The sequence below is a fragment of the Ambystoma mexicanum genome, chromosome 3q (assembly GCF_040938575.1).
Source record: "Ambystoma mexicanum isolate Mex_15411 chromosome 3q, UKY_AmexF1_1, whole genome shotgun sequence".
In the NCBI taxonomy this organism is placed as follows: domain Eukaryota; kingdom Metazoa; phylum Chordata; class Amphibia; order Caudata; family Ambystomatidae; genus Ambystoma; species Ambystoma mexicanum.
This window is the reverse complement of record NC_090926.1, coordinates 1,013,716,632-1,013,860,810: the sequence shown is the minus strand read 5'-3', so window position 1 is coordinate 1,013,860,810 and position 144,179 is coordinate 1,013,716,632.

The window sequence follows — 144,179 nt, the reverse complement described above, 5'->3', positions numbered from 1 at the left end:
GTGGGTCCCACGAGCAGACTTGTAATGGGGTGGTAAGGGGTTGACGGCTCCGGCACCATTAACAGTGCCGTTAACCCCTTACCGCCTACCTCGTAATGAGGCCCATTGTGTCCTTCTTTGCATCCGTTTTTGAGGTTATCTTCTCGAGCTTACACAGCATTGCCACGGTGACATGACTTGAGGGCGATGAGGAGCGAGAATGGTCAGCCTCATGTGATCCCTCCTGCCACTGTTTCGCACCTGGAACAAAGCAGTCAGCACTCTTGTCATCTCTGGTAGACAGTTTGTGAACGATATTTAAAATCTCCTTAGTTTTGGCCCTGGATCATAAGAACCATCGACCTTGGTTGGAAGTACCCCAAATTCTGCCACCACCTGACTTTTGTGCATTACTTCAGGCTCTGAGAAAGGAGAGAGCCTCCCTGGTTCACTCAAGTAATTGCAGGTGCTGCAAAGTGTTTTCCTTTTTGTCCGCTATAAACACTCATAAGTTTCACCTCGCCCATACGCGGTAAGTCTGTGGGAGGGTCGAAGTGAAAGATGCCTCTCTCTCTTTCCCTATCTCCACTGAGGAGCCCGCCATCCACAGGGCCCGCAACATCCCACTGGGTCATCAGCGAAGGGCCTGTCTCCACAGCCTTACTCCAATATGATACTGTTGGGATCTCCAGCTACGTATGAGCAGTTCCCCATAAGACCCACTCAGGCTTTCAAGTCCCCCCAGCATGGCTTAGCCCTGGCAGTATCTTCGGTGACTTGTTGCCTTCATCGCATCTCAGCAGTACTCGAGAAAGCAGGGCAGTGGGCGCCAGGCATCTTCATGGATTTCAATTCAATGTTAGTCAGATTCAGTTCTCGGTAGATTGCGCTATCTTTGTCGACGCAGGTAGTCAGGATTGGTGGGCTTGCAGAGGTTATTATGGTCTACATAGAGGTAGCCAGAAATAGACTATGCATCATGGTTAATTCTGTCTTACCATGGTACTGGAATTTGTGTTGCAAGAGTGGAAAACCTTGCTGGAAAAACACTCTCGACCCACCAAACATTCTTGACGAGTCAAGCGGGCCCAGTAAAACACTAAGCGCTCCCTCAGCGAGCAGCTGAGGGAGCACTCCTGAGCTGGCTTCAGCTGTCTCAGGGAAGCACGGGTCCCAAGAGATGTAGAAGGAATGATCAGCAGGGGAGGAGGCAATCAGGTCGAGACTCGGGTGCTGTCTTTGATTGGAGAGTGAGCTGATCTAGCGTATCTAAGGCAGCCGAGAGCTTGTGCAGGATAATAATAGAGAAGCGTTTGCAATGGTGAGCAGAGGATAGGACATTTTATGCATGTGTGAGGGCTGTTTCTGTAGAATGGTGGCTATGAAATCCATACTGGAGAGGCGCATTGAGGGTGTTGGTTTCGAGGTGTGAGGAGATCAGTGGGACAGTAGCTACCTCGAAGCGGGTGGGACATATTCCAGAAGAAAGACAAGGTGAAGAGGGAGTACAGATAGGAGTAGGTTGGGAGATTGTTGTAATGTACGATGCGCGAGACGGCTGGCTATTCCATGCAGGTAGTCTCGCCCGCAGAGGCTGTGACGTCACATGATGTCAATGACAGTTTGTCATATTGTGTTTACCTTCTTCGCCGTGAGACGGTCTTTCCTTACCTCTAATCTACAATAAATAACTCATATTTTATACGGTGAAGTTCCATTACTTTCCTCAAATACTTCCAGTGGTGATGAGGACCGTGAAGAGGAGAAAGAACCCGTTGATGCTCTGGTTCTCATCCCCTGCTTATTCCTGTCGGCCAGTCCTCCTTTGGGAGAGTGTGGGAATATATCCGAACGCATCCATTAGAAGCCTGTTCGGCTGGGAGTAACCCCCACTGCTATCAAGGCCATGGCGACCAGCATGTACAGGGGAGAGCGGAGGCCCGGAGAGTGATCAGACCTGCTGGGGTCTCTCTGGAGGGCGGTGGACATACAGTGAGCATGGGGAGGGTGGAAACACTCCTGGCGGGCTGCCACTGGGGTGAGAGAGATGCGTTGAAGTGGGAAGGGGCAAGTTAGTCGCACTGTCGCATAATCAATGCGTTGCCTGACGTGGGGTGCGCATCCCCCTATATATCTGCGCACCAGCTCCTCCAGTGGTGGTCCAGGGAAAATATACATATCAGTGCTTTATATCTGAGCGGGCTCGCCAGTAGAGTATTAGGCCTTGAACAAACTTGGAACTTTTCACTGAATCTGGCAAAGGCAGTGCGGTCACGTGCCACAAGCCCGGGTAGATCCCTGCGAGAGAGTGGAGCGTTATTGTGTTTACCGTCTCTGCTGTCAGAGGGCCTTTCCGTACCTCTAATCCACAATAAATAACTTATATTTTATACACTGTAAGTTCCATACCTTACCTCAAATACTACAGAGATGCAAGTCCGTGGATGGTTTCGAGGCAAACGGTTAAACAGGGATGCAGGGGGTTGACAGTTCAGTGGGAGACAATAGGAAGACTGAGCAAAGGTGAAATGTTGTAGGGTAGAGTCCGGGGTGGGGGAAAAATGGGCCGAGAGGGCTGAGAGAGAAAAGGGGGTGAGGGTGTTGCAGATCTTCACAACATACTTGCCAACCCTACCGATTTAGGCGGTAGGATATCAGTTTTTAAGCAATCCTACCCGCCTACCGATTTATTGGCACCAAATACCAATTTTGTTTTTGTTTCTACATTTTTTTTTTGCCCACGCCAGCTCAGGGGAGTCTTTCAACGGCTTCCCCGAGCTGGCGGAGCGGGAGACGGCGTGGCATGCAGGCTTTTGATGTCAAAGGCACCCACGGCGGTGGGCTAAATGCACCCCTCTGCCATGGTTGCCTTTGACAAAAGGCGCCATTAGCCACCCACCACGCCAGCTCGGGGGAGTCTTTCAAGGACTTCCCTGAGCTGGCGTAGCGGGAGAAGGCGTGGCATGCAGGCTTTTGATGTAAAGGTGCCCACGGCGGTGGGCTAAATGCGCCCCTCCGCTGCGGGTGCCTTTGACAAAAGGCACCATTAGCCCCCCACCACACCAGCTCGGGGGAGTCTTTCAAGGACTTCCCCGAGCTGGCGTAGCGGGAGAAGGCGCGGCATGCAGGCTTTTGATGTAAAGGTGCCAACGGCGGTGGGCTAAATGCGCCCCTCCGCTGCGGGTGCCTTTGACAAAAGGCACCATTAGCCCCCCACCACACCAGCTCGGGGGAGTCTTTCAAGGGCTCCCCCGAGCTAGCGTAGTGGGAGAAGGCATCGCATGCAGGTTTTTGATGTTAAAGGCCCCCACGGAGGTGGGCTAAATGCGCCCCTCCGCTACAGGTGCCTTTGACAAAAGGTGCCATTAACCCCCCACCACGCCAGCTTGGGGGAGTCTTTCAAGGGCTTCCCCGAGCTGGCGTAGCGGGAGAAGGCGCAGCATGCAGGCTTTTGATGTAAAAGGCGCCCACGGCGGTGGGCTAAGGGCGCCCCTCCGCCGCGGATGCCTTTCACAAAAGGCGCCATTAGCCCCCCACCACGCCAACTCGGGGGAGTCTTTCAAGGGCTCATCCGAGCTGGCGTTGTGGCAGAAGGCGTGGCAGGCACCTCATTGTCATTGAATGCATACGCGGCGGCGGGCTCATTCAATGACAATGGGCTGCTGACGCACCCTATTCCTATCATTACTTCCTCGCCTGACTATTTTTGAAACTTTAAGATTCCTACAGATTTTTGGTCACAGAATGTTGGCATGTATATCACAAGCTTAGATGTACTGTGTAGAGTCATTCGTAGACAGGCAGCAGGAGATACCATGGGCCGAGTTGGTGCCGGAAGAAGCATTTAGAATGGGGTAGAGGGCAGACAGAAGTGATTTGATGAGTAAAGAATGAGGATTTGGCATAGTCCAGAGCCCTGGTGACGGAGAGGAGGTCATCTTTGTAGGCAAGGAGAAGAAGAGGGCTACAGCTTTCATGCCACCTATGGAGGCAGTGTTGTATTTCCATCTAGAGAGGTTGGATCAGGGGGTAATCCAGGGCTGAGGGGCGGGGGTGGAGGCGTTGGTATGGGCAGGATAGTGGTGTTAGAGTGTGGTAGGAAGTGGTAGGTTAACGTGAGAGGCTGCATGTTCAGTTGTGGAGGCATGTGGAGGGAGATGTGTTGATTGCGAGTCTGTATAGAGGTATAGGAAAGGAAGGCATGCTGGGGTGGGGGCAACACGGAACTTTTGTCGTCCAAGGGGACCTTTGGGGACTAGGCAGCACAGCAGTGTTTGATAGGAAGTGGGGGTCTTTACGGTGAAAGAAATTAGGAGGGTAGTCAAGGGAGAGAGGGCTCAGAGGAAGTGTGAGAATGGTAAGTGCAGGGTCAGTAGTCCGCGAGTGAGGGAGGCATTTTTGAAAGATTTAAATGAAGTAGAGTAAGAGGGGGACGACCACGTGAAGTGGCAGTTGGGGGAAGGGCTGTGTTAGTCTTGGGGGCGCCTCGTCAGAGACCAGAGTGTGGGTTTCGCAGGTTGAAAGCAGGACCATGCTTGCCTCAGATAGGAGATAAGAATAACTGTGAGCAACGCACTTGGAGTACATGCAAATGAAATACAATTAGACAATATGTATGCAGGGGCGTGTGCAATGGAAATGCAGCCAGACAGCATATGCAGGAACTTGTGCAATGGAAATGCAGCCAGAGAAGCATATGCAGGGGTGTGTGCAATGGAAAGGCAGCCAGACAGCATATGCAGGGGCGTGTGCAATGGAAATGCAACCAGGCAGCATATGCAGGGACGTGTGCAATGGAAATGCAGCCAGACAGCATATGCAGGGGCGTGTGAAATGGAAATGCAGCCAGACAGCATATGCAGGGACGTGTGCAATGGAAATGCAGCCAGACAGCATATGCAGGGGCGTGTGCAATGGAAATGCAGCCAGACAGCATATGCAGGGGCGTGTGCAATGGACAGGCAGCCAGACAGCATATGCAGGGGTGTGTGCAATGGAAATGCAGGCAGACAGCATATGCAGGGACTTGTGCAATGGAAATGCAGCCAGACAGCATATGCAGGGGCGTGTGCAATGGAAATGCAGCCAGACAGCATATGCAGGGGCGTGTGCAATGGAAATGCAGCCAGGCAGCATATGCAGGGGCGTGTGCAATGGAAATGCAGCCAGACAGCATATGCAGGGACGTGTGCAATGGAAATGCAGCCAGACAGCATATGCAGGGTCGTGTGCAATGGAAATGCAGCCAGACAGGTTATGCAGGGCTGTGTGCAATGGAAATGCAGCCAGACAGCATATGCAGGGGTGTGTGCAATGGAAATGCATCCAGACAGGTTATGCAGGGCCGTGTGCAATGGAAATGCAGCCAGACAGCATATGCAGGGGCATGTGCAATGGAAATTCAGCCAGACAGGTTATGCAGGGGCGTGTGCAATGGAAATGCAGCCAGACAGCATATGCAGGGGCCTGTGGAATGGAAATGCAGCCAGACAGCATATGCAGATGCGTTTGCAATGGAAATGCAGCCAGACAGGTTATGCAGGGCCATGTGCAATGGAAATGCAGCCAGACAGCATATGCAGGGGCGTGTGCAATGGAAATGCAGCCAGACAGCATATGCAGGGGTGTGTGCAATGGAAATGCAGCCAGACAGGTTATGCAGGGGCGTGTGCAATGGAAATGCAACCAGACAGCATATGCAGGGACATGTGCAATGGAAATGCAACCAGACAGCATATGTGGGGGCGTGTGCAGTGGAAATACAGCCAGGCAGCATATGCAGTGGCATGTGCAATGGAAATGCATCCAGACAGCATATGCAGGGGTGTGTGCAATGGAAATGCAGCCAGACAGGTTATGCAGGGGCGTGTGCAATGGAAATGCAACCAGACGACATATGCAGGGACATGTGCAATGGAAATGCAACCAGACAGCATATGCGGGGGCGTTTGCAATGGAAATGCAGCCAGACAGCATATGCAGGGGCGTGTGCAATGGAAATGCAGCCAGACAGCATATGCAGGTGCGTGTGCAATGGAAATGCAGCCAGACGGGTTATGCAGGGCCATGTGCAATGGAAATGTAGCCAGACAGCATATGCAGGGGTGTGTGCAATGGAAATGCAGCCAGACAGGTTATGCAGAGCTGTGTGCAATGGAAATGCAGCAGCCAGGCAGCATATGCAGGGGCGTGTGCAATGGAAATGCAGCCAGACAGGTTATGCAGGGCCGTGTGCAATGGAAATGCAGCCAGACAGCATATGCAGGGGCGTGTGCAATGGAAATGCAGCCAGACAGCATATGCAGGGGCGTGTGCAATGGAAATGCAGCCCGACAGCATATGCAGGGGCGTGTGCAATGGAAATGCATCCAGACAGCATATGCAGGGGCGTGTGCAATGGAAATGCAGCCAGACAGGTTATGCAGGGCCGTGTGCAATGGAAATGCAGCCAGACAGCATATGAAGGGGCATGTGCAATGGAAATGCAGCCAGACAGGTTATGCAGGTGCCTGTGGAATGGAAATGCAGCCAGACAGCAGATGCAGATGCGTGTGCAATGGAAATGCAGCCAGACAGGTTATGCAGGGCCATGTGCAATGGAAATGCAGCCAGACAGCATATGCAGGGGTGTGTGCAATGGAAATGCAGCCAGACAGCATATGCAGGGGTGTGTGCAATGGAAATGCAGCCAGACAGGTTATGCAGGGGCGTGTGAAATGGAAATGCAACCAGACGGCATATGCAGGGACATGTGCAATGGAAATGCAACCAGACAGCATATGCGGGGGTGTGTGCAATGGAAATGCAGCCAGACAGGTTAGGCAGGGGTGTGTGCAATGGAAATGCAGCCCGACAGCATATGCAGGGGCGTGTGCAATGGAAATGCAGCCAGACAGGTTATGCAGGGCCGTGTGCAATGGAAATGCAGCCAGACAGGTTATGCAAGGCCATGTGCAATGGAAATGCAGCCAGACAGCATATGCAGGGGTGTGTGCAGCGGAAATGCAGCCAGACAGGTTATGCAGAGCTGTGTGCAATGGAAATGCAGCCAGACAGGTTATGCAGGGCCGTGTGCAATGGAAATGCAGCCAGACAGCATATGCAAGGGCTTGTGCAATGGAAATGCAGCCAGACAGGTTATGCAGGGCTGTGTGCAATGGAAATGCAGCCAGACAGCATATGCAGGGGCGTGTGCAATGGAAAAGCAGCCAGACAGCATATGCAGGTGCGTGTGCAATGGAAATGCAGCCAGACAGGTTATGCAGGGCCATGTGCAATGGAAATGCAGCCAGACAGCATATGCAGGGGTGTGGCCAATGGAAATGCAGCCAGACAGCATATGCAGGGGCGTGTGCAATGAAAATGCAGCCAGACAGGTTATGCAGGGGCGTGTGCAATGGAAATGCAACCAGACGGCATATGCAGGGACATGTGCAATGGAAATGCAACCAGACAGCATATGCGGGGGCGTGTGCAGTGCAAATACAGCCAGGCAGCATATGCAGGGGCATGTGGAATGGAAATGCAGCCAGACAGCATATGCAGATGCGTGTGCAATGAAAATGCAGCCAGACAGGTTATGCAGGGCCATGTGCAATGGAAATGCAGCCAGACAGCATATGCAGGGGCGTGTGCAATGGAAATGCAGCCAGACAGCATATGCAGGGGTGTGTGCAATGGAAATGCAGCCAGACAGGTTATGCAGGGGTGTGTGCAATGGAAATCCAACCAGACAGCATATGCAGGGACATGTGCAATGGAAATGCAACCAGACAACATATGCGGGGGCGTGTGCAGTGTAAATACAGCCAGGCAGCATATGCAGTGGCATGTGCAATGGAAATGCATCCAGACAGCATATGCAGGGGTGTGTGCAACGGAAATGCAGCCAGACAGGTTATGCAGGGGCGTGTGCAATGGAAATGCAACCAGACGGCATATGCAGGGACATGTGCAATGGAAATGCAACCAGACAGCATATGCGGGGGCGTGTGCAATGGAAATGCAGCCAGACAGCATATGCAGGGGCGTGTGCAATGGAAATGCAGCCAGACAGCATATGCAGGTGCGTGTGCAATGGAAATGCAGCCAGACAGGTTATGCAGGGCCATGTGCAATGGAAATGCAGCCAGACAGCATATGCAGGGGTGTGTGCAATGGAAATGCAGCCAGACAGGTTATGCAGAGCTGTGTGCAATGGAAATGCAGCATCCAGGCAGCATATGCAGGGGCGTGTGCAATGGAAATGCAGCCAGACAGGTTATGCAGGGCCGTGTGCAATGGAAATGCAGACAGACAGCATATGCAGGGGCGTGTGCAATGGAAATGCAGCCCGACAGCATATGCAGGGGCGTGTGCAATGGAAATGCATCCAGACAGCATATGCAGGGGCGTGTGCAATGGAAATGCAGCCAGACAGGTTATGCAGGGCCGTGTGCAATGGAAATGCAGCCAGACAGCATATGCAGGGGCATGTGCAATGGAAATGCAGCCAGACAGGTTATGCAGGTGCCTGTGGAATGGAAATGCAGCCAGACAGCAGATGCAGATGCGTGTGCAATGGAAATGCAGCCAGACAGGTTATGCAGGGCCATGTGCAATGGAAATGCAGCCAGACAACATATGCAGGGGTGTGTGCAATGGAAATGCGCCAGACAGCATATGCAGGGGTGTGTGCAATGGAAATGCAGCCAGACACGTTATGCAGGGGCGTGTGCAATGGAAATGCAGCCAGACAGGTTATGCAGGGCCGTGTGCAATGGAAATGCAGCCAGACAGGTTATGCAAGGCCATGTGCAATGGAAATGCAGCCAGACAGCATATGCAGGGGTGTGTGCAGCGGAAATGCAGCCAGACAGGTTATGCAGAGCTGTGTGCAATGGAAATGCAGCCAGACAGGTTATGCAGGGCCGTGTGCAATGGAAATGCAGCCAGACAGCATATGCAAGGGCTTGTGCAATGGAAATGCAGCCAGACAGGTTATGCAGGGCTGTGTGCAATGGAAATGCAGCCAGACAGCATATGCAGGGGCGTGTGCAATGGAAAAGCAGCCAGACAGCATATGCAGGTGCGTGTGCAATGGAAATGCAGCCAGACAGGTTATGCAGGGCCATGTGCAATGGAAATGCAGCCAGACAGCATATGCAGGGGTGTGGCCAATGGAAATGCAGCCAGACAGCATATGCAGGGGCGTGTGCAATGAAAATGCAGCCAGACAGGTTATGCAGGGGCGTGTGCAATGGAAATGCAACCAGACGGCATATGCAGGGACATGTGCAATGGAAATGCAACCAGACAGCATATGCGGGGGCGTGTGCAGTGCAAATGCAGCCAGACAGCATATGCAAGGGCTTGTGCAATGGAAATGCAGCCAGACAGGTTATGCAGGGCTGTGTGCAATGGAAATGCAGCCAGACAGCTTATGCAGGGGCGTGTGCAATGGAAAAGCAGCCAGACAGCATATGCAGGTGCGTGTGCAATGGAAATGCAGCCAGACAGGTTATGCAGGGCCATGTGCAATGGAAATGCAGCCAGACAGCATATGCAGGGGTGTGGCCAATGGAAATGCAGCCAGACAGCATATGCAGGGGCATGTGCAATGAAAATGCAGCCAGACAGGTTATGCAGGGGCGTGTGCAATGGAAATGCAACCAGACGGCATATGCAGGGACATGTGCAATGGAAATGCAACCAGACAGCATATGCGGGGGAGTGTGCAGTGCAAATACAGCCAGGTAGCATATGCAGGGCTGTGTGCAATGGAAATGCAGCCAGACAGCATATGCAGGAGCATGTGCAATGAAAATGCATCCAGACAGGTTATGCAGAGCTGTGTGCAATGGAAATGCAGCAGCCAGGCAGCATATGCAGGGGCGTGTGCAGCGGAAATGCAGCCAGACAGGTTATGCAGAGCTGTGTGCAATGGAAATGCAGCCATACAGGTTATGCAGGGCCGTGTGCAATGGAAATGCAGCCCGACAGCATATGCAGGGGCGTGTGCAATGGAAATGCATCCAGACAGCATATGCAGGGGCGTGTGCAATGGAAATGCAGCCAGACAGGTTATGCAGGGCCGTGTGCAATGGAAATGCAGCCAGACAGCATATGCAGGGGCATGTGCAATGGAAATGCAGCCAGACAGGTTATGCAGGTGCCTGTGGAATGGAAATGCAGCCAGACAGCATATGCAGGGGTGTGTGCAATGGAAATGCAGCCAGACAGGTTATGCAGAGCTGTGTGCAATGGAAATGCAGCAGCCAGGCAGCATATGCAGGGGCGTGTGCAATGGAAATGCAGCCAGACAGGTTATGCAGGGCCGTGTGCAATGGAAATGCAGCCAGACAGCATATGCAGGGGCGTGTGCAATGGAAATGCAGCCCGACAGCATATGCAGGGGCGTGTGCAATGGAAATGCATCCAGACAGCATATGCAGGGGCGTGTGCAATGGAAATGCAGCCAGACAGGTTATGCAGGGCCGTGTGCAATGGAAATGCAGCCAGACAGCATATGCAGGGGCATGTGCAATGGAAATGCAGCCAGACAGGTTATGCAGGTGCCTGTGGAATGGAAATGCAGCCAGACAGCAGATGCAGATGCGTGTGCAATGGAAATGCAGCCAGACAGGTTATGCAGGGCCATGTGCAATGGAAATGCAGCCAGACAACATATGCAGGGGTGTGTGCAATGGAAATGCAGCCAGACAGCATATGCAGGGGTGTGTGCAATGGAAATGCAGCCCGACAGAATATGCAGGGGCGTGTGCAATGGAAATGCAGCCAGACAGGTTATGCAGGGCCGTGTGCAATGGAAATGCAGCCAGACAGCATATGCAGGGGCATGTGCAATGGAAATGCAGCCAGACAGGTTATGCAGGTGCCTGTGGAATGGAAATGCAGCCAGACAGCAGATGCAGATGCGTGTGCAATGGAAATGCAGCCAGACAGGTTATGCAGGGCCATGTGCAATGGAAATGCAGCCAGACAACATATGCAGGGGTGTGTGCAATGGAAATGCAGCCAGACAGCATATGCAGGGGCGTGTGCAATGGAAATGCAGCCCGACAGCATATGCAGGGGCGTGTGCAATGGAAATGCATCCAGACAGCATATGCAGGGGCGTGTGCAATGGAAATGCAGCCAGACAGGTTATGCAGGGCCGTGTGCAATGGAAATGCAGCCAGACAGGTTATGCAGGTGCCTGTGGAATGGAAATGCAGCCAGACAGCAGATGCAGATGCGTGTGCAATGGAAATGCAGCCAGACAGGTTATGCAGAGCTGTGTGCAATGGAAATGCAGCCAGACAGGTTATGCAGGGCTGTGTGCAATGGAAATGCAGCCAGACAGCATATGCAAGGGCTTGTGCAATGGAAATGCAGCCAGACAGGTTATGCAGGGCTGTGTGCAATGGAAATGCAGCCAGACAGCTTATGCAGGGGCGTGTGCAATGGAAAAGCAGCCAGACAGCATATGCAGGTGCGTGTGCAATGGAAATGCAGCCAGACAGGTTATGCAGGGCCATGTGCAATGGAAATGCAGCCAGACAGCATATGCAGGGGTGTGGCCAATGGAAATGCAGCCAGACAGCATATGCAGGGGCGTGTGCAATGAAAATGCAGCCAGACAGGTTATGCAGGGGCGTGTGCAATGGAAATGCAACCAGACGGCATATGCAGGGACATGTGCAATGGAAATGCAACCAGACAGCATATGCGGGGGCGTGTGCAGTGCAAATACAGCCAGGTAGCATATCCAGGGCTGTGTGGAATGGAAATGCAGCCAGACAGCATATGCAGGAGCATGTGCAATGAAAATGCATCCAGACAGGTTATGCAGAGCTGTGTGCAATGGAAATGCAGCAGCCAGGCAGCATATGCAGGGGCGTGTGCAGCGGAAATGCAGCCAGACAGGTTATGCAGAGCTGTGTGCAATGGAAATGCAGCCAGACAGGTTATGCAGGGCCGTGTGCAATGGAAATGCAGCCCGACAGCATATGCAGGGGCGTGTGCAATGGAAATGCATCCAGACAGCATATGCAGGGGCGTGTGCAATGGAAATGCAGCCAGACAGGTTATGCAGGGCCGTGTGCAATGGAAATGCAGCCAGACAGCATATGCAGGGGCATGTGCAATGGAAATGCAGCCAGACAGGTTATGCAGGTGCCTGTGGAATGGAAATGCAGCCAGACAGCATATTCAGGGGTGTGTGCAATGGAAATGCAGCCAGACAGGTTATGCAGAGCTGTGTGCAATGGAAATGCAGCAGCCAGGCAGCATATGCAGGGGCGTGTGCAATGGAAATGCAGCCAGACAGGTTATGCAGGGCCGTGTGCAATGGAAATGCAGCCAGACAGCATATGCAGGGGCGTGTGCAATGGAAATGCAGCCCGACAGCATATGCAGGGGCGTGTGCAATGGAAATGCATCCAGACAGCATATGCAGGGGCGTGTGCAATGGAAATGCAGCCAGACAGGTTATGCAGGGCCGTGTGCAATGGAAATGCAGCCAGACAGCATATGCAGGGGCATGTGCAATGGAAATGCAGCCAGACAGGTTATGCAGGTGCCTGTGGAATGGAAATGCAGCCAGACAGCAGATGCAGATGCGTGTGCAATGGAAATGCAGCCAGACAGGTTATGCAGGGCCATGTGCAATGGAAATGCAGCCAGACAACATATGCAGGGGTGTGTTCAATGGAAATGCAGCCAGACAGCATATGCAGGGGTGTGTGCAATGGAAATGCAGCCAGACAGGTTATGCAGGGGCGTGTGCAATGGAAATGCAACCAGACAGCATATGCGGGGGTGTGTGCAATGGAAATGCAGCCAGACAGGTTATGCAGGGGTGTGTGCAATGGAAATGCAGCCCGACAGCATATGCAGGGGCGTGTGCAATGGCAATGCAGCCAGACAGGTTATGCAGGGGCGTGTGCAATGGAAATGCAGCCAGACAGGTTATGCAAGGCCATGTGCAATGGAAATGCAGCCAGACAGGTTATGCAGAGCTGTGTGCAATGGAAATGCAGCCAGGCAGGTTATGCAGGGCCGTGTGCAATGGAAATGCAGCCAGACAGCATATGCAAGGGCTTGTGCAATGGAAATGCAGCCAGACAGCTTATGCAGGGGCGTGTGCAATGGAAAAGCAGCCAGACAGCATATGCAGGTGCGTGTGCAATGGAAATGCAGCCAGACAGGTTATGCAGGGCCATGTGCAATGGAAATGCAGCCAGACAGCATATGCAGGGCTGTGTGCAATGGAAATGCAGCCAGACAGCTTATGCAGGGGCGTGTGCAATGGAAAAGCAGCCAGACAGCATATGCAGATGCGTGTGCAATGGAAATGCAGCCAGACAGGTTATGCAGGGCCATGTGCAATGGAAATGCAGCCAGACAGCATATGCAGGGGTGTGGCCAATGGAAATGCAGCCAGTTGCAGGGGCGTGTGCAATGGAAATGCAGCCAGACAGGTTAGGCAGGGGTGTGTGCAATGGAAATGCAGCCCGACAGCATATGCAGGGGCGTGTGCAATGGAAATGCAGCCAGACAGGTTATGCAGGGCCGTGTGCAATGGAAATGCAGCCAGACAGGTTATGCAAGGCCATGTGCAATGGAAATGCAGCCAGACAGCATATGCAGGGGTGTGTGCAGCGGAAATGCAGCCAGACAGGTTATGCAGAGCTGTGTGCAATGGAAATGCAGCCAGACAGGTTATGCAGGGCCGTGTGCAATGGAAATGCAGCCAGACAGCATATGCAAGGGCTTGTGCAATGGAAATGCAGCCAGACAGGTTATGCAGGGCTGTGTGCAATGGAAATGCAGCCAGACAGCATATGCAGGGGCGTGTGCAATGGAAAAGCAGCCAGACAGCATATGCAGGTGCGTGTGCAATGGAAATGCAGCCAGACAGGTTATGCAGGGCCATGTGCAATGGAAATGCAGCCAGACAGCATATGCAGGGGTGTGGCCAATGGAAATGCAGCCAGACAGCATATGCAGGGGCGTGTGCAATGAAAATGCAGCCAGACAGGTTATGCAGGGGCGTGTGCAATGGAATTCAACCAGACGGCATATGCAGGGACATGTGCAATGGAAATGCAACCAGACAGCATATGCGGGGGCGTGTGCAGTGCAAATACAGCCAGGCAGCTTATGCAGGGGCCTGTGGAATGGAAATGCAGCCAGACAGCATATGCAGATGCGTGTGCAATGGAAATGCAGCCAGACAGGTTATGCAGGGCCATGTGCAATGGAAATGCAGCCAGACAGCATATGCAGGGGCGTGTGCAATGGAAATGCAGCCAGACAGCATATGCAGGGGTGTGTGCAATGGAAATGCAGCCAGACAGGTTATGCAGGGGTGTGTGCAATGGAAATCCAACCAGACAGCATATGCAGGGACATGTGCAATGGAAATGCAACCAGACAACATATGCGGGGGCGTGTGCAGTGTAAATACAGCCAGGCAGCATATGCAGTGGCATGTGCAATGGAAATGCATCCAGACAGCATATGCAGGGGTGTGTGCAACGGAAATGCAGCCAGACAGGTTATGCAGGGGCGTGTGCAATGGAAATGCAACCAGACGGCATATGCAGGGACATGTGCAATGGAAATGCAACCAGACAGCATATGCGGGGGCGTGTGCAATGGAAATGCAGCCAGACAGCATATGCAGGGGCGTGTGCAATGGAAATGCAGCCAGACAGCATATGCAGGTGCGTGTGCAATGGAAATGCAGCCAGACAGGTTATGCAGGGCCATGTGCAATGGAAATGTAGCCAGACAGCATATGCAGGGGTGTGTGCAATGGAAATGCAGCCAGACAGGTTATGCAGAGCTGTGTGCAATGGAAATGCAGCAGCCAGGCAGCATATGCAGGGGCGTGTGCAATGGAAATGCAGCCAGACAGGTTATGCAGGGCCGTGTGCAATGGAAATGCAGCCAGACAGCATATGCAGGGGCGTGTGCAATGGAAATGCAGCCAGACAGCATATGCAGGGGCGTGTGCAATGGAAATGCAGCCCGACAGCATATGCAGGGGCGTGTGCAATGGAAATGCATCCAGACAGCATATGCAGGGGCGTGAGCAATGGAAATGCAGCCAGACAGGTTATGCAGGGCCGTGTGCAATGGAAATGCAGCCAGACAGCATATGCAGGGGCATGTGCAATGGAAATGCAGACAGACAGGTTATGCAGGTGCCTGTGGAATGGAAATGCAGCCAGACAGCAGATGCAGATGCGTGTGCAATGGAAATGCAGCCAGACAGGTTATGCAGGGCCATGTGCAATGGAAATGCAGCCAGACAGCATATGCAGGGATGTGTGCAATGGAAATGCAGCCAGACAGCATATGCAGGGGTGTGTGCAATGGAAATGCAGCCAGACAGGTTATGCAGGGGCGTGTGAAATGGAAATGCAACCAGACGGCATATGCAGGGACATGTGCAATGGAAATGCAACCAGACAGCATATGCGGGGGTGTGTGCAATGGAAATGCAGCCAGACAGGTTAGGCAGGGGTGTGTGCAATGGAAATGCAGCCCGACAGCATATGCAGGGGCGTGTGCAATGGAAATGCAGCCAGACAGGTTATGCAGGGCCGTGTGCAATGGAAATGCAGCCAGACAGGTTATGCAAGGCCATGTGCAATGGAAATGCAGCCAGACAGCATATGCAGGGGTGTGTGCAGCGGAAATGCAGCCAGACAGGTTATGCAGAGCTGTGTGCAATGGAAATGCAGCCAGACAGGTTATGCAGGGCCGTGTGCAATGGAAATGCAGCCAGACAGCATATGCAAGGGCTTGTGCAATGGAAATGCAGCCAGACAGGTTATGCAGGGCTGTGTGCAATGGAAATGCAGCCAGACAGCATATGCAGGGGCGTGTGCAATGGAAAAGCAGCCAGACAGCATATGCAGGTGCGTGTGCAATGGAAATGCAGCCAGACAGGTTATGCAGGGCCATGTGCAATGGAAATGCAGCCAGACAGCATATGCAGGGGTGTGGCCAATGGAAATGCAGCCAGACAGCATATGCAGGGGCGTGTGCAATGAAAATGCAGCCAGACAGGTTATGCAGGGGCGTGTGCAATGGAAATGCAACCAGACGGCATATGTAGGGACATGTGCAATGGAAATGCAACCAGACAGCATATGCGGGGGCGTGTGCAGTGCAAATACAGCCAGGCAGCATATGCAGGGGCCTGTGGAATGGAAATGCAGCCAGACAGCATATGCAGATGCGTGTGCAATGAAAATGCAGCCAGACAGGTTATGCAGGGCCATGTGCAATGGAAATGCAGCCAGACAGCATATGCAGGGGCGTGTGCAATGGAAATGCAGCCAGACAGCATATGCAGGGGTGTGTGCAATGGAAATGCAGCCAGACAGGTTATGCAGGGGTGTGTGCAATGGAAATCCAACCAGACAGCATATGCAGGGACATGTGCAATGGAAATGCAACCAGACAACATATGCGGGGGCGTGTGCAGTGTAAATACAGCCAGGCAGCATATGCAGTGGCATGTGCAATGGAAATGCATCCAGAAAGCATATGCAGGGGTGTGTGCAACGGAAATGCAGCCAGACAGGTTATGCAGGGGCGTGTGCAATGGAAATGCAACCAGACGGCATATGCAGGGACATGTGCAATGGAAATGCAACCAGACAGCATATGCGGGGGCGTGTGCAATGGAAATGCAGCCAGACAGCATATGCAGGGGCGTGTGCAATGGAAATGCAGCCAGACAGCATATGCAGGTGCGTGTGCAATGGAAATGCAGCCAGACAGGTTATGCAGGGCCATGTGCAATGGAAATGCAGCCAGACAGCATATGCAGGGGTGTGTGCAATGGAAATGCAGCCAGACAGGTTATGCAGAGCTGTGTGCAATGGAAATGCAGCATCCAGGCAGCATATGCAGGGGCGTGTGCAATGGAAATGCAGCCAGACAGGTTATGCAGGGCCGTGTGCAATGGAAATGCAGCCAGACAGCATATGCAGGGGCGTGTGCAATGGAAATGCAGCCCGACAGCATATGCAGGGGCGTGTGCAATGGAAATGCATCCAGACAGCATATGCAGGGGCGTGTGCAATGGAAATGCAGCCAGACAGGTTATGCAGGGCCGTGTGCAATGGAAATGCAGCCAGACAGCATATGCAGGGGCATGTGCAATGGAAATGCAGCCAGACAGGTTATGCAGGTGCCTGTGGAATGGAAATGCAGCCAGACAGCAGATGCAGATGCGTGTGCAATGGAAATGCAGCCAGACAGGTTATGCAGGGCCATGTGCAATGGAAATGCAGCCAGACAACATATGCAGGGGTGTGTGCAATGGAAATGCAGCCAGACAGCATATGCAGGGGTGTGTGCAATGGAAATGCAGCCAGACAGGTTATGCAGGGGCGTGTGCAATGGAAATGCAGCCAGACAGGTTATGCAGGGCCGTGTGCAATGGAAATGCAGCCAGACAGGTTATGCAAGGCCATGTGCAATGGAAATGCAGCCAGACAGCATATGCAGGGGTGTGTGCAGCGGAAATGCAGCCAGACAGGTTATGCAGAGCTGTGTGCAATGGAAATGCAGCCAGACAGGTTATGCAGGGCCGTGTGCAATGGAAATGCAGCCAGACAGCATATGCAAGGGCTTGTGCAATGGAAATGCAGCCAGACAGGTTATGCAGGGCTGTGTGCAATGGAAATGCAGCCAGACAGCATATGCAGGGGCGTGTGCAATGGAAAAGCAGCCAGACAGCATATGCAGGTGCGTGTGCAATGGAAATGCAGCCAGACAGGTTATGCAGGGCCATGTGCAATGGAAATGCAGCCAGACAGCATATGCAGGGGTGTGGCCAATGGAAATGCAGCCAGACAGCATATGCAGGGGCGTGTGCAATGAAAATGCAGCCAGACAGGTTATGCAGGGGCGTGTGCAATGGAAATGCAACCAGACGGCATATGCAGGGACATGTGCAATGGAAATGCAACCAGACAGCATATGCGGGGGCGTGTGCAGTGCAAATACAGCCAGGCAGCATATGCAGGGGCCTGTGGAATGGAAATGCAGCCAGACAGCATATGCAGATGCGTGTGCAATGGAAATGCAGCCAGACAGGTTATGCAGGGCCATGTGCAATGGAAATGCAGCCAGACAGCATATGCAGGGGCGTGTGCACTGGAAATGCAGCCAGACAGCATATGCAGGGGTGTGTGCAATGGAAATGCAGCCAGACAGGTTATGCAGGGGTGTGTGCAATGGAAATCCAACCAGACAGCATATGCAGGGACATGTGCAATGGAAATGCAACCAGACAACATATGCGGGGGCGTGTGCAGTGTAAATACAGCCAGGCAGCATATGCAGTGGCATGTGCAATGGAAATGCATCCAGACAGCATATGCAGGGGTGTGTGCAACGGAAATGCAGCCAGACAGGTTATGCAGGGGCGTGTGCAATGGAAATGCAACCAGACGGCATATGCAGGGACATGTGCAATGGAAATGCAACCAGACAGCATATGCGGGGGCGTGTGCAATTGAAATGCAGCCAGACAGCATATGCAGGGGCGTGTGCAATGGAAATGCAGCCAGACAGCATATGCAGGTGCGTGTGCAATGGAAATGCAGCCAGACAGGTTATGCAGGGCCATGTGCAATGGAAATGCAGCCAGACAGCATATGCAGGGGTGTGTGCAATGGAAATGCAGCCAGACAGGTTATGCAGAGCTGTGTGCAATGGAAATGCAGCATCCAGGCAGCATATGCAGGGGCGTGTGCAATGGAAATGCAGCCAGACAGGTTATGCAGGGCCGTGTGCAATGGAAATGCAGCCAGACAGCATATGCAGGGGCGTGTGCAATGGAAATGCAGCCCGACAGCATATGCAGGGGCGTGTGCAATGGAAATGCATCCAGACAGCATATGCAGGGGCGTGTGCAATGGAAATGCAGCCAGACAGGTTATGCAGGGCCGTGTGCAATGGAAATGCAGCCAGACAGCATATGCAGGGGCATGTGCAATGGAAATGCAGCCAGACAGGTTATGCAGGTGCCTGTGGAATGGAAATGCAGCCAGACAGCAGATGCAGATGCGTGTGCAATGGAAATGCAGCCAGACAGGTTATGCAGGGCCATGTGCAATGGAAATGCAGCCAGACAACATATGCAGGGGTGTGTGCAATGGAAATGCAGCCAGACAGCGTATGCAGGGGTGTGTGCAATGGAAATGCAGCCAGACAGGTTATGCAGGGGCGTGTGCAATGGAAATGCAACCAGACGGCATATGCGGGGGTGTGTGCAATGGAAATGCAGCCAGACAGGTTATGCAGGGGTGTGTGCAATGGAAATGCAGCCCGACAGCATATGCAGGGGCGTGTGCAATGGAAATGCAGCCAGACAGGTTATGCAGGGGCGTGTGCAATGGAAATGCAGCCAGACAGGCTATGCAAGGCCATGTGCAATGGAAATGCAGCCAGACAGGTTATGCAGAGCTGTGTGCAATGGAAATGCAGCCAGACAGGTTATGCAGGGCTGTGTGCAATGGAAATGCAGCCAGACAGCATATGCAAGGGCTTGTGCAATGGAAATGCAGCCAGACAGGTTATGCAGGGCTGTGTGCAATGGAAATGCAGCCAGACAGCTTATGCAGGGGCGTGTGCAATGGAAAAGCAGCCAGACAGCATATGCAGGTGCGTGTGCAATGGAAATGCAGCCAGACAGGTTATGCAGGGCCATGTGCAATGGAAATGCAGCCAGACAGCATATGCAGGGGTGTGGCCAATGGAAATGCAGCCAGACAGCATATGCAGGGGCGTGTGCAATGAAAATGCAGCCAGACAGGTTATGCAGGGGCGTGTGCAATGGAAATGCAACCAGACGGCATATGCAGGGACATGTGCAATGGAAATGCAACCAGACAGCATATGCGGGGGCGTGTGCAGTGCAAATACAGCCAGGTAGCATATGCAGGGCTTTGTGCAATGGAAATGCAGCCAGACAGCATATGCAGGAGCATGTGCAATGAAAATGCATCCAGACAGGTTATGCAGAGCTGTGTGCAATGGAAATGCAGCAGCCAGGCAGCATATGCAGGGGCGTGTGCAGCGGAAATGCAGCCAGACAGGTTATGCAGAGCTGTGTGCAATGGAAATGCAGCCAGACAGGTTATGCAGGGCCGTGTGCAATGGAAATGCAGCCCGACAGCATATGCAGGGGCGTGTGCAATGGAAATGCATCCAGACAGCATATGCAGGGGCGTGTGCAATGGAAATGCAGCCAGACAGGTTATGCAGGGCCGTGTGCAATGGAAATGCAGCCAGACAGCATATGCAGGGGCATGTGCAATGGAAATGCAGCCAGACAGGTTATGCAGGTGCCTGTGGAATGGAAATGCAGCCAGACAGCATATGCAGGGGTGTGTGCAATGGAAATGCAGCCAGACAGGTTATGCAGAGCTGTGTGCAATGGAAATGCAGCAGCCAGGCAGCATATGCAGGGGCGTGTGCAATGGAAATGCAGCCAGACAGGTTATGCAGGGCCGTGTGCAATGGAAATGCAGCCAGACAGCATATGCAGGGGCGTGTGCAATGGAAATGCAGCCCGACAGCATATGCAGGGGCGTGTGCAATGGAAATGCATCCAGACAGCATATGCAGGGGCGTGTGCAATGGAAATGCAGCCAGACAGGTTATGCAGGGCCGTGTGCAATGGAAATGCAGCCAGACAGCATATGCAGGGGCATGTGCAATGGAAATGCAGCCAGACAGGTTATGCAGGTGCCTGTGGAATGGAAATGCAGCCAGACAGCAGATGCAGATGCGTGTGCAATGGAAATGCAGCCAGACAGGTTATGCAGGGCCATGTGCAATGGAAATGCAGCCAGACAACATATGCAGGGGTGTGTGCAATGGAAATGCAGCCAGACAGCATATGCAGGGGTGTGTGCAATGGAAATGCAGCCAGACAGGTTATGCAGGGGCGTGTGCAATGGAAATGCATCCAGACGGCATATGCAGGGACATGTGCAATGGAAATGCAACCAGACAGCATATGCGGGGGTGTGTGCAATGGAAATGCAGCCAGACAGGTTATGCAGGGGTGTGTGCAATGGAAATGCAGCCCGACAGCATATGCAGGGGCGTGTGCAATGGCAATGCAGCCAGACAGGTTATGCAGGGGCGTGTGCAATGGAAATGCAGCCAGACAGGTTATGCAAGGCCATGTGCAATGGAAATGCAGCCAGACAGGTTATGCAGAGCTGTGTGCAATGGAAATGCAGCCAGACAGGTTATGCAGGGCCGTGTGCAATGGAAATGCAGCCAGACAGCATATGCAAGGGCTTGTGCAATGGAAATGCAGCCAGACAGGTTATGCAGGGCTGTGTGCAATGGAAATGCAGCCAGACAGCTTATGCAGGGGCGTGTGCAATGGAAAAGCAGCCAGACAGCATATGCAGGTGCGTGTGCAATGGAAATGCAGCCAGACAGGTTATGCAGGGCCATGTGCAATGGAAATGCAGCCAGACAGCATATGCAGGGGTGTGGCCAATGGAAATGCAGCCAGACAGCATATGCAGGGGCGTGTGCAATGGAAATGCAGCCAGACAGGTTAGGCAGGGGTGTGTGCAATGGAAATGCAGCCCGACAGCATATGCAGGGGCGTGTGCAATGGAAATGCAGCCAGACAGGTTATGCAGGGCCGTGTGCAATGGAAATGCAGCCAGACAGGTTATGCAAGGCCATGTGCAATGGAAATGCAGCCAGACAGCATATGCAGGGGTGTGTGCAGCGGAAATGCAGCCAGACAGGTTATGCAGAGCTGTGTGCAATGGAAATGCAGCCAGACAGGTTATGCAGGGCCGTGTGCAATGGAAATGCAGCCAGACAGCATATGCAAGGGCTTGTGCAATGGAAATGCAGCCAGACAGGTTATGCAGGGCTGTGTGCAATGGAAATGCAGCCAGACAGCATATGCAGGGGCGTGTGCAATGGAAAAGCAGCCAGACAGCATATGCAGGTGCGTGTGCAATGGAAATGCAGCCAGACAGGTTATGCAGGGCCATGTGCAATGGAAATGCAGCCAGACAGCATATGCAGGGGTGTGGCCAATGGAAATGCAGCCAGACAGCATATGCAGGGGCGTGTGCAATGAAAATGCAGCCAGACAGGTTATGCAGGGGCGTGTGCAATGGAAATGCAACCAGACGGCATATGCAGGGACATGTGCAATGGAAATGCAACCAGACAGCATATGCGGGGGCGTGTGCAGTGCAAATACAGCCAGGTAGCTTATGCAGGGGCCTGTGGAATGGAAATGCAGCCAGACAGCATATGCAGATGCGTGTGCAATGGAAATGCAGCCAGACAGGTTATGCAGGGCCATGTGCAATGGAAATGCAGCCAGACAGCATATGCAGGGGCGTGTGCAATGGAAATGCAGCCAGACAGCATATGCAGGGGTGTGTGCAATGGAAATGCAGCCAGACAGGTTATGCAGGGGTGTGTGCAATGGAAATCCAACCAGACAGCATATGCAGGGACATGTGCAATGGAAATGCAACCAGACAACATATGCGGGGGCGTGTGCAGTGTAAATACAGCCAGGCAGCATATGCAGTGGCGTGTGCAATGGAAATGCAGCCAGACAGGTTAGGCAGGGGTGTGTGCAATGGAAATGCAGCCCGACAGCATATGCAGGGGCGTGTGCAATGGAAATGCAGCCAGACAGGTTATGCAGGGCCGTGTGCAATGGAAATGCAGCCAGACAGGTTATGCAAGGCCATGTGCAATGGAAATGCAGCCAGACAGCATATGCAGGGGTGTGTGCAGCGGAAATGCAGCCAGACAGGTTATGCAGAGCTGTGTGCAATGGAAATGCAGCCAGACAGGTTATGCAGGGCCGTGTGCAATGGAAATGCAGCCAGACAGCATATGCAAGGGCTTGTGCAATGGAAATGCAGCCAGACAGGTTATGCAGGGCTGTGTGCAATGGAAATGCAGCCAGACAGCATATGCAGGGGCGTGTGCAATGGAAAAGCAGCCAGACAGCATATGCAGGTGCGTGTGCAATGGAAATGCAGCCAGACAGGTTATGCAGGGCCATGTGCAATGGAAATGCAGCCAGACAGCATATGCAGGGGTGTGGCCAATGGAAATGCAGCCAGACAGCATATGCAGGGGCGTGTGCAATGAAAATGCAGCCAGACAGGTTATGCAGGGGCGTGTGCAATGGAAATGCAACCAGACGGCATATGCAGGGACATGTGCAATGGAAATGCAACCAGACAGCATATGCGGGGGCGTGTGCAGTGCAAATACAGCCAGGTAGCTTATGCAGGGGCCTGTGGAATGGAAATGCAGCCAGACAGCATATGCAGATGCGTGTGCAATGGAAATGCAGCCAGACAGGTTATGCAGGGCCATGTGCAATGGAAATGCAGCCAGACAGCATATGCAGGGGCGTGTGCAATGGAAATGCAGCCAGACAGCATATGCAGGGGTGTGTGCAATGGAAATGCAGCCAGACAGGTTATGCAGGGGTGTGTGCAATGGAAATCCAACCAGACAGCATATGCAGGGACATGTGCAATGGAAATGCAACCAGACAACATATGCGGGGGCGTGTGCAGTGTAAATACAGCCAGGCAGCATATGCAGTGGCATGTGCAATGGAAATGCATCCAGACAGCATATGCAGGGGTGTGTGCAACGGAAATGCAGCCAGACAGGTTATGCAGGGGCGTGTGCAATGGAAATGCAACCAGACGGCATATGCAGGGACATGTGCAATGGAAATGCAACCAGACAGCATATGCGGGGGCGTGTGCAATGGAAATGCAGCCAGACAGCATATGCAGGGGCGTGTGCAATGGAAATGCAGCCAGACAGCATATGCAGGTGCGTGTGCAATGGAAATGCAGCCAGACAGGTTATGCAGGGCCATGTGCAATGGAAATGCAGCCAGACAGCATATGCAGGGGTGTGTGCAATGGAAATGCAGCCAGACAGGTTATGCAGAGCTGTGTGCAATGGAAATGCAGCATCCAGGCAGCATATGCAGGGGCGTGTGCAATGGAAATGCAGCCAGACAGGTTATGCAGGGCCGTGTGCAATGGAAATGCAGCCAGACAGCATATGCAGGGGCGTGTGCAATGGAAATGCAGCCCGACAGCATATGCAGGGGCGTGTGCAATGGAAATGCATCCAGACAGCATATGCAGGGGCGTGTGCAATGGAAATGCAGCCAGACAGGTTATGCAGGGCCGTGTGCAATGGAAATGCAGCCAGACAGCATATGCAGGGGCATGTGCAATGGAAATGCAGCCAGACAGGTTATGCAGGTGCCTGTGGAATGGAAATGCAGCCAGACAGCAGATGCAGATGCATGTGCAATGGAAATGCAGCCAGACAGGTTATGCAGGGCCATGTGCAATGGAAATGCAGCCAGACAACATATGCAGGGGTGTGTGCAATGGAAATGCAGCCAGACAGCATATGCAGGGGTGTGTGCAATGGAAATGCAGCCAGACAGGTTATGCAGGGGCGTGTGCAATGGAAATGCAACCAGACGGCATATGCAGGGACATGTGCAATGGAAATGCAACCAGACAGCATATGCGGGGGTGTGTGCAATGGAAATGCAGCCAGACAGGTTATGCAGGGGTGTGTGCAATGGAAATGCAGCCCGACAGCATATGCAGGGGCGTGTGCAATGGAAATGCAGCCAGACAGGTTATGCAGGGGCGTGTGCAATGGAAATGCAGCCAGACAGGCTATGCAAGGCCATGTGCAATGGAAATGCAGCCAGACAGGTTATGCAGAGCTGTGTGCAATGGAAATGCAGCCAGACAGGTTATGCAGGGCCGTGTGCAATGGAAATGCAGCCAGACAGCATATGCAAGGGCTTGTGCAATGGAAATGCAGCCAGACAGGTTATGCAGGGCTGTGTGCAATGGAAATGCAGCCAGACAGCTTATGCAGGGGCGTGTGCAATGGAAAAGCAGCCAGACAGCATATGCAGGTGCGTGTGCAATGGAAATGCAGCCAGACAGGTTATGCAGGGCCATGTGCAATGGAAATGCAGCCAGACAGCATATGCAGGGGTGTGGCCAATGGAAATGCAGCCAGACAGCATATGCAGGGGCGTGTGCAATGAAAATGCAGCCAGACAGGTTATGCAGGGGCGTGTGCAATGGAAATGCAACCAGACGGCATATGCAGGGACATGTGCAATGGAAATGCAACCAGACAGCATATGCGGGGGCGTGTGCAGTGCAAATACAGCCAGGCAGCATATGCAGGGCTGTGTGCAATGGAAATGCAGCCAGACAGCATATGCAGGAGCATGTGCAATGAAAATGCATCCAGACAGGTTATGCAGAGCTGTGTGCAATGGAAATGCAGCAGCCAGGCAGCATATGCAGGGGCGTGTGCAGCGGAAATGCAGCCAGACAGGTTATGCAGAGCTGTGTGCAATCGAAATGCAGCCAGACAGGTTATGCAGGGCCGTGTGCAATGGAAATGCAGCCCGACAGCATATGCAGGGGCGTGTGCAATGGAAATGCATCCAGACAGCATATGCAGGGGCGTGTGCAATGGAAATGCAGCCAGACAGGTTATGCAGGGCCGTGTGCAATGGAAATGCAGCCAGACAGCATATGCAGGGGCATGTGCAATGGAAATGCAGCCAGACAGGTTATGCAGGTGCCTGTGGAATGGAAATGCAGCCAGACAGCATATGCAGGGGTGTGTGCAATGGAAATGCAGCCAGACAGGTTATGCAGAGCTGTGTGCAATGGAAATGCAGCAGCCAGGCAGCATATGCAGGGGCGTGTGCAATGGAAATGCAGCCAGACAGGTTATGCAGGGCCGTGTGCAATGGAAATGCAGCCAGACAGCATATGCAGGGGCGTGTGCAATGGAAATGCAGCCCGACAGCATATGCAGGGGCGTGTGCAATGGAAATGCATCCAGACAGCATATGCAGGGGCGTGTGCAATGGAAATGCAGCCAGACAGGTTATGCAGGGCCGTGTGCAATGGAAATGCAGCCAGACAGCATATGCAGGGGCATGTGCAATGGAAATGCAGCCAGACAGGTTATGCAGGTGCCTGTGGAATGGAAATGCAGCCAGACAGCAGATGCAGATGCGTGTGCAATGGAAATGCAGCCAGACAGGTTATGCAGGGCCATGTGCAATGGAAATGCAGCCAGACAACATATGCAGGGGTGTGTGCAATGGAAATGCAGCCAGACAGCATATGCAGGGGTGTGTGCAATGGAAATGCAGCCAGACAGGTTATGCAGGGGCGTGTGCAATGGAAATGCAACCAGACGGCATATGCAGGGACATGTGCAATGGAAATGCAACCAGACAGCATATGCGGGGGTGTGTGCAATGGAAATGCAGCCAGACAGGTTATGCAGGGGTGTGTGCAATGGAAATGCAGCCCGACAGCATATGCAGGGGCGTGTGCAATGGCAATGCAGCCAGACAGGTTATGCAGGGGCGTGTGCAATGGAAATGCAGCCAGACAGGTTATGCAAGGCCATGTGCAATGGAAATGCAGCCAGACAGGTTATGCAGAGCTGTATGCAATGGAAATGCAGCCAGACAGGTTATGCAGGGCCGTGTGCAATGGAAATGCAGCCAGACAGCATATGCAAGGGCTTGTGCAATGGAAATGCAGCCAGACAGGTTATGCAGGGCTGTGTGCAATGGAAATGCAGCCAGACAGCTTATGCAGGGGCTTGTGCAATGGAAAAGCAGCCAGACAGCATATGCAGGTGCGTGTGCAATGGAAATGCAGCCAGACAGGTTATGCAGGGCCATGTGCAATGGAAATGCAGCCAGACAGCATATGCAGGGGTGTGGCCAATGGAAATGCAGCCAGACAGCATATGCAGGGGCGTGTGCAATGAAAATGCAGCCAGACAGGTTATGCAGGGGCGTGTGCAATGGAAATGCAACCAGACGGCATATGCAGGGACATGTGCAATGGAAATGCAACCAGACAGCATATGCGGGGGCGTGTGCAGTGGAAATACAGCCAGGCAGCATATGCAGGGCTGTGTGCAATGGAAATGCAGCCAGACAGCATATGCAGGAACATGTGCAATGAAAATGCATCCAGACAGCATATGCAGGGGTGTGTGCAATGGAAATGCAGCCCGACAGCATATGCAGGGGCGTGTGCAATGGAAATGCAGCCAGACAGGTTATGCAGGGCCGTTTGCAATGGAAATGCAGCCAGACAGCATATGCAGGGGCGTGTGCAATGGAAATGCAGCCAAACAGGTTATGCAGGGCTGTGTGCAATGGAAAGGCAGCCAGACAGCATATGCAGGGGCGTGTGCAATGGAAATGCAGCCAGACAGCATATGCAGGGACATGTGCAATGGAAATGCAGCCAGGCAGCATATTCAGGGGCGTGTGCAATGGAAATGCAGCCAGACAGCATATGCAGAAACATGTGCAATGGAAATGCAGCCAGACAGCATATGCAGAGGCGTGTGCAATGGAAATTCAGCCCGACAGCATATGCAGGGGCGTGTGCAATGGAAATGCATCCAGACAGCATATGCAGGGGCGTGTGCAATGGAAATGCAGCCAGACAGGTTATGCAGGGCCGTGTGCAATGGAAATGCAGACAGACAACATATGCAGGGGCATGTGCAATGGAAATGCAGACAGACAGGTTATGCAGGACCGTGTGCAATGGAAATGCAGCCAGACAGCATATGCAGGGGCCTGTGCAATGGAAATGCAGCCAGACAGCATAGGCAGATGCGTGTGCAATGGAAATGCAGCCAGACAGGTTATGCAGGACCGTGTGCAATGGAAATGCAGCCAGACAGCATATGCAGGGGTGTGTGCAATGGAAATGCAGCAAGACAGCATATTTTTTTTTATTTGTATTTGTAGAGCGCACTACAGCCCACAGGCATCGCGGCGCTATAGCAGTACTCAAAGAAGGCTCGCTTAAGGGTTACAGTGAAGCCGCCCAGGTAGATAGACTTAGTGACGATACAATGCATGATATAGGGTTACATACATATTTAGATCATGGTACATTGCGGGGATTGCGGTTGCACAATGCAAGTCATACAAAGAGACTGGTTTTGATGGCCTTGCAGAAGGCTGCATGGGAGTCAATAGTCCTAATGTGAGGGGGGAGTGAGTTCCAGTGGGTGGCTGCCATAGTTGGGAAACTGGTGCCGCCAGCCCGGACTTTGCGTGTTCTAGGAATAGCAATCAAGTTGGAGTAGGGGGTTCTGGTGGGCCTGGAGGAAGGGTGTTTAGAGATTCTCTGTGCCAGGTAGGGGGGTGCCTGTTCATGAAGGCACTTGTGTGTCAGGGCAAGGGTTTTGAATATGATCCTTTCTTTGACTGGTAGCCAGTGGACCTGCCTTCTGAGTGCAGAAATATGATCCCTACGCGAGAGTCCAGTAGCGGCCCTGAGAGCATTGTTCTGAACAATTTGTAGTTTAGCAAGATTCTTGGCTGAGGTGCCTACCAGGAGGGCATTACAGTAGTCCAATCTGGATCCGATTATGGCCCTGGCAATGGTAAGGCAATTTTGTTGTGACAGGAAGGGTCTTATTGTGTTGATGAGTTTGGAGTGGTAGGCAGAGGTGGATGCAATGGCGTTGACCTGTCTGTCCATAGATAGGTTAGGTTCCAGGTATACACCCAGTGTTTTAATTGATTGTGAGACAGTGATAGGGATGTCATCAATGGTGAAGGAGGAGTATAGTTGGTCAAGTTTGTTCAGGGTGGAGGGGGAGCCTACCAGTAGAAGCTCGGTCTTCTCACTGTTGAGACAGAGCCAGTTTTCTGCCATCCAGGATTGGATAGTCGCATAGATGGAGTTGAGGGTGTTAGTGTCAGATTGGTAATCACCCGTGAGGGGGATGAGCACCTGGGTGTCATCTGCATAGTTTGTATATGAGATTCCCAGGGCATCCAGGATTTTGAATAGTGGCCTGGTGAAGAGGTTGTATAGAGTGGGGGCAATATAGGAGCCTTGTGGAACCCCGCATTTGATGGTGCTGGGAGTTGCACAGGAGGAGTCAGAGAAAACCCTCATTGCTCTGTCTTGCAGAAATGAAGTAATCCATTTGCAGGCCTTGGTCGAAAAGTTTGCTGCTGTGGAAAGGTGGTGGCACAGGGTCTTGTGATCAACTAGATCAAATACAGCAGAGAGGTCTAGGAGCAGTAGGAGTGCAGGTTTGTCTGCGTCTCTGAGGTCATCGATCTGGTTTTTCAGGTCAAGGAGGGCAGTTTCTGTGCCGTGCCGAGGTCTGAACCCTGATTGCCGTAGGCCAAGGAGATGGTTCTCTTCAAGGAATTTCTGAACTTGCAGGTAGGCTGCTTTGTCCAGGATTTTTAAGAGGAAGGGGACAGTAGTTATGGGCCGGTAATTTCCCGGGACGGTAGGGTCCAGGGAGGGTTTTTTAAGCAGCGGACGAACCCACGCTTCTTTGAGACCAAGGGGGACATGGCCGGACCGGAAGGAGGCATTGATGAATGCTGTGATGAATGGGGCTAGGGAGGGTGCACAGTCCTTGATGACCTGTGCTGGGCAGGCATCTCCTTTACAATTTGATGGTTTGATAGACTGGAGAAGTGTGATGACTTCTGTTTCGCTCATGTCTTTAAAGTCAAACACCGGGGAGCAACTGGGGATGGTCTTAGGTGGAAGTGGGTTATTGTGATTCTTGGCTATGAGTATGGCCAGAGCTTTTTGATGAGCGATGATCTTTGCCTGCAAAGTTTCAAGCTTGTTCAGCATGGCTGACTGGATTGTGTTACACCAGGCTTTATCCATGAGGAGAGAAGAAGGGGGTGTGGAAGGAGTCTCCAGCTCTCTGAAGATAGAGAATATTTCTCTTGTCCCTGATTTAGCATTGGCTATCCTTGTGTTAAAGGTGGAGGCTTTAGCAGTGGTGATGGCAGTTTTGTATTGTTTGGACAATGCTTTAAAGGCAGCCTTGGTGTTTTCTGAGGGGGATTTGCTCCATGACTTGAGGGCAGCTCTCTTTTCTGCGCGCAACTGCTGGAGTTCTTGGGAAACCCATGCATTAGTATGCTTCACTGTTTTGGCTTTTTTGAGGGTGAGTGGGGCCACAGTGTCAATGGCTTGGGTGATGGCCCTTTTGAAGTCATCGGCCAGTGTTTCTGGGTCATTGGAGAATGGGGGCAGTAAGGCGGGGACCGAAAGGTGTTGAGCTAGGTTGTCATGAGTGAGCTGCTTGGAGCTTCGTGCGAGTGTGGCCGGTAGGGGAGTGGTGGGTGAGGTAGGCCCTTTGGTAGTGATGATGTCAAATTGGATGCAATGGTGGTCGGACCATGGAACTGGATAGATCACAGGTTGGCTGATGGAGCAGTTATGGTGAGATAACCAGTCCAGGGTGCAACCTTTAGAGTGGATAGGGCTAGAGACGGTTTGGGAGAAGCCCAGAGTGGAGAGGGCTTTGCGGAGGGCCTTTGCGTGTGAGTCACTTGGGTCATTCAGGCCGAGGTTGAGGTCGCCTAGAAGCAGGATTTTGGATGATTTCTTTAGGTTATCAGACAGTGCGTGGGTAATGGCGTCCTGAAAGTCATTGGAGGGGCCAGGGGGGCGATAGACAAGGTGAAAAGTGAGAGTGCAGTTATGAGAGAGTTGGAGCTTGAGTAGGAGATAGTCGGTGGCCGGATCAAGGTTCCCTTGAATCAATCGAATGGCTAGTGATTCTCTGGCTATGACTGCTACCCCGCCCCCTCTTTGGGTGAGGCGGTCCTGTCTATAGATAGTGAAACCAGGTGGTATTGCGAGGGAGAGGGCTGGGCCAGAGGTGTTGGACAACCATGTTTCGCTGAGGAACAGTAGGTCAAGGTTGTTACTGTCTATCAAGTCGTGCACATCCAAGGCATGTGCTGGTAGGGACCGGCAGTTGATCATGGCACATTTAAGTGGGAAAGCTGAGGGGATGATAGGAATGGGGGCATGATGGGGTAGTGGGATAACACAGGGCGGTTTGGTGGTGGTCAGAACAATAGGTGCAGGTACAGTAGCAACATCACAGGGCACTTTGGTAGTGGTAATAACAATGGGCACAGATACAGTTCCAACATCACAGGGCACTTTGGTAGTGGTCATAACAATGGGCACAGATACAGTTCCAACATCACAGGGCACTTTGGTAGTGGTAATAACAATGGGCACAGATACAGTTCCAGCATCACAGGGCACTTTGGTAGTGGTCATGACAGACGGTACAAGTTGGGGTGTTATATTGTGCACTTCAGCATTTTTGGGGCAGTTTTGCCTCATACGTGGCAGTGTTGATGGTAGGTGATGAAGGGGTGTTTCAGCCAGCGTCAAGAGCGATCCTGCGGTGGGGCTTGGTGTGTTGAGCGTGGCACCGTGCGTGGAGCATATGGGGGCAGCGGTATGGTTGGGAGCCGGGCTTAGGAGCCTGGTTCGCAGGCGCGCCAGCCTTGCTGCGGCATTAGGTAGGGTGAAAGAGGGAGGAGGGGGGTGTAGAAGCGACCACATGCTGAGCCGCTCGTTTCTGAGAGTAAAGTGAGGGGGCCGAGTGGCGGTGATGACGCCGGTAGAGACATTACCCTTACCTTGGGTAGCAGGCAGCAAACTTGTTGTCGAGCAGCGGAGAGCAGCTGAGAGTGATCCTGGCCTTAGCTCACGGCCTTCACTCGGCAGCTTCGCCTCGCGGCGCGCCTCCCCTCCATTTAAAGCAGGAGGAGAGGGCCTGCGGAGGTGTGGCGGCCTATAGGGCAGCTCCTGCAGGGTTTGTTGATCGGTCTCCATGGCGACGGATGCGGCGGCCATTTTCAGGTCGTTTCGGGCCTCCTCGTGGACACAGACAAAGGGAACGGCCTCAGGGTCGAAGAAGGTGCGGGCATCAGGATGATGTTGCTGCATGTTAGGGGGCACTCGCAGCGGAGCAGCTGAGAGTGATCCTGGCCTTAGCTCACGGCCTTCACTCGGCGGCTTGGCCTCGCGGCGCGCCTCCCCTCCATTTAAAGTAGGAGGGGAGGGCCTGCGGAGGTGTGGCGGCCTATAGGGCAGCTCCTGCAGGGTTTGTTGATCGGTCTCCATGGCGACGGATGCAGCGGCCATTTTCAGGTCGTTTCGGGCCTCCTCGTGGACACAGACAAAGGGAACGGCCTCAGGGTCGAAGAAGGTGCGGGCATCAGGATGATGTTGCTGCATGTTAGGGGGCACTCGCAGCGGAGCAGCATATGCAGGGGTGTGTGCAATGGAAATGCAGCCAGACAGGTTATGCAGGGGCGTGTGCAATGGAAATGCATCCAGACAGCATATGCAGGGGCGTGTGCAATGGAAATGCAGCCAGACAGGTTATGCAGGGCCGTGTGCAATGGAAATGCAGCCAGACAGCATATGCAGGGGCGTGTGCAATGGAAATGCAGCCATACAGGTTATGCAGGGGCGTGTGCAATGGAAATGCAGCCAGACAGCATATGCAGGGGCCTGTGCAATGGAAATGCAACCAGACGGCATATGCAGGGACATGTGCAATGGAAATGCAACCAGGCAGCATATGCGGGGGCGTGTGCAGTGGAAATACAGCCAGGCAGGATATGCAGTGGCGTGTGCAATGGAAATGCATCCAGACAGCATATGCAGGGGCGTGTGCAATGGAATTGCAGCCAGACAGGTTATGCAGGGCCGTGTGCAATGGAAATGCAGCCAGACAGCATATGCAGGGGCGTGTGCAATGGAAATGCAGCCATACAGGTTATGCAGGGGCGTGTGCAATGGAAATGCAGCCAGACAGCATATGCAGGGGCCTGTGCAATGGAAATGCAGCCAGACAGCATATGCAGGTGCGTGTGCAATGGAAACGCAGCCAGACAGCATATGCAGGGGCATGTGCAACGGAAATGCAGCCAGACAGGTTATGCAGGGACGTGTGCAATGGAAATGCAGCCAGACAGCATATGCAGGGGCGTGTGCAATGGAAATGCAGCCAGACAGGATATGCAGGGCCGTGTGCAATGGAAATGCAGCCAGACAGCATATGCAGGGGCGTGTGCAATGGAAATGCAGCCAGACAGGTTATGCAGGGCCATGTGCAATGGAAATGCAGCCAGACAGCATATGCAGGGGTGTGTGCAATGGAAATGCAGCCAGACAGGTTATGCAGAGCCGTGTGCAATGGAAATGCAGTCAGACAGGTTATGCAGGGCCGTGTGCAATGGAAATGCAGCCAGACAGCATATGCAGGGGCTTGTACAATGGAAATGCAGCCAGACAGGTTATGCAGGGCCATGTGCAATGGAAATGCAGCCAAACAGTATATGCAGGGGCGTGTGCAATGGAAAAGCAGCCAGACAGCATATGCAGGTGCGTGTGCAATGGAAATGCAGCCAGGCAGCATATGCAGGGCCATGTGCAATGGAAATGCAGCCAGACAGCATATGCAGGGGCATGTGCAAGGGAAATGCAGCCAGACAGCATATGCAGGGGCGTGTGCAATGGAAATGCAGCCAGACAGGTTATGCAGGGCCGTGTGCAATGGAAATGCAGCCAGACAGCATATGCAGGGGCGTGTGCAATGGAAATGCAGCCAGACAGCATATGCAGGGGCGTGTGCAATGGAAATGCAGCCCGACAGCATAGACAGGGGCGTGTGCAATGGAAATGCATCCAGACAGCATATGCAGGGGCGTGTGCAATGGAAATGCTGCCAGACAGGTTATGCAGGGCCGTGTGCAATGGAAATGCAGCCAGACAGCATATGCAGGGGCATGTGCAATGGAAATGCAGCCAGACCGGTTATGCAGGGGCGTGTGCAATAGAAATGCAGCCAGACAGCATATGCAGGGGCCTGTGCAATGGAAATGCAGCCAGACAGCATATGCAGATGCGTGTGCAATGGAAATGCAGCCAGACAGCATATGCAGGGGTGTGTGCAATGGAAATGCAGCCAGACAGCATATGCAGGGGTGTGTGCAATGGAAATGCAGCCAGACAGGTTATGCAGGGGCGTGTGCAATGGAAATGCAACCAGACGGCATATGCATGGACATGTGCAATGAAAATGCAACCCGACAGCATATGCGGGGGCGTGTGCAGTGGAAATACAGCCAGGCAGCATATGCAGTGGCATGTGCAATGGAAATGCATCCAGACAGCATATGCAGGGGCGTGTGCAATGGAAATGCAGCCAGACAGGTTATGCAGGGCCGTGTGCAATGGAAATGCAGCTAGACAGCATATGCAGGGGAGTGTGCAATGGAAATGCAGCCAGACAGGTTATGCAGGGGCGTGTGCAATGGAAATGCAGCCAGACAGCATATGCAGGGGCCTGTGCAATGGAAATGCAGCCAGACAGCATATGCAGGTGCGTGTGCAATGGAAATGCAGCCAGACAGGTTATGCGCGTGTGTAATGGAAATGCAACCAGACGGCATATGCAGGGACATGTGCAATGGAAATGCAACCAGACAGCATATGCGGGGGCGTGTGCAATGGAAATGCAGCCAGACAGCATATGCAGGGACATGTGCAATGGAAATGCAGCCAGACAGCATATGCAGGGGCGTGTGCAATGGAAATGCAGCCAGACAGGTTATGCAGGGCCATGTGCAATGGAAATGCAGCCAGACAGCATATGCAGGGGCGTGTGCACTGGAAATGCAGCCAGACAGGTTATGCAGGGCCATGTGCAATGGAAATGCAGCCAGACAGCATATGCAGGGCGTGTGCAATGGAAATGCAGCCAGATAGGTTATGCAGGGCCGTGTGCAATGGAAATGCAGCCAGACAGCATATGCAGGGGCGTGTGCAATGGAAATGCAGCCAGACAGGTTATGCAGGGCCATGTGCAATGGAAATGCAGCCAGGCAGCATATGCAGGGTGTGTCTGCAATGGAAATGCAGCCAGACAGGTTATGCAGAGCTGTGTGCAATGGAAATGCAGCCAGACAGGTTATGCAGGGCCGTGTGCAATGGAAATGCAGCCAGACAGCATATGCAGGGGCTTGTGCAATGGAAATGCAGCCAGACAGGTTATGCAGGGCCGTGTGCAATGGAAATGCAGCCAGACAGCATATGCAGGTGCGTGTGCAATGGAAATGCAGCCAAACAGGTTATGCAGGGCCATGTGCAATGGAAATGCAGCCAGACAGCATATGCAGGGGTGTGTGCAATGGAAATGCAGCCAGACAGCATATGCAGGGGCGTGTGCAATGTAAATGCAGCCAGACAGGTTATGCAGGGGCGTGTGCAATGGAAATGCAACCAGACGGCATATGCAGGGACATGTGCAATGGAAATGCAACCAGACAGCATATGCGGAGCGTGTGCAGTGCAAATACAGCCAGGCAGCATATGCAGGGCTGTGTGCAATGGTGATGCTGCCAGACAGCATATGCAGGGACATGTGCAATGAAAATGCATCCAGACAGCATATGCAGGGGCGTGTGCAATGGAAATGCAGCCAGACAGGTTATGCAGGGCCGTTTGCAATGGAAATGCAGCCAGACAGCATATGCAGGGGCGTGTGCAATGGAAATGCAGCCAAACAGGTTATGCAGGGCTGTGTGCAATGGAAATGCAGCCAGACAGCATATGCAGGGGCGTGTGCAATGGAAATGCAGCCAGACAGCACATGCAGGTGCGTGTGCAATGGAAATGCAGCCAGACAGGTTATGCAGGGCCATGTGCAATGGAAATGCAGCCAGACAGCATATGCAGAGGTGTGTGCAATGGAAATGCAGCCAGACAGGTTCTGCAGGGCCATGTGCAATGGAAATGCAGCCAGACAGCATATGCAGGGACATGTGCAATGGAAATGCAGCCCGACAGCATATGCAGGGGCGTGTGCAATGGAAATGCAGCCAGACAGGTTATGCAGGGCCGTTTGCAATGGAAATGCAGCCAGACAGCATATGCAGGGGCGTGTGCAATGGAAATGCAGCCAAACAGGTTATGCAGGGCTGTGTGCAATGGAAATGCAGCCAGACAGCATATGCAGGGGCGTGTGCAATGGAAATGCAGCCAGACAGCACATGCAGGTGCGTGTGCAATGGAAATGCAGCCAGACAGGTTATGCAGGGCCATGTGCAATGGAAATGCAGCCAGACAGCATATGCAGAGGTGTGTGCAATGGAAATGCAGCCAGACAGGTTCTGCAGGGCCATGTGCAATGGAAATGCAGCCAGACAGCATATGCAGAGACATGTGCAATGGAAATGCAGCCAGACAGCATATGCAGGGGCGTGTGCAATGGAAATGCAACCAGACAGCATATGCAGGGACATGTGCAATGGAAATGCAGCCAGACAGCATATGCAGGGACGTGTGCAGTGGAAATGCAGCCAGACAGCATATGCAGGGCCGTGTGCAATGGAAATGCAGCCAGACAGCATATGCCAGGGCGTATGCAATGGAAATGCAGCCAGACAGGTTATGCAGGGCCATGTGCAATGGAAATGCAGCCAGACAGCATATGCATGGACGTGTGCAATGGAAATGCAGCCAGACAACAGATGCAGAGCCATGTGTAATGGCTAGTGCTGACAGTTCTCTGTGCCCATGTATTTTCATTGAGTCATGAGACAACCAATGTCGGAGCTGGGTGTAGTGAGACCTCTCGATTTCTGGTACCTGGAATTTTCTCTTGCAATCCTCGAAGGTGAGTAGAGAGTCTCCTTTGTAGAAGTCTGCTACGCGCTGCAGGCCGCCCGCCTTCCACTTAAAAAAACGTTTTGCCCTTGGCCCGGGGTTAAGTCCAGGGTTCTCCCAGATCTGAGAGAGTGGACCGACTGTGCTCCTGCAGTTCCACGTCTTTGCTAACTGTTTCCAGCTGCTTACCGTGTTCCTGGTGGTCTAGAGGGGCCCAGCGTTAGGGTTTTTTTTGTGCCATGTGATGTGTGGGAGGGATCCCAGTTGGTATTGGCTCCAGTCCTCTTCCAGCTTTAGCCAGCAGAGCTTGTTGATGCCAGGTTGCCACATGAATGCCGCCGAGAGCTGGGCGGCTAGGTAGTACCTTTCAACCTCAGGGACTCCCAGGCCTTCGGACCCAGGGCTCCTAAGTAAGACTTTCTTGGTTACTTGAGGCTTTTTACCCCACCAAACAAAGTTTAGCATATTTGCTTGCAGTTTCTGTTTGGCTTGTTTTGGTATTGCTACCGGGAGGGCTTGGCAATGGTAGAGCAGACTAGGGACCAAGTTCACTTGAGAGCTGTGAGTTTTCCTAGCCAGGATATTTCCTGATCTTGCCAGCGGGCCATATACGACTGTAGGTCGTACAGCAGGGGCGGGAGGTTTAGTTTGTAGGTGCGTTCTGCTAGCTTCGGTAGGCGGACGCCTAGGTAATTTAAGTTGGATCTGGCCCATGGGATTGGGAGGCAGGCCACTATAGAGTCCAGCATTGCTCTTGGGATGTTGATGCCCAGTGCTGTGGACTTCGTGAGGTTGATTGAGAACCCTGATGCTGACTTGAAGCTGCTTAGCTCCTCCCATAGCACAGTGAGAGATGTGCTTGGTTGCGTAAGTGTTAGCAGTACATCGTCGGCGTATAGGGCCGCTATGTAGGTATCGTCCTTGAATTTCAGGCCCAGGATTGCCGTGTTCTGCCGGATTCTGGAGGCACACGGCTCCATCGGCAAGGCAAAGACAAGAGGTGACAAGGGGCAGCCTTGGCGTGTGCCTCTAGTGATTTCAATCCTTGGGGATCTGGCGCTGTTGATACTCAGGTTTGTGGTGGGATGCTGATAGTAAGCCAGCGTCCATTTCAAGAATTTCGGGCCAATTCCGTAGTGACACAGTGTCTCCCTCATATAGCCCCAGTCCAGCATGTGGAACGCCTGTGTGCGTCGAGTGAGGCCACCACTAGCTCTTCTCCAGTTCTATTGGCTGTCTCAATGATGTTTAAGGCGTGCCTGATGTTGTCCGAGGTGTTGCGCCCGGGAATGAAACCCGTTTGGTCGGGGTGAATGAGGTCTGGGAGGAGCCCGGCGAGCCTGCGTGCTATTAACTTCGAGAAGATTTTGGAGTCTACATTCAGTAGAGCAATTGGGCAGAATGACGCGCAGAGTTCTAGGTTTGCTCCTGGTTTTGGAATCAAAACTGTGACCGATTCCTCCATGGAGGGGGTGGTGGAGCCAGTTTCGAGGAAGGAGTTCAAAAGTGAAGCTAGGTGGGGGGCCAGGATGTGATTGTATTTCTTGTAAAATGGCGCGGGCAGCCCGTCTGGGCCAGGAGCCGTGTTTTTCATGGAGCGGATCACCTCCGACACCTCCTCCGAGGATATGGGGTCTTCCAGGGTGTCCATCTGTGGGTGGCGGGGTGCCCTTGGGATTGTGCTCAGGTAGGCGGCGTGTGCTGCCGCTTCCGTAGGGTTCCCTGACATTACCTTCCTATGGTGCTCGGTCATGATGGTCATCTTTTCGGCCTCAGAGCAGCGTAGGGTCCCACCTTGGTCCAATGGAAATGCAGCCAGACAGGGTATGCAGGGCCATGTTTAATGGAAATGCAGCCAGACAGCATATGCAGGGCCATGTGCCATGGAAATGCAGCCAGACAGCATATGCAGAGCCGTGTGCAATGGAAATGCAGCCAGACAGCATATGCAGGGACGTGTGCAATGGAAATGAAGCCAGAGAGCATATGCAGAGCCATGTGCAATGGCAATGCAGCCAGACAGCAAATGCAGGGTCGTGTGCAATGGAAATGCCGCCAGACAGCATATGCAGAGCCATGTGCAATGGAAATGCAGGGAGACAGCATATGCAGGGACATGTGCAATGGAAATGCAGCCAGACAACATATGCAGGGCCATGTGCAATGGAAATGCAGCCAGACAGCATATGTAGAGCTGTGTGCAATAGCAATGCAGCCAGACAGCATATGCAGAGCCGTGAGCAATGGAAATACAGCCAGACAGCATATGCAGGGCCGTGTGCAATGGAAATGCAGCCAGGCAGAATATGCAGAGCCATGTGCAATGGCAATGCAGCCAGACAGCATATGCATGGACGTGTGCAATTGAAATGCAGCCAGACAGCATATGCAGAGCCATGTGCAATGGCAATGCAGCCAGACAGCATATGCAGGGACGTGTGCAATGGAAATGCAGCCAGACAGCATATGCAGGGCCATGTTCAATGAAAATGCAGCCAGACAGCATATGCATGGACGTGTGCAATGGTAATGCAGCCAGACAACATATGCAGAGCCATGTGTAATGGAAATGCAGCGACGTTTGCAATGGAAATGCAGCCATGCAGCATATGCAGAGCCATGTGCAATGGAAATGCAGCCAGACAGCATATGCAGGGACATGTGGGGAAGCCTGGATTTGAGGTTCCTCAGTTATCCTGCAATATCTTCAGTGTTACAGCCGCAATGCACAGAGCTCTTATATTTCCCCTATGCCATGATTGGGAAATTCATCCAGCCCTGTTTGTTTGGAATTCATTAGTCCTAAATGTAAAATGTGAAAAACTCCATTACAATTCCCAGACTTCAAGGACTGGGTGACCTTCTCGAGCATGGCATGGGAGAACCCGAGGGCTGTGAATGCCTTCTGCGTTCACTAACGCTGACCTGCAAACCAGCACTACATGAACACAGGTTAGAATTTCGTCTGTCATGGTCGAAGCAAGGTATGCAAACATGCAGGAGTCACATTCTAAAGGGAAAAGAGAGCAGCAGAGGACGCGTGTCTGCAGAAATAATTGCCAGTCACTCAAGGCAGGGAAAACAGTGCTTTTAAAATCTGTGGCATACTGAGCGCCGCAGTCCTCTCATTTTAGCACCGTATGCTATGTTGATTTATACTGCGCTCCAGGTGCCATTTTCCTGGACACCACCAGCCCTATAGCGCACTGACACTGCACCTCCCTATCCTCGGGCACCGTTTCCCATGGACCCAGTGCCCTACTGCTGCTTTGTCTGTACTTCCCTAGGCATATGATGGGCATAACTTGGCAAATGGGGTACCTGGGCACCTGATTATAGTGCCTCACAAATGCATCAACAATGCTCCCACAAAGGCAACAACTGACCTCTCAGTATATGTTTGTGATGTGTGCCTTATCATGATTCACTGTTGAACAGCATCGGTTGTATAAACTAGAAGTCATTGTACAATGAGGACCTGGCCTTCGGGAAGATGGTCCTGCTAGTGTATAGGAGCGGGAATCGTGGCAACCCTCCAGGAAAGAGACTCTGAGAGGCTACTTGAGAGGCGTGTGGTGAAGCAGATGACCAGGCATTGCAGGGCAAGTGGCACTGGAGCGGCTTAGGGACGGCTAAAAGGCACTCCCAAGTTGGCAGTCCCTCCGCCCTCCATTTGTGACATGGTGCCATAAGAAGGAGACGACTGGTCTCCACCGGTGCCCAGGCTTTGCCATTATTTTTAAGCACCGCTTGTTTTGGAATATTCCTAAGCATCATGCGACAAAACCTCAGGCCTTCACTAAGAGTTTGGTGATAATGGCAAAAAACGGCATTCAGTGTACATAACCGGGCACCGCATGTGGAAAATACCACTAATCCCATTGCATACATGATGGCGAGATCAGGCATCCAGAAAGACAGCTGTACCTGACCCCCAAAAGGCAGCTCATCCTTTTATGAGCTCAGAACATGGCCCATGTCTCGGGAGGATAGCTCAGACCCAATGCGCTGGCCTTGGAAGCAAGACGACATGGAGCAACACAGGTTCGATCCCCGGGTCCTCGGTTAGAAACCTCTGGGTATTAAGCGTGTTATAAATAACCAATTCCAATTACAGGCCAACTCAAATTAGGTTGATGTGTTTTGCACTGAACAAACCTGGGCAAGAGGGCAGAGACAGGTAGGGAGCCAGTCATTGGTGCCATGCTTGACATGGTCAAAGCGTTCCCGGTGGCCCCAGTAGAGAACTTCTCACTGCTTGGCTCACAGTATAAAATAGAACCAGTAGGAGCCAACATTGAGGGAGTCTGGAAGGTGGTTAGCGGAGCCGTGGAGTGAGGAAGTTAGAGGGGGAGGAGAGCAGCGGTGTGAAGGACAGGTCGCTGCTGGAGGCGGGATAGATCTTGGAGGAGGGAAAAGTTTGTGTCAGAGGTGGCAGAGTGACAGAGAAGGGGGCAGGGTGATATGGAGGTGGAGAAAAGAACATAAAGAGACCAGTTAAAGTCACAACAGTCACAGTGTTATCAGGGAGAGAGCCTTAACCATGAGTTACTGGGGTTCATGAGCAGATCCTGACATGTCTGAATGGCTAGAGTTAAGACACAAGGAAAAGAGGTGCAAGCCTTTATGTGGGTTAGGTACTTGTACCCAGGGGAAGGATTATCACCCCTAAGAATTTGTCAGAGAACTAAGGACAGATAAAAAGAAAGAGAAAGCCAAAATGGCCTTATTGGTTGACCCATTTCCAGTCTCACAGTGGAGGACCTTTGCTGGGGGCCGACTGAATATATCGGTCAAGTTCGGGCCTCAGGCCACTGATAAACCAGAGACAGTGGTAGGCTCCCACCTGGGCGACCAGCGCCTATAATGGATGCCCACAAAGCCAAAGCCTAGCGCATCCACACTTCAAGACTCCAAACTGGTACTGTAGAATTGCGAAAGCCTGAAGCTCACAGCATCATCGACAACATGCGGCGGGCGGGGACTGACCCCGTTAGCCCTTTTTTATAAATGTTTTTAATTAAAGTCATAAAACATTGAAAGTTAATGTTCCACCTGCGCTACATTTGGGACCCAAATGGACCGTTATATAGGTTAAGTGAGTTTGTTGTTTTTTTTCAGAAATGTGAAGCTATAATTAAGATTTCCTTCAGGCCTCACTTCCAAATGTTTCTAGAGCTGTTTAGGAAATGGACAAACCCCTGACATACTCGTTAGTGGCCGTGCTTGCCCTTCTCCTCCCAAAGATGTGATTAATAGACCGTTAGTGAAAGAAGGAAAGGACAGCGGTGATCAAACCGACGCTGTGGTTGGTTCAACTGGTATTGAGGCAGCTTCAATACAGACTATCACGTGCGGCCCAGAGCAATGGCAACATAATGAAGCCTACAGGAAGAAAGGCAGAGAGAAATGTTCTTCAGAAGGGTTCATGGCAGCTATTGGCCACCTAGCGTGGTCCCTCCTAGGCGGGTAAATGGGCTACATATATAAATACTGGTGGCAAATGTAGCTATTGGCCAATAAGTGGACTTTACATGTAAATCAGCAAGCTCTAATGTCCTACATAATGCTAAACTCTGACCAATTCCAATCGTACCATCGTTGGGAATATTTTCTTGATATCATACTGAAGCAGAGCCGCTGTCTCTTGCGGAACAGAAGAGCGTTTACCAGGCCTGAGAAAGACAAGCTACTATCAGCTCTGTCTTTTGAACTTCAGGTGAGAAGAAACCCCATAGCAGAGCTTGATAGCTACGGGTCAAGTTGCTGAGCATTGTTGGGGGCCCGCACCGGACTACCGGGCGGGCCCCATACACACGTCGGGCACACCCGACATGGGCCGTTAAGGTGGCGATCACGCCGCGTACAATGTAGTAGAGGTCACCCCACTCGCTCCAGGTCACTGAAGACGCCCACGTGGCTGGGGGCACCCAGCACACGACGGCCCCGGCTCTGGGGACACCTTTGCCAGGGTCACCACAACAGCCATGGTCACATGGCCTCCATGGGAACCATGTGACCAAGACACACACACTGGGAGATACCATGTCCCCCTACAGGGGGTGACATGCAAGACTCCTCCTTTTTCATAACAAAATAAATGGAACACCATAACATAATTTACACACTAACTCTACAAACCATAACTCCCACACACATGCACCCTTTATTAACCTGGGTGAGTGGGTCTCATATCACTGAACGGCCCCACTGGGGGACCCTGGCACCGCATCAGTCATTCGCGATATACAGGCGTTCTCCAAATTCCATGGCCCCCCGACCGGTCCATTTTAAGCAAGAGTCCAGGTCTGCCGGCTCCCAGCCTTCATGGGGATGTCTCCGGTGTTCATCTGGTGCACCCCAGGGAGTCACAGGAAACCAGTTTGTCTCCCCACCAAGGTTCAGTTTGGACCATCAAACCACAGTCACAGAGGCCAGCAAAGACACAACTGTGGAGGCCCAGGGGCCACATCGGCCAAGTCCACAGTCTGTAGGGGCGCCTGTAGTGGGGCACTGCCACCACCGCGGCCGGAGTCCGGGCTTATCACTGCAGTTAGTCGATGTGGCCCCGCAAGCTGGTCTCTAATTGAGGGCGCACAAGCACTCTGCTGAGGAGCCGCTACCCCGTTGTTGTGCGATGGGCGCATCCCTCTCTGGGTGGAAAGTGCAGAACTTGGCCTGTGCCATGCTGTGTTGGCTGCCTTGCCTGAGGCCTGGGTATGCTGCACAAAGGGCTATTTGCAGCTACGTGGCACTTCGCTTTCCTCTCTGCCACTCCTTTTGGGGCTGGAGCAGGCCGCCCCACCCTGCGCACAGTCCTCTTCACCATGCTTCGATGTGGAGCCTGTTTGTGGGGATGTGTTTTCCTTTTTGGTTTCCTTGGCCCAAACCCTGGATCAATGTTTGGGAACTCTGGGAGGCCGCCTAGTGACCGCCTCAGTGATCTGCGGCCACCCTCCAGGGCTCCCCGTCCGTGTAGTGGGCCCCAGAAATACATGCTACTGGCCTTCAGGCCATGCACTCCTCCTTGATCTCACCTCCAGGAGCGAGTTTCCCCTTTTCTTCTCTTTCTCCGGGGCCGTCTCCTGTGACACTGGGGCCCCGCCCATTTTCTTCGTGCTCCTGCGTGTGCCTCCTAATGTCCCCATTACAGGCCAAGGAGAACATCTGTTATCTTCTATTCGCTCCGTGGCGGGCAGAAGCACTGGTAAATCTCACCGCCGCGGGCCCGATGATGTGGGGCCATGCCCCCAACTAGTGGGACTGCTGCAGCAGATCTCCCCAATGTCCCCTTTGAAAGCATTTTTTTTTCATACGGCGGGCCCAGGTGGTTATGGGCCCGCCTTGTTGGTCCTTCTCTCAGGTGGGTGGGTGGGGGGGCAGCAGCGGCTCACGCTGCCAATACCGCTTTCCTGTTTTTATTTCTTTTGGCCCTGGTCTCTTGGGCCACGCCCCTTCCCTTTGTTTGTATTTGGGCCCATCACAGGGCTCTGTTGCCTTCCGCTTTTTTTCCTTTATTGAATACTCAGGGCCGGAGCAATTTTTTTTTTCTTTCACCGCCGCGGCAGGCTCGTGTTCTTGATGGGCTGCCGCGGGCTTCAGTTGCCTTCCATTTTTGGGCCCACCTCATGTGTTTTCTTATTGCGGGCCCAGTTGGATTTGGGCCCGCCACCCTTTTTTTTTTTTGTTCCGCTCCGGTTTCCGGATCACATTACTGCCCTTGCAGGCCCTGATGGGGTGGGGCCCCGCGTTGTGGTGGGGGCGGGGCTCCGTCTCCCCCATCTGCGGCCACCGCCGCCTTTGCAGTTCTCCTCCCGGGGAAGAGCGAGGCCGCAGCCACTGCAGCAGGCGCCGCTCCCCTCACCTTGCGACCGACGCCGTGGGCAATCTCGCTCCTCACGGGGGAGGAGGGGACAGCTTCCTCCCTCCTGGCGATGGTGGGGGGCAGACATCCTTCCTCATGCGGCCGACGCTGCACACCTCAATTTACGGCAGCAGCCCACACTGCCACCAGTCTCTCCACTCCGTTGTTGCTGCAGAGGCTGCCTCCATGGTGGGGAGGTGTGGAGCAACACAGGCGGCCGAGGCCGCCTTGCATGTGGGGGCTCCAGCCCTCGTCGCCATTGTTGGAGGCCCGCCCCCCGGACCACCGGGCGGGTCCCATACACACGTCGGACACACCCGACATGGGCCGTTAAGGCTGCGATCAAGCCGCGTACAATGTAGTGGGGGTCACCCCACTCGCTCTAGGTCACTGGAGGCGCCCACGTGGCTGGGGGCACCCAGCACACAACGGCATCGGCCCTGGGGGCACCCAAGCCGGGGTCACCACAACAGCCATGGTCACATGGCCTCCATACCCCTTGGGACAGCGTTGCCCTACAATGGCACCGTCCTTGTGCTGGGCCCGTCCTCGGGCCTACAGCATGCGGTGTGGCGTCAGCATGGCGCAGGACATGAACGACCCCGGAGCCGTTTGGTGTCAGACTGACGAGCCGGAAGCAGCTCGTACTTTTTATTAACTTGGTCACATGGGAGCCATGTGACCAAGACACACACACACTGGGAGATACCATGTCCCCCTACAGGGGGTGACATGCAACAAGCGTGAGAGGAGCATACGAAGCAATCCGTGGCTTTGCAGAAGTCACTGGTGAGACAGGCTGAGGAACTCCTAGAAGCCCATATTTCTAGGAGTAACTAAGCATTGCCATTTCATCCAAATTGGGCTTTACTCAGTTGGCGGAGAGTTCTGAAAGAATTAGGACACACCCCACTTGCCTTGGGAATTCCAGTCTGAAACCAAACCTTAAGATGGGGTTATGAATTCTACAGGAGTTGTGCATGTATGTTCCTCATGTTGAAACCAAATGTTTTCACTTGAACTTTCTAAGATCTAAAGAGAGACCTTCTTCACTGAGAGGCTTATTGAAATCCCCTGATGGCTACATTTATTATCAGTCATACTGCTGCTGGTGTATTGTTCCGCAGCACTTATGGCATCTGTACCGACCTGTACTGTTAAGGCTCTCAGGTGAATGCACACACAAGCACGTACACACACATGCATGTGCACACACACATGCATGCACAAGCATGTGCACACGCACACACATGCACTCCCACACACGCTTATATATGTTACTACCTTTCAGGGTGAGATTCCCTTTGTTAGCTTTTCACTGTTTTAAGTGCTTCTCACAGACAAAAAGTGATGTGCAGCTCTAAATAAAACTCATAAATAATAAATAGACAGGACATTGTGGAGATCTTTTATCCAAAGTAGCCTGGGCGTGAGGCTTCTTGATGGGCAAACCAACAGACCACAATGTTATCCCTTTGATAATGTGGGCCAAGCTGAATATGCACTCAAAAGAGGTGAAAATGGTGTGATGCATCCAAAAAGCCAACTCACAAACCAAGTCTGTGAATCAGGAATCATGAGCAACAACGCCAGATGGGCAGGGGCTTTACCAGATCAGGTAATGCCCGGGCCGGATTGCAGGCCTGAGGGACACACCCCGCCCGGAGAGGTTTATTTCTGTTAGCATCCTGCCATGGTTTTTCGGGAGGATAATCTGTTTTTTTAAAGTTAAGGAAAGGCACAGTGGTGATTTCTCAAATGAAAATAAAATACAAACTAAGTGGTCAAGGGAGACGAGAACTACACCTAGTCCCTTTTCCCTTTACATGGTGGCCATTGCCGAAGCAGGGAAGCGGTAGAACTCAGAGTGTTCCAGGCACCGGTGAGGACCAGATAGCTTTCAGTAAGTGGAAAAGGGATGTGTTCTTGGGGGAGAGGGTTGGGGTGGTAGAAATTTGGAGTGGAGGCGGGGAAGGGTGTGCAGGAGGACTTACCCCCTTCTTGGCAGGGAAAATGGCAGCCTCCCATTGCTCAGGCGACCTGGAACGCAGGCTTTACCCTGAGGTAAAGTTCACATTCCGAACTCCCTGATTGGCTGGGAGCCCGCCTGGGCATCCATGATTTGCTTGAATGCAGTCTTCTCCCCCTCAGACGTGGTAACTACCATAAAAGACTCTAGAAAAAACACCACTAAAAGGGCAACCAAGAAAAATGCAATGGGCCTCATTATAAATTTGCCGGTCCGGTAACAACGGTACTGATAAGCTTTCCCGTACCGTTGTTACCGGCCGGCAAACTACGAGTTCTGCTCGCGGGTGCCTTCCCGCCCACTAGGTCTGACCTGGCGGGTGGACCGGCACCCGCGAGCAGAGCATGTCGGATGCACCGGCATCATTCTGAATGGTGCCGGTGCATCCGACCTCCCCATTCCCATTGAGCCCTTTGGGGCTCAATGGGAATGCGGAGCATTTTTTCCGGCGGCCGCAAATTGGCAATTACCGGGTCCGGCGTGCCGTAATGACCCGGTAATTGCCCATTCGTGGGCACCGGGGAAAAAAAAGATACCGGCGGCACCCGTGCCTGTTATACCAGCACGGCTACCGCCAGTATTGTAATGACCCCCAATGAGTTCAAAATTCACATGGGTTACGTTGGAGATCTTGATTTAAAAAATGCAAAAACATTAGAGCATACAAGAAATCTTATTTGATTAAATCTATAAAAAAAGAAAACTCAGCCCTTATAGTGTCTTTTATCACAGGATTAATACAAAAGTAAATACATGTCATAAATATGTACAAATCACTTTGAATTTTGAAAGGTGTTCCTTATCATCACCGTTTTCAGTCAAACAAGACTTCTGGGAGAGTGAACAGAGGTATATTTGGTCCTGGCTATGATTTGTGTGTATTTAGTCTATAAATGAGCTTTGATAATTAATTACAAGTCATAAAAACATTTAAATAACAATAATAGCGATATTGATTATAATATTGTAGGGCATATCATCCCCTGCTCTGACCCAGTTCCAATCACTCTCCATTTCCCAAATAGTTGCCTTCACAGGACTCTGCATCGTATTCAAAGCCATCCACCTAAATACTCCATCTTACCATCATGACAAACTCAAAAACATCACCCACACAAACACCAAACAAGCAAGCCACCACTGTTGACACATTTCACTATGCAAACTCAGGTGCACCACAAAACAGGCATTTACCCATGGGAAACCCAGGCATGGAACACACTACCTCTTCACATACGCACTGCAGCCTCCATCACCACTTTCAGAAAGAGTCTCAAAGCATACCTGTTTCCCCACACATAACCGTACCCTCCTCCACTGCTATAATTTGGCTATCCTGATATTCCTATCCTTTCCTAAAAGATTTTTCAAGAATTATGTGTTCAGCATACTTGATGCGCTGGTATTTGAAGCACGACCGCTCAGAGCAAAAGAGGTTTAAATCCCAGAACTGTGCTTAAAAATTGAACTCAGGGACGTTATAAAATAACAATTAAATGACTAAAAAATAAAAATAGCAAAATAATCATTGATATTTGTGTTGCATGATGTGATTGTTTAGATTGTGTTATTTTATTTATAAGATCTGTTTGATAAATATGGCAGATACATCTGAACATTGAAAGACCTTAAGGTGGATATTAAAACTATGTTTCAAAAAGTGTATTTACATATTTGTGTTATGCGCCATTGAATATCTACATGTAGGTTTGATTCTTTCTTTTTTTTTATCACACTACTTGCAAGTGCTACACCGCTCCCAGATAATGAATGTGGGATCTTGTTTTGTTAATATTGGAGATAGTCAGTGCATGATTGTGTGATGGACTTGAGAGGGGCTCAACTGTGCCCTTGAATTGTAGAGGCTTCTTCTTCAGCAGAGGCGTTAGTCCCATGAGGTGTTTGTAAATAGGCGAGTGTGTGGAACACATAATGTAAAAAGGCAGAAGTGAAAAAGGGGAAAAGGAAACCTTTAAAGGCCAAAATTGCTAGGCTCCTTGTTGAGATTGGTGATTGGAAGCACGTTGCATCTCCTCATTTACGGTGATCAAAATGACTCACCATTCTATGCTATTATAAAAGTAGGTCAATGGAAAACAAGGCCCTCTACATTTATGTTAGACCTGCAGTTAAAGCAGGGAGCTCTTTAAAAAGGACCCTAGCTGGACACTGTTATTTATCTTGAACTGAATTGGAGTTATGCATTTTGATTTTTGCACCAATAGCACTTGTGGCAGATTTCCAGCTTTTAGATTGGCCTGCACTGCAATTGAAGTGCTAAATGCCCTTTAATATGTTTTATGAGTTATCTCAGTTTGCATCCCACTGGACTAGTGCACTGTTGAAGGTCGGCTCAGAAATGCTAAGCCTCTGACCAATCTCTGGTTCATGTCCCTTAGTCAGATATTATACTTCAGGACCTGTCATCTACCCAGAGTCTGTTAAATGGGTTTATTTCTTAACACTTATGTGCCAGCAAGCCATCTGTAAGGGTGTACTAGCCCTAGCTTTTTTGATTATTAGTACAAAATGATGCTGGTAACTCAGAAAGTGAGATCTGATTATAAGACCCCACTTTCATTATGTTCCATGCGCTGAAAAATATATTGAAAACATATACCTGTGCTGGGATTGTCTACTGACACACCTTGCATTTTGGGAACAGCAAAGTTACAGAGTGACAGGTGCATTCTGGCAAACAGCCTGCTTGAACCTAAAGTTCCAACAGTCAGCGGCTGCCCTTAAATATGAGCACTGGAGGCAGTTTGATTAATAAGTAAATATAAGCAATGTCTGGTGCAACATGGTGGCCTTTGAGAATATACAGTTCTGCAGGCCAAAATCCATTGATCTCATTTTATTGTTAGCTTTGTTTATAGCAACTCATTCAACTGTATTCAACTGTCATGGATTTTGTGTATAAGCTGTCAGGGACTACCGCAAACAAAGTATTTTGGTCCAGCTCTAGAAGCTTCCATTGGTTCTCTCTGGGGAGGAAGACTTGTCACCTTCCCCAGAGGACAGGATATCCCCCCAACCAGGGTTATCTAGATCACAGTACTTCACAGGCAAACCCTGCCATGACAATGGAGCGGTCATCCCTGAGTGGTAATTGCTGGGTTCTTTCTGATGTAAGGCAGGCAGGGGAGAGGGTGGATTTAGAGTAGCTCAGGCCAGAAGATGTAGCCAAGACGGGAGTTGCACTTAGGCTTTCTTAGGCAGCTCCTCACTTCCTGCAGACAAAGCACTCTGGAACTGACAGTACCCATAATTAACTATTGCCAAGGCAGACAGGATTGAACCCTTCCAGAAGGCTTGGATTCGATCGATTTGATGTGGCAAATTGAGTATATAGGGGAGGTGAGACCCCCTTATAGTAAAACACCTTTGGATATCAGAAGAAGAATGTTTCATATGGACCTTTATTGGGATACAGTCTTTCCCAAAATCCTCTGCCATAGAGGTGAAGATAAAGTCTCTAAGGAGGGAGCAAGACCCTCCCCCACACCGATCCAAGAGGACCATTTGCGTAGAACTGTTGTTTGGATAAGGTCCGCCTGCTGCCGGACGACTTGTAATCAGAATCATTCTCACTGGATTTGAAAGCTCCTGCAAATGCTCAAAGGCCTTCCTCGTTTGTAAGGGCAGAAGAATGACTCAAGTTATTTCTGGAGACCCTGTACGGGGTACCCCATCAACCAAGAAACCAAGGAACAAGTCTGCACTCTGTTTCTCGCCTCAAGCTACTTTTGTGCTGACTCAACTGTTTTTAAGTTATTTTTCAGCCGCTGCAGCCTTCCCACCCCACAGCTACCTCTTCGACACACACCACTTTTTTGGGCCTCTTCTAGCCATTGAACCACCAGCTTGACCATTAGCTACCTACTGTCCAGCTTTCTTCAAGATAATTGTTGCAGCAGAACCGCATTGCATCGCTGTACTGAGCTGAACCGACTTGACTGTTTCAATGTTGGCTCGATCAATTGGGTGCATCGATTCAACTATCTCAACGCCGACTCAACCCATTGAAAAGTTTCAGGATGCCTGACTTGATGGTGCCATACCACCCAAGAAGAAGATAAAGCTACTCACAATGGTTCTCCCCCTCTGGCCTATGTACACATCGGAGTAGAGGGTGGGTAAAGGTATCATTAGGGCTGATATGAGGGTAGTGAAGGGAGTCCTCCTCCCATAAGGGCGAACAGGGAGGGGGAAGTAAAAAGGGAAAACCAAAGGACGGGAATGACGAGAAACCTCGACTCAATGAAGCAGCATAGATCCTTTATAAGAATCCTAGCCCATGTCTTTCATTTTGATGGAGCATATCTGGGATTTACAGCAATATATTGTATTTCATTCCTCAATCTCTACTGCATTGTTGTTACTGTGATCCTGTACTACTTTGACCTACACACGTCATTGAGAGGTGCGGGAAGAAAATAGTTACCTTCACCCTGTTAACTAAATGTCCAACTATTCTGTTTGGCTTTAGAGCCCATGGTAGGGGATTTGTGAGCAAGTGCTGATTACAGAGACCCATTCGGCTAGGATAATTAGTACTGTGACTCTCAATATGTTGTCAAACTAGGCTTGACTCAGAGGGCTTCTTGCTCATGCCATCGGAGGCAGAATACTGGTTCAGTTGATTACATGTCCTTTACAGCAATGATCTCACATGCCGACATGTTAAACTGCAGGTTTCCACTTTGTCTCTCTCCACGTTATGCTTTTATTAGAATGTCTGTGCACACACCCCTACGTCCCCAGTGTACCAAAGGCATCACAGAGCTGTCCTAGACATTAGCACCAAAAAAAGCAAAACCGCTTTCACAGAATAAGTTCCCTGTGCGCCCTACTCCCCTTCCCTGGGGAAGCACATTTCGCACACGGCCTCTCTGGGCACCACTCGAGAGTCCCTACCGAATGACAGGTTGTCTTGAAGGTAATAACTAGCTCTTCCATACATCGATGAGAGCTACCACCCCTATTTAGAACATTACCCAGCAGATCTACTTTGAATCAAAAGACAGGGCCTACTCCTCGCCACTTGACAGCTGATTTGAAGTAATTCACTCACCTCCCTTCACGACACTTTTCCACTGACACCTTCACTGGAAAGTTTACATTCTGTGTCAACAGGGTACAGTACATTTAATTTCATAACCAAAGGTGGAGTCCACCCAAGAAATGTCTTCGGCGTTCCCTCATCCAGGGATGCCTGAAGATCACCTACCCATCAAACTTACTAGTAAAAAAGTAGGAATACATTCAAATCCTCAGTTCCCCAGGAGCCCTCAAAACATCCTGTTCACACACTGCTGTTCTTGCTTGAAACCTGGTATCAAAACAACAGATCTCATCTTTTACTCTGATTACAAGAACAATTGTACATATAGTCTGCTCACCAGTCTATCAACTGCTAACATAAATCAGGGGTACGAACCCCTAGTCAAAGAGCCATCACCACGATCAAGGAAGATGCACAATCAGCCTGTATGAGAAAGGGTGAAGTCTTCAATACGACACAAGATGGCCGCTTACTAAAGCATTATTATCTCCAGACTCTGGTTCTGCCACAATGACTTCACTTTTAAGAAGCCTGTCACCAGACCCAGGCAACGGGGTGAGAGCACATCGAGCTGTAACCCCAGGCTCAACACAAGTCAACCAAATCCTGCAAGACATGTGAGCTCAGTAGGAGAGAACCTTCCATAGTCTACCTCCATCCCTAAAACCCGTACCTCGGACCAACACCTTGGCACACAGTGAGACCACAGCCTAGGATTCCCAGTGCCCATTAGAATCAGGAGGAACTGTAGAAGATTATCGTTCCACTGAAAATAATCCTGCCTCCCCTGCCAAATAGAGGGATCTAATGGCATATTTGCCCAACGCAGAAGGAAATCTACTGATGAAGGATTACCTCAACATCTGGATAGATCTGAAAAACGATAGGCAGGCTATCAACCTAATGGCAATGAAGGAAGACCGCCAACACATTCATGGGCCCCCCTAATGTCACCCCTAATGGCCCCTTGCTATACTTCTGTCACTTCTGGAAAATACCCGCCTCATCTCAAAGAAGCAGTCATATCACCCCTCATAAAATAATAAGGTTTGGATCCTCTCTGTTGGCAAATTACACACCTATCACCACCCCAACCACACACTCTGACTGCAATTAGACAACACCAACAACAAAGCAAGTGCACTCCTTATTCCATGACAAACAATCAGGATTCAAACCAGGAAGAAGCACAGAAATGACTTTGATGGGCACAAGTGAGGACATTCTGCATAATCCTTGCATTCGCAGCCCGACTTTTGGCTATAAAGGGACTTCCCCGTACTACAGGTGATTGCTGGGCTGAATCTGACATACACAGCATAGCCAAAAAGGACTTTGTACCCCACACATGCTGCTGCTGTCTGTCTGCCAGAGGAACACCCTTTCTGCTAAAGACATCGCAACACGAAAGAACTGCATCAGCTTGGACCTTGCGACAGCCCTGGCCAGAATGTCTCCTAAGGAAGATTTTTATAATTAGTTTTTACATTTAACTGTATAATTATAATTGTTTATTTATAATTCACTTAATACCCAGAGATTTCTAAGAATGTACCCAGGGATCAAACCTGTATTGCTCCATGTCGTCTTGCTTCCAAGGCGACCACGTTGCCCCTGAGCTATCCTCCCGAGACATGTATAGAGACTTTATATATATTTTTAAAAACTTTTATATTTTTATAGAACTGTTTATATATATATATATTTACTTTTTATATTTATCAAATTTTTTTTAGTTATGAAACTGCTTAGATTTATATAGTAAATAGTGTCTCGTGATTTCCCCTTTTTATACAAAGCGTATAAATAAACCTGCTGGTGTACCGGAAGAAAAAAATATAAGTAATTCAAAGAACAACCAAAGAACCATACACCAGAATTTCGTTGTCTACCTTTCCTTTTGTGTGGCAAGTTATTTTAACCCAGTGTTTTCCTCCTTAGGTTAATACAGAACATTATCTAATGCGGACAACTTGTGCTACAACTGTGTTTTCTCTTAACACTTGTATGTGCCCTAATAAGTAGACAAGATTGTATTGGTTTTGTAAACTAGTCGATGTTTAATATTGATCATAGCCGACACGAGTTTCGACCTTCAGTCAACCTCAAGGCAACCTCTTCTTTGAGTTTTAATCCCTAATGTGGCTTGTGTGTGTAACTTGGCATATATATTCCGTCTGTAAGGTTTTCAAATTAAGATCCGGTGAAGTTTGCAGATCTATTGTTATTTGTCCATTCTGCTGGTTTCATGGTTTTAATTTTATAAGTGTACCTCTAGGTAATACGTGGCTTACGTTCTCTCAGTGGTTCCAGATCACAAAGATCTATATCTGTTCATGGTGCCCTTGGAGTATATATCCCGGTTTGCAGTGTTCTAATAGGTTCCAATACCTGAAAATTCTGTGTCACAACACAACATGGTTTTACAACACTGCAAACCATAATATTATTTACAGAATAAATACAATCTTGTCTACTTATTAGGAAACATATAAGTGTTATGTTATGAGAAAACACAGTTATAGCGCAAGTTGTCAGCTTTAGATCATTTTCTGTATTAATCTGACCAAGAAGATTTGGGGTTTTCTTCTTAATGCTCATACCGCTGCATGCAACGCAATCTATAGACTGGGGTCATAGCACACCCGACCCAGGTTATACCCCATACTAAACATTTTCCTCCTTAGGAGTTTGGGGGAATCCATGCCATCCTAACCTTTGCCTTTCCATCCCTTGTAAACTGTCAAGTTATGCTCACCAATGTGATCTGGAACTCAGGTAAGTGGGGGTTGAGGACAGGTTAGAGGCTGGTCAAGTGTTAATGTAAGTGATATTAAAGTATATTGTTGTGCCCACCTATACCTGTCCCCCAATGGGTGCGTGAAACGATCCCTCGCATCACTAGCGGTACATGGTGAATTGTCTCTGTGCCCAGGAAATGTGGCAGGGGTGAAAAAGCAGAACAGTAGGACCAGGACATGCAGCTGGATTTCGGGATCAGGTGCTGTGTCTGGGATACAATATTGGGACCATAACCTGTTTCTGGGGTATTGAGACCGGATATGGGGGATCAAGGGCTGTATCTGTGGCATCAGGACTGGATATGGGGAATAGGAGAAGTCTTTTTTTCTACGCATTCACAAATGATTCCCTGATGAACATGAGTAGTAGAGTGTCTATATTTTCTGATGATAGAAACTGGAAAAGGATAGTTACTACCAAGCAAGATAGCTCATATAAAAAAGGTTAGGATGGCATGGATTCCCCCAAACTCCTAAGGAGGAAAATGTTTGACTCCTCAAGTCAATTATTCAATACTTATTGTTTCGCAAGTTACTTTTACCCCAATCGCGTTACTTCGTCTAACATACTTATATTACACTCTAAAACTCTTGACTTTCCCAAAGAAATTCTAAGAGGGGGCCACACAAGTGGTTAAAGTTGTATCAGAAAGATGTTCAAGAAACAACTCAAGAATAATTTTTCTAAGAGAGGTCTCCCAAACGTGGTTTTAAAGATGTTTCTAAAAGACTTCAAAAAAAATAATGAAACAATAATTTTTCTAAGGGGGTCTCCCAAAAGTGGTTAAATAAGACCCCCAAAAATGACCCAATTTAAATATTTCTTGGAAGATTTCCAAAATGAACTTTGAAATATTTTTTCTTGGAAGACTGCCAAAAAATAGCCTTCTCCAATCCCCAGGTGCCAAGGCGCCCTTCCATGATGTCAGGTCTGTCAGTCCCTGAGTCCTTTCTCTTTAGTGATGTGCGGGCAACTGCAGTTTGCCCCCCCCCATCTCTCTGCCTCTCTCCCTGTTTCTCTCTCCCCCTCTCTTAGACCTAATAGCATGTTACCTGTTCTTCCAGATTCATTGGTCTTAAAGAAATATCATCTTAAGACTCCTGGATGGCTCGCCAAGTGAATAGAGGGTTTTCACACCCTCTTCTGGTCTTGGCACCCAGGAAGCAGGAAAGGGACTCTGAAGCACATCAAGACACCCAGAATGGACTTCAAAAGACATCAGGTTTATTCTTTTCAGCAAGGCAGGACAGGGCATACTGCACACCAAAGACATATCTGCAATCTCCCAAAACCTCTGGGCTCTCCCTTCCTCTAGAAAGGTCAGGTAATGGCATGATCAGTGTACAACCCGTTTTCCTGCCTGTGATTTGTTGGCCTACCTGCCACTCCGAACTAGTCTAAACAGGATTTATTTAGCTCATTCTACATCAGTGTCCTCTGTATGAACTTTTATCAAAAAAGTTATCCATTGATGTCATCACGAATTAGCACAAATCCACCATCTTAGAAATTGCCTGACCATGCCTGGCTTATCAGAAAATGGTGTATCAACCTTTTCCTGGTCAAAATTTGATACCAGCTTCGATTTGAATCTAGTTTATAATAAGCAAACACTACTTAACAAACCTATCACACAAGACATTCTGACCCCACACAATAGATCGCTCTTCTAAGCACTTTCCCGAGAGGCACTATATTTCTGATTCTCGCAACATTTAGAGTCATTGATCAACCCAACAAGTTATCAACATTCGGTTTGAAGGGGAGGGGGGTCTATCTTCAATACATTCAGTTTGCGGGGGAAGGGGGGGCGACCTCCTGTACAGGGGAGTGTGCGCTCGCCTGGGCCTTTTTTCAATTTGGCAAGAAATAAAATGATGGAAGATCAACCTCAGAAAATGGGTGCGGCTAATCCGCGCACATTTTCCTATGCTCGCCGCACAACAAACACCGGCGGGGCACAGCCTGTAGGCGCAGTCCTCCCGGTCTCATTTAGCTGGAATGTGACAGTCATGGGTACATCAAAGCATCTCAGGAAGGGGGAAGGGAACACATTCCTACTGCCATGTCCAGCCTAATTAAATATCAAAGGCTCCATTGATTCACCCTGTTCTATTGTCTATGTTCTGTGTGGTGGCAGTGCATACTGTTGAGAGTTAAATGAAAGCAGGCCTGCAAAGTAGCTTGGTCACAGAACTACCACAAGGGACAGGAAACTAACACCTCTTTGATATGCAATGTGTCAACTTGAGGTTAGCTCAGTATATGTTGTCACCCCTTACCATTCCTGTTGCAAAGCACTCTGGTTATGACCTCACACATAACAGAAGATTGTTGGTGGGGACCCAGGATTTGTTCATTAACCTGCACCAATCATTGGGGCCAATATGGCTTTAAAAGAGGGATGAACCACTCTTTTGGGAGATCATCTGACAAATTTGAAAGGAATAGAAGAAGGGCTCATTTGGACCCTGGCTGAAGGTACAGTCTGCCTTACAGCTTCCGCCAGTGAAAGAAGGCCAGGATTTCCAGGAAGGAAGCAAGATACCGCCCCTAAACATCCCCCAGGGAAGATAGGGAGATACCAGCCTCACAGGACCCATCCAGCAGCTCCAGAATTGGTACCCAGCCAGCACACAGCGTGTCCTGCTAGGTTCTGCCAGAAGGCTTCCTAGGTGGGAAGTGCCAGAGAGTCGCTGAACAAAGGACTAGGCTGTTGCCAGCAAACACTGTTATGTTATGTTACATTATGTTAACAGAACATGTTAAAGCGCACGTACGCCCGAAAGGAATCTTGGCGCTAACAGCGTGATAGACAATTTTAGTGAGGGAGCTGAGATATTAAAACAGTGTTGTCTTTAGAAACCGGTGAAAGGAGAGGTGATCAGTAATTCCCCGTAACACAAGGGGAAGGTTGTTGCAGGCTTTGGCGGCTGCCACCGAGAAAGTGCATCCTCAAGTCAGCAGCGAGGAAGCGCTAGTAGGAGAGCCGAAGGGGAGCGCAGGAATCGGTTAGGCACATAGCTCTGAAATTTGGTTTGAAGATATTCCACTCCAAGGCCATAAAAGGCTCGGTGTACTATACACATGGATTTAAAAATAATCCGGTTTGCTACAGGAAGCCAATGCAGTTTCTTGAGCAGTGGAGACATATGTTTTCCAAACGGATAGTGGAGAATAGCTCTGGCGGCTGCATTCTGAGGTAGCTGTAGTCACTTAATCAGGTAGCGGGGTTGAGCTAGGTAAAGTGGGTTGCAGTAGTCCAACACACTGAGGACCAAGGCTGCAACCACCGGGGCCTGGCATGCTACAGGGATAAAATGAAGAACTTTACGAAGAATGCAGAGCTTGGAAGTGGCCGGATTTGCAGCACCGCTGCCACCTGCTAATCCATAGAGAGGGATGTAGAGAATTTAACCCCCAGATTTCTGACCGGCATCACAGGAGTGGGAAGTGGACCAAGGGCGGTAGTCCAAAAATCAGTGGTCCAGAATAGGTGGGGACATAGAGTACCCAAAACTAAGACCTCAGTCTTACTGTCCCAATCCATGCCCCCAGAACTTCTAGACATGTTTTAAGGTGGGCAGCTGTTTCAGGTTGGGCAAGGTCGAGGCGGACCAGAATTTGGATATCGTCCGCGTAAGAGTAATAGCGGAACCCATGGGATTGGATGAGAAGCAGGAGGGGTCTGATGTAGATATTAAACAGGATAGGTGAGGTGACAATGCTGATCCCTGTGGAATCCCACAAAATAGAGAAACTGCATTGGAGTGAAAGGGGGGGCAGGAAGACTGATTGAGATCTATCGGCCAAGAATGCCTTAAACCAGTCTAGGACTTGGCAGGATAGACCGGTCGCAGGTAGACGGTAGATCAGGGTGGTATGGTCAACTGTACTGAAAGCAGCTGAAAGATCTAAGAACAGAACTGCTCTGACACCACCCTGATCCACCAAGCACACCAGGTCATCAAGTACTGAGTTCAGTACGGATTCAGTCCCTCTCCCAGGTCGAAACACAGACTGGAATAAATCAAAATAACAGGAGGATTTCAGGAAATTATATAGGAGGGGGGAGACAAGCGCTTCCAAAACATTCATCAGGAATGGTAAAAGAGAGATAGGACGATAGTTGGCCAAAACTTCGGGGTCTAGGGAGGGCTTGCATGCTTCGGGGAGGAGGGAATGACACCGGTGACAAAGGAAATATTAACTTTGGTGGTAATGTGAGCAATCAGCTCAGTAGATGCTTTTTTTAAGATGGCCAGAGGTATAGCATCCGCCGGAGATGCTGATTTGAGACGATAGATTGCTGCCAATATGTCGGAGCTGGAGAAAGGGGGAAACGTAGGCCACACAGTGTCAGCAGTAACAGGCTCACTACAGTCCTTGACAGCTGGAGCCAAAGATGCCTCAGCTTCTAAATTATCTGGGATGGTGGATATTTTATTTACAAAACACTCTCCTCAGCTTTGGGCCGTCTGCCGTAAAGGATGACACAAGCCCTACAAACAAGCTAGGGGGAGTGCCACAACAAGCAACAACCAGCATTCATCTTTTAAGGACATTTTCGAGGCAGGCGAGCCCTCGAACCGCGACTGGCTGCACCACTGACTGTTGTCATGCTGCAGTCAATAAAGCCATTCGAAACGCCTCGACCAGCGTTCCTGATCCGGCAACTAGCACAGATGCAACAATTCTTGACCCTGAGCCACCATGTAGGCAAGCCTGCAGCTATCCGGTCATCCTTGCTTGCTGCACTACCTGCCGCTTGATACCCGCAGCTGTCTCTGGTCTTGAACTCTGTCAGAGGAGTTGCAAAGAATCCTGGAACCAACTCGACGCTGTTGAGCATCAAGATCATCTCAAGCACCAGGTGCATTGTGGTTCTGTCGCTCTGGTCCTTCTTCGAAGGGCCCTAGTGACATTTACAATCCCTTGCTCCCTTGGTGCTGAAACCAAATAACCTTCAATAGTTAAGACTGATTGCTTTACCGACTACACTCCTATCAGTATCTAGAGTGCATCCCTTTCCTTTGTGAAACGGTCTGTCCTCTGTGTTCCTTTACAGGGTGTGTTGTATTTTGTAGTGTACTAGAACTGTCTGTTGTAATAATAATAAAGTAGATATTTGTATACAATCTTGATTGGACAGCCCCTGTTATCATTGGATAGTAATTGTATTTTCGCTGTGTTGCAACTAACCAACGATCCACGACCTTGCAGAGATAAGCCTCACGTTCCGTCCACGTAACCAAAATTGGACAAGGAGGTTTATAATTTACTTGTATTTCAAATCTGTTCAGACCTCTTCTGGTGTACTAGAGATGTGGGGCTGATTGATGGTTTAGAAACCGCTATTCATCCCTAGACCATGGGTGCCCAGGAAGTTGATTCGTCACACGCATGTTTGGATAGCTAGGCATTGTAAAGGCACTCTTGGCCAACAAGTACTATGACAGTGGTGCATGCTGCTGGTAGTGGTGTATTTTGAGGACTTTATTTCTCAGCCAGTACTGGCAAATTAGTGCATATCTGTAGCATTGAGAGAGGTGTGTTGGGGCATTAGTACTGGAATTCCAGGGGGTACCATGAACTGTGAGACAAAAGAAATGTTGCTCGCAGTCTGCCATTAAACAGAAGAAATCTGGACCCTCACAGAGAAGGTGGGATTGGCGCTCTGCTCAGCACCCTTGTGACACTCCTGTCACCACCACAGCCCAGGTTAAAGCATGATGCACCCCTTGAAGGGAGCCCCCAAACTCACTGCCACCCCCAGCACCTCCTGTCACGGACTCATCCCGGCTCAATCTCAGAGAGCGTGCAACTGTCACCACCAGCTCCGCCCAGGCTGCTCCTCAATTGCGCGGGGCACCCCACCTAGGAAGAGGAGCACCTCATAAAATGTTAAAGCTCGCTACCTGCCGAGATGGGACTCATAGACTCCATGGGCTGCTGCTGGCAGACATGGCCGGGCGGAGCATTTGCTTGGGGGCTCCCATGCTGGTATCAGTGCCAGGCTGTTCCTGGCATACGCAGCACGGCCATAACAACTAAAGGGACTCCTCCTACGCTGCCGCTGGGATGCACCTGGCATAAACAGCCCATCTTATAATGACTTTGGGGCCCCGTCGCTCGCTGCTGCTGCCATGCCTGCCAGATAAACATCCTGAAGCAGAAGAAAGAAAGAACTGCAACAAAGAAGAACCTTGAGACAGCCCTAGTTAGGCTGTCTCCCAAGTAAGTTTGTTTTTATATATGTATAAATAGTTTGCTGTGCACTGTATAGAGACGGTATATATTTTTAAGAACTATATTTTACATTTTTAAAGAACTTTTTATATATTCATAAAAGGACTCTTTAATAATGTTTAAACTGTTCTGTTGTTAGTAATACGGCTACTTAGGTATTGTAATAGTGTAATTTGGTGCAAGATCCAAAATACCCTGTTAACCCTGTGATAATAAGGATTGCATGGAGAGTGCATGACTTCTAACCAGCTGCACTGCCGTAACCAATGCCTCCATGCTATGCTTGGGTCCTTTTCTTTATGATTTTAGAACTTTACACACAAATGGCTTTAGGAGCCTGGTCCTTTCTGGACATACTAAGGCACTGACTATCGCACTAATGCACTTGTGGAATTATATAGGGGGTCATTAAGAGGTAGGAGGTAACCGGGTCTGGGATCCTTTAATGAGGAATTACCGGGCCATTCCGACCTTGGAGGGCCTTTTAATTGCTCATTCAAGGAACCCGGACCCGGTACATCCCCATTTCCATGCCAACAACGGGCCCGTTGATAACAGGCCCGTTGTTAGCATGCTGAGTTGCTTGTGGCACCCGCTATGGCCGCCTGGTACAACCAGACGTCCTTAGCGGGTCCCTCGAGCAGAACTCGTAATGAGGCGGTAAGGGGTTGACGGCTCCGGCACCTTTACCGGCGCTGTTATCCCCTTACCGCCAGGGTCGTACTGTCCGTGCTTTAAATAATTACTTTTTTTTATCAATGTAAAGGAAAGGTGACTAATTGGTTGACTCTTTATCTTGTGTTATTTCTTGTGTTGATTGTAATTAATTGTCGTGTGGAAAGTCATTTGACTAAAGCGCACGTAATCAATTAAAAAAAGGGTAAATAATGTCGTGTGATTTGACATTCTTGAAACAAAACTTTAAAATACTGCTGGTGTACTGGGAGAAAACAAGTACCTAATCTACCAGCTACAGAAACGGCACCGCAGTGTTTCATTGGCTGCCTTTCCTTTTGTGTGCCAAATGTTATAACGCACTGTTTCTTCCTTCCGGATTTGGGGAGTCTTAACCTCTAACTTTTCGTCTCACATGCACTTTCCACAGAGGTTCACCAAAGTGATCCAGCACTCAGGTACGGGGGAGCTGGAGACAGGTAAGGGGTGGATTGAGTGTTCCACGTTAATATAAAGGCGACAGAAACACCAGTCTCCGAATGCGTGCGTTGGAACCACCGTCCCACTTAGATGTGCTTCCGGAACATCCTGTGGTTGTCATAGTGTTGGATGCAGGTGAGAATAAAGGCACGGAGCCATGCTGTTATCCTAATAGCGGTATAATAAGGGATCAGAGCGGAAGAGGCTGAGGGGCCGCTCACCCAGCGGGTCCAGAAACCGGAAGCGACCAGTGACATGGGAGCATGCCCGGCGGGCTCTGGGACCTTGGGGCTGTACGGACTCTATGCGGCTGCGGGAGGATTGTCTGCCTCCTATTTTCAGAGCTGTGTTGCATGGATTTCTGGCATCACCCATGATCCCCCTCTTCGGCCTCCCGGGGACCCCCTCTACAGAAGCAGGGGACCAGTCTTGCTTTGCAATCAGCTTGTGCAAAGAGAAGGCAGCCCCACTCACATCTTGGACAAATACTCTCTGCCCCCCCGCCCCTCCTCCCAGCAGCATGTGTCAGGCGCGCACTGGACTTTTGGCCAATGGCTGTGTCCCTTCATTGCTCCTTGAGTGAGAGCATCGAGTTTATTGTGATTTTGTGCTTGCGGGGAAAAAACACAAAAATGCCCCCTTTTGAAAAATGCCACACTATTTCTTAAGTGCCACTAAATGGCATACTATTTAGCGTTGTACCCTTCTGCCATTCCTTTTAATTATTGTTTTCATACAAAGGAACCAACGCGGGCTGCCAGAACGTATGCAGTGCCCCAACCGTCTCACACAAAAATGTATTGGTCCAAAACTTAATTCATATGTTTTCTTTAGCTATTCAATAGCAGGTCCATATATATATATTAAATATTAAATGAAAACACTTTGTTAAAGGGACTTTATGGTTAAGTCGCACTAATATAAATCTATGAAATTCAATGAAAAAACTTTGTCAAAGGGACATCAGTGATGTCATCAATGACATTTGTGATGTCATCTTTGATGTCCTGGGTCTTGGTCTTAGCAGTTCACAGTGGTGGCGCAAAATATGGTTGCTTAGCTTACCATAACTGGCGAATTTCTGAGGTTTTTCAGTTTTACTTGTAACCATAACATACCTTTAACAACGTTTTTTCATTGAATTTCATAGGTTTATATTAGTGCAACTTCACCATAACGTCCATTTAACAAAAAATTTTCATTGAATTTCATAGGTTTTTATTAGTGCAACTTAACCATAACGTCCCTTTAATAAAGTTTTTTCATTGAATTTTATAGGTTTTTATTAGTGAAACTTAACCATAAGGTCCTGTTAACAAAGTTTTTTCAGTGAATTTCATAGGGTTTTACCAGTGCATGCTATTTTACTACAACCTACTAATATCATACTTACCCAATATACCAATATTTGTGTCCAATTTACAAAGTGTCATCTTAAAACTCTGCCATTTTCCACCTTCTAGCATAATTTTTAACTCTTCTATACACTTGCAACTATTTCAACTGATTTTGCAACCGTACAGGTCTACGAACAACTGACTTCATTGCGGACCTTGCTGACAGTGGCCCTCATTACGACCCTGGCGGAAAGTAACTGACCTGACCGCCATAGCGTAAATAGCGTTTCCGCCATTGCACGATGGAGTAAAGTGCGGCTAATTCCGACCCATCGGGCACGAGCACTACGCCATGGCGGAAGTGCAAAGTCCGCGATGGCGGAAATGTCCCCAAAACGCCCCTCACCGCCGTCGTACGGCGCCCTAGGTGCAATTCCGCCACCCATCATAGCGGTCACCGTAATGAGCGGCAATCGGAAAATACGGTGACCGTAAATATACGGAAACGGAAGTAAAAACATGGTCCCGGAACGGGAAACAGCACGCCGTACACCTATAAAATCAGAATTCCCACACAACCATTAAAAATACTACCCTGAGACACATCCCAACCCGTCATCCACCCTAGTGAAAACAATAAAAATGGGAAAAGTAGCGAAAAAAGCGTGCGACCGCAAGCGGCAGGTCCACTTCTCCCGTGAGGAACTCACCGTGCTCACAGAGACCATCCAGGAGAATGCTGCCGTCGTCTTCTCGACGCAAATGACCAGGACGGCACTTGCGAACAAGAAGGCCATATGGGCCCTGGTGGCACAGCGGGTAAGTGCGGTGGGGACCCCGCAACCCACAGCAATGCAGAAAGCGATGGGACGACTTGCGGATACGCGTACGGAGCATACTATCCGCCAACCGTAACATTGCCACAGCTATCGGGGGAGGATCGGAATCACCCATCAAGTTGACCCTCTGGGAAGAAATCTGTGCCTCCACCATTGGAATGGAGAGTATAGAGGGAGTCGGAGGGATGGAGAAAGGAGTGCAGACATCCGAAGAATCAGGTAGGTGGCCCAAATAAAACAATGCTAAATCCACAATGTCCAATCATGTGAAGTACCATGTGTCCACATAGTGCAACAGAAACACATGGCCAGGAGAACGTCCACATACATTGGCCTGATAGCGCACTTTAAAACTCACATTAAATACATAAATAATTAAAAATCCTAAAAACACCCTCTACACGTGCAGCAGGCGCACCCTAACTGCAGGCTGCAAAACAACTGCATCCTCATTCCACACAAAAATGAAACCACCTCCAAGGCCCTGACCCAAATCACCCTCAGGTACCACCCCAATGCATGTGAGACATTGCCATTCCAATTTCCACAGACCCATTAATAACGCTCGCCCTCCTTTACTCCACCACAGGGTCCGATTCAAACGACGAGCTCCAGGACACCCCTACCAGCACACCTGCAAAGAGGGCCAAGACCAACGGCCAAAGACCCTCCACCTCAGCTGCACGGATCAAGACACGGCAGCAGCACAAATCAAGTGGCAGCACACAGGAGGGGACTTCAACAGGCACCCCAGCAGCCAGCATGCCCACAACAGCACCACCACAGGTCCCCCCAATGGATGCCACAGAAGGCACTGCTTCTGGTGGCAGCAGCACCATAGGTGACACTGCATTAATGGCAGCATGCTCCGACACAGAAAACGGTGATGTCGATGTAGGATCCATCCATGACCTGTCTCAATCCCCCTGTTTGTTTCATCCCGTACACCATGAGGATACCACGCAGGGGCACCCACAAGACGACGACTGGCCATCCCCCACAAGCCCTGTGGCAAGGCAACATGAGGTGATCAGCCCCTCTGTGACACCACCGCAAATGGCCATGGCACAGCAGAGGCAACAGTCCCTCGACCAGGTGATCGTGCAACAGCAGCAACTGGCCACGCTCCTCAAGGACCATGCTGATGAATGTGGGGGTACTAAGGCAGCCATAGAAACATAAACTGAGACACTTAGGGCAGAAATGGAGAGAAGTACAGAGGCACTAAGGGCACAAATGGAGAGAAGCACCGAGAGCCTGAGAGTACAAATGGAGAGAAGCACCGAGAGCCTGAGGGGGGAACTGCATGCGACGTCCAAAGACGTATGTGCTGAACTTGCCGCTGTGCGCCGTGTGCTCACTGAGCTCTCACAAACCCTTAGGGACATGCATGGACGTGAGCAGGCAGAGACATCATCCGTTGCAAGTTCCGCCCAGGGCAGCCCCCAACGTAGATCTGGGAGGAACCTGCGCTCCACAGGCAGGGGTGCCCCTGATACCCGGAGAGGGGGCTTGCAATAGCGTCTGCCCACTGACAATGAGCATCTTTGGACACTGGTGTTCGGGGGGGAGGTAGGAGGGTGGAGGGGGTGTGTTGGGCTCACTTGGGTGGCGGGTCGATGGGGTGTGTAACATAATTTCACATATGCTATAAACATTGCACAATCATCCAATGAGATGTGTGGACATTGATCTTTGTGTACGAGGCCTTCATAGGCGTACAGTCCATATTGTGCATGTTCCAGACACACACAGTGCCACAAGTCCCGTGTCCATGTATCAGCCACCAGGCGTGAGTGCTAGAAGCATGAATCTATGAGAATCTGACGAATTTCACGGCCCTCCTGTGCCTCGCGGACTCCTTGAGGTGCTGCCACATCCCCACCCTCATCATGACCATCTTCAGGTGCTTGCAGTTCTGCGTCAGGGGGCATGGGCACATTTCTACGTACGCACATGTTGTGTAGCATGACACATGCCATGACCATCTTTGCAACCTTCTCATGGCGGTACAGGAGTGCCCCGCCAGACCTGCTGAGGCAGCGGAAACGAGTCTTCAGTAGGCCTAATGCCTGTTCTATGACTACACGGGTACGTGAGTGGGCATGGTTGTAGTCCTCCTCATGCTGGTTCTGTGGGTTCCGGAGTGGTGTAAGGAGCCATCTCTTCAGTGGATACCCGGCATCACCTGTATGTGGACAATAAAGGATGTTTGTGGAATGACATTGCTACGTACGCACCCCCCCCCTTCCTGCCAGGTCATTGCCGCATCACATACCCCACATTATCATGCATGAAATGAGACTCACCGAGTAGCCAGGATCTGTTCCCTGCGTGTCGCTCCATGTAGCGTGGTATTGTAGAGTTCCTCAAGACCATAGAATCATGGGTTGATCCAGGAAATCGGGCACAACAATGTGTAATGATCCTGTTGGAGTCACACACCATTTGTACATTAAGAGAATGAAATTGTTTTCGGTTGCGGTACTGGGCCTCCATGGCATGTGGGACGACCAGTTCCACATGGGTGCAGTCGATGGCACCAATGCAACCCGGTATGCCACCAAGTGCATGGAATCCCACTTTTTTGTTCGTAATTTCCTGCTCCGAGCGTGGTAGAGAGATGTAGTCGTCTGCGTGCTTCAGGAGGGCATCGAGCACTTGCAATAGTGTCCGTGAGAACAGTGGCTGTGAAATGCCATGCAACTGTCCGACTGTGTGCTGGTAGGTGCCTGTGGCCAGGAAGTGGAGTACAGACACCACCTTCAGTAGGGGTGGGATGGCGGTTGGGCTATCTATCATGCTGACAAGGTCAGCGTGTGTCATGTCCACAATGGCGGTTATGGTGTCCCGGTCCAAACGGTAGAGGGTGTGGATCTGCTCATCAGTGAGGTTGAACGGATGTGCTCGGAGGCGTGGGATTGCGGGCTGCCTGCGTGGTGGTAGTGGCTGTGCTGGTGGGCCTTGCTGGCCCTGCCTTGCCCTCCTCCTCCTCCTGCGTCTCCTCTGTGCGGCCGGTTGTTGTAGTAGTTGGTGTTCGTCTTCTTCTTGAAGTTGGAGTACTTGCAGTGCTATCAGGTCCCCCAGGGCCAACATCGCTAGTCCTGCCGGTAGCATTTTGGAGTGGGTGTGGTTGTGGGAGGGGGTTGGGTGTGCAATTTATGTGTTTTCAGGCTGTATAGCCTCCACCTGTGGTGATTCATTCCACCTGTGCAAGCTGCAATCCCCTTTGGGCGAGCACGTCCCACACACAACGCTGCAATTCGACGCATGGCATCTTGCTATTACAATCATGTATTTAATCCCGATGGCAGTGAAATATTGGTTCATATGTTCATTCTGCTATGGTCCCATTGTTTCACATACTATCTTTGCAGTCGCGAACAAACTTGTGAAGGGTCAGTGGAATGTAGTACTCGATTGACGGTGGACCCTCATGCAGCACTGTACCGAGGTTCACCGACGGGCGGGGCGTCCCATTTGTGAGTGAAGCCAGTTGCCATTTTCACACACTGCCGCACTACATGGATGGATTTGTGATTTCAAGCGGTCACAGAGGCCTTTTCGACGTGATGTTGCAAATGAGGAATTCGAAGGACAGCGCTTTCGGTTTTCAGCTAGCGGCGAGGAGACGCCCACAGGTCTGACTGCAGATATGAAGTTCTATTGTTTAATGTCCTTCGGACAGGGGCCATGGCGAGAATGCAATGATTGATATGAATAGTATGGGATGCGCAATAGCGTAGTGGACGATAAGGCAGGACGTTCCCAAATACATGTTACTTCACAACACTGGAATTCCGGGCTGGAGCACAGTGGATTTTGCAGACTGCATTACGCACAGACTCAATGGAAATTTCACATGTTATGTGAGTAAATAATCAGGCGTTTTCATACCGGGATGAGGGAATGATGTATGGATGCATGGACAGATGATTTAATGGAGAGTTTGCCATGTACAGGGCTTTTTGGAATCTATCCACTTCCCCTGCGCTATGTGATGCAGGGCTGCCATAGTGGGACCATCGTCTATCTGCCCTTGTTGAACCCTCCCTGTCTCGACGCGCCTTCCAACACTTGTGTCTATGCACGTTACTAATCCCATCTAATGGATTCTGTTTTAACAGACGCATGCACACAAACACTCGTTTGTAATAGTGTTTTCACCTCGATTTATATAGTTATGATTCGCAAGTGAATTTTGGGTGGGAATAATCCTTTTGAGTGGGCTAGCATGCATATGGCTGTGGATTTAGTGTGATCATTGAAGTGAGTAATTCAAATGAAGTTCTGATGCCCATACTATTCTTTTTCATTTCATTTGGGTGACAGGTATCTCCTCCCCTTTTGCCGCTGCCATCTGTATGCCACTCCTGCAGATGGCTTTTACTCCCGACACCTGCTGCTTCGTGTTAATCAGTGGAGCACCATTACGATCTTATGGGACGATCGCCAATGGGCCACATGCCCTTACGCAGTACTAGTGGCTAGGAGCAACATATCGACCTTTCAGCTGGACTAGTGCCTACCTAATGGGACGGCCCTGCGGTTCTAGGCGCTTCCATGTTGCCTTTTTGAACGTGAATGTAGCCCCTGTGTACCATGAAGGAACAGGGCGTCACACAAGAAGAAGCTGGTCATTTATTGCGGATGCAGCCCACAATAATGAAATATATTTTGGAGTTCATGACCTAATAGCTGTATGGGCTTGGTGATTTTGTTGTGCATTAAATTTTGATTATGATATTGACCGTGTAGCGTTATTCTTTGCAAGTAATGTAGCATATTCCTATTTGTGGAGCGATGTATTGTGAGAAGATCTGCATTGGGTTCCGGCTTCTGAGTATAGTTGCGTGGTACTGTACTGGGCGCGTTTGCCTACGAAGCCCAGGGGCTGCCATTATGACTGTTTTAATGATGTCATGCTCAGGGGCGGGGGATTAGCTTTTGTGTAACAGATGCCGGTCAGCCAGGTGGATTGGTGGAATGATGTGATTATCAGAATATGGCTGGTCACAGGTGCCTGTGTTTGCGTGCGTTTCTTGGAGGGAGACTGAGGTCATGTCCATTGGAATAGCTTCTGTATTCGTGCCATCTGTGCCCTGCAGCTCCCATTGGCCCCTCTTGAGATGAGCCTGGCTGCTCAGTCACTCTGCCAACTTGTGTGGTACATGCTTATGCTGATGGTTGGTTTGTTTACTGGCAGGAGTACAGGGCTGGTGCAGTCTCACTCAGGATACTGCTTTGAATGTTGCCTTACACTGGTGTCAAGCGATGGGGGGCCTGTTTTTGTTTGTCTCATATTTCAGTTCATGTTGCTGGACTTGAACCTTCACATGCCTGTGCTGCATCAGTACGGCAATGGTGCCATGGCAAATATGGATGGCCACTCACAAGGCACTTGGAGCCCCTAGATTCATTTGTTCGTTGGCATGCATGGGTGACTTGTACATTTCACTGGTTGCATTGTGACTTCATTGCACCTACGAGGAGTTGTGCAATGTGGCCAGGGAGTGGTGTACAGGCACTCAGTAGGGCCTTTTACGGTTGGTTCGCGATGCCGTACTTCTCACCATGGCGGAATGGTACTTTCCGCCATGCTTGATGGCGTTAGGTATATGTCCGCTAGGGTCAGAATTCGCGTACCGTTGCGCCATGGTGGTAATTACGGTTTGGCATGGCGCGCGTGCGCGTACTTGGTGCAGTTAGCGTTGGCGTTCACTACGGTGTCGCTAATGGCATCGTACTTTACGGTGACGGGTCATAATCGCACCGAGCGCTATTCGATGGCGGTATTGCATTTCCGCCATCGTTTTTCGATTTCCGCCAGGGTCGTAATGAGGGCCAGTGCCACATGACCATACGCTGGCGCCCAAAATGATGACATGTCCGAAAACCCTTCTGCACTTCGCAGTAAGATCTGTGCTTCGTGAACAATTCGGAACTGCATTTGCTACTGATCTAGGAACTTTCAACCTCAAAATGTCCCTTGCACAGATATTCCTATTCATTATCCATTAACAATCTAGTACACAGTACATACTTGGAAAAATATTAGCAAAACTGCTATTTATCTTAAAAAAATTGCATCAGTTAATGCCATCCCTCCTCCCCAAGAGCCACCACGACCACCAGCTGGAGGACCTTCAAAACAAAAAAAGTGCAGTACTTCCTAAACAATGAAGAGGAGGACCAAGAAGATGCGGTAGAGGAAGTGCCTACCTCTAGCACCCAGAGAGAATCATGGGTGTGGCAGTTCTATACCACTGGTGGGAATGTACCAAAGGCTAAAGATACCAAAGTAAAATGCAATGAGTGCAATTTTGTATTCAGTCGCGGACTCCCCGGACAGTAATCCTACGGGACCACCTCCATGTGCTGCCATACCAAATCCAATGACCGCAATGCTCTCAGAAAGGTTGTTCCTTTCTTAGTAAGTAGGAGGCTGTCTTCCTCCACCTCATCTTCCTCAACCAATACTGTAACCACACAGCCTACTTCTGTGGGACACAAAATCCCACCAGCTACCTTGCAAGCAACAAAAGAGGCTCTTGATCCATTTTTTCCAAAGAAAACAGTCCTCTGTACATACTACAACAAAACATTCTGCAGAGGGAAGTACTTTCGAAGTGCTTTTGAAGCTGTAATCAAGGAGCATAAGAAACACTGCCCCCTACCTTAGAAATAACACACGCGCAACATTTTCCCCTGTCCACCTGCCCCTCCATATTAGTGTTTGGTGCCTCTTTCCTCATTTCCCTCCCCACCTTTCTTTCTAAGATCTCCTGCCAAAAAAATAATACATGCGAAAGCAACAAAAGAAGTGTTCCTTTCGGAACCACCGTTAACAGTTAAAAAAAAAAAAACTAAAATAAAGTATAGACTCCATCTACTTTACATTTCTCAGTAAAGTACATAGACTTAATAAGATTTTCCAACATTTCCATTTTGTGTTATGCTAATGGCAATATTGTGGCGTTCATCCCCCGATACTGGCCCAGCAGCTAAGTTATCAGCCCAAGCAAAGCAAGGGTGGATACCGAGGTCTCCGGACCATTATCCCCCCCATTCCAGCACCTGTAATAAGGGATGAAGGCCATTAGCACCCTAGGTTCCCAAAGCAGTGCTAAAAAAGGATTTTTCTTCCTACACCGGGATGCCTCTGGCGTCACGGTGTAGGAAGGAAAATCCTTTCCCAAGAGGGCCTCTATAGAAAGGGAAGGTTGGGATCCATACAGAACCCCTCTTCGTTTCCATGGCAGCCTGCAGAAGGCAAAGAGAGAACCCTATGACCATATTACTACGAGCGCATTTTTCTTCCCTTTCCAACCTATCCCAATTTCGAACAACTTTACCACAAAGCCAGTCCCAGGTGGATATGGCCACTTTAACCAAATATGTTGTCCCTCGTGGTCATGGCCAGTAGCCAGATTGTCCGCATCATGACCTTATTCCATGACCCGGACCATCTGGCCACTGCCCATGGCTACTGGCTATACCTCAGTCAAAAGGTATATCACTATTTTTTGTACCTACATTATGACACATTTGCAAAACCATGCTTTCAGATCCTTGCCATTGCTCCTTGCACAGGTTTGTAGGAAATCCAACCATGTTTTATTTTTTCAAAAGTGTCAAATGTCTGCACATACAATATTCATATAACCTAGACCCCACTTGACAAAATCCGTTCAGACTTTAGGAAAACATTTATATCTAGATCTAAAATCTTTTTGCAAACATTTGTGTAGATTTGTCAAATTGCACCACATGTATAAACCTTTACAATATTTTGGGACCCCCACCCTCTAATTTCGCCCCCTCTTGACAGAATCCCACCAAACTGCGCAGACTCATTCGAAATTAGGTCAAGACTATAGGTGCAAGATGTCATGAAGTTTAATTAAGTGGTGCCAAAGTCATAAGCCATCCAAGAACTGCTTTCACCAACCCTGTAATGCAGAGGTGTCTGCGAACTTCACATGACTGCCTGCGAACATTCGACTGTTAGCAGACTTTTGCGATGAAATATACCCATGTTTTTGCTTCTTGCAGCCATATCCCATCCCATCCTCATCACCCCTCACCTCCCCAGAGATAATTTGATAAGTTTGACAAGTGCAATGTTGTGTGTTTTATAATGTCTTTTACCGCCATGTCTGCAGACAGCGACCGCTGTCCACGAATCCAAGATGGTGGGCGTTTCCAAAAATCTGATGCAATTCACGCTTTTCACCATCCAATCAGAGGGCGAGTCCGATGTCCGCGGACACCACGTTTCCCTCTAAGCTAATCAGAGTCCTGTCCGCGGACCGACACAGATATCACAAATATTTCTTACTTACATTTTGGTAATTTTTTTTTAAACTACTGGTCGGATTTACACCAAATTAACAAAAGCACGCTTTTGAGACCAACCTGCCACACTTACCGCATATTTAGTGAATATCCGTCCAGCGGTTTGGGCTGTAGGTGTGAGCAAAGTTTTTTCCCATTATGTCCATGGAAAAAAAAATATGTGGGACCCCGCTTACAACTTTGCCCTCCCTTGACGAAATCTCACCAAACTTGGCAAAATAATTCAGAGTGGGCCATATACCCTTTTTGCATGGTTTGGTGAGGATTCGTCCATGGGGAGCAAAGTTATAAGCCACCCAAAAAGTGTTCTTCCTATGGGTTTAGTGGGCCATATACCCTTTTTGCATGGTTTGGTGAGGATTTGTCCATGGGGAGCAAAGTTATAAGCCGCCCAAAAAGTGTTCTTCCTATGGGTTTAGCAACTTAACCATAACTACTGGGCCGCTACCGCAGGCCCAGTAATATGTTAGTCCTAGAATGCAATGGTGATCTGCTAATCTATGGTGCATGGACAAAAAAAAGCAGACCCTAAGCTAAACATAACCAATTGTGTTCCTATTTGTGCAACACTACTCAGATTAAAAAAGTTTTTACAAATCCAAAAAAACAAAGAGGCCGGATTCGTGAGCACGGGAGTGAGTTAGCTGCCAGTTTTAAAACTCTCCTCTCATCTGCTCAGAATTATTATTTTTTAAAACATTAAGAAGAGGCACCATATTAAAACTTGGACATCCCACAACAATGGTCAACCGGTTTCAGTGGGTTATTATTACTTTAGCCCACTTTCTTCAGGACCAAATAGGTACTTCACATATCCTTCACAGTGTAGGTAGTCGTGGATCTAGGCGATTACTGTGCCCAGTTTACTGCACCAGCCGAAAATGGCAGCTTTTATTTTTTTCTTTACCCTCTTTTCACAGCATATATGTGCGGGATAGACCCTCGCAATCCCCCATACTGACCCCATCATTAATTATTGACTGTACCCCATCCCCCACATATATATGCTGAGAAAGGAGGGTACAAAAATAAAGTCTGTCTTTTCAGCCGGCGCAGTAAACTCGGCACAGTAGTTGTATGATCAGGTCTAGACAACAGGCTTCAAGATCTTTTTTATGTTCCCCTTTGTTTTGAAGTTCATGCCAAGTGGTAATCTCACTTTTTTCACCCTAAGGAAAACGCTTGTGGACATTCCAGGTCGCTGCGGCTTATCGGTTCTGATCAGCCTCCAAGGCTTCCCTGCTCCATCTGCATCACTTGTCCTGGGGGTGGGGGGTGAGGGGGGTTTCTAAGCAGATGAGAATGTAGCATTAAAGTGGCAGATAACTCCCTCCCATACTCCCAAATCCAGACTATTAGTTTTTCCGAATTTATTAACTTTTTTAATCTGAGTAGTGTTGCACGAATGTGAACATATGAATTCAAGTTTTGGACGGATACATTTTTGTGTGAGAAGATTCCTTTTAATTAGTCAGACGGGCCACCCTTGGCAGTTTTGGATATTCAATGTCCTCATTTCCAGGGCTGCAAGCCCCGCAGCGCTAGGGTGACCGTGCTTGTGGCCTGGGGTGCTGAAGCCTAGAGCACAGAAGCCCCAAACATCCTTTAAATCAAACAACCATCAACAAGCCCTTGAATAAGCAGGCACTATAAGGACCCGAGCAATACAATTCTGTAAGTTTAGTAGATTCTTTTTAATTAAGCATGAACGTCTGAGAATGTGCAGATTGTTGCTGTAATCTTTCCTTTTTTTGTGCAAAACTTTGAAATCAGTGCCATACTACCTTGGGGGTCCTATTCAATCTGTTTACAAGGATCTCCAATAGGGCAAAAGGCGTTGCCTTGGATTGGTTGGCACAAGCCTACACACTGGCATATGAGGACTGTCCTACAGGAGATGGGCGGGTGCCCCTCCTGGCTATGACAAAGAAAGTCATGGTACGCTGCGTATGCTGTGAACACGGTCTTTGCTTTGCTTTTCCTGGATGACTGCACCTTTAAGAATCCTATAAGAACTGCCTTTCGGACACAGAGCGCCGGCGCGGAGTTCGGTGACGAGTTCACTTGCATGGCAAGAGCCTCAGTTTGTTGCTTATAGCTGTGGTGAACTCAGTCGGTTCTTGCACGCCGTGTATGCTGTGAACACGGTCTTTGCTTTGCTTTTCCTGGACTTCTGCACCTTTAAGAATCCTATAAGAACCGTCTTCTGGGTGCAGAGCGCCAGCACAGAGTCCGGAGACGAGTTCAGTTGCACGGCAGGAACCTCTGCTCGTTGCGTATAGCTGTGGTGAACACAATAGGTACTTGTACACTGCGTATGCTGTGAACACAGTCTTTGATTTGCTTTTCCTGGAACACTGCACCTTTAACAATCCTATAAGAACTGCCTTTAGGTGCGGAGCACCGACGCTGAGTTCAGCGACGAGTTCAGTCGCTTGGCAGTTGGTCGGAGGAAGACGGAGGAAGGTTTCCGGGATGGACGAGACCCGGATCCTGAGAAGCGCCAGGCCGTGGGATGTTTTAGATCTGGCCCCTCAGCCTGCAGGACCTCCAAAAGTGACTACTACTACTACAAAACCCACTAGTAAGTGCAATGTAAAAACAGTGGGCCTCATTACGACCCTGGCGTTACGGAGTGAACGGCACCGTAAAAGTTGCCGGCGCCGGTCACTCCGTACCGCCGCATTACGAGTTCCCCTCGCGGGACACGGTAAGCCCGCCTGGAAAAACCAGGGGGGCTTACCGGGTCCCGCGAGGGGAAGAGGGAGCAAACAACAGGCCATCTCGTAATGGCCCGTTGTTTGCTCCCTCTCCCATTCCCATTCAGCCCTATCGGGACTGAAATGGGAATGGGGAAGGACCGTGTCCGGGTCCTTGGAGGGAGGAATTACCAGGCCTTCTGAACTCGGAATAGCCCGGTAAGTCCTCATTCCCAGGACCCGGACCCCGACGCGATTTCAGTGGCAGCCATGCCGCCAATAGCGACATGGTTACCGCCGAACTCGTAATGAGGGCCAGTATCTTTAAACATTTCACTTGCTTGGAACCTAGACTGCACAGATAGAAGTGTGACCGAGGATGTGAACCATCTCACGGCCAGCCATTTTCATGGTAAACCCGACCCTCATCAGAGGAGGCTACGGTTCCCCCAAACCTGATCTACCGGCACTATAGCCCACTCCCCCACCCTTGATAAACTACCCAATGGCTTGGAGTTCTTTAGCGTTGATGAGGACCGAAGCTGAAGTAGGTGATAAGTTTGTTACGTAAGCCCTGCCTGTCACAGGACAAGGAGGGAGTGAGGAGTCCCCCATGGAGGAGGGGCAGCAAGTTTCAGCTCTGAGGGGCAATCTGTCCCTGGGCGAAACACCGGGAGAAACACTGGGCATAGTACTGGGAAACAATCTCCTAGGTACCCCGGGTGTCGACGACGAATCATTGGCAAGGGACTTCGGTTTTGAACAAACCAATGCTTTAGCCCATACACCCAACTCCCTTTTGCAGCAAGGAAGCCTGAGAACGATGGATGAACCCCGATCGGCCCATCTAGAAGCACTTGCTCAAAAGAAGATAGTGACCATAACAGCGCAGGCCCCCAATCCAGCATCTCTAAATCACCTATCAGCTGAGGCCTCACTTGCTACTTCAAGGGCAGGGGCATCCTTCGTTGCCTTTGGATCCCACATATAACTCCCTGTTGCCTAAAGCAGATTCTCCTGGATGCGACGCCCATTTGAATCTTAGACTTCGAGGGAATGTATCATGGGTGGAGGAACTTGTGGAAACTGAGGTGACTTCCTCCCACCTACCAAACTCTATGACGGTGGCGCGGGGAGTGGTGGCTGCATGGGAAGGTTCTGCCACATTGCTGGGAAAAAACTGCCTCTGCCTCGCAAGCCCTGTCAAAAACAGTAAGGGCCCTTGAGGTGTCATCCTCCACGCCTTTAAGATCAAACAAAAACAGCAGCAGTGGAAGGTCACCCCTGGTGTCAAAACGATTCACATTTGTTCAACTTAAGTCAAAATCGACAGCGAGAAAAATCATTCTTGGGGCAACAGCAGAACTATCTGATGCAGAAATTTTGGAAGGAGTCGGAGAATTCAAGCCTGATGCCCTGGCCAGTATCATTCAAAACAGGAGTGGGGAGCCTGGACTGGGCTCCGTACCAGTTGGAAATTCGTGTCCAGATTCTGGAACCCCATCGAAGTCCGGAACAGGGGGCTGCCTAGAATCAAAGCTGGCAGACAGAGCTCTCACAGCGCACACTGGCACTTTCAGACCACAGTCCCCTAAAATGTCAGTTGGCCATTACTTAAGTGTTCAAAAAGCTATGAGCCAGGGGCCTGCTCGAACCTTGGGGCCAATAAACCAAACTTCTGAATCCAAAAAACAGTCGGCCCAAACCTTATATGAGAACTTGGTTTCAACAGAAGGAGAGAGATCAGATCTCGAGCTGGGGTCCTCCAGGGAGAGTTCAAGTGTTAATGTTATGTTAATGTTATAGGATATTTGTACCGTGCACTATCACCACCGGAGTGGTCCCCTGGCACTCTGGCGGCTCTGAAAAAGGGAGAGGGGGGTGAGTTAGTGGGAATGAGATGGAAAAGTGCAAGATAGCAGTGATGTGCTGTTGGCAGCCTCAGCCCGGTGGGTCAGTTGGCTGGGCTGGGGGTGTTTTTTTCAGTTGGTAGTCGTCGTGTGCTGTTGTGCAAGTCTATGTGTGGTTTGTTTTGTTGTTGCAGTGTAGTGAAGTTTGTGCGGTTTGCTGCGTTTAAGGCTTGTGCTTGTGTTTGGTTTGAGTTTGAGAGGTGTATGCAGAGGGGTGAAATTGTTAGTGGGTTGGTTATTGATTCATGATTGCACGCTTGGTCTAGGCTTGGCAGGAGAGTCGTATATCAATCATTGAATAACATCTCTATCTAGATGCGACGCAGGCTACATTGAGGATTCCAACTAAGGGCGGCATATGCTGACATTTACAATACTAGCTAGATGTGGCGCATGCTAAGCTTAGGAGTTCCCTCTATGTGTGCCCATGCTAACATGCTAACAAATCACGAGTTGGAGTACCTGACCCCGCTCTTGCATTGAGCCCATTGAACATGACAACATCCTCAGAGTCCGCACGAGAACCAGCAACAAGAAGACGGAGGGAGGAGCACACTAGAAAATCTGCGGTTCACGAGCGACCTCAACCCATAAAGCCAGACCTGTTAACAATAATGTCATCCATAACTATTGCAATGGCACCATTTATCAAATTGTATGGTTCATTAAACGACACCTTGAAGGATAACACTACCATGTTGGCAATGGTTCATACCAAACTGACATTTGTAGAAGGGTTTCGTAACAGGCTTGGAAACATGGAACATGAACGAGGTAGGAAACCCTAAGTCAGGCATCACTCGACTAGTACATTCTGTATACCTTTCGGAACGGCTCACTCAGGATAAGCCTGTAGAGACAGTGTCAAGGTCCTTGGGAGTGGCTAAGAAGCAAGGGGCTGGTGAAGTGCCGAGAGACACCACACCCACAGTTTCAGAGAATGCCTTGGTGGGGAGAGTCCCTGCATTGATTATAATGGAAGAGGAACCCCTGAGCTCCGAACCGGTCATGGACCCGACTGGTGAGGGGAAAAAACTGCCTGGCAGTAAAAGCAAAGAATTTGTGATCTTCGAGCCAAAAAAGAAGAAGGGCAAAGTCATCAACAGAGCCTTCTTAAACAATCAATAAACCCGCTTTATCATCTTCAAAGGCTGAGACTACAACGAGATGCACAGAGAAGCAGTTTGGAACCTGAAATCCTCGGCACTCAGGGCAAGGGCAGGTTAGTTACCCTCCATACCCCGGCAACAGGCCCTCCTTTGCTGGTTGTGGAAAAAGAAGATGATGCCTTGGTATAGGATTCAAGAGATAAAGAAGTATTTGAGTTGTTGGAAAATGATCTTATGAATCTGTCCATATACTCGTTGGAACAAGGGTGGGTTGAGCACAACCCCCGACCTCCTCAGGAAAACTCTAGCTCGACTCAGCCAGCACACCTTCCCAACGTAAGGAACGCCGGAGAGGCGAATCCCCCACAATTCCTTACCTTGGAGGAGAGAAGAGCGAAAACTTTCCTGAATTGTCACCTTGTCGATTTGCAGGTTGGGAACAATAACTCAAGAGGTGGCCAAAACATTATAGATGGTTTAAATGATGTACGGGATGCCTACCCAAGGCCCACTATCATGTTCATGAATAAACTAGACTTGAATTCACAGCAGTCTGAGCAGGACACTGTGGGAAAGCAGAGTCGGTCTGTAGGGGGCCACCAGCACAATCACACAAAAGGCCTTATGGAGGCCGTACCAGCTAAACCAGAATGGATGGGTGTAACGCTCACCTGATTCTCGCAGAGGCGCCGGTCTTGACTGGGCGACTACCGTATCTTCAAAGGTGATGTGTAGCACCCGGTTGGCTCTTTGGGCTGGACCTCTGTGCACTGTATGCCTGACGTGTAGAGTAAGATGTCTGCAGATAGAAAATATGGGGTTAATGAACTGGGGTTATTGGGGTGTCCCTATCTCTTTCCTCTTCTCCTCTCCTGTAGACCCCCAAAGGTTAACGCTCTCACCTTAGGTAAGTGAATGCCAAGCTCTCCATCTGCCTCGGGGCAGGGTGCTGTAGCCAGTTTCTTCACTGGATAGGTAGCACAGGCCTCTTGACTTCAGAGGACTGCTGTCCGTCGTTTACTGCACGAACGGTAAGTTTTGAGTCATTCAAATGTCTTTTTAAAGTCTTTAGTAATGATGTCTCTTGTTTTGCAGGGTTCCGGCGATGGCGGATGACGGGCTGAAGTGAGTTGAAGATGGAGCCCGTGTGATGAATAGAAGCGCCTGGAAGCACGTGAGTAAGCGCTCTAACTGTCTTTTTATTTTGCAGGTACGAGTTCGGAGCGGCTGCAGGGTGCCGGAATACCCACTGGATTAGATGTGGAAAGGAGTAATGGCACGTGAGTATTAAAGTTCCCCAATGTCTTTAAACGCACCTTGTTTTGTCTTTCAGATGCGGATGCAGCGCCGAAGGCCTCCGGAGCGTGCGAAGAGTTGGTAAGCTTTTGTCTTTCAGATGCCGGAATGCAGTATGAAGACCTCCGGAGCGCACGAAGAGTAGGTAAGCCTTTGCCTTTCAGATGCCGGAATGCTAACCTGTTCTTTCTTGTCTTTATAGGTGTTGCTGAAGACTGGATTCAGGATGGTAAGCCTTTTTCCTTAGGCCCAGGACTGGATGCAGAAGACACGATGAGCGTCCTGCTGCAGAGGGTGCAGAATAACGCAAAGCAAGATTCATCCACCGGGTGTGGTTTAAATAGCCTCCTGTAGTGCTTAGGTGTCTCCTTCCACAGCCACGCCTAAGTAAGAAAAGAGTTCCTGGTAAGAAAAGAGTTCCTGCCTTCCAGAAGAGTTCCAGTGTTCTAAATCTAGGGAGTGGCTCCAGCCCCACCCAACAGGAAAAGTAGTTCCAAACAGAAGAGGATCAGAGGCTCAACTGGCAGGCAAGTAAGCAGCATGGTCTGCTGCAGGTAAGTCCACCCAAGCATTATGAGCCCGGCGCTTCCAGCGCTGGGACTGGGCATATTTATGAGCCTGGTGCCACTGGCGCCAGGACTGGGTCCAAAAGGTCCCAATTGGGACTGGTTGGCACTCGGAACCTGGGTTATGGATCTGCTTCCAAGGGAGTTGGGAAAACCCTGACCTTTTGGAAGCAGAGATCATGACAGTACCCCCCCTCAAGGCCCCTCCCAAACCGGGCTTCTCCGGGGGTTTTGGCTTGTCAGGAAATGTTCGGTGAAATCTTTTGATTAGGCGAGGAGCGTGGACATATTCAGCAGGTTCCCAGGATCTCTCTTGGGGGCCGTAGCCTTTCCAGTCAATTAGGTAGAATAGTTTAGATTTGGAGATCTTGGAGTCCAGAATGCTTTTGACTTCAAACTCGAGTTCTCCATCGACTTGGAGATTTGGTTAGTCGGGTTTGAGGTTGCACGGGTTTTAATAGAGAGACGTGGAAGACCGGATGTATCTTCATGTGCGGGGGCAAGTCCAACTTGACCGCTACTGGGTTTACTATGGTAGTGATGGAATAGGGACCAAGGTATCTTGGGTTGAATGTGCATGGCCCTTTTAGAGATAGATATTTGGTGGATAACCAGACTTGATCCCCTACTTGATAGTGAGGGGCTTCCTTCCGATGTTGATCTGCTCCTTTCTTGTATTGTTCTTTAGCCCTTTGAAGGTGAGAAACAGCTTCCTTAAAGGCTTGGGTGATTGTAGAATGCAGGTAGTCTACTGCTGGTGTTTCAAGATCTTGGAGGGGATCCAACTCCGAGGTTCGAGGGTGACTGCCGTACAAAAGAAAAAACGGGGTTTTCCCAGTTCCCGAATGGACAGAGTTATTGTAGGCATACTCGGCTATCCAAAGGATATCTTTCCAAGTTTTTTCAGTTTGTTGCAGCATGCAGCGTAAATACTGTTCCAGAGTTTGATTGGTCCTCTCGGTTTGTCCGTCGGTCTAAGGGTGGTGACTGGTCGATAGTCTCACATCAATTTGAGCCGACCGACAGCAACTTCGCCAAAAATGAGAAATAAATTGACTTCCTCGATCCGAAATTAGAACCGAAGGAAAACCGTGCAGTCGGACGATGTTTTCGAGAAATTCTCGGGCCAGAGTTGCTGCTGTTGGCAAGCCTTTGAGCGGAATGAAATGCGCCATCTTGGAGAATAAGTCCACGATTACTAGAATCGTATTGTATCCGGAGCATGGAGGTAGATCGGTGATGAAGTCCATAGAAAGAGTATGCCAAGGGCGAGGTGGGATGTCAATAGGGCGTAAGAGGCCTGCTGGTCTTTCCTTTTGACTCTTGTTTTGGGCGCATACTCCACAGGACATTATAAAGTCTCTGATATCTTTTTTCCAAGACGGCCACCAGAAGTAGCGCTTGATCTTTTCTGAGGTCTTGGCTATACCGGGATGACCTTCCATTAAAGTGTCGTGATAACAAGAGATTACTTTTTTCTGTAAATCTGTGCTGGGTAGGTATAATCGTTCTTGGAAATACAATAAGTTGTCCTTTACTGCAAAGTCCTTTCCCTGCAGATGCCAATTCTGTATATCTGCTGGAGTTACAAGTTGCCTGGCTTTATCCTTAACTTCCTCTATGGATTCTGTGGCGATTACACCCAGAATTCTTTGTTCGGGAATGATTGGTACAGGTTTAGGGTTGATCAAGTGTTCTTCCACTCCCATCCGAGAAAGGGCATCCGCTTTACCGTTCTTTGTACCGGGTCGATAGGTAATTATGAAGTCAAACTCGGCAAAGAATAATGCCCAACGGAGTTGTCTAGAGGATTGGGCTTTTGCGGTTTTCAAATATTGCAGGTTTCGGTGATCCGTAATCACAGTAACGGTGTGTCGGGCCCCCAGCAGATAATGCCGCCAAGCCTTAAAGGCAGACTTGATAGCCAGAAGTTCCTTGTCAGTAATCGTGTAATTGACTTCAGGAGGCGAGAATTTGCGGGACCAAAATGCCACGGGATGCAACTGATTGGTTACCGGGTCCTTTTGTGATATAACTGCCCCCATGGCAAGGCTTGAAGCATCAGTTTCCACGATGTAGGGGAGTTCGGGCCGAGGGTGTTTTAAGATTGGTGCAGAGATAAATTTAGTCTTCAAATCCTGGAAAGCTTGTTCCGCCTCGGTAGACCATTCAAAACGTTTGTTTTTCTTTAACAAGGCAGTGATGGGCTGGACTATTCGAGAGAACTCGGGGATAAACCTGCGGTAAAAGTTAGCGAAGCCTAACATGCTTTGCACACCTTTTACGGAGGATGGTGATGGCCATTTGAGAACTGCATCGACCTTCTTTGAATCCATACGCACTCCGCCAGGTGTTAATATGAATCCCAAGAATTCAACTTCAGTCACGTTGAAAACACATTTTTCCAACTTAGCGAAAAGTTTGTGTTGACGCAATCTTTCGAGGACCATTTTCACGTGTTTCCGATGTTCAGATTCCGATGAAGAATAAACGAGGATGTCGTCAATGTAAACAACAACACATACATCTATGAGCTCTCTGAGGACATCGTTCATAAAATATTGAAAGGCGGCCGGGGCATTGCAAAGTCCGAAGGGCATGACCTGATATTCAAATAGCCCATACTTGGTGCGGAAGGCCGTCTTCCATTCATCGCCCTCTTTTACTCGTACCAAGTGGTAAGCTCTTCTAAGATCCAGCTTTGTATATATGCATGCTTTTCTGACTTGGTCCAGGAGTTCAGGGATCAAAGGTAACGGATATCTATTCTTAACGGTGATCTGGTTCAGGGAGCGATAATCGATACAAGTTCTAAGGTCTCCTTCCTTTTTTGGAACGAAGAACAAAGCTGAAGAAGCAGGGGACTTGGAAGGACGAATAAACCCATTTGCCAGGTATTGATCCAGGTATTGTCGAAGGTGAAGGTTCTCAGGCTCGGTGAGGGCATAAATTCTACTACAAGGAGGAGTAGATCCAGGTATCAGGTCTATCTGGCAGTCATAAGACCTATGAGGAGGTAGAGAGTTAGCCTGATCCTTCCGGAAAACATCTTGGTATTCTAGGTATTCGGGAGGTAACTGGGGAGTCTCTGAAGAAATTGCGGCCAGTGCAACACCAGGTGGAGGGTGACAAGTAGAGACACATTCTGGAAACTGGACCGTTCTTGCTCGCCAATCGATCAGAGGATTGTGTTTCTCTAACCAAGGTATTCCTAGAATAATCTGAAACTGAGGGGCCTTGATCACATCGAACACGATCTTCTCATGGTGTCCATCTTGACTTACTAGCGTCACTTCTTGAGTGGTATGCGTTACTGGCCCGGAGGCTATCTCCGTACCATCCACTGTAGTAATGACGTCCTTTACAGCCTTGGGACAAAGAGTTAGATTCATCCTCAAAACCATTTCATGATCCACATAATTGCCGATGGCACCGCTGTCGACGTAAGCTTCAATTGCATGTAATCGATCCGGATTATCAGGGCTAATGAGGACCATAGGTATCACGAAATGCGAGGTCACGGAACTGGTTTTTACGCTCGGCAAGAGGACCTCTATTCTTGTCGGGCGAGGTTGTTTCCCTGCTCAGAGTTTGTAACTTTGGTAACTGCAGCTCCTACTGCCTTCTTGGCAGGTTTCACCGGACAGTCTCGAAGAAAGTGCCCTGAGTTTCCGCAATATAGGCATAATTGCAACTGTTTCCTCCTTTCCCGCTCCCGTTGTGTTAGAGGACCTTTCAGACCCCCTATTTGCATGGGTTCCCCGGAGTCTACTCCTTTGGAAGGAGTTGGCGGTTTGGAAAATACTTGAGCATCAAACTTGGAACGATCGGCCTTCCTGTTCTGCAGCCTGTGATCTATTTGAACGACCAAGTCTATGTAATCCGAACAGTCTTGTGGGGGATTCACTACTTGGGCTAAAACGTCTTTGAGCTCTCCACGTAGACCTCTATAAAACAGCGTAATCCTTTTGTCCTCAGGCCATTGAGTTTCCACTATTAGTCTATTGAAAGATGCAATATAAGCCAAAAGGTCTTGATTACCCTGTCGCAACGAAAGAAGCTCATTGTCCAAGGCCTGCCCCTGTGAATGTCTTGCGAACAGTTTTTCCATACTAAGCTGAAAGGCTTGAAAATCATGGAGAACCGGATCATCTTGATGAACTAGAGGGATCGACCAGTCTGCCGCATTGCCACTAAGGTACGAAAGTACAAAAGCTACTTTAGCTTGATCAGTTGGAAAGGCTGCTGGCCGGCATAAGAAGTGCAACCGGCACTGATTGATAAATACTGCAAACCTCTTTGGGTCACCAGAAAATCGCTCGGGCGGGGCCAGAGGTACATTCCCAGGTAGGTTGATCTGCACTGGATTCATAGAGGATGTTGAAGGAAGATTTGCCCCTGATGCGGGTAACGGGGTCTGTCCGGCTTGTGACTGTAGCACTTGTCTAGCAAGATTGTCTGTTCTCTCCTTGGAAATAATTAGTTCCCTTCTTAGAGCATTCGTTTCCTGACGAGTTGCATGCACTTCTGCCCTTAGTTCCCTAAGTAACCGGGCTAGGGGGTCAGTATCCGAGGTTTCCATAGCGCCTGGGTGAGAGTTTTGCGGTAGGCTTTGCGTTCTGTAACGCTCACCTGATTCTCGCAGAGGCGCCGGTCTTGACTGGGCGACTACCGTATCTTCAAAGGTGATGTGTAGCACCCGGTTGGCTCTTTGGGCTGGACCTCTGTGCACTGTATGCCTGACGTGTAGAGTAAGATGTCTGCAGATAGAAAATATGGGGTTAATGAACTGGGGTTATTGGGGTGTCCCTATCTCTTTCCTCTTCTCCTCTCCTGTAGACCCCCAAAGGTTAACGCTCTCAACTTAGGTAAGTGAATGCCAAGCTCTCCATCTGCCTCGGGGCAGGGTGCTGTAGCCAGTTTCTTCACTGGATAGGTAGCACAGGCCTCTTGACTTCAGAGGACTGCTGTCCGTCGTTTACTGCACGAACGGTAAGTTTCGAGTCATTCAAATGTCTTTTTAAAGTCTTTAGTAATGATGTCTCTTGTTTTGCAGGGTTCCGGCGATGGCGGATGACGGGCTGAAGTGAGTTGAAGATGGAGCCCGTGTGATGAATAGAAGCGCCTGGAAGCACGTGAGTAAGAGCTCTAACTGTCTTTTTATTTTGCAGGTACGAGTTCGGAGCGGCTGCAGGGTGCCGGAATACCCACTGGATTAGATGTGGAAAGGAGTAATGGCACGTGAGTATTAAAGTTCCCCAATGTCTTTAAACGCACCTTGTTTTGTCTTTCAGATGCGGATGCAGCGCCGAAGGCCTCCGGAGCGTGCGAAGAGTTGGTAAGTTTTTGTCTTTCAGATGCCGGAATGCAGTATGAAGACCTCCGGAGCGCACGAAGAGTAGGTAAGCCTTTGCCTTTCAGATGCCGGAATGCTAACCTGTTCTTTCTTGTCTTTATAGGTGTTGCTGAAGACTGGATTCAGGATGGTAAGCCTTTTTCCTTAGGCCCAGGACTGGATGCAGAAGACACGATGAGCGTCCTGCTGCAGAGGGTGCAGAATAACGCAAAGCAAGATTCATCCACCGGGTGTGGTTTAAATAGCCTCCTGTAGTGCTTAGGTGTCTCCTTCCACAGCCACGCCTAAGTAAGAAAAGAGTTCCTGGTAAGAAAAGAGTTCCTGCCTTCCAGAAGAGTTCCAGTGTTCTAAATCTAGGGAGTGGCTCCAGCCCCACCCAACAGGAAAAGTAGTTCCAAACAGAAGAGGATCAGAGGCTCAACTGGCAGGCAAGTAAGCAGCATGGTCTGCTGCAGGTAAGTCCACCCAAGCATTATGAGCCCGGCGCTTCCAGCGCTGGGACTGGGCATATTTATGAGCCTGGTGCCACTGGCGCCAGGACTGGGTCCAAAAGGTCCCAATTGGGACTGGTTGGCACTCGGAACCTGGGTTATGGATCTGCTTCCAAGGGAGTTGGGAAAACCCTGACCTTTTGGAAGCAGAGATCATGACAATGGGTGAGGGGAGACCAAGCGGGAGGGCACCTCGCTCTCAAACAGGTCCCAACGTGACGAAATCTACTTGCTCAGTGAAGTTGGAAAGAATTGTAGACCACAACAACACTCTACTAATGAACAGAAAGAGTGTGATGGATTTACTGCATTGTATCCCGAACCTCCGCCACGTTTCATCTTCTGAGTTGAAGATCATATCATTCGTAGTCTAGACACGGACTGATAGCGTCTACCTGCATATTCCCTCACAGTTGTCAAGGGTATGTTACTGGCTGCAGCTGAACGTTTACTAATGCTGGGGTTTGACATCACCGGGATAGAAGACGCTACGGGGGAACATCCTACGTCGAAGGCAAACATCGACCAGCAAAACAGGAAGGGTAAGACTGTAACTTGGAGGCTGTCTCCTTTGAAGGTCCAGCTGCCGGGGGTAGGCCAGAGCAAACAACAAGATGAGGGAAAACAACCCTATGAAAGCAAACCGGACTCAGACATGCCTGCAGTACAAGCCATGCCCAAATGGCCAGCTTTTTACTGAGAAAAATCTATGTGCACAGATCATTTAGGCTTAGAGCTGACAAACTTCAACATTACCATCCAGGCTAAAACCACTGTTGAATCAAAAAGAGAGGTTTTGGCCCAGACGACACACGTGGCTAACCCCCTTGACACCTACTCATGGTCATGGTTATCAGGGCCTTGTCATCTAAGAGGGGCTCCAAGCTGCCAGTAGGGACTCACCCTAGGCAACTAAAGATGGCCTCATGGAACACGAGAGGCTTCAAACACCTCAAAGCCAAGAGCAATGTTAAGTTAGGAGAATACGATCTACTATGTTTACAAGAGACCTGGCTCTGTCAAAAACCATCCTTGGACAGATTCAACGTATTTCTGAGCCCAGCAGCCGGGGGTGCAAAGGGAAGACCGTCTTCTGGACTCTTGACTGCAATTAAATCAGGAGGTTGTCTAAAGCAGGCCAAACTGGTGTTCTCAAATCTCTGCCCAGGAAATCATTGCTGAATGGTCACGCACAGAGGGTGTGGCAACCACACCCAGGACATCGTGACTAGCAAACATACATCAGCAATCATGAACAAATCTTTCCTGAACCTGGTGGAATCACCCATTGATGATGCATATACTGAACAAGGAGCCCCAAGCATTATCTTGTGCAGAGACATGAATGCAACCTGTATGACAGGGTTGGGCAATTCGGACGAGGGTTTTAACCATACCCCCTCAGCAGTAAGAGGCAAGACATGGAATGCCCTAATGGTAGACAGAAATATGCATCGTCTAAATGGCAACATGGCACAGGTTATTCCCTCTCGTATCACTTTGACAAACAAGGGGAAAAAGGCAGCATTGGATTACATTTTCATCGCAGGAACTTATCTCCCGGCTGTACAATCATTTAGAGTAGTCATGACGACTCATAGTGACCATGAATTGCTAGAAATGGAATGGGAAGCAGAATCCCAGGCTCCAGTCCTCACATGGGCACAACCGGTAGAAGATTGTAACGGAGGAACAAGATTGAGGATGCCAAAAAAGGCATTTGAGCACCATCCGAAAAAACTTTTCGAACAACACACAGAGTTGTAAGCATCGGATACGATTGTTACAGTGGACTATTCTCCCTTACTGTCGGACTTCTACAACATGATTCAAGAGGGGACTAAAAGCCAACAAACAACAACACACTACTGTGATGCAATGGTTGTGGAACAAAGGAAGTTTATTAGGCGAAACAACAATGAGCAGACCGAACAAAGAAAAAAGAAGACATCCTTGTAGCGAAAACAGCCGTAAGGGCTTACAAAAGAGGGCTTTGTGCTCACAGACACAAACTTTACCAGCTGGGCTCTGAGTCTATGTTAAAAATAGTATGTGGAAGAAGAGCAAGAGACTTTTTAACACTTAGAAACTCCTTGCCAAGGAACGTAGAGCCCTCACAAATAAGCAAGTGCCAGAAGAAGTTTGGATTTCCCACTTCAGTAAACTGTATAAAGAAACTGGAAATTCAACTCCCGTTGTGACCTTCAAGAAGACAGCCTACTGGGATATTATATTAGACATTATTTTATTTATTTATTTATTACATTTGTAGAGCGCACTGCAGCCCATAGACATCGAGGCGCTATTACATGAAGTTGTATGCAGGCAAGATTATGAATACATAGAAGACATAAGGTACTTAGTTACAGAGAGAGAGATGGAGCGTGGTTACATGTGACGCTCGTCTGCCTGCAGAGATCATGGCAGGTAGGTCAGACAAACAACCTGGTTTTTATGGCTTTGTGGAAGGCTAGGTGAGAGTCCTGAGGTGCGAGGGTAGGGCATTCCAGTGTGAAACTGCTAAAGCTGGGAAGCTCAAACCGCCCACACGTACTATGCAGGTCTTAGGGGTAGAAATCAAGTTGGTGTAGGCAGATCTAGAGGGCCTAGCAGAAGTGGGTCATGAAATTATCTGAGCAAGGTCACGGAGGCATTTATGGGTGAGGGAGAGGATTTTAAAGATGATCCTCTGTCTAATGGGCAGCCAGTGGACCTGCCTTCTGAGGTCAGAAATGTGGCCTTTCCTGGAGAAACCTGTGGCGGCCCTGAGGTTGTTGTTCTGGGCAAGTTCGAGTTTAGCGATGTTTTTGCTGGAGGTCCCACCAAGGAGCGCATTGCAGTAGTCCAACCTGGATCCTATCATGGCCCTGGGATTAGTGAGGCCATTTTGAGAGGATATGAAGGGTCTTGCTGCGTAGATGAGTTTGGAATAATATGCTGATGAAGAGGCTATGGCATTAACATGCCTGTCCATGGTGAGATTAGAGTCGAGGTAGACTCCTAGAGTCTTGACTGTTTAGGACACCGCAATCGGTATGTTATCGATGGTGAAGGAGGAGTATTGTTTGTCGAGGTTGCCTAGAATGGTTGGTGATCCAATAAGTAGAATCTCTGTCTTCTCGCTATTAAGACATAGCCAATTGTCTGCCATCCAGGCTTGGATGGTGGCATAGATGGAATTGAGGGTGTTCTTGTCCAATTCATAGTCACCTGTGAGCGGGATGAGCACTTGGGTGTCATCCGCATAATTAGTGTATGAGATGCCAATGGCAACAAGGAGATTGAAGAGAGGCCGAGTGAACAGGTTGTTAAGGGTGGGCGCTATGCAGGAGCCCTGGGGCACCCCGCGGTTGATGTGACTGTGAGAGGCGCATGCTGAGTAGGAGAAAACGTTCATGGCCCTTTCCTGTAGGAATGGGCCATGCGCATGCTTTCAGGGAGAAGTTGGCTGCTATAGAGAGATGGTGGCAAAGTGTGTTGTGATTGACAAGGTCGAATGCTGCTGATAGATCAAGGAGGAGCAGAAGCGCTGGTTTGCCCGTGTCACAAATGTCATCCATTTGATTTTTCAGGTCAAGTAGAGCTGTTTCAGTCCCATAACCATAATGACCAAAGTACAGAATTTGCCCCAGGCCTTGATGGCATGAGCAACACCGCGCTGAAAGAACACCCAGAGTTCTGGGCAAGGTCCATTAAGCTCCTGTTTGACCGAATTGTTGAAAGTCAGACAATACCGGATTCATGGAGGAAGGCAATCGTGGTGGCAATATTCAAGACGAGCGACAGGGAAGACCCTGGGAACTATCTCCCAATCGCCCTTCTTGACGTGATTGGTAAGATCTTTGGTTCACTACTCCTTTCCAAATTATCTACCTGGCTAAAGCTCCATTTCAAACTGGCTTTAGAAGGGGTATTGGAACAGGAGCCAACATTTTGATACTAAGTAGCTTCAAGGCAAAGGCCTGGTAAGGCAACACAAAGATATACTTGGCCTTCGAGAACCTCGTCCAGGCATTCGACGAGGTGGGTCGGAACCATCTGTGGGGCAAACTGGTAAAAATGAAATGCCCTGAGTCTACCCTTGCCCTTTTGATGGCACTCCACGTGAACACATCAATAAGAACTAGATTAAACCCGTTGGGTTTACTATAAGCCGAAATAGGGAGGGCTAAAATAGGGATACTCAATAGCACTGGAACTCTTTAACTTTTTTCGGGCTGACATTGGTGCTCCACTGGATATGGCGAGAATCTTTCCTCCCCATTTCAGGGGGACCCATCTGACTTCTCTATGCTGATGATCTAGTGCTAATAGATCAGACCTCACTGGGTCTCCAGCAGCAGCTCGACCAACTAAGAAGATACGTTGCTGAAAACGAGCTGCAGATCAACATGTAAAAAACGAAAATCCTTGTTTTTGAAAAAAACAAAGAAAAAAACTAAAACAACACTTATGCATGGCACCTGAAGCAAACAAGCATTGAACATGTGCCAGCATTCAAATATGTAGGCGCATGGATCAACAACAGTGACCTGGTCACTCTAATGACAGACTTCTTGCATAGCAAAGCAAAAGCCTCGGTGACCCAAGCTTGTAAAATAATCGCGAAATACGGCCGCTTAACAATGCAACCCGTCTTGGTCTTTTACAAAATGAAAGTCGGTCCTAGCCTCACCTATGGTTTGGAAGCAATCATCAAAATATCGGATAAAATATGGCTTGAACTAGAAGCACTCTTTTGGGAGAAAGTGATGAGAGCGCCAAACTCTCTGCCTATGCATATCTAGCAAAGGGAACTAGGCATGGCCTGTTTACAGGCAATCGTGGAGTGGAAAAGCCTGGCCCTGTATGGTAAATGCGTATAAGCAGACCACCCCGAGATCATTCAAAAACAAATGACTCAAGGTTCCAAACGAACCTTAAACAATTGGATAAATGTCAACAATGAAAAAATGAAACTGATAGGATGCACGAGAGAGGATCTTCTATCAGATCCAGGTAGAGTCAAAAAGAAACTATGTGATCAGGATTGGACTACAACCTTGGATAAAACTGCAACCTGCAAACTGCACCACCAGTTAGACCACGAGACAAGGAAGTTGGGCACTCTCCCGAAATACCTTGAGAAATTTCCAAATAAACAATTCAGAAATCAGTTTCTTCAGATTAGACTAAATTTACACCCAAACAACGAAATAGTGGCTGTTCGTTCTCGACCGGATGCAAAAACTTCAAGCCAGTGTCGATTCTGTTCAGAGTTAGACCAAGTCTAGAGTGTGAAACACGTGTTGTTCTGTACAGGTCTTACTGAGGGGCGAACACTTAATTTTGGTCCTATGATCAAGCCTGTCCCATCGCTGAGCCCAGAGGACTGGTGGACGGACCGCCCTGACGAATGGAGAGTCACGGGTTCTATCTGTGGGAATGGAGAGTCACGGGTTCTATCTGTGGGAATGGAGAGTCACGGGTTCTATCTGTGGGAATGGAGAGTCACGGGTTCTATCTGTGGGAATATAGAGTCACGGGTTTCTATCTGTGGGAATATAGAGTCACGGGTTTCTATCAGTGGGAATGGAGAGTCACGGGTTCTATCTGTGGTGAACTTTGTAAGTCCTAAAAAGGGATGGTTTGTGCGGAAACGCTGTGACTTGAAGTGGGTTTTGAATATTACAACCCCTGAGCTTTTTATTTTATGTGGTGCTAAAAGTAACGCAGGACTGATTAATTGTGTATCTTGTGAGAGGAAGCTTGTGATTGTACTTTGTAAAAGATTTTTATTAAACTATCACAATAAAACATTCTGTAAATAATAAGAAGATAGAGTGTATAGGTTTGTATTGAATATTACATGGTGGGATAGGAGTTTGTCATGGGAGTTGGGGTTTGTCATGTTCTATGTCTTGTGTTTATGTCAGTTTAATGTATAGCTTTACTGTTATACCATTGATTAGTTATTGGTTGATTAGATAATCTATTAATGTTTAGATCGAACTATTGCTATTGGATTAATTGGTGATTGTTAAAAATGATTGCAATGATGTTCTATACTGTATATGTTACTTATGGAATGCTTAGTTGATGTGTTACTGTTATTAAAAATCTAAATAGTTATTTTTTTAATTAAAAAATTGAAAACAAAAAAAAAAGAAAGTCATGGAGCAAGCCTGGATTGCCAATGGGAGGGATGCCGACCCAGCCCTACCGGCCTCTCAGAGGAGCTGTCCAGGCTTGAAGTTGCCCCTTCCAGAGCTCCCTAGAAGCCAGACCCCTTTGACTCCGAATAAAATGACCTCTGGCACTTGCCCGTCTCCGCACGGTCCGGTTTTGGCACCGCTTTCCCTTGTCTCTGTGAATTTGTGCTCCGGGGTTCTGGCGAGCAGTTAGCGCTGCCCCACCTGCATCGATCGCCCTTGTAATTGAGTCTGATCGGGGGCACCTCCCCGGCCCCCACCCCCTCCCGGCTGGCAGGAAAAGCGCGGCAGCGGGTCCTTGCCAGGCTTCCCTGGCCCGCAGCCCGGCTTTGCAGCGAGGATTTATCGCTTAATAAAGGTTTCTCGCCGATCCGAGTCAGCACTCCTCGCCGCTCTTCGTCCCATCTTGACTTTGACGCGTTTGTTAAAAATGTATTACTGTGTTTTATGGCTCAACTTTACCGCTTTTAGTAAACATGTTCTGCGTGTCGCCTCCAGGCTCCGGTTTCGCACCTGAGTGGGTGCAACGGTACCCTGGCACCGAGGACACAAACAACATTAATATATAATTCTAAGAAAAACATAATTGACATGTAATTTGTGGTTCGAAGTATTGTTATGATCAACTCGTTGTGACATTAGAACGTCTTTCTGTGAAACCATCGTATTGTACATGACAGCCACTGTCTTCCAGCTGTTCCCGGCTAAAGGTCACCTTGCCAAAAAGCCTTCCAGGCCTATCCCTACACCTCACCTGAGGTCATTTCTTGATTCCCGCCCGAGAACCTGCATGCCCTAAGGCCCATCCCTGGGCCTAGACCCAGTGCTTACCTACCGCCCATCCATTACTCAGGCCCATTCCCATCCTCAAGTCCACCCCCACCCGATGACCCCGGTGGCCCGCCCTGATGCTCACATTGAGGGCCTCCTTGGATGAGCTAGAGGATATCCTTAACCTCCTCCCACTCTGCCATCTCCACCCCGAGGCCCACCCTGATGCTCACAGTGAGGGCCTCCTTGGATGAGCTAGAGGATATCCTTAACCTCCTCCCACTCTGCCATCTCCACCCCGAGGCCCATCCTGATGCTCACAGTGAGGGCCTCTATGGATGAACCTAGGATATCCTCAAACTCATCCCCACTCCGCCATCCCCACCCCAAAGTAATGAAACCAGCTTCATTTATATAGCAATTAATTATTCATATTGAGGGGGGGTTTTGTCACATGACACAGAGGCGTAGTTTGGAAGTGACGTGTGCCAGTCGGACGGAGGGTGCACCCTGGGCACCAAATTGGCTATAAACTGCCCTGCTGTAGTGCATCGAGTTCCCAGGCTTAGCATCCTGTGAGGGTTCAAGCAGCATAGATTGTCATAATGACAGCCCTGTCAAAGCGTTCATAGCATCCTGACTGAGAGCAAAACATCATCAGGCATGCTGCATTTCAGCTTCCTTAGCATCCTGGGAAATAACATTGCACTCCCGAGAGCCACTGGGTGTGCTGTGCTCCAGCTTGCCTATGAGAGCGCAAGCGTCATCAAGCATGTTGCATTTCAGCTTGCTTAGCATTTTAGGAAAGAGCAAAGCAGTTCAGAGTGTCATAAGGCCTGTCCTGTCAAAGCTTGCTTAGCATCCTCACCCAGAGCGGAGCATCATCTGGCATGCTGCATTTCAGTTTGCTTAGCATCTTAGGAAAGAGCAAAGAAGCTCAGAGTGTCATAAGACCTGGCCTGTCAAATCTTGATGAGCATATTGACCGAGAGTGGCGTGTCATCAGGCAGGTTGTATTCCAGCTTTCTTAGCATCTTTGGAGAATAATATAGCAGTAGTGCATCAAGTTCCCAGGCCTAGCCTCCTCTGAGGGGTGAAGCAGCTCAGTGTGTCATAAAGTCAGCCCTGTTAAAGCTTGCTTAGCACCCTGACCGAGAGCAAAGCATCATCAGGCATGTTGCATTTCAGCTTGCTTAGCATCCTGGGAAAGAACACAGCACTTCCGAGAGCCGCTGAATGTGATGTGTCCCAGCTTGCTTAGTATACTATGAGAAAGCATGTTCGTTTCCAGTTTGCTTAGTATCTTGGGAAATAACAAAGCCGCTCTTAGTGGCATAAAGGCAGCATGGTCAATGGCCGCCTTTTCCATAAAGCCGTTGCCTGCCTGACACCCGACTTCCTGCCTGACCATTGCACAGTCACGGATTGGCTGAGCTCGTCTTTATCCTCACCCCTCCAGCCCCATTAGGCGGAAGTCGCCGAGAGGAAGCGCTCACAGAAGGGCGAGCAAAAGGGCCTGTCTCTGCCTGTCTACGCCGGGCGAGTGCGAGGCACGTCCCCTTGCCCTACCAACTTCCCAAAAACGGAACCTCACCCAGGCACCCAAAGGACTCTAACAGCTAGAACATGTGGTAAGATCTGCCTATGCTTAGCCACCTTAGCATATCATGTATTAGCACACCTCGTTGCAGCTTGTATCCTTGTCCATCCTCTACCTAAACACGAATGCTATGCCCAAATTGGAAGCCGCCGGTTGCACCTGGCCTGCCTCCCACCCACCGGCCTATACTCCCGTAGTATTCAAAGTGCCTCCACCCAGCATGCCCCATCCATAAAGTGCTGTCGCTCCTGTTCAATCCTGCACAATCTTCACATGCGCAGCCGTAGCAGCCTTTGCTTGGAACCAGTATATTGCTTTAACTGCCCATGCCAATCCTACTGCAGCCCGCTGTATGCCTAGCCTGTGTTGAATCTAGCATCTCGTGCAGCCTGTTTTGACCTAACTGCCCATGTCAATCCTTATTGTTTCCCACTGTATGCCTAACCTGTGTTGAATCTAGCATCTCGTGCAGCCTGTGTTGACCTAACTGCCCATGCCAATCCTTACTGTTGCCCACTGTATGCCTAGCCTGTGTTGAATCTAGCATCTTGTGCAGCCTATGTTGACCCAACTGCCCATGCCAATCCTTATTGTTGCCCACTGTATGCCTAGCCTGTGTTGAAATTATCATCTTGTGCAGCCGGTGCTGAACTTTGCTTCTTGACCTAACTGCCCATGCCAATCCTTTCTGCCGCCCACTGCATGAATAGCACGTGTTGAAACTTGCATATTGACTTAGCTGCCCACGCCAGTCCTTATTGCAGCCCATTGTATACCCAGTCTGAGTTGAAACTAGCATCTTGTGCAGCCTGTTTTGAAACTTGCATATTGCTTAACTGCCCACCTCCAGCCTTCCGCTATGTCCTCCTTCCACAGAGCCATGCTAGCGCTTGCCTCTCTCCTTCCACTAGTCCACCCAGGGACACCAGCACTCCCTAACCGCTCCCAGGCCACCTTACCCCTACCAAAACCCCACTCTCCCCTCACCACCTTCCCATAGTCCATGTGGCCTCACTCAGCCCATCTGAATGCTTATAACGTTATGCCACACATCCCACACCTCTTGTCCCACCCCCACTCCACATACGTAACCAAAGACTTGGCACTCGGTTTACTAAACCCCAAGCCTCTGCCAAGCCCAAAATCATACCCAGCCCCTCCTCTCACCCTCCTCCCCACATGAACACTAAAATCACTGATCCCCCGCTAGTACCTTCTAACATCAAAGGAACCCTAATCAACGCTCGGTCCCTTGTGGCACACGCCCAAGAGGTCTCGGACATTATCACCCTCAACAGTTTGGACTTCCTAGCAGCAACCGACACCTGGCTCCACCAGGCAGCAGGCCCTGTTCTCTCCTTAGCTCTACCACAAGGCTATACCATCATCAGAGCTGACAGAACTTCCAATAAAGGCGGAGGAGTGGCCTTCATCGGCAAATCCCACATAGCACTTAGAATGAAACCCCAAATCAACTTCCACTCAGCAGAACTCTTATCTGTGAAACTCTCATTGACTCCAACCACCACAATACTCATGCATCTTGTCTACCGGCCCCCCGGCCCGTCATACACTTTCGAGACCGACATTCTTGATCTCCTCTCCACACACACCAAACTCGCATCAAAAACTATCCTCCTAGGCGACCTAAACCTCGGCCTCCATGACCCCAACGACCCACATGCCCTATCTTTGGCCAGCTCCATATCCAACCCCAGTTTTGCACACAGAATTTCCACGCCATCCCACTCCAAAGGCAGAACCCTGGATTGGATCGCTGACCTTAACTGTGCTATCACCATCACCCAAAATGATTCTGTTGCATGGTCCGACCACCACCTCATCCAGTTCTCCATCCCGGGACCACCCCCTACAAAAGCCAACATCGAACCTCCATCGCTAGCCAGAAACTGTCGAAACATCTCCATAGAAAGCCTCCAACCTCATTCAAAATATTATTGACGAGCCAAAAGTTAACAACCTTGACCCAAAATACCTAGTGGATCTCTACAACAACACCCTTAAATCAGCCTTAGACATTGTCGCACCTCTCAAACTCAGGAAACCTAAGCCCCAAGCTCACCTCAACAAATGGTTTACTCCCGAGTTGAAAAACCTTAGAACTTTAAAAAGAGCCGCCGAAACCACCTGGTGAAAAACACTCTCTACCTCTAATAGAACAGCGTTTACGCTAGCTTCCGGGTCTTACAAAACAGCCATCCTGTCAGCCAAAAAACACACCTACGACACTAGAATCCAAAACGCCAATTCCAGAACCAAAGAATTATTTAGCATCTTAAAAGAGCTAGAGTCCCCAGCACCCCCCACCCAAGACTTCACCAAAAATGCAGAATGGTGTACCAAAATACAGCAAGCCCTAGCAGACAAAACAACCCTCCTCCAAAACAAAATCAAAGCTAAAAAGGCTACCCTTCAAAAGGACCGCCAAGCTGCCAACTTCCACCACGACAGGAGAACCCCCCCTGTCCACCTTTCCCCTTCTCCCAAGTAACACCTAAGGAAGTCGAAAACATTATTAAAAGCCTGAAACCCTCTAACTGTCAAGGTGATGGTTGCCCAGCCACCATCATTAAGGCTGCAGCTAAAATCCTAGCCCCCTTCATAACCACTGTGATCAAGTCCTCATTCGCCTCCAATCAGGTACCCCAAAATCTCAAGGAAGCCTGGGTGATGCCACTACTAAAGAAAGCCAACTTGGACCCAAACATCCCCACTAACTATAGACCTACTACCACAGTCCCCTTTCTCCTAAAGATCCTGGACCGTGTGGCATACTTGCAAATCCAGAAACACTTAGATGAGAACAACCTCCTCGGCCTTAGACAATCCGGATTTAGACCTAGACATGGGACTGAGACTGCTCTCCTAGACCTAAAGATTCAAATGGACGAAGCCAAGGATAAAGGCAAACTTGCAGTCCTCCTATTACTAGACCTATCTGCAGCCTTTGACCTTGTCGACCACCAAATCCTGGCCAAACAGCTCTCCACTGCCGCAGCTTTCTCCTCTAATGCATCTGACTGGATCAAATCCTTCCTTGCGGACCGCACTACCAGAGTCTTTTCACCCTCAGCCTCCGCAGACCCAACTCCAATTCTGTGCGGCATCCCGCAAGGCTTGTGCGTGTCACCCACTTTATGCAACATCTTTACGAAGCTCCTCTTCGACCGCCTTGACATCCTGGGTGTCGTCTATACCAACTACGCTGACGACACCCAAGTCCTCATCCACCTCACTGGCTGTTACGACCATGACTCCAAATTACTCAACAGCATCTATCTCGAAATCCAAGCCTGATTGGCTGACAACGGTCTTTGTCTCAATGACGACAAGACAGAGCTGATGATCGTAGGCTCTCAGGCACGCCTGAACAAACTCGACTGCAGTTACTCGTCATTCGTCATCGACAACAAAACAATTAGCGTATCCAAAGAGATAAAAACCCTGGGGGTTTACCTCGACTCAACCCTCTCCCAACAGCATTGCATCTTCCACAGCCTACCCAAATAAACTCACATATAGTTGCAAATCCTTCCTATCCATAAGTAGCAGCCTAACACTAGCCAGAGCACTCGCTCTCTCCAAAATTGATTACTACAACACACTATTCCTCGGCACCTCGGAACATAACCTCAACAAACTTCAGGTGCTCCAGAATAACTCATTAAGAGCAGCACTTATCCTCCTGAGATCCTGCCACATCACCACTCACAGACAGAACGCCAACTGGTTGTCCATCTATGACAGAATTACCCTTCGCACCCTGGCCATCACGCACAAATGCCTCACCAATTCCGCCCCGAAATATCTCGCAGATAAACTCTGCCTCCACCAACCCACCCGCATCACTAGATCGTCAAACTCCTCAAACTTAATGATCCCAAGATACAACCTCAAATCAGCAGGCGGCGCCAGCTTCCCAGTTCAAGCAGCCAAACGCTGGAACGCCATCCCCATCGCCCTCAAACAGGAACCCTCCTTCCTTACCTTCAAAGCTGGCATAAAAACATGGCTAAACAACAACCCTTCTCAGTAAGAGACCAACCACCTCACTTACAGATCCCAATGTAACCAGCGTCCACCGCTGCTTTATAATCTGTGTATCTTGTAAATCGACCCAACTGTAACCAGGGTCACTGTAACTCGCAAGCGACCCAACTGTAACCAGGGTCACTCCCTCAGTTATTTACTGTTATAATCTGCATACCTGCTGAAACCTGCAACCTACATTCTTAAGCGCCCAGTTACCCCTGGGTTCGGCGCGCGATACAAGTAATAAACAAATACAAAATACAAAAGTCCAGCCATGTTAAAGCTTGCGTAACAACCTGTCCCAGAGCAGAGCGCCATCGGGTAAATTGTATTCAAGTTTGCTTAGCATCTTGAGAAAGAACAAAGCAGCTCAGAGTATCATAAAGCCAGCCTTGTCAAACCTTGCCTAGCATCCTTACAAAGAGCGGAGCGTCATCAGGCATGTTACATTCCAGCTTGCTTAGCATCTTGAGAAGACCAAAGCGGCTCAAGCTGTCGAAAGTCCTGATCCGTCAAAGCTTGCTTAGCATCCTGACCCAGACCCGAGCGTCATAAAACAGGTTGTATTCCGGCTTTTTTTCTCATAGTGTCATAAGGCCAGCCTTGTCAAAGCTTGCCTAGCATACTGACCGAGAGTGGAGCGTCATCAGGCATGTTGTATTCCAACTTTCTTTCTCATAATGTCATAAGGCCTGCCTTGTCAAAGCTTGCCTAGCATACTGACCGAGAGTGGAGCGTCATCAGGCATGTTGTATTCCAACTTTCTTTCTCATAGTGTCATAAGGCCTGCCTTGTCAAAGCTTGCCTAGCATCCTGACCGAGAGTGGAGCGTCATCAGGCATGTTGTATTCCAACTTTCTTTCTCATAATGTCATAAGGCCTGCCTTGTCAAAGCTTGCCTAGCATCCTGACCGAGAGTGGAGCATCATCAGACATGTTGTATTCCAGCTTGCTTAGCATATTTGGAAAGAACACTGCAGTTCAGAGAGTCACTGGGCTTGCCGTTTCTTACTTTGTTTTGCATTCAGGGGAATAAGTAAGCAGTTCATAGAATGACTCAGCCTAATCGTCCCCTGCTTGCTTTGCAAAATGGGAAAGAAGTAAGCAATTCAGAGTCATTCTGCTTGCTGTGCCTGCTTGTTCAGCAGTGTTAAGCATTCTTGCGTGCTGCCAAAGAACAAAGTTCTTCTCTGCCTTTACCCCCTGAGAAAGGGTACAGCACTTCAGAGAAGTCCTGGGTCAGAGGGAGAGCAAGGCAGTTTAGAGATTCACCGGCCTGCCATCCCTAACTTGCCTGGCTTCGTGGGAAAGAACACTGCAGTTCAGAGAGTCACTGGGCTTGCCGTTTCTTACTTTGTTTTGCATTCAGGGGAATAAGTAAGCAGTTCATAGAATGACTCAGCCTAATCGTCCCCTGCTTGCTTTGCAAAATGGGAAAGAAGTAAGCAATTCAGAGTCATTCTGCTTGCTGTGCCTGCTTGTTCAGCAGTGTTAAGCATTCTTGCGTGCTGCCAAAGAACAAAGTTCTTCTCTGCCTTTACCCCCTGAGAAAGGGTACAGCACTTCAGAGAAGTCCTGGGTCAGAGGGAGAGCAAGGCAGTTTAGAGATTCACCGGCCTGCCATCCCTAACTTGCCTGGCTTCGTGGGAAAGGACAGAACAGTTCAGAGAGTGCTTGTGGCGCCTGTGCCACTGCTTGCTTACTGTCCCGTAAAAGATGAAAGTGGTACTGAAAGGGCACAAGTTGAGGGACAATGGCTGAACAGCGTTCACTCACTTTTTTCAGAGGGCAGACCCCGTCCCCCTGTTTGTTTTCAAGTAATTGAAAATTCAAAAATCCACCCTCACATAAACAAATTCAAGTCACACTGGTGGCAAGCCAGACACTTAGCAAAACCATACGAATGCCTGCAGTTGAAGCTGTAAAATGCTTAAGGACTTTTTTTTTTTACAGATTCTGAAACATAAAAGGTGCGCACCTTTTACACACAGCCAGCAATGTTATAGGAAAATTGGTTCTCTTGCAAATGTTTATTTGCTCTGTGCACTTTCCTCAGTTGGGAAAGTTATTAGAATAGTTCACTTTAGAGTATGTTCACTTCCTGTGATGGCCCCCCTCCCCACCTTGTTTTCAGGACTTGAGCATACTGAGAAACTTTGGACCTGGTGTGTCCCATCCTTGTAAGGATCCAAGCCATGCAGAGAGTTGTTGAGCCGGCTGTGTCTCAGCTTGGCAAGCGCGCTTCAAATGGGTGGATCAGTCTTGGTCGGCTGGGCCCTCACTTCTTTTGCATCCTGGGACAGACTGAGACAGCTTATAAAGTCACCCTGCTTCGTATAGCTTCATTTCCTTAGCGTCTGAGGAACAAATTAATCCGTTCATGGATCCATGGGAGCATCCCTGGCCCAGCTTGCTTAGCAAACTGGGTTTATTTGCATGAACAGCTCGGATCTGGACGACCACACAGCGTGGCCGTTTTTGTTGCAATTTTGCAAGTGTTTTTTTTCCCATTCCCACACCTCCCACCCTTCTGCCACCCCCCACTAGCCAAGAACACATTTTTAAATGTGCCAAATCTGTCCCCCTTTAAAAAAACGAAGCGAAAAATACAGCAAAATGGCTATTTCACCAAATGCAGTTCCATGGCCGTGACAAATTGGGCACCGGGATCTGCCCACATAGTCGCATGGCCGTTTTCACTGCCATTTTCATGGTGATTTTTTACATGGGGCATGCCTTCACACCCCCCATTCCCCCAGTAACACAAATAATATTTTTAAATGTTACCTAACCCACCCCCCTTAAAAAGAACACTTCCAAAATATATACAGTGAAAGACAGTCATTCAAAGTGTCTGGGGCTGCGATGCATAATCAATGACAAAAGCACCCCTTGGGGCAGTGGTATTCAAACAGTTTTGTGCTGAACCGCTCCCCCATTCCCCCTGAGTAAAAATATTGTTTCCAGGCCCCCGCCCCCAGATGCCATATCTGCCTATTTTCAGTGTCGTATAGTGCTTGTATTCAGTGTGGTTCAGTGGGAGCACTAGTACAATGGGACATCCACGCCGGAGTCAATATTTTTTGCACACCCTGCGGCTTCCAGTGCTGTCTACTTAGGACAGTGCCCCACTGCCCTGGACTTGGAAAATAGAATGAGGGGTCGAGACCCTTCACAATCGCGCCAGGTACTGAGATGGGGTTCAGAGTGTATTCTCTCTAATAATGAGTAGCCAACTCGGCTTGAGGAGTGTAGCAAGTATTTTATTTGTGTAGTCGACACGTGTTTCGACCCCCAGGGGTCATTTTCAAGGTGATATGAGGATGGTTGGGACGCAGTGCGGCCACCCGGAGTCTCCCACACGAGACTGGCCAGACCTTTCAAATATAGCATTTACTGTGTTTTATCCACTTGACCTCTCCTTTGGGCTTCTCCCCCAACACATCATAGGACTGATTTACTTGTCCCAACCATCCTCATATTGCCATGAAAATGACCCCTGGGGGTCAGAACACTTGATACACTCGTCAAACCGAGTTTCCTACTCATTATTAGAGAGAATGTACTTTGAACTCCATCTCAGTACCTGGCGCACTTGTGAAGGGTCTCAACCCCTCGTTCTGCATATATTTCCTATTAAATGCATCACATACTCCTTTTTAAAGCCCCTAATACCACCCCGCCCCTCCCCGGACATCCCTCGGGCCCTTTAGAGCGCCAGCCCCACAGTTTGAAGACCACTGCCTTAGAGAGACATTGAGGGCACAGGCCTCCCAGGGCAGGTGCCTTTCTTTCTCTGTCTTTTTTTCGCTCACCTCTTGCACTCTCTGGGCGCAGCATGATATTAGACGGGAACCAACACACCTGCCAAAAAGCAAAACCCATTCTCGCGATCTGTGGGGGCCCCGCGGCTGCAGCTGCCACGCGCAGGCTGTCGGGAGAGTGCGCGCGCGTGGCCTCGGCAGCAGCTGCGTCACCGATCGATCCTCGCTTCAGACCACCAATCACTCCATTGATCAGACCCCGACTGGGCCTTATCGGCAGTCGGGGACTAATGGGGTGTGCATGAGGCTTTCCCCTCGCCATCGATCCGTCAATTAGTCCAGTCAGCGCAGGGCAATGGATGTGCCCTTTGGGAGCGCGCCAAGATAATGCCCCGCAGGTCTGCCACACTCTATGCGGAAAGGCTCACCGGCCATCGGAGGCTTGGCATCCCTGGGCTACTGAGAGCTGTATGCCAGCTACAGAAGATGCGTCAGAGGTGTGGGTGGAAGACACTGCCCGCGCCATACCTCTGCCTCCCCAAAGTGGAGTGCCTGTCTGTCAAGCATAGCAAAGCACCCGAAAATCTAAGTGGGGGTGCGGGGGGCGGACTAAAAGTCATGACGTGCCTCTACTTTTTGGTCAAACCAGCCATCGTTCCCTTCATTTGTTATGGCTGGGAGCCTTTCTGGAAAGGCAGCAGAGGCCCGTTGGTTTGTTGCTGTTCCTTACTAGGGATTCGAACCCCAGCCCTGATTGATCTGCTTCAATGTCACATCCAGTTCAGCTATCTTGCAGCTGCTGGCGGGCAGTTGTTTATTTCAGAAGCCGGTTTGGGACATCACGTCTATTCCTGAGCCCCTTCATAGCCCTGCTCCTGCAGTGATCAACGTTTGTCTTCTGCATTTAAGCACCCAATTAACGTGAAATTGCTGCAGGGCCCAGCTGTGTAGGTAATGGGGGGCGGTGTGTGTGTGTAGCTTTAGTCTTTGGCATGGCCCTTAAGGGGTGTGAATAGGGGGTGATTACAATAGAGAGAGTGTGTGAAGCTATATACTGTGGGGGGGAAGCGGCAATGCCTGAAAGCAATGTTAGTCCTTAAAGATGCATTTTCTTTCATTGTGTTTCTTTCAGTCTTTGTAGTGCAGGTGTAAAATATGATAGGGTGGGGAGGGGTGGGGGTTGAGGAAAGGGAGGAACCAAGTATGAAGCTTGTATTGTGTGAGGGGAATCATGGTTATGGGATTGGTGGGCAGTGGGAGAGAGGGGGGATGGCCAGCAGGGAACATAGTTCCACTACATTTTTTGGAAGGTGTGGCAGCCATGATGGGGGAAGGAGAGACTTCTCACTTGGGGCTTCAAGGGGTTGCCCCCCAGGGTTGCAGGGCGGTTGCTACCTGGGCCAGGGCAGCAATATGTAAAAAAAACATTTAAAAACCACAAAGGGCCTCATTCTATCTTTGCCGGTAGGCTGGCGGCAGAGCTGCCAGGGTACAGGCAACGGTAGTTACCGTTTCCTGCACCTGGCCCGGCGACATTGCCGTTGGATTACGGGTGCCGGAGCGACGGTGTAAATCCCCATTCATGGACTTCCTCAAATAAGATGCCCAAATGCTACCCTGTCCATCTTAAACTTTCTCCCTGCCTTGTGCAGTTTATCTGCCTCTTGGCCCTCTCCAGGCATCCCACAGACACTTACTGGCATGATCATGGTGTTAGCACACAAGTGGCCTTCTGCATCACAAATGCCCTCATCAAGAGAGATTGCCATTTTATCTCCCTCAGCAGGGACTAACAGCATTTGGGTTGCCAGCATCTGATTGGTAGGCTGGAAGAGAAAGATAAACCGAACCCTACGGTAAACACTAAGGTAGGACCATCAACAGTAAAACAATTCTGATAATCACACCCCCACTATATTAACTCCACATATGATACCATATAATCCATAATTTACATACCAACTAAACTTATTTTCCCCTTATAACTATGTACTTAGACGTTCCCTCATGTCTTCACGTTTAATAAAGGCAAACATTTTGAAGGGAGATCCCTTTGCTTTGAGTTTACCCGCAATCCCCAATAATGATTATTCAGTAGCAGAGAATATGCATCCTTCTACTCATCCCTATCTGAGCAATAATATTATTCTGCCCGTAAGGTTAAAGAGGTGGTCTTATTCCCCATTCTGGAATCCCATAGGACCCCATTGGGATCTGGAGGAATTACCACTGGTGGTAATTGCTCCATTTTATGAAAATCTCCTCCAATTTCAACCGCGAAATATAGCAATATGGTTAACGAGATAGTCATTCCATTACTGCCATTTTTTTACCCCGTTAACATATTTGTAATGAAGCCCACTGTCTCAATATCTAAAACAGAATTGTCCTAAATTGTGGGAATAAAAATTCTTAAGTAATCAACCGATTCCATAACTCATCATTAATGCGCACACTGCTATCTGCGTTGCCACCTTTCCTCCAAGGAACTTCCTGGCATACTTAATCCCAACGAACAGTGATTGGTGTTGCTATGCTTTCACTGACCCAAGTTTAGGGCTTTCACAGATCATGCATAACCATAGGCCTCCTTATACCTCTTTTCACCCACCCCAGGAATGATGCCTGTCAACTGCCCACACGAGAGACATTCTCCTTACCTGTGTCCTTCTAGGATCTCGTCAAGCCAGCTGTCCAAAAATGGCAGCCTCAACAAGCTAGCCCAGGGGGCCAACCGCAAAGAGACTGTGCCACATTATCAGTTCTCCTTCACCAAGTCGGGTCACTCCCCAGCAGTGAGCACGGCCGGTCTTACCTCCTTAGTTTGCCCACTCCTTGGTGTCCTTTGGCTTGACTTTACACAGTCTCCAAAATTTTTCATACTCAATAGACTTCTCACTTCCCCCAACTGCTCTTGTTGCAATTAGGTTCAGTCCTCTGCCACCAGTTCTGCCACCTCAATCTGACCAACTTCAAGCCATGTCCATACCCCTCTGTTGCTTGGACTCCACCTGTCATGGGTCACTTACAAAACTGGGGCTCCACAAGCTTTGAAAATATTTACCCAACCACAGGCTCCTCAAAAAACCTAAACCCTCATGATAGATCTGTGTTCACCTCCACTCCGTAAAGACAGACGTGTTGTTCTGGATGCATTGGACCAACACACGATTCCCATCTTTCTTTTTCCATATGCTCAATCTGGCCTTTCTGAGATACCGGGTGGTCATGCCCTAAGATCCCTTACCCCATGACTGATAGGTCGAGCCTTACCACCAACCCGTACACGTACAGGAATGGACATGACTGGCTTTAAGTTTTAGACAACCTTCCCAGATACATCCACAGCATCATCATCACAAATCCTTGAACGAAAATAACTTTTGTTTTTCTCTCCCCCGGGATATTTCTGGTAACCCGCGCCCCCCAACCCTCTTACTTAACTTCGCTGTGTGCCGCCGACTCCTCCATACATCTGCAATGTCAGTTCCCTTTTAAAACTTTATTTTTGACTGAGCAGGGGACACCCATGCAACTCCGATGAAATTGTAACGAACAAGGGTGCGGGGGACACCCCTGCTCCCCTTGTTCGCTACAATGGTACAGAGTGGTAGATTTGTTTGACATTTTCAGCTGTACGTAAATTTACATACAGCCGAAATGCAAACAAATCTACCATTTGGTTTTTTTCCCGGTTATTTATACGGATTCCACCAGCTAAAGAGGAGCTGCAAGCATCCTACAGCTTTGCTTTCCCTCGTCCAGCCTGCACTCTGTACAACAATGGTTTGATCACCAGAGAAAGCCATCACACATCACCCAGCTGCAGTGCAGGGACTCGTTGGCAACTAACAAAGGCTACGTCATCATCACTGCAGCAATAGAGCAATTCCTTGACTTCCTGACAATCACAGAGAACTTGATTTACAGAGTCCTCTGTCTCTCCCACCAGCTAACAGCATCACATGTCCACATGTGTTATTAATATGGAGGATATAGGAAGTGGTATTGCCTTGATCCATTCAATTTCTATTGTCTTGACGGAAGTTCTAAGTCCATATTAAGATTCATTTGCATATCTGGTGGTAAAGTGTATCACTAGGCCAATACATTAATTATTACTGCCACTTTACCACCCTCCAAAGAAGTCCTTTTTCTCCACAGACTTAAAGGACTTTACCAGTACCTTTTGACTTTGTCCAACCAAGTACGCATCATGGAAGATCTCAATACCTGAGCTCAAAAGCAAGTACACACATAAACTCAGAGTATTCTGCAGGGAACAGACTGCTTGGGTTTAACACAGTTGGTTGTTCAACCCGCTCATGTTCAGGGACAGAGTCTTCACCTCTTTTTTCCTCCATAGGCTGATCTTCTCATCTTACACTACTGCCCTCTCTCATGTTCTGATCACCACATGAGCTGATTGTCTTTGACCTGCTGCCATATCCACCCCTCCTTCTGCAAAGCCTGTATCCAGCCATTTGATTTATTATAGGAACTTAGTAGGAATCCAGCAGTAAGACTTCCAATCAGCTTTCACTTCCACCAAACTGCCAACAAGAATTCCGCCTATGATGATCTGGACATTTCTGATATACCCCGCGACTCCGGCTCTCGATATTGTGATCCCTGCAATAACTTATTGGCTACACCAGGGGTCTGCAATTTTTGGCTCTCCAGACGTTTTGGACTCCAAGTCCCATCAGCCCTAGCCAGCAATGGCAATGGTGTGAGATCCTGGTATTAACTGTCAAAACATCAACAGGTTGCAGACCCCTGGGCTTCGACAGTCAAAGTGGAAGTAAACAAGTGGTTCACTGAAGATCTCAGGCAGATTATAGGGCGTGGAAGAGGACATGCGAGACGCTGAAGACAATCCCTGTCCCGTGCCATTCAGGGTTTTTGTCAAATCTATAACAGAGGTCACATGGCTGCAAAAAAAGAGTAAAAAGAACACACCACCAAAGCAGATAATGCAAACCAAAGTACGCTTCCAATGAATCGTTCCTTGTCCAAGATAACATATTTATATCTCCACTCTTGCAAAACCTTTGGGATGACCCATTAGAGTTATTCCATTGATAGATTATGACCCCCCCTATTATCCAACGCATCACCAAAAGTGCTGCCCCACTGTTTCCCCCATAGCTGAGAGAACTCTTATCCTCATTCTTCACCCCAGCATCAGTCATAGACATCTCCAGAGTTTCTGGAAACTATCATCTCCAATCATTGATGCAGTAATGTTAGGGTGAAGGGAGAATACAATGGACCTCCCTGGCATAACCCCAATGATATTGAAACTCTACTATCACTTCTACTCTTAGAAAAGCAGAGGTTCTTCAAAGTTGGAAACACACACGTGTCACACCATTGCACAAGAAACCGCATGCCTAGCCAAAGCGATTGCTGCTGATCTGCTATCTGTGAGCAAAATCCTAGAAATCCCTGTAACTCTTAACCTACACTGCCAGTCAGTAGTGAAGTGTTTGCTTCAGGTTCAGGCCGGGGTGGGTGTAAGTCATCTCTGCCTTACTAGATCAAAGACCTAAATATTTATTGCAAGCTTCCACAATTTGTGGGAGCTGCCCTTGGACTGACCAACTCCAGTGGGCCATAGATCTGAGCCTAAACTTGAAATCGGCAATCTGGGTGTTCCCTTAGACCGCAGATAGCAGGGGTAACTAAGTTCACCTTCTTCAACGTGATACTTTTGCATGGGAATCTTCCCCCTGCTAAAAATATATCATCAGATGTTAGGAAAGATTTCCCTTAGGTGCAATGTCCCTTTCATTTATGGACCCCCAAACTTTATCCTTTTGTTTGGCTAATCTAACTTGACTTTTTCCAGCTGCGCTCCTCTGGGATTTTGCTCATCTCTTATGGGGAAACTGACACACCCTTCAGACTGTCAGTACTGGGAAACTAAGTTTCCCTTAGTCTTTGACTAAATTCCCATTTCTTGGTAACTTTTTATCTATGTGGCAAGTACCTTACACTACTGTGCATAGGGGTCCTTTTGTTTTGTGGCCCTAGACACCCTCTAAGGATTTTTTGGTGATTGTACAAGTGTGCCTAGGACTGGTGGAAGCAGTAATTCCCGCAGGCTCCTGCATGTCATGTGTGCTAGTGTCCGGGAAGAGGATTGGGACTGTCTGGTCCCAATCCATACAACTGGTGCCAGTATGTCTGGTATGCCTGAATTACTGGAACCACTGTGTGCCATGATTGTCCCACACCTGGCGTGAATGCAAGCAAGCAGATGTTCGATTGGTTATCCCAGATTTGAGCACAAAATGAATCTTGGATAAGAGAAGGGGCTCGCCATCCATTCCAGGTCGATCACCTGAAGTTCACACCGAACAACAGAAGGAGCCAAGTATCCTGAAACGCTAAAGCAGACCCTTGGAACAGCCAGAGACATGATGGAAGGTTTGGCACCCAGAGCCCGCTGTTGTCCCGTCGGACCCCTGTTTTTACATCAATCACCAAAGACCTGCATCAGCGTTTTGATCCTTTGAAGAAGTGGGAACAACTACTCTCGGCATCTCCTGATAACCCTCCAATAGAGTCTCTTCGGAAGTGTTCCTGGGCCATCCAGTGAACTTACCAGCTTGTACCCGGGCTATTGCTTAGGAGCGCCGCTGTCTTGAGGTGACACTCGAGACTTAAGGAATCGCCAGCTTGTGGTCCAGGGCCCTCTCCCGCCAAATCTTGTAGTCCTCGTTCCTAAGGGTTGTGATTTAAGAGAGTGCGCCACGCCGCAAGCATTTGCAGTCCCTGTGTCGCCCTGCTGTGGTGACAGTTGTTGTAGGAGCCTTGCTTACTTGCCCCCCTGTGCCCTGAGACGTGCTGCACTGGAACTGTCCTCTTTTCTTCATCGAGAGCAGAGAAAAGGCTGCTGTCCCATCACAAACAATCGTCCCGTCCCTCAGCCGCTGAGAGCGGTAGCAACGTGTAACTGTAGGGGGTGAACCTGCAAGCGACCTGGCCTAGACTAGCACATTTTGGCCCGGACTGTGTCGAGGGTCGATGAGTGCTTGCATCACTTACTGGTGGCCCCCTGAAACAGCCATGGTTCTTTACGCACGGGAATCCCTAAAAATATGTTCATCTTAGCTGGGGTAGCCTGCGCTCCCTAGCTATTCCTGAAACTCTAACGTTGCTCTGCCTGCAAGGGTAGACCCTCCTCGAATAGTAGGATACTGTTCTTCATCACCTTAAGCCCCTCCCTGAACTGCTACAGCTCCCTGAAGAGTTTTCAACGCACTACTGTACTTTTGAGCATAAGGCTCCCCATTTCGTTGGGCTGGACTGCTTAAGTTAGGGATCGACTCTGAAGAACTGCCTAATGCCTAATATTTGTGTTAGCCTACCATTTTGTTGCAGGTTGTGGCTGTGTTTTCCTCTTTACTGCATTAGGCGAAATGTAATTGTATATGGTAAATAGTGAAAGGCGTGTGTGGGCACTGTATGATATTACTTTGGTGTACTCCTGTTTAATTATTAAGACCTATAATAAATGTATATGTATTTTTATATACACTTGTCTGAGCGTATTCTGCGGAGTTTTACTGTGTGTGCTCATTGTGGGCTTCCGATCACTCTCACCCCTTCTGAGACTTATTCTTGACTTCCTGCCAAGCTACCGTGATTGGTCTGGTTTGTCCAGAAGGTTCCCCTGTTCCACTAAACTAGGGTTGCCTCCTAAACCTCTTGCAACCAGGTCAGAGTTTAGAAATACATCTTAACACAAGATTGCTCTAGTTCATGCAGTAGTCTTGTTGGTTGTTAATTACAGTAATAGGGTCTATACAGGCTTCCCTCAAAGGGCTGCACCCAAATTCTAAAAGGTGTGGATTCAGAATGGACCTGAAAACATTCCAGTTCCATTAAGGCTATTGCTGGTGAAAGTCGATATGCGAGCACTGCGTTTATTCACCTGCCTGTGAGAACTCCAACTAAGTCTGCCCTCATTTACCCAACTCCTATTCTTTCGCAGTCTTTGGTCATATGGTAGTTTGTGCTTGATGAATTGGACTCTACCATTCAGAAGCACAAGGATGAGTAGAGGCTAACAGGCTCACTTATCACTTACACTGCTATAACCAAAAGCCAATAAATCATTAAGGTAATACAGGCACAGTTAAGAGATATACCTCCTTCACGTTTTGTGGTAACATGGTCAGAGGGAAGGGTGCAAATATGATCCAGTAGAGACCCAAGCGCAAAGCATAACAGTCTAAAATAAATGGGATAGCCAATCAAGGTTCTACAAAAATAGGCATACTGTAATAAAACACACCCATTGCAAAATAAATAAATAGAAAAACACTACACAACCCCCGGCCCAGAGGAAAGAACAGAAAATAAGCAAGGTTAGCACAATGCAGCAGTAATGAATCGGGGAAGTAGGGCAATTGCCACAAAGCACAATGTTCTTTAAAAAGGATATGTTTCTTGGATGCAAAAAGGGGAAAGTGTCACATTACCAGACTCTAGGACCCAAAGCTGGATCATGGGGGCAGTTAATAGTCAATAGCACCTTGATGCGGTTCTTGGTGGTTCAACGGCGTCAAACTCAGCTACAAACAGTGGTGTGAGTGGAGCAAACTCAGTTCAGGTATAGTGGATCATGTGGGCTCAAGCGTCAAGCAGACACTGAGCAGATTCGATGAAGTAGCTCTTTGCAGGTCGAAGGTGCAGTTTGGCAAATCAGGTATGAGGCACTCACGAGACTCTCTTCAAGGTCAAGTGGGTCGAGTCAGGTTGTAACAACCGAGAGGGTACGATGAATGACGCTCCAGTGGTTTGAGTCGGCGGGTGGTGGTTGTCGAAACAATGATCCTGTTGCTCCGAAGTGCGGTTCTGCAAAGCAGCAGTTTGAAGGCTTATCAGGTCGAGTCATGGCGTAACCCCAAGTTCAAGTCAGCAAGTGACTCTCCAGCGGTTTGAGCTGGGTCCCAGTGTCGAGCGGTTGATTCAAGCCTAGCAGGTGAGGGGCTCAGCAAGGGCATGATGCAGCTTTGAGTGGGCTAAAGATGCAGGCACTTGTTCAAAGGTTCAGAGGAGTGCCTGCAAGCAGCACTGGTGGGATTCCTGGGTGTTAATAGCGTCAAGCTCGGCTTTGATAGCAGTTTGACCAGTTTTGAGTTAGAAAAATGGAGAACCTTAGCTGATCTGTTCCCCTAGATGCTGTGCGACCACATTCAGGGGCTTGAGGACAGGGTGAGTCCTTTTAAGTTCTGCTCTCGCAGCTTTGGAAGCTCCTGGTGCAGAGTGGCAAGTTCTGGTTCACAGCAAGATTCACCTCCAATGTGCCCTGGGTGAGGGTAGGGGATGAGCTTTCCTCTGCTTTCGGCTGCTCCTTCTTCACCTCAGTGGTTGAGGGCTTTGGAAAGTGCAACTCTACCAAAATAACTCCAATGAATCCTTCTCAGGTGTTGTTCCGGAGTGAATCAATCAAGTGGTTTGAAATCCCTTCTTTTAAAGGTAAAAGTCCACAGGTGAATGGACTTAAGCTAGACTGGTTTAGGGGTCCAATACCTACTCTTATAATAAGTGGACTTTGCCCCTCATGTATCACACCAAAAGTGTTATTTGCTAAAGGAAGTGAAGGGAACAGGAAGGAGAGATAGAGTACCCTTCCTTCAGAGCTCCCTCACCATACACTAACACTACCCCTTTCCCTTCTCAATAGGATCAAAGGCCCTTTGAAATGCAGCACCCTACTGTGAGGCCAAGCCTTTTGTGAATGGGTGTGTCCTTTGATTCCTGTTCCCAGGCTGCTTCCTTTGGAGTAACTGTCTTCTGCGAAGGGTACTACCCACTCTTACAAAGGAACAAAGAGAGGCATTCCCCTAAGGTTACAGTCCTGCCAGAAGTAGTAAGGTCCAGCCTCTATGTGGAGAATACACATAGTTCTTCCATAGCTGAGCATGGGCTCAGAGGGCTGACATGTGTCATATCAAATTGGCATGGCTGTAATAATTATGAGAAGACCAACCACCATACCATAACTCAGGTATGACTCATTTTTAAAGATTATTCTGCCACCAGGAGGTAGACTCATAATGATAGGGTTTGGGAACAGAGGGGCATATCTTAAGTGCATATCTTAGTGCAGGTGCTGCTGATCAGGCTCCTGACGCAGCAGGGCACATGTACATGCTATGCTTTTGGCACAGAATTTATGAAAAGGTCATCTGATCAGAAGATTAACCTTTCAGAGATGGAATTGCCCGCATACATTTATTAAATTAATCAAGAATAAAAAAGCCAGGGCTCCTGGATTTTCATTGCCAAATGTGAACCTATTACGTGTGCGTTACAAAAAAAAACAAAAATAGGTGGTATGCCAGCAGCGCCAGAACTCCAATATGAGCTATACAGAATAGTGCCTTATCATAGAGGCATGACAACAGCCCTTGGACTTTACAACAGGATGTACAACAAGATACAATGTATGCCAACTCAGCTAAAGGAGGACTCACAGAGTTCTAGATAATGGTATAGCATCAACAAGAGACATTTCTCAGCTGTAGGGTATGGTATATTAGGTGTGGGCGATATTACCGAAATATAGGTGGTGTCTGTAAGGAATTGTTTTTCAGCAAAAGGGGATGTTAACCAGGTCCAGGGACTGGTGCATCATCGTAAGGCAGCATCATTTAATCTCCAGTGGATGACATGTGATTTGAAGAGTGATGCCTTACAGCAGGGGTCTGCAACCTTTGGCTCTCCAAATGTTGTGGACTACAACACCCATCAGTCTTAGCTAGCATAGTCAATAGTGAGGGAACAAAGGAGTCGAACTGCAAGAAATCAGTAGAGCCGCACGCTGAAGACCTCTGTCCTATAGCTATGGGTGAAATTATCTCATATAGAGCTTGCAGTCTGAGATATATGCCATCCTTAGCAGATCTTGCTCAGCTGAAGAGCATACTATCGCAGCTATAGAAGGAATGCCCTGCGGCTATATGAGATGTTATATCAGCTGTAGGAGGAAGCCTTTTAGCTATAGTGGATATCATTTCTGTTCTTTGCAGAGTCTGGCACTCAACTGTGCTAAAGTGAAACTGTATGCATTTTCAACTAGCTCAACTTGAAACAAATTGAACCCCCGACCCCTAGATATCCAGTGCTCTGCCTGTAATGTTAACTATAGCTCCAGCTACCTTCCTGAGCTAGCGGATCAGACAGTACAAGGTATGCTACACACTGGGACTACTATGTTGCAGCCATCACGATAACAATTGAACACATTCTTGTGGCAGTTTCCACCGCCCGCACTGCTACATATGTCATACCTGAGTGTAGGGACCAGCTGGCCATTTGAGCTTATAAGGGACAGTCTGGCATTAGGGTCTTTCGTGACACGCTTAGTAACCAGTCTTGTCAGGGTCAGTGTGGAGTTCGAGTGCAGGGTTGCCTCCATGGACGAATGGGTTGCTTCTCATTCCAGTACGGCTATGTGTTGTGCACGCCTTCCTGTAATTGGCCGGTGCTTGGTATTTAGGCATCTAATGATGGTAAGGGTGTGTGTTTGTAACTCCTCTGCCATAGCAGGGGCCCCTGCCACCCATGTTTTGGGCAGGAGGAGGCCCCCTGAGCACTTTCACTTTTCTATAGTCTGAGTGCAATACAAGACCCACCCAAAATCTGCGGCAGCAGCGAGGAGGCTTCAGCTCCACTGCACAAGTCAGGAATCAGGAAGCTCTCCCTGTTTCCTGTCTGCATGGAGCACCAGAACCAGAGCCTGTGGGAGGAGCGTCGAGTCTGGAACTCCTGGTCGGGGAACGGGTAAGAAAAAATGGTGTGTGCGTTGAAGGGTGCTCGATGTTTATGCATGTATGAATGTGTGCATGCATGCAAGGGTGTGTCTTTCTCAGTGCACCTGTGAATGAATGGGAATGCAGTATGAATGCTCTGGGCGTGCATGTGAATGAGAATGCCGTATGAATATTCTGGCTGTGTTTGAATGGTTGAGAGAGAAGATGTATGGATGAGTGACTGTGGGTGAATGAATGTGTGTGTGAAGCTGGAGCCAAGGAGGCCTTGGTGCATGTGCGCTTTGTCGTTACAGTCAAATTGCATGTTTTACTGGTATTTTTAGGAAAAGCTCACTTGATAATTGTTTGTATGTGGAGGTGGGGTCAGGGTGGGGGATTATAGCATAATGTTCTTACTTTTGCATGGTATGATGTGTGTTCTTACATTGCGGGGGTAGGAGGCCATTTGTGCAGCCAGCAAGGAAATATTTCCCTATTGTGGAATTGCATTTTCTACTGGCTTTAAGGACCAAGGCAACATAATGTGTGTTCTAACATGGTGGGTGAAGCATTTGTGCAACCAGCATGAAAATGTTTCCTTACTGTTGTGGTATTGCATATTTTACTGCCATTAAATGGAAATTGTTACGTGGTAGGGGCAGTGAGAAGGAGTATTTGTGCAGCCAGCAAGGAGGTGGTGTCGTTAGACATGGCTTTCTTTACTGCCATTAATGGCAAAGTCAACATGAGCATTATTACATGTGGGGGGTCATTTGTGCAGCCTGCAAGGAGGTTATTTTTCCTTTACTGTGGCATTGCATTTAGCACTGGTTTTATGCGCAAAATCAACATGAAGACTGTTTTTACTTGGTGAGAGGGGAGCATTTGTGTAGCCAGCAATAATATGTTTTCTTTCTGTGGCATGAGATGGCCAATAATATTATGTGCAGTAGCAACACTATAAGAAAACACGTTCATGCTGACTCTGCCAACATATGTCAGTATCCACACATACGAGCGTACTCCTGTTGGCTTTGGCTTAATGCCAGTAAAAATCTCATGCTACAGAAAGAAAACATGCTATTGCTGGCTGCACAAATGCCCCTCTCTCACCAAGTAGAAACACTCTTCATGTTGATTTTGTGCATAACACTAGGAATAAATGCAATGCCACAGTAAAGAAAAACACACTCATGTGACTTGCGTGGTCAGGCTCGATTTGGTGCAGTGCCACCTCTTTTTTGTAGGGTGAGAGAAGAGGTGAAACCTGTTCATCTGTATCCCGACTCCATATAAAGCAGCTTTACTGTAAATGAAGACCAGAATTGGTCAAGTGTTGTGTGATCAGATGGGAAAGAAAGCTGCAGGGTAGTTCCTCCCCCACAATGCAGGATATGGGAGTGATGTGCTTTATGAACACTGCAGCGGTGGAGGCATGCTGTGAAGGACAGTGGTGGCACTGGGTGGAGGAAGGCTATAGTCATAACAGTGAAGTGATAGGTAGACCAGGAGTGAGCCCTCTTCTCACCGCCTCCCCCCAAACCTGACAATTCATATAAAAAATGTCTTATAGAAACATGTAAAGCAACATGATTATGATTGTAGCTTTATAAACAGCATCAGAAATAGAAATGACCAGAATGCAACTTGATGTGATCCAGAAAAGATGTTAATATTGCACTTTAAGCAATAGTAGACACTCAACAAAACTGTTGCTAAGGTCCTCTCTAGCATTATTTTGACACAGAAGCCACTTATTAGTTTTGATAAAGGCCATTAATGCATGTTGATATTCCAGTGTGGAACTGACATACTTGCTAGGCAACAAGAGACTGCGGAAGTCTTCGTATGACGAGGCACTCATTGCACTTGTTGTCACATACATGTTCAATTCATATGACCTGTCTCAGACAATGGTCATTCTGATGGATGCGTTATAAAGTATATGGTAGGCCATCATGAGGCCCCGCTGAGAAGATTTAAGAGAATGAGGTCCCATCATGAGAGGCAGTTGCACTGCAGCGTAGTGTGGAGCAGGGGCTTCCAGGCACCCCAGGAGTTCAAGGCCCGGTGCTGCAATTTCACGCAGTATATAACCAGCGGCAGCCATATTTTCTTCTGATGATTGGAGCACACAGTTTTCCCCCACCTCATCCACCTAAATCTCTGTCACCTTCCTATCAGAGGCGGTGACCAGGAGTGGTGGACGCGGGAAATACTTGCGCACTTGGTAGGCTAACCCAAGTACAGCGCTTTAGAGGGGCAATTTTCCCTGGTGCTCGACTAGAAGGATTTCTTGGTCCACCACGGGAGGCTGCATAATATTATCGCAGTGGGATAATGCTTGTGGGCATTGGACCTAGCTGCGGCTGGTGCAAAATTGGATGGCCCAGTTGGGTAGATGGCTGTCCAGGGTGCCAAACTGTGATGCCCATTTTAGAAAATAGCATATCAGTGTTGCCCCGATAATACTCATAATTGTAATAATGTGTTTCACTGGGGCATCAATATCATTGCTTTGCTGAGACTGGCATAAAGAATATGTTTGTGTTGATTGCAGATGCTAACCTTATCAATGCCTCCTTCAAATCCGGAGTGGTGCTTGATAACCTAAAAGACGCTTGGGTCATTCCTCTACTCAAAAAACCAACTCTTGACCCAGCCAACCAGTCTAACTATAGGCCGATAACAACTGTACTCTTCTTATTAAAAATACTGGATAGAGCATCTTACCTGTAAATACAGGTTTTTTTAGAATCAAACAATCTCTTGGGACTCAGGCAATCCGGCTTCCATCCCAGACACAGCACGGAAACTGCATTAATAGATCTCACCACCCAGATCCAACTCCTAAAAGACAACGGTAAACTTGCACTCCTCTTACTGCTTGATCTGTCAGCAGCTTTTGATTTGGTCAACAACCAAACACTCTGTCACCACTTGAAAACTGCAGCACACTTTTCAGACGCAGCCACTACCTGGATCAGTTCCTTCTTGGCGAACAGAACCATGAGGGTCTTCTCTCCCACTGATTCAGCTGAACCTTCACCGGTACCTTGTGGGGTCCCGCAAGGCTCTTGTGTCCCCGACGCTCTATCATGTATTCACAAAGCCCCTCTTCGATATCCTTGACTTGGGTGTCACGTATACTAACTATGCCGACGACACCCAGATACTCATTCCTATCTCAGGTGACTATGCAACAGACAGCAAAACCCTCAATGAAATCTACTCAGTAATACAAGCATGGATGGCACATCATGGACTTTGTCTCAATGACAAAAAAACTGAGTTGCTCATCCTTGGTACTCACTCTAAACTAAAAAATCTCAACACTGCTTTCAAATCTTTCACCATAGATGCTAATCCTATCCCGGTTTCAAACAACACAAAAACCCTTGGTATCTACCTTGATGCCACCTTATCCTTCGCCAAACAAACTAATGCAGTAGCATCATCAGCCGCTTACACCTGCAAATTGATCACTGCATGTAGGCCATTCATCTCCACACCCAATTGCATTACTCTTGCCAGAGCATTAGTCTTGTCCAAAGTAGACCATTGTAATGCCCTTTATTTAGGCACGAGCCACAAAAATATCAACAAATTACAAGTAATTCAAAATAATGGCATCAGGGTAGCTCTCAACATCCCTAAAAAGTTGCATATTTCTGAGACTAGACGTAATCTGCACTGGCTCCCAGTAGAGCATAGAATATCTCTCAAAACCTTGGCCCTCACACACAAAGCCAGGGCCAACCTTGCACCAGCCTATCTAACCAATCAACTCACACCACATACATCATCAAGACCACTTCATCAAGCAAACACTATGTCCATACCGAGATTCAAACTCCATAACTTGGGTGGAGCTAGTTTCCCTGTACAAGCATCGAAATTATGGAACACACTCCCCGCGCTCCTTAGGTCAGAACCTTCCTTTAACCTATTCAAACGCAACACAAAGCGTTGGCTTCACGACTTGGACACAATGGCAGCCTAAACTTCCCAGATCCTTGAATTACTGACTGCCTACTGTACGTATTGTAAATAATTTAATTTATTTTGTACCATATTTTATCAGCAGCCTCCATTGCCTGCCACATGAACATTGCAACATGTATGTATGTGTCTGTATTACTAATGTGTGTACTTATCTGTAACCGTAACCACTGTAACCTTTGCTTACCGCATTCAAATGTAACTGTAACCAGATCTAAACTTACGCGCCCGTATGCCCCCGGGCCTGGCTGCGCTTTATAAATAAACAAAATACAAATACAAAATACAAATACATGAAAATAGCTTTTACTGTGCAACTCCAGAAGTGCTTTGTTGGGACTGTTTCAGAGTTTTTTTAGGACCATGTGAACACCAGCATGAGAACAGCACTGGTATTAAATATTTGCGAATGACGTTGTAATTGTCAGTGGGCTTGACGCTCACTCTACATTGTTCCTATAACTGTATTATGCCAGTGATTCCCGAGTAAAACATTGTGGCATAATAATATGGTTCCCTGGGACAACATTTGCATTGCTTTGCTTAGAAAAACACGTCTTCTCGTGGCATTGTAGATTTCAGCATGAGGACGAGGCAGCACTGGCATGCATGGTCCTGTTAAAACTAGCATGACTTTGAACATATTTGATGAACTGTGCCCATTTGAAAAGAACCGTGGCATGTTTAGTAACCTGCTATGTTGTGGCAACACACTTGCAGTAAATTCTGATCGCCTTCTATCCTCTCAACAGCTCTGATTCTATTTTATTAGCGCGCAAGCTGCAATGAGGAGAATAAAATTAGAAATCTGCCAGCACAACATTTACAAACGGGCTCATTCCTAATACCATATGATTTCCCCTGGAAATTCATGACACGGCACAAATATATGCTTTTGCACTGCGCATGTCGTGTATCTATCAGAAACACGATGTTCAAGTTCCCACGTGCTATATGCTGCAGCGAAATGCGGCATTGTGCTTGATTGTTGGTCACGTGGCATCTCAAATATTGGAATATTTGTATGCACATTTAATGTCTTTTAACATAACATTTCACCCAACATTTGAGTTGTGAAATGTTGACACATTTTATGTTTTTAATATACAATCTTGGCAGTAAGTACCCCTACGTTTCCCTGCGCAGTCTCGGGCGCGCGTGATGTACTTGCGTGTGCTTATTCGGGGAGGATATTCATGCCAGAACACTCTGGAAGTTCCCCAGCTGCCGCTGCTGCTACTGCCTTAGGGACAAGCGAGAATTAGTCGAGGAACAGGACAGCATTGCCGATTTCACATCCCTAAAGCCTTGCCGAGGAGCTGTTTCCTTCCCAGATTGTGGTCGTGGAGAGATCAGAGGGGAACGTGGCATAGCCTCGCTGTTTCCTAGAGTACAGGCAGAGGATAGGCGGAACCCAACTTGGTTTTTGGTTTCAGACTGTGCCCAGGGGAGAAGCTTTGCTTTGTCTAAGGTGAGGAGTCTCTTCTCCCCAGCGGCAGACTGCTCACAACTGGCCAGGGTGCGCCGCCGCAGGCATCCTTCCATGGCTAGTGTAATAGATCCTATGCCTGGTGAGTCCATGGACCTCGTCACTTTCATTACACCGTGCATTGAAGAGATCTGTTGCATAAGTTTGAGGCATAGAGACAGAGCGCCCTCACCTCCTAGAGTACCCTTCAAATCAGTTTCCAGTTTTTGTGCATGTTGCGCGTTCATGTCAGGCTGAATGGATCAGATGGTTTGTGTTTGGCCCCGTGAGCATGTTACTGCTCACTGCAATGGTGCTCTCTGTGTCCTGTTCCAAAGTGCATGGAATTCTTAACTCATACCCGAGGCCTGTGCTGGGACAGCCCCATGTCAGAAGCACTAATGACTTCCTGAATTTTCTTCTTAAACCTTTGATCAAACCCCACAATTCTGTGTCGTCCCTACCTGTTTTTGACCACTTTATCCGCATAAGGTATTATTTTTCTGCAGTGCTAAGCATTTGCCATTGGGCAGCTTTTTCTTTAGCTTCTGCCACGTGTCGTTCCACTTCCTGCAACTATTGCTCTCAATCCCATGTGAAGAATGTGTCATAGGTCCTGGGTTTTGATCTCCTTGTGTTTATTATACACGAGTTCTCCCTGAAAAATTTCTCCACCGCCCTTAATAAGGCAGGAATGGTATTTGGTGCCTTGACAAAACATTGTGATGTCACCCGCATACAGCAGAAGCGGTAGTCTTATAGTTTTAATCTGTGGAACACCTTGTGCTGCAGTTGCGATTTCCCCTGACGTATCATTGAGGTACGGTGAAAATACTTTTGAGGCCGGCGGTCATTCTTGCTTTACTGCTCTGTTGTCCTTAATACTGTGCTCAATTTTCCTCTAATGGTTGATCTGGACTTGGGGTGTAGTTCAGCTGCACATGGTCTTGATTTCATTCGAAGTGATCGGATCATACCCAACGTATGTGGTTTTGGACTCAGGCCCTTCCTGTTGACCAGATCGCAAGAGAAGTCAAGATCGGTGACATGCGATATAATGGCACCTTCTTGATGGAGCCATACCTCTAAGTGTGGAGGGAGAAGATTCAGGCTTGATCTTCTAAAGGAGGACCGGCACAATGATTTCCTGCAAGTGAAACAATGTGACTCACATGACAGGTTAAAACCGAAAAGCATTGTGTTGAATTGCGAGTGGAGCCTATGGCTTGTATTTTCTGTCTCTCTCTACCTGCGATCCATGAGGTCGCTCTCACTTCCGTTCGCCTCCCGTCAACCTTCCCGCAGAGCTGTTCTATGTCTCCCACTGCACAATACAATATGCTCTCTCTTCTGGCACCTGAACGAGGGCTGCGATATGGGACTTCACTTCCCCAATAACTCCCGAATGGGCCACTTTCACTCTCTCAGGCTTTGCTCGGCTTTGAGCTGGATGTACGAGATTGGCTCCCAGTACACAACACAGGATTTATGATCTCTCTCAATTGTTCCTGTCATTCAAAGAAAGGATTTAACATTGTTCTTCGTCTCATGTGGACTTTGGGTGCATAGTTCAACTCCTTCTCAGCCTTTCATAGCCCTGGAGGGAACGATCCTCTCTCAGTCACAGACTCACAGCCAATCTTCCAATTCCTCTTTGTATTGCCAAAGACTTGAAATAAATGGTTGAACTTTTGTTTCAAGCTTTCTTCGATGGCCATTGGTCTACTACTCATCAGAATCTGGCCGACAGCCTTGAATGGTCAACCAGTAAATCTGGGTGTAATGTACACATTATAAACCAGTGTGTAAAAATCAGCCTCCAAAAAAAAAGGAGAGTCGAGGGGAGAACACAGAGAGGGACGGAGGAGGGAAGGCTGGGGCAGGACTCAGGGTTGGAGCGGGTCATACAACAATGGATTCGGGAGGAGGGCTGTGTCAAGGGGATAGCGGCTCACTGGGTTCAAGTGGGTAAGTCTAGGATAAAGGGAAGAAAATGGAAAAGGAAATCTTATGGAAGGACGCACACAAAGGGGGCTTTAGGGTGTATCCCCCCATAAGGAGAGATCTGTGAGAGAAGGGGAGGAGAGGTGGTAGGCCATTGGGAGGAAAAGGGGTTATGGGCTTAGACAATGGTCCAACAATTGCACAGGTTGACCATGAGAGTTCGACCATAATTTAACTGCTCATGGAATCCTATCATGGGTGATCACCATAAGGGGAGGAGCAGTTTTGGGTCAATGCATGGATCCATCAACTGTGATTACAGGCCTAATTTTGATTATGGTGGTGCGGTAAAACAGAAGCGGTATTTCTGCCACTCTTACCGTATCGCCAAAGAAGTTCCCTCCACACAAAACCATACTTTTCTGCATTTTTGAAGTTGCCATCTAATTTTATATTGTGGGTTGGCTCTACTTGTCCTGCAATGTTCACATTAAGGTCAGACTTACATGGTGCTCTGTATTTCCGGTTCATCAAGCCGTTTTCTTGCTGTGTGGCTACTTTTTGCTCCTGTTGTGGCTTGTTCAGTTTCTTTCTGTGAGTTCTTTTTGTCATCATATCTTTATTGTATACCATTTCATTAACCAGTATAAAGACCTTAGGTGTAAAGCCCTACAGAAGTCAAATAAATAAACAATAAGCAAATACATTGGTTGGAAGACATAAATACCTCTTCGACTTGGAGCACATGGTTCTCTCTGTTGGTCATGGACTTGCAGACAATGATTCATTTGCAATCTCAGTCTAGTCACTGACTTGAAACAAATTGTTAAACTGGCCTCTTAGGCTTTCCTTTTCCTGTTCCCTTGAAACTGCACACAGGGGGCGGCATCCGTATGCACTTCCGTGAATGTAGACCCCTTTCTGCAATTTAGATTCTTTGCATTATGCGGTGCAAAAAATGAATGGAAATCCAGGTGGCCCATGTTTTTGTGCATGTTTATATTTCTGAATACATGGAGACTTAAACTCCTCCCATCCTGCACATATATTGTGAGAGGCATTTCCATGGATTTCTCTGGAATCTTTCTGCTTAAAGTGAACGGATTCCAAAATCTGATGTGGTCGCCAATACCACGGACTTGTATGCATGGGTGATGTGGATTCAAAACGTATGATCCATGCCCCGCTCCGACCCCAGATCTATGACAAGACCACAGTTCAATTAAAGCATATGCACATTTAAACTCATACTTTTACACTTACTGCTAGAAACAAAACAAGCCCCTTAGTACGTTATAGAAAATACGTTATTCTCTCGCATTCTTACATAGGTGAGTAGCAAATTGTTCCAGTTCTCTTTTACTTTTTAAGTGTACATTTTACAATTACATAACATTTGATTAATATACCCTGGCATGGTTCTGTGGCTTAGTCCTCTCTGTAAATATGCCACCTGACGTGACAATCCTAACCACAAGCCTTGAACCTAAAGAATCTCTTCAATTATTTCCAAAGAAACAATGATCAAATTGATAATTGATGTTGTATTTTTTAAAAATGTTTTATTGTGATTTAGTTTTCTTTAAAACTTTTTGCACATATATTTATTCCCAATTCTTCCAAACATTTTACTTCAAGGCCTTCATACCAGTGTATAGAATAATGCGTGTCCAATGATAGCTCTCCTATTGTAGAGTCTCAAAGCTGTTGCCGTTCAACTGTGTTTCGCATCCCTCTACATTACTTAGTTTATGGAAGTTGATGCCAGCACATGTAAGTCCTATCTTTTATCCTGTAATAAACTTAAGCCACCATTCTTCCGCTGATTCCCTACTTTCTTTTGTAACATATTTCCCCAGAAACAGAGGTCTTGTATCTGTAAGGGCTTGCACCTCTGTCACTAAATGATTTGTTGCTTCCTTTTCTTCTTGAAGGTTGCATAATCTACATTCACCGTTGTTTATTCCCCTTTTTCCTATTTGCCAGAGATAGTCATTAGTTTTGTAGATGTTAAATCTGGTTCGTAGAAGTTGGTCTCCATGGTATCTGCTCCGAAACTGCTGTACATATACTGGAATTTCACTTCTATTCCTATGTTTTTTCGCTGCGTTTTGTAAGCATTTATATTTCAATTTTCTGTCTTGTGTGTTTATCCAATCAAGACGCTTCCATTTTTCTTTAACTCCATCTGGGTTTAAGGTTGACTCTAGTGATGAATTTATCTGCTCTAGATGTTTCATGCATTTTTGTTTCCATCTTGATAGTAAGGCTGTACCTTTCCCCCTTCCTCCTGGTTTTAGGATTTCATACGGTACTGTTGGTTTGTCTTCCATAATTTTCCTTAGTAGGTTTAGTGACTTCCATACAATCATTCATTGAAGGGATTGTAAGCCAAGCTCCAATCTTATTGCCAGTACAGGGTGACTGTTTGGAAGTTTCAGTACATTTTTCAAGAATTTACTCTCCAATTTGGACCACATTGTCCAATTTAAGTTCAGGATTCCTTCTCCTCCATAGGTTAAACAGGGTACTACTTTTTGTTTTTAAAAGGTTTGCAGCAGAGCAAGTGTGAATTTTCCATATCACATATGCATGATTGTTCCTTGTGCCGCTAATGCTGTCACTTTGTTCTCTAGTTCCACTTGCCAGAACGTTTCCTTTTCTGAAGTATTGTACAGAATGCCTAGATATCTTATAGTATCCACTGTTTCCAGCTAATTTCCACCCAATTTCCATCCATTTTTTTTTCCCTCTGAGTCCCTTTTTTCAATTATTAGAATCCTTGATTTATCGCTGTTTATTTTCAGATCACTATCTTCCATGTATTTTTGTATGTTATTCAGACTTTGTTGTAGACCATTCTCAGTTTGGTCTATTACAACCAAGTCTTCTGCATAGACCAAGGCTGGTATTTTGGTATTATTAAGGATTGGTGTTGTAAGTTTGTTATGTCTTGTGACTTCTGGTAAATCCGCCAAGTATAATTTGAAAAGTGTTGCCACTAGAGGACAGCCTTGCTTAACACCTTTTTTACATTTTTATTTGCCTTGATAGCTCACCTTTTATTCAACTGAACTTTCATAGTAGTGTTCTTATGGAATGCTTTGATCATTTCTAGTACATCGTCTGGACATTTCCATTTGTACAATTTGTCCCAAAGTTTGCTCCTATTCACACCATCAAAAACCTTCTTTTAGATCAATAAAAGCGATGTATAACTTGCTTTTCCATCTTATTGCTTCCAGTTTTAATAAGGATAAAATAAATAAGTTCAGTTCGGTCCCAGTATCTTTAGTGAAGCTTGTCTGTCTTGGATCAGTTATCTTCACTTCGTCCACCCATTTCAATATTCTTATATGCAGGCTTGATGCTAGTTTTTTCCCAGGGTCGTCTAGTAGGGCTATGGGTCTATAGTTGGCCAGGTTTTCTCTGGGACCCTTTTTGAATATTTGCACATTTATTCCTGACGTCTATGTTGATGATAATTTATTTGACTTAATGACCTTGTCCTATACATTTTCCAGGAATCTTGCCCATGCCTCTGAATTTTGCTTTAAGGTGGTGCTAGATAGACCGTCTGGCCCTGCTGCCGCAGAATATTTTAGTTTCCTTATTATTACACTTATCTCTTTTACGGTAAGTTTGTGCTTTGAAATTATGGCTTGACTCTTTTGTTGTACATTCTAGGGTGTTTGATCCAAATACCTTTGAGAAATGTTTAATCCAACTTGTCTCGGACACTGCGTTATTCAGTCGACTTTGTTGGTTCATGTTTATGCTGTTGATGATGGACCACGTTTCTTTGGTTGTCTTTTGTCTCATAGATTTAAGCATGATTTCCCCCTGCTCTTGGTCTCTTTGTCTCTTGAATCCGATCAGCCAGTTTCTGTATTGTTGCTTCCTCCTTTTTATTCCTTTTGTTATTTCCGCATCCACCAGGTCTGGATTGTCTTTTTTCCAGTTTTTTATATCTCTACATAGTATTTTTCTTTTTTCCACTACTGTTTTGCTATATGAGTGTTTAGGAAGCAACATAGACTCTTTCAGACCTGTCCTGACTTCTCAATATTCTGTTAATAATGGTTCATATGCATCGTCACTGTGTCGACTTTCCACTTGCTCAGTCTATGGGCCTCATTACACGGTAGGCGGTAACCATGGCGCTATTAGCGCCATGGTTGCCGCCGGTACCGTACCGAGTCCGCCTTGGTGGATGGCGGAATTACCGCCCTACTCCAAGGTGAGCGGGGGCGGTAATTCCCCAATCCCCATTTACCCTTCCCCATTCCCATTTTTGCCCCATAGGGCATAATGGGAATGGGGAAGGTGCTAATTACGGTACCGCAAATTGCGGTACCGTAATTAGCTCTGAGGTCCCTTTGCGGGTCCCGCCCTTAACGCCTGGAAAAACCAGGCATTAAGGGAGGACCCGCAAAGGGACCTCGTAGTAAGGCGATAAGGGTTTACCGGTACCGGTGCCCTTACCGGTACCGGTAAACCCTTACCGCCTACCGTGTAATGAGGCCATATTTCTTTGTGAGTTTTTCGATGTCATTGTTTCTTAATTTCAATCGGTTACACCCCTGATTGATTTCTAACCTTGGACCATTTGTTATTTGACTTTCCTTAACATTTGTTTCCCATGTTAACTTCAGTGGTCTATGATCACTTCCTTGGTGTTCTAATACTTCCAGACTTTTTGCTTTGTGAAGATGGTTCCTTGTCACATATATATACTTTAGTGTTGAGGCAGATATCCCATTATTCCATGTCGGTTTCCCTGGAGTCTACTTCTTCTTCAAGTTTTGATTTGGGAATTCCATGTTGTGTTAAGCATTTTATATTCAGGTCACCACAAATTATTATTTGCAGGTTGGTTGAAGTGTTATAAGCATTGTTTATTAGATCGCCTATGCAATCGAGGAGAGCTGTTGTTTTAATTTTCAGTGAATTCTAGTCGATATTTATAATTAATACCTCAGACGGATCGTCCTTTTCTTGAATCACTGATTTTAAGAGACACCATTGTGTATAAGTATTTGGATTCCCAGTACTGGATATTAAGAGATTACTGTTATTTTTAACCAACATCAATAAACCTGCAAATGGTCTACCATTTGGACCTTTCCCTGCTGGATTTATTCCGGAATCAAAAGCTTCACACACTGGACATGTTTATAACCAAGTCTCCTGAAGACAAATTATCTCAGCTTCTTTTATATTTTCCAAAGAATGGGTGCATAAGTGGGTAAAGCCTCTAGTGTTCCATGTTATCAATGCACAATTCCAAAGTTCCTTTCTGTTTTTCCCCTATTGTTTTGATTTCTGTGCAAGTGCTTTAACTAACCATGACCAGTCATTTCCCTTGGCTTCTTTCTCTCTTTCTTTCATTTCTGCTCCTCGTCTTTGTGATGTTTGACTCTGATTTGCGAATGTAACCTTTATTGACGTTTGCATGGCTTCTTTTTTCTCTCTCATATAGTCAATGTTTCACTTTGAGACTTCATTTACCAGCATGAAATAAATAGTTTAAATCTCCCTGTATACAATGTTTACATTTCTGCGGGATTTTCAAATTAGTTTTGAGCTAGATATTAGTCTTAATTCACCTAAAATGCAATAAATGTGATGTAATGTAATCCTAGATGTTTTCCTATGACCAAGGATCCATGTCCTCTGTCAGTTGCTTGCTGGGGATGAGGGCTGCAGGACACTAGGGTTCGTGTACAATAAACATCCAGTTACACCCTCACTAAGCCTGCCTAAATCATTTCACTGGCTACGAGGATCCAGCCGGCGACAAACCCCAGCGGAAAGAACCACACGTGCAACGGCCGTTTCCAATCCTGCTTACAGCATGAGACCTGCAGCTGCAGCTATCTGGGATGATTCCCCGCGGTGTGCCCTCTGGTCGAGGACTGCCAGAGGGGTGTTGTCCCGTTCTGCACAGAAGTAGTAATTGAGGAGGGAGAGGATCCGCTCCTCCTCACGAGCAAAAGGCGAGTGCAGTGCAGCAACCCTCCCTCCCAAGCACCGTGGCACAGAGCGTTAAGGATAGGGAAAGGTGGTGGGCACAGTGAAAAAGAGCCCTGTTCCCCACGGGCGGAGTGGAAAAGTGCCCCGTTCCCCGTGCAGCGAGGGACAACGTTGGCGAACCCCCCATTATTTCCTCTGCCCACAAGGGAGAAAGGAAAGTTGTCTTGCACGCCAGGCCCAGCACAACGATCACTATAGGGCTAGAGGAAAGGCTCTATGTGTGTCAACGAGCGCACGCTCGTTGCCAAGGAAACTACAACAAAAGTTTGTTTCTGCAAGCTGGGATCAGCGCTTGCTGAAGGAACGTGTAGCAGTGCTTGCACCCAAGGGGCAGCACACGCTGCCATCTTGCCAAGAGGTTTGTGGGCAACTAGTGGCAGCTGCATCCAACCAGTAGGGAAGGAGCATTGTAACAGGGACTAGCCAGAACTAGTAAAAATGTCTGGTGCAATTGAAGTAGTAGCAGCACCGTTTGCGCTGCCATCTCGTCAAGTGCAGTTTGTGGGCAACAACCAACCAGTAGCAAAGCAGCATTGCAACAGAGAATGGCCAGATCCAGCAGAAGTGCCTGGTGTAGTTTCAGTAGTAGCAGCACACAGACAGTGGAAGGTGCACAGTTCCAACAAGGAGTCTCAGAGCAGCCACAATGCAGCAAAGCAACGCCCGTCCCCCACCTTCATTTTTGCCCAACCCGTGTGAAACCCTCCATAACATGGGACCTCTGGATAGACACTTTTATGGTTTACCCCCTTGTGACTGTCTTTTTTTAATATAATGGTTTTGTAGCGGCGGGCAGTGGCAAGTATAGTGATGGCAAAAGGTAGGCAGCCCTGTTAAATTGCTTGGGGATGGAAGGGCTATGCATATTCAGGCAACTGCCAGGAGAGGATGTGCGTGTGTCTGGTGCTAGCGACAGAGAAAGTGTGGGGAGAGTTTACAAATCCACACTCAGTAAACTCGAAGGGCTTTTTGGAAAAAGGCCAAATGTGGTAGTAGAGAGGTACCATTTCTTCTCAAGGGTGCAAGGAGTGGGTGAGGGGATAGCCACTTGTATCACAGCCTTGCGTACACTTATCTCCACCTGTAAGTTCACGGGCATCGTGGAAGAGTACATTAGAGATCAAGTGATGATGAAGACGAGTAACACTAAAGTGAGGGAGAGGCTATGGATTGAGAAGGACTCTCCACTGGAAACGGAACGGTGATCAAGATTGCAAGGGCAATTAAGGAGTTGCGAGCGAGCGTGCAGGAGGTGACTGAAAGGAGTAAAAAGGAAGCTACTGGTGTGTACGCCGTGATTGCCAAGAAAGACGTTGGAGAGGGGAAAGGAAGATTTGCCACAGGAGAGAACTTTCACAATAGAGACAACAAGGGGGCGTTTATGACAAGAGAAGTGTGCAGGAGATGTGGGTGGAGAGGACACATCACAGGAACTAAGGAATACCCAGCGTGGAATGTGGAATGCAGGAGGTGCAAGGGAAAGGGACACTTTGCACGCATGTGCCGAACACATGCTGAGAATAGACAGACTGTGAGGATGTTGGATTCTGAAGGAGGGTCCGATGGCATGGCTGGATATGTTAGCGAGGCAGTGTGTGAAGGAGGGCTGCGTGAGGGTGTGCGTGAAGGAGTGTTGTTGAGTGTGGGGAGTGCGCAGAAGAAAGGGCTGTAGGCCACCCTGATGGTCAATGGTGTCCAATTGCAAATGCTTGTAGACTCAGGGTCTCCATACACCATGATATCTCCAGAGATATACGTCAAAAGCTACGGTAGGGAGGTATCCTCCTTAATTCCCCTCTGACATAAGTCTTTATGCATATGGTCGAGTACCCATAAGAGTGCTGGGGTACGAATGGGCCAAGGTGGATTCAAGTGGCGCACAGTGGAGGGAACATTTTATGTTATGATATGATATGATATTTTATTTGTATCGCGCTCGTACACAAGTGTTTCAGAGCGCGACAAGGCAAGGGAGGGGAAACAGGGGAGAACAAAAACAGCGATCTTACTAGGCCCAGTGACATTGAGAACGTGCAAGTGCATGGGAAAGGGGAAAAATGCATGGAAGGGGAGGGTGGAAAGTGCAGAGAAGAACAGGTAAATAATAATAAATACAAATAAATAGATAATGAAGCAATAACAGGGGTAGTGCGGTCAGCAAGTGGCAAGAGCTGTGTTTACGTCGGCAGAACTGGGTAAGTCTGATAAGTGTGTAAAAGAAAAAAAATGGGGCATGGGGGACTGTGGGGGTTACAGGTAAAGTCCCCAGTGCGAGGGGTGGCTAGGAGGCAGTGCAGAAGGGTGGCAGGGTGAGCCGGTACCTGGGCCCGGGGGACAGAGGGTGGCCAGGTGCACAGTTCCAAGAGAGCGGATCAGCAGGGCAGAAGGGAAGCAAAGGCAGATGCAAATAGGAAGGTCTTGAGGTGCTTCCAGAACTGGAGATGGTTCTCCTCAAGTTTTAGAGTGGCAGGGAGGCTATTCCAGAGGGTGGCCCCAGCCGAAGACAGAGGTCTCCCCCCAGCTTGTTTCTTTGAAAAACGGCTGACCCTGAGGGAGTTAGAGGTAGAGGAGCGAAGGGCTCAAGAGGGGAGGTATTTGCGGAGGAATAGCTCAAGGTATGTTGTTCACAAGGGAGACGCAGTCCTGGGTTGGGACAAGCAGGTGGCTTTAGAGGTAGAAATATGTCTGGGTAAACCAATTCCGTATTATGCGTGAAGGCCAGTGAAGGAAGACTTACCAGTGAAGGGACACTTATGAAGGGGATCATAACCACTGAGTATCTTAAAGAGGCTTTCCCCATGGTATTCTCAGAGAGTTTGGGAAGGCTTAAGGGTTTTGCAAAATGAAGTTTTGCTAAAAAGGGGCGCAGTGCCCACGGCTCACAAAGTAAGGAAGGTACCTGTGATGGCCAGGGATGGTTTAAAAGGTGTGCTCACCAAACTTAAGGAGGTAGGCATGATAGAAGAGATTGAATGAATGCACCGAAGGGTTGTCACCAGTGGTATTGGCACGCAAGATGGATGGAAATCTAATAATGTGGATCTGAGAAAGCTCAACGCAAATATATGGGTTGACCGCCATCTTTTGCCCAACATTAACGAACTGCTGGAATCTATAGGGAGTGCTACATGTTTCTCCACATTTGATCTATCTTCGGCTTACCACCAGATAGTTGCTCTTTGGGGCATATTGTTTCTGTTATATGCCCATGGGTTGTCATCGGCATCCGCCATATTTCAGAGGGGCATGCAGAAGCTGTTTGGTGCTGTGCCTGGTGTTGAGTATTTCAAGCATGGCATATTGGAGTGGGGGAAGGACTGCAAGGAACATGAAAGAGGGATTGAGGTGATGAGAGTTTTGGAAAGATATGGGTTGGCTGTGAAGTGGTCAAAGTGGCACGTGGGCATGCCAAGTGTGACATACCTGGGTCACACGCTGGATGAGAAGGGACTAAGTCCCATGGAGGAGCTGGTAAGGGTGATGAGAGAGGCACCTGCCCATGTGAACAAGGAGCAACTTAGGCCATTTCTAGGGTTGACTGAATGTTACGTTCAGTTCATTCCCTTGTATGCAGAAAAAGTGATGAACATGCGGGTACTGTTAAAAGAAAGTGTCTGATTTGAGTGGGCAGAGAGTTGTCAGAAAGAGTTTGTGGAATTAAAGGGCAACGTGGATCATGGACAGTCTTTAGGTTCATTTAATCCCTGCAATAAGACCGTGCTGACTGTGGATGCTAGCAATGTGGGTATGGAGGTTGTGCTAGATCAGTGGGAGAATGGGGTAAGCCACCCCATAGCATTTACCTATAAGGTGTGCTAAGGGATGCAGAAAGGTTTTGTGGATCATAGAGAGAAAGAGAGAGAGAGAGAGAGAGAGAGAGAGAGAGAGAGAGAGAGAGAGGGAGAGAGAGAGAGACGTTGGCTGCAGAGTGGGCATCAAAGCATTTTAGGGCGTTATGTGATCCGGGTGGACCACAAGCTACTCAGTTACGTGTTGATGACAAGGGGGATGTCTTCAGTTTCTCCCAGGATTGCCAGATGGATGGCTGACATGCAGGAATTCAATTTCAGGGTTGAATTTATTGCAGGTGCAAGAAATGCTGTGGCAGATTATTTATGGCGGTTGCCTAATTTGGTTGGCGATGGTAACGAGTTGCAGAAAGATTTTGAGGAGAGTATGCAGGTGGCCAGTGTGTTTCCTGCTGTAGATAAAGGTGAGTGGGACAAGGAGTGTGCCGTTGCTTCAGTGTTGATGAAGATTAGAGAGGGTTTTAGAGGAGGAGTATCTGAATTTGATTGCAGGGTGATAGGTGAGAGTTACGAGCATGTGTGGCGCGAGTGGTCAGAAGGCCCGTGGGGCGCTGCCAGAGGAGAGAGGTTAGTTCCCCCGTTCAGTTTGAGAAGCAAATTGCTAAGGACATTTGGGAAGGTCATTGACGAAGAGAAGGTTGAGGGATTTATACTGTAGGCCGGGATGGATGAGGAGGTCAAAATGGTTGTGAAAGGTTGCACAGCGTTTGCCATAAGCGACAAGAGTAAAATACTCAGGGCACATCCCGTGTACCCTGTAGAGATCCCTAAGGATGCATGTTCAAAGTTGGTGATTGACATTGTGAGCCCCATGGATGTGTTGGTGGAAGGTTAAGATTTGTCGTGGTGATGGTTGATTATACCTCACATTGGGTGGAAGCCACAGCTTTGGAAACAGTCACAGCTGGGAAGATTGTTTTCTTCCTGAGCAAGGTTTTTGACAGGAAAGGAGTGCCGACCAGTGTTGTTACTGATAAAGGTGTGCAATTTGGGTCGGGTTGCATGCAGGAGTTCCTGGGAAAGTTGGGGATAAGGCACCAGAACACTGCACTGTATAATCCGTCCACAAATGGTTTAAGGATGAACCATTTTGGTAAAAGAGCGATACAATTAGCGGTGGCCAATGGTTTGTGCTAGACAGAGGTGTTGTCTGAAGCATTGTCAGCATACAGGCATACACCGTCAGTGGTTACTGGTTATTCCCCGTTTGAACTCATGAGGGGTAGGAAACCTGCTTCCAAATTGAGATTTGCAGCTTTGGGTGGCAGTGTTCGCTCTGATGTGGACATGGTTGAGGTATTGAAAAGGGAGCATTTTCGACAGGAAAAGGCAAGGGAGGGACAGTTGGGGAGGAGGTCACTTGTTGTGTCAGTGGGTGAAATGTCTGCTAAGGAATCCCCGGTTTGTGCTGAAAGGGGCCAGTGTGTACATGTTTCCCCATGTTGTGGATAAAGTCAGTGCAGGGTATGTGGTACTGGATGATGGTACCAAGTGGAGTAAAAGGAGAGTTGTGCTACTCAAGGGGGGGGGTTGAGCCCAGTCCTGTGGTTTCGGATGACGGGTGTGATGTTCCTTTTAGTGTCTCGTGTGCGGAGAAGGAAAGGAAAGGGGGAGGGGATATCAATAAGGCTGGAGGATTCTTCCCCAAGGCTAGTTTGCCTGTGCAGCTGAGTTCACTCCTCCGGCACACATGGATCAGGGAAGAGCCCTGTCCAGCGGGAGTGTTATTACAGGTCAAGATGGGGCCCAGCACAGTGGGGGTGTGGGTTTGGGTTGCCCCACAAGGATTAGACTTCCACCCATCAATTTCAAGGACTATATGCAGTGAGGGTTTAAGGATGAGTCTAGCAGTGATGAGGGTGTGGTTTGATACATTGAGTGTCCGTTTGTAGTGATTTACATGTAGTAAGCTTTCATTCGGGTTTTCTAATCCTTACAGGAGTATTTGGAACAGTTTTCTATTATTGTGTTTTCTTTTCTTTGTTTTTCCTTTATTGTTGTTTCTGTTTTCTTCCCTTCCCCTTATCAGTTTGTTGTTTTCCAAGAGAGGGAGAACTGATGTAATGGAACCTTGGATGTTTTCCTATGTCCAAGGTTGCACGTTCTCTGTCAGTTGCTTGCTGGGGGATGAGGGCTGCAGGACGCTGGGGTTAGTGTACCATAAACGTCCAGTTACACCCTCACTATGCCTACCTAAATAATTTCAAAATGCTTAAAGTTATAATGAACAACCTCTAGACTTGGCTGTGGTATCCGCTTCACAGCATGGAGAGCGTGAGCCACGTCCCCTCGGGTAGTCTTTGCTAGATTTGTGAATCAATTGAACTCCTCTCTCACAATCATTGCTACATCTGGGTGGGGGGTCTTGAATTTAGCCAGGACACAATAAATGGTTTTCCTTCTCTTGGACCTCGGCTGGGCTGCTGGTATTTGTTTCCAAGCATGAGTCAGGTCTCCTCTTATGGTGTTTGTTTGGCTTGAACTTTGTATGTGATTTTCTTTCCCCAGCAAAATAATTTGAGAAATGCTCTCCCTGTCTTTGTTGTTCTTGGATTTGGCACTGAACTTCATTCCCCAACAAGCACCAAATCTTTCCGGTTGATCTCAGAAGTGTCACGGACCATTCCTCTGGCCTTTCTCAAACAGCATCTTCTCTGTGTCTCACCTTGTACCTTCCCTTCTTGCGCTTACGCTTTTAGCGTTCTCGCCTCATTCAGCAGAGTTCTCCCCCTCCTTCGACATACTCTCCGTATCTGACTCTCTCTCTGAGACAGTGTCCTCTTCCAGCATCCCTGTTCGTAATCAGTGTCTTGTCTCAACCTCACAACGACTTCCTCTGAGCATTCTCCTGTCCTCATCAGTGTCCCCTTCTTAATCACAGGGATACATTTGGCTAGCCTACTGAGCAGATAGCCTGGTCGATTTGCTAACAGGGCTCAGGTGAGTGGCTCCCTTCCTACTCCCGCCTGGCATGCCTCCACCTCTACCTCCAAATGTTCTCCCCTTTGTAGTTTTGGCTATTATGTGGCACTAAAGCGCCTCCTATAAGCTGCAACTACTGCATTAGAGTACAGCTGGGGAGAAGTGGCTTATGAGGAGGGACACAAAGCTTGTAATTAGAGTACAGCTGGGGAGAAGTGGCTTATGAGGAGGGACACAAAGCTTGTAATTAGAGTACAGCTGGGGAGAAGTGGCTTATGAGGAGGGACACAAAGCTTGTAATTAGAGTACAGCTGGGGAGAAATGGCATACGAGGAGGGACACAAAGCTTGTAGGAGTTATTGGGTTATTTACCCACTCATTGACTGCCCATTACCATGGTAATCCTTATGACCATTCCCACCCACTTCCTGCCCCATCCCACCCAAAACAAATCCTCATGAGATCTGTTTGAGCATACTTTACCAAGACGTACCATCAAATGTTGTGCTCGAAACAGCCTGCCAGTGTTTTTTTTTAAAGCAGTCTTCTGAAAGTTAATGACTTAATTGGAGCTGTAAACGCGCTCCTGATGTAATTCAAATGTCTTAACCAGGTCTGCCATCAGCCACTCGATTTATAAGCACTATGCATGTCCTTCACTGAAGTCCTGTTAAAGACAACCATTGAGGTTGCCTTGAATACTAATACACAACTCTCACGTCGAAAAAAAGAGCTTGACCTCATTACCAGCCAATGTCTTGACACCAATTCATTCGGACTCCAACTGCACCGCACTAAATCAGACCTATATGTTCGCATTACAAACAAATTGTGACCTAATCGTCCCTCTTAAATGTTGTAAAAGTTTCAGGAGTAGAATCAATCAATGGTACAATGATCCACTAAAATTCCTCCAGAAAATCTATCGAATGAAAGATAAAAGATGGCTTAAAACCAACGAAATCAATGATTGTTTGGAGGCCAAATTGGTGTTGACAGCCTAAAAAAGAAATAATTCTAGACAAATCTCTTTGCTTGCAAAAGCACATTAATCTTGCACCATTCCTACTTTTTTTTTTTTTTTTTTTAAACTTTATTTTTTGAACTTTTCATATCATCGGTACACGTGCGCCAACATGGTGCACCCTCTTAATAACAAAGGAAAGAAAAGAGGGGAGAGGAGAGAGGGGGAGAGGGAGGTGAAGGAAAGAACAAGAGAAAGGAATAATATAACGTTACCCACTAATGAGCTCTCCCGCCAAAGCCACCCCACCACTCCCGTGTCAACAAAACAGGTATCAATGTGTTCATTGCTTAAAACTGACTCAAAGTTATACATTAGTTCTTCAGTCACAAAGCCCCATTTCACGCTCCAGTGGTATCGGAATCAGATGATACAGTACTGTTTAGCAGATATGCGATGTATGGTCCCCAAATGTCCGGAGGGCGAGCGTGCAAAGGTAGGGTTCTTATAAACTCACTCTCTATGTCCTGGCAGTATGTTACGTCTTTCTTCCAGTCTTCGATTTTAGGTAGAGGGCCGCGGCTCCACGCCATGGCGACTCGCCTTCGGGCCAGGACCAGCAGGAGTGACGCTAGTTTACGGGATGCGGGTTGTAGATGTCTAGTGAGGCCGAGAAGAGCCGCCAATCGCAGCGGGGCCACCGGTTCCCCTATGATGTCTGCAATTATTTGTAAGACCGAGACCCAGAAGCGCTGAATTCCCGGGCAATCCCATGCTAGATGAAGGAAATCTGCGTGTGGCGTCGTGCACCGTTCGCATTGGGTCGAGGCTTCTGGATGATGTTGATGCTTCTTAACTGGAGTGTAGTATGTTTGATGAACGAAGTTGAAGTGTATTAGTTTAAAGCGTGTGTTTCTGGCGACTTTTTGAGTTTGGCGCAGGACATAAGACCAGTCTTCTGCGCTTATTGATGTCTGAACGGCAGATTCCTATTTTTGCTGTGTTTTAGGATTAGGTGTTCCTGTGTCTGCTACGAGGGAATTGTAAAGTCGCGATACCAGCCTCCCCTCTCCCCGCGCCTGGATGGTGTTGTGTAGCAGATCCCATGTGGGGGGTTGTTTGGGGAACGAAGGAAACAGTTTGTGCAGGGTGTGGCGTAATCTAAAATAAAGGAATATATCCAGGGAGGTGTTCCCCCCTCTGTCCTTGGCCATTTGTGGGGTGAGGAAGGTGCCCTCCGGGAAGGGGTCCCCCAAGGAGTGGACATTTATCTTATCGGCCCAGATTAGGAAAACTTTTTCATTCGTGAGTGGGATGCCCGGGATGTGTCTGATGGGTAATAGGGGGGAATATCTTACGGTCACGCCGTATTTGACAGCCATCTTTTTCCAGATTGCATATGTGGACAGTGCTGTATTCAGCGAGTTATGTGGTACTGGGATTTGACTTATAATGATGGCACTGAGCAGGTCTGGTGAGGCTAGGGCGCGTTCTACCTGCACATGTGGGCGTACGAAGTGGGACATATACCAGTAGCTCAAAAAATGAGCTTGGGCTGCCCAATAGTATTTTCCTATGTCTGGTAATGCTAGACCCCCCTTTGACGTTGGAAGAACTAGGGTGTTATACGCGACGCACGCAGGTTTACCTGCCCATAGAAGTTCCAGGACTACGGACTTGACTTTCAGGAGAAAGGCTTTGGGGAGTAGGAGCGGGATATTAGAGAACAGGTACAGGAGCTTAGGGAATATGACCATTTTCGTCAAGGAGGTTATGCCCCACAGTGTTAACGGAAGCGTCTTCCACCTGTGTATCCGTTCTTGGATGGCGTTCAGCGCGGACACATAGTTGTCTCTATATATGCCGTGGTGGTTGCGAGACATATAAATCCCCAAGTAGCGCACCCTTGAGTTTTCCCACTTGAAGCCGTGATCGTCTACAAATTCGACTGTATTGGGGTCAGGGGAAACACTACAGATTTGGAATGATTAATCGTAAGGCCCGACATTTGGCCAAACTTTATTACTTCACGCATTACGAGGTGAGGTTTTCTTGGGGGTTGCCAATAAACAGTATCACGTCATCGGCGTAGAGGGAGACAATCAGTTTGTGAGGACCTAGTTTAAGACCCCTATGAATTTGGCATTCCCTCAGTCGCGACGCCAGGGGTTCCATAATGAGGGCAAAGATCAGAGCAGAGAGTGGACATCCCTGTCTTGTTCCAGTGCTATGGCCGAGGACATAGTGTTGCCCAGGGTGATGTAAGACCGGGGGTTGTTGTACAATAGTGACACTAACTTAATGAAGAATTTGCCAAAGCCCATTTGTGTAAGCGTTGCTAGCATGAAAGGCCACTCCACGGAGTCAAACGCTTTCTCAGCGTCAAGAAGCACTGCTATTGCTTGTTGTGTGGGGTCTATGGCCTCGATAACACCGAACAGACGCCTAATGCCAAAGATAGTGCTGCGACCCGGAATGAATCCAGCTTGGTCTCCAATTACCAGAGCCGGCATAAGAGGGAGAAGTCGTGATGCGAGAATTTTTGCGAGAATCTTATTGTCCAGGTTGATCAAAGAGATAGGCCTGTATGAAGCACATTCGTCTGCGGGCTTACCGGTTTTATGCAGCACTATTATATTGGCTTCACGCATCGTAGGGGGGAGGCTGCCCCGTTCAACAGATTCTTCATAGACTTGGAGCAGGAGAGGCGCCAGGATAGCCGCGTGTGCTTTATAGAACTCTCCAGTGAGCCCGTCTGGTCCCGGCGCTTTGGAGCTCGGGAGGGATTTTATTGTGTCCAATATTTCTGTTTCTGTTATTGGTGTGTTCAGTGGTTCTCGTAGGACTGCCTCCACCCAGTACAACTCAGTGTCGTTGAGGTACTCTTGTATCAAATTTGAGCTCGAGCCACCTCTGGAACTGTATAGGTTCTGATAGAAGTCCTGGAATGTATTGGCGACGTCCTCTTCTGTGTATACCAGCTGCCCGCATGCGTCCTTGATGCATTCCACCCGGGTTGGGGTTTTGTCTATTGAGAGCAGCCGGGCTAGTAGTGCACCAGGTTTCTGTCCCTCTCCATATTGACGGATTCGGTGGGCGCGGCTGAGGAATTTTAGTTCCCTTTCGGCTGTTTCCCTGTATTTCAGGAGTTCTTTTTTCAATTCTGCTTGGAGTTGAGGGTTTGGTGCCGTGGAGGCTCTCAACTCTATCTCTTTTAGACGTTGTTCGCTGTCGGAGAGCTCTCTACGGATTAGCTTTAACATCCCGTTTTCTTTGGATAGGCATATTCCTCGAACGAAGCACTTCAGCGCTTCCCATATAGTGCTGGACGAGTCGACAGAACCCTGGTTGATCTCAATGAAGGCTATCAGTTCCTGACGTAACTCAGCTGCGAAGCCCGCATCCGAAAGTGAGCCCGGCTTGAATCTCCATCCTAGTCCGGGGACCGTTGTGCCTGCTAGGGAGGCCTCAAGTGTGACCATCGAGTGATCGGAGAGAGTGCGTCGTAGAATTTGACTCGTTCCCCATGAGAACGGACAGTGGGTAGATGCCATAATGTAATTTTATTTATTTATTTGTAACGCGCCGAAGCTCGCAAGCATCAGGGCGCGACAAGGACACAAGGACGAAGAAGAACGGGACAACACATAGAGAGCATAGAGAGGGAGGAAGCAGAACGATGGCAACTAGAAGCGGTGTGGAGGTTGTCTAATTATATGAAGAGAAAGGTCTTCAATTGTTTCCTAAAGCGTTGGAGGTTGTTTTCCAATCTGAGGCTGCAAGGCAGTTTGTTCCAGTGGAAAGTCGCCAGGTTCGGAAAGGCTCGGCCGAGACCAGTGGCTTTACCTGGAGGGCTGGGATTGATCAATCCTTGTTTTGCAGATCTCAAGCTACGGCTCGGCTCGTACCAGCTGAATTTATTCTTAAGGTATGCAGGTGCCGTGCCATATAGGCATCGGTGGGTTAGGATCAGTGATTTAAACTTGATCCGTTCCTTTACAGCCAACCAATGAAGATCTTTTCTGTCCTTGGTGATGTGTTCACGTTTGGATTTATTAGTGATGGACCTAACAGCATTATTCTGGATAATCTGACATTGTTTCAGGCAGTTGTTGCTGGCGCCGAGCATTAGCGCGTTCCCATAATCTAAGCGGGATAGTATGGTGGCTCTCCCTATCGTGGTGCTGTTCTTGGTATTAAGAAAAGGTCTTATCTGACATAGAAGCCTTTGGTAGTATTGACAGTTTCGCTTTAAATAAGCGGTTTGGGCTTCTGCACCTAAGGAGGATTGTAAGTAAATACCTAGTGTTTTAACCTTATTAGATACCTTAATGGTAGAATCTTTTATGGTGAATGTGGAGTAATCCGAACCAAGATTGTTTAAGGCTTTAGCGCTTCCGAAGGTCATGAGTTCCGTTTTGGAGCTATTAAGACACATCCAGTGTGCAATCATCCAGTTTTCGATGATGTCGTAAATAGCCGATAGCTTCTCGTTATCTGCGTGATGGTCTCCGCTCAGCTCTAGAATGAGCTGTGTATCGTCAGCGAAGTTGGTGAAAAAAATTCCGAGCTGAGATAAAAGAGTACAAAGGCAGCGGATATATAAGTTGAAGAGCAAGGGTGAGAAACTGGCTCCCTGGGGGACGCCGCAATCTACAGGTTTGGGTGAGGTGGAATGACCTGCCCAATTGATTTTTGAGTTCCTGTCTTCTAAAAATGAAGACACCCAATCTATTGCATCATGGGAGCAGTTACCAGCTGCGCCTAGGGCCTCTCGGAGCTTTCCGTGATCTAACAAATCGAATGCCGCCGAGAGGTCCAAGAGGATTAACAGCCCTGTTTTACCTCTGTCCAGGATGCTCAACATTTCTGTCTGTAAGTCCAGCAATGCTGACTCAGTGCTGTGGGCACTTCTAAAGCCCGATTGTTGGGGGTGTAGCAAGCTGTGATGATCTACATAATCTTGTAGTTGCCTGGTCGCTATTTTGTCAAGGACCTTCAGAAGAAAGTTGCAATTAGTAATGGGTCTAAGGTTGGCAGGGTCTTGTTGATCTAATCCTGGTTTCTTGACTAGGGGGGTGACTGTGACTGTTTTGATTTCTGTCGGTACCTTCCGGTCCCTGAAGGAAGCATTTGTCATACGGCAAAGAAAAGGGGAGAAGATTTCAGTATTATCAAGAATCAGTTTGGGAGGTATGATGTTTTCGGCGCAGGTAGTGCAATTTATGGAAGAGAGGGTGTCGTTCATGTCTTCAATAGAAACTGGCAAGAATGTGAATTTAGGAATGTCTAGAGCCGGATGTGTCATCTTAGGTTGCACGGGTGGCGGATCTGATATTTTGCGATTTATAATGGAATCTCTAGCCTTTTTGATTTTATTTGAGAAAGCCAGTTGGACTGCTTTGCAGTCAGACAGGGTTGGTTGAAAGGGTGAAGAGAGAGTGGGTGGTTTTTCGAAGGATTTAAGGATTTGGAACAGTTTTCCGGTGGCGTTGGAAGCGCTGGTAACTTGAGTGTTATAGTATTCTTTTTTTACTTCAGCAAGTTTGGCTCTGTATAAGAAGTCACACTTTTTCCAGTTTTCTTTATTTTCCTCTGAAGGGGTTTTGTTCCATATTCTTTCTAGTTTCCTTTTAGCTATTTTAAAAGTACTCAATTCCGGTGTGTACCATTGCTGATGGTTGGGGTTGGGGCGAACCTGTTTATTTTTAAATGGCGCATATTTGTCGAGAATCTCCCGGAAATGATTATTGAATTTGCGGATGATGCTTTGGCAGGAATCATTGTCAGCAGTGTTATTCATGACATGAATGAGGCCATCTTTAAGAATGTCATGAGTGATTTTCTTGAGGTTTCTGCTTAAAACTGGTTTAAGGGAATTGTCAAAGTGATCGGTTTTGACTGTGAGGTGGAATGTAGCTTCGACTTTAAAGTGATCTGTCCAGATGCATGGAGTAGTATTGGTCACTGTCAGTTTAACATTATTTGTAATGATCCAGTCAAGTTGATTACCCGAGGTGCAAGTGGAGCCCTTATTGGCGATGTGGTAGTTGATGTTTGTTAGGTCATTTTCTAGGCTAATAGCCTCTTTATCGCAGAGGTTACCTCGCCATCTATTCAGATCGCCCAAGAGAATAGTTCCGGTGTTAGTTCCCTTGAGATTATTCAGAATGTGGCATAAATCGTCATTGAAGTCAGAGGTTAAGGAGGGGGGCCTGTATAGAACGATCAGGTTGATACAATGGTTGTTAGAGGGCGTGAGTTTTAGGTGAAGAGCTTCGCAACCTGGGCAAAGGATTTTAGTAGGGAATAGTTTCAAAGTCTGTTTAGCTATTATAGCTACCCCACCTCCTTTACCTGATGTCCCTGATGTAATCAATCCGGGAGCTTGTGTTATGGACGGATGAGTAGAATGTGAAGTCTCTCGTGTTGCGGTTATGCTGTCTCCATGTGTCCGAAAGATCGAACGCTTGGCATATCTCTCGGACTTGCATACTGGCTTTGGATGGGTTCCCAGTTGTGTTGTGGGATTTATCAAGTTTGGGGTCAATTGGCGTATTTAGGTCGGCTCCCCATACAATAGTTGCTGTATTGAACTTTCCAAGTTGGGACATCACCCAGTTGAAGTTGTCGGGGCCATCGGTGTTTGGAGCGTAGGAGTTCACAATCACCACTTCCCTCCCTGCGATTATCCCTCTCACCAGTAGGGCCCTTCCCTCAGAGTCTTTCTGTGATTCAATTAGGCTAAAGTTGGTCTTTCTATCAATCAGGATCGCAACCCCTCCGGCATAGGACGAGTATGACGAGAAATATCTATGGCACCCCCAGGATTTGGTCCACTGAAGTTCCGTCGCTGGCAGGAGATGGGTCTCTTGGAGTATGGCAATGTTGATTTTGTGTCTACGTAGATACTGGAAAATGTTCCTATTCTTCGCTGGTTGGTTACCGCCACGGATGTTCCAGGTGGCTATTTTAAATGTTGTTGCTGACATTTAGGGAGTCAGGTAGGTTCCTGTTCAGTAGGATCTGAGGGTGAAACCGGAATCTAGATCCAAGTAGGAGTTTGAAGGGCTTGTCTTCCGAGTGACTTGTGAGTCGCGGTGCTGCTGCCTTGGGATGAGAGTGGGGGAAGGCACGGGTGCGGTCGAGCAGAAAAAAGTAACTGAAGAACATCAACTTCCCTCCCTTGCGTGGGCAACCCCCAACACGCCCACGATGTGCCCACCCGTGACCATAAACTACAGCCATTGCTGTGCTTAGGGCGCTGGTTGCCGAGCCGGAGGCCGCGTGGCCCCGAAATCGATAAATTTGGTGTACTGTGGTGAGTAGTATGTGGTTGCTCCGCTCAGCGGTGTCGAGAAAGGGACTCATGTCGGGTTTCTCCTCCTCCGTTCATCCCGTTGTAGATTCGGAGCATTGGCTGCAGGTCTACAACCGGCCCTGTCCAGGTATTCGGCAGCCTCCTCAGGTGTGGTGAAGAAATGCGCCCTCCCGTCATGCTGGATGCGGAGTTTGGCGGGATACAGCATGGAGTAAAGGATGTGATTATCTTGCAGTCTGCGCTTAATTGACGTGAAGGAATGCCTCTGTGTTTGTACTGCCGATGAGAAATCGGGAAAAATTTGGATGGGGTCGCCGTCAAATTGGAGTTTCCCCTTTTCTCTGGCTGCTTTGAGTATTGCATCTCGGTCTCTATAGTTCAGTATCCTAGCTATGATCGGGCGTGGGTTCGCTCCCGGAATAGGTCTGGCTGCAGGAATCCTATGCGCTCTCTCGACTATAAATAGCGAGGAGAGGACCTCTGATCCGAACAGTTCGGTACACATGCGTTCGATATGGTCTTCCATTTTGGTCTGGGTTTGTTGTTCCCGGACCCCGACAATTCTGATGTTGTTTCTCCGGGAGCGGCCCTCTAAGTCTTCATTCTTAGCGGAGACGGCCTTCAGTTGGGATTCTAGCGCGGAGACCCTGGTGGTTAGGGCCACCGCACCATCATCGAGATCTGACACACGTTGCTCCACGTTGTCTAATCTATCGGCATGTTGGTCGAGGCGGTGCTGGATACGATCTACTTTGGAAGACAGATTGTCCAGTTTGCTCCCCAGGCTGCCAATTCCGGCTTTCAAGTCCAGGAGTATTTCTTTAATATCGAGGCCGAGGGTCGGGTCCTCGGTGGGTTCCATGACTTTTATCGGGGATGCAGGTCTGCCGTTGGGATCTGTTTGCCTGGTGGAGGAGCTGGCCTCAAAGTTCAGTTTTTTCTGCGACTTGTCTGTCTTCCCCATTGTCTGCGCACTTCCACCTGCCCCCCCTTGGCTGTGCGTGTTGCTCACTCGCTAGTGTGATGGGCCTGAGGCCCTGCGCCGACGCTGGTGATGAAGAAGCGTAGCCGCAGAGTTTAGTGTGTATGGGCAGAGAGTGCCCCGACCATGGTGAGCTTGGAGGTCCTCTGCAGCTGTAATGGCCGGGAACTGGAGCATGGGGGAAGCGCTGCGGCGCCGCCAGATCGCAAAGGGTATGCCGTTGGGTGTCCAGGCGTGGCCACTGGGCTAGTGTGCCGATGTCGCACTCAGCTTTCCCACCAGTGTAGTTGGTGCTCAAGGCGTTTTTGTGGTAAGCGGCATAAGCCTGTTCGCACTGGTTGGCTCTGTTGTATTGGTTCCGGGGGCTGGAGGCCGGGGAGTGGGAAGAATGGTGTCTGTTGTCGTGGCCCTTCTCCCGGTTTATCTCCGTGTCTGGTCCGCCCGCAGGAAAGACCCGCCAGACGGAGGTGTCCGCTGCCCGGGGGGGCCGGGGCCGAGGTGCCGTAGGGGTACCGGCGGATCCGCAGGCGATACGGCTGGCGCCGGCACCCGCCGCCTCACCGCCAGCTCGTAGCACGCCGGGCTGGCGGGGCACCTGAATGCGCTGGATGGCGCGCGCCCGGCTGGGCTCCTACCTCCTTCTCTCGCCGGACCACGAGCCCCCGCGGGGACGGAGACCGCAGCGTCTCTATGCGCGCCTGGGGCGCGAACGTCAACCCGACTCCACCCTGTGGGCCGCCGCCGAAGAGACTGGCGTCGCAGCGATCCGCACCGCTGGGGCACTCCTCCTCCGCCCGTCTCGGGAGGCCTGATCCCGCGCGCCG